At 39.6% G+C, this 144179-nt stretch overlaps 6 protein-coding genes and 1 pseudogene across 8 annotated transcripts; 2 read left to right on the top strand and 5 right to left on the bottom strand.

The window, feature by feature from the left end:
* Window positions 1-5783: 5783 nt before the first annotated feature.
* On the bottom strand, window positions 5784-22915 carry Taf7l (TATA-box binding protein associated factor 7 like). The gene is made up of 12 exons (XM_074062246.1): window positions 22850-22915; window positions 21999-22077; window positions 15626-15759; window positions 14845-14959; window positions 14563-14618; window positions 9641-9682; window positions 8766-8838; window positions 8238-8351; window positions 7614-7844; window positions 7304-7416; window positions 6085-6151; window positions 5784-5788 (listed from the first exon to the last, which is right to left on the bottom strand). The coding sequence occupies exons 1-12, from the start codon at window positions 22913-22915 to the stop codon at window positions 5784-5786; spliced, it is 1095 nt and encodes a 364-aa protein (XP_073918347.1).
* Window positions 22916-48552: 25637 nt separating this feature from the next.
* On the bottom strand, window positions 48553-51499 carry Timm8a (translocase of inner mitochondrial membrane 8A). Its single transcript, XM_020172687.2, has 2 exons — window positions 51103-51499; window positions 48553-49546 (listed from the first exon to the last, which is right to left on the bottom strand). Exons 1-2 carry the CDS (start codon window positions 51229-51231, stop codon window positions 49385-49387), a joined length of 291 nt encoding a protein of 96 aa, XP_020028276.1. The 5' UTR covers window positions 51232-51499; the 3' UTR covers window positions 48553-49384.
* Window positions 51500-51998: 499 nt separating this feature from the next.
* Btk (Bruton tyrosine kinase) lies at window positions 51999-84425 on the bottom strand. The gene is made up of 19 exons (XM_020172689.2): window positions 84287-84425; window positions 75096-75263; window positions 74457-74555; window positions 72120-72188; window positions 69109-69190; window positions 63237-63365; window positions 62740-62807; window positions 60912-61099; window positions 60414-60476; window positions 59783-59837; window positions 59472-59551; window positions 59165-59292; window positions 58367-58441; window positions 57657-57828; window positions 56939-57155; window positions 55781-55845; window positions 54983-55101; window positions 54330-54487; window positions 51999-52506 (listed from the first exon to the last, which is right to left on the bottom strand). The coding sequence occupies exons 2-19, from the start codon at window positions 75234-75236 to the stop codon at window positions 52435-52437; spliced, it is 1980 nt and encodes a 659-aa protein (XP_020028278.1). The 5' UTR covers window positions 75237-75263; window positions 84287-84425; the 3' UTR covers window positions 51999-52434.
* A 4667-nt stretch (window positions 84426-89092) lies between these two features.
* Window positions 89093-92254, top strand: Rpl36a (ribosomal protein L36a). Its single transcript, XM_020172688.2, is given in 6 exon segments — window positions 89093-89150; window positions 89153-89217; window positions 89623-89728; window positions 90189-90256; window positions 91670-91792; window positions 92182-92254. Coding segments are annotated over 6 exon segments (426 nt in total). The 5' UTR covers window positions 89093-89107; the 3' UTR covers window positions 92203-92254.
* Window positions 92255-93512: 1258 nt separating this feature from the next.
* Window positions 93513-102728, bottom strand: Gla (galactosidase alpha). The gene is made up of 7 exons (XM_074063841.1): window positions 102467-102728; window positions 98809-98983; window positions 97271-97448; window positions 96535-96626; window positions 95086-95247; window positions 94486-94683; window positions 93513-93954 (listed from the first exon to the last, which is right to left on the bottom strand). The coding sequence occupies exons 1-7, from the start codon at window positions 102697-102699 to the stop codon at window positions 93676-93678; spliced, it is 1317 nt and encodes a 438-aa protein (XP_073919942.1). The 5' UTR covers window positions 102700-102728; the 3' UTR covers window positions 93513-93675.
* A 188-nt stretch (window positions 102729-102916) lies between these two features.
* Window positions 102917-109312, top strand: LOC109675638 (heterogeneous nuclear ribonucleoprotein H2). 3 transcript variants are annotated; one of them, XM_074063838.1, is made up of 3 exons: window positions 102917-103068; window positions 105059-105165; window positions 107118-109312. In XM_074063838.1, the coding sequence occupies exon 3, from the start codon at window positions 107171-107173 to the stop codon at window positions 108518-108520; it is 1350 nt and encodes a 449-aa protein (XP_073919939.1). In that variant the 5' UTR covers window positions 102917-103068; window positions 105059-105165; window positions 107118-107170; the 3' UTR covers window positions 108521-109312. The 3 variants fall into 3 exon arrangements, with proteins under 3 accessions (XP_073919939.1, XP_073919940.1, XP_073919941.1); XM_074063840.1 differs by having other exon boundaries at window positions 102952-103056; XM_074063839.1 differs by lacking the exon at window positions 105059-105165 and having other exon boundaries at window positions 102918-103068.
* Window positions 109313-136143: 26831 nt separating this feature from the next.
* LOC141420093 (U6 spliceosomal RNA) lies at window positions 136144-136238 on the bottom strand (annotated as a pseudogene).
* Window positions 136239-144179: the final 7941 nt, after the last annotated feature.

Below are 144179 nucleotides of genomic sequence, written 5' to 3'. Positions count from 1 at the left end.
AGAGAGAAAAAGAGCATCAAGAATCAATAAAGAAGTGACAGGACAGCTAAAAAGGATGAAAAAACAGAAAGGTAACACAGAGAAAAGTAGGAAACAGCAATTTGAACCCTGGCTCCCTAGAGAGGAGAGAGCTGAAAGCTACAACCACAAGGTAAGATAAGCATCCCTGGTGACAAAAGACTGGCAGTCCTAGCCACAGGAGAAACCCACGGGGGTCTTACAAATCTTAAATCAAGTGGGGAGATTTGGTTTGACAATGACTTCTTGTACATGACAGGCTAGCACTGGAGAAACCCACTGAATCATTTCTTTTATCAAGGAGTGCTATAGCCAGGTGCCATTTTGACATGTTGTTGGAGACTGAGCTACTATGGGGAACTGAAAGCAACAATCACAAGTCAGAGAGCCTAGGGACACCATGCCACAGTGTGTTGGGTGAGAGACGCCATGAGAGGCAGTCTTAGAGACGGGGAGTGACAGGGGACATGGACTGGCTAAGAAATTTAAGCAATAGGGAGTTTGGCCTGCAGAGGGTACAGTAGTTGGTGGCCCCATCTTCTGTGGTGAGGAGTGAGTCCCATTGGCTGTAGACTACTGCAGAGACTGAGCGCTACCTCCTTGTCATGTGTGGTTTGCTACATACAACGTAGTACTGAGAGTTCTGAGCATAGGTGCAGCAGATCACTTGGTTTCTCCAGTCTCCTCCCTCCCACAGGGTGGTTTACTGCAGGGCAGGATCTGAAAGCACTGAGACTGGCAGGCTGAGTGCTTAGTTCTCTTGGATCTCCCCCTCTAGCCCAGAACTCAATGCTCTGTTTGCTTCTTTCACTTTTCAACAAACTTGGAGAGACAAACCCTCACCTTGGACATTTGCCACCCCTAGGTACACAAAGTAGGGAACCTCTGGAACAAGTGTGCAACTGCCCAGCCCACAGGCAACAAAGCACTACGGGGCCAGCAGAACTTCAGGTATGCTGAAGCTTCTGAAGTTGACATTAACAACTGACCCTTGACTACCCTGCCTTTAACATGCTTATGGGACCAACAGGTACTGTGGGGACACAGAAGAACTATAATAGACTCTAGATATGACCAACTACCTCCCTCCCAGACCAGGCAAATTCTAATATTAAAGGACCCAGAGAGAAGCTTCTCCAATGTTTTGACTTTTTTTTTCATTTCACTGTTATTTTTAGTATTGTTTTTATTTTATTTAAAAATCATTTGTTCTTCATATTATTGCTTTTACTTTGATCTAATTTTAGTTACATATTATTCTTTACTTTGTAATCAGACTTTTGACATGCTCTTTTCTCTTCCTCATTCTGATCCTGTTTCCTTTTTTTTAACCATGCTTCTCCTGCCCTGCCCTTATTTCATTCTATTATATTATTATTTTACTTTCATTAATTTTTAACTTCATAGTTTATTCTATATTATTTTGGGCCCTTTCTTTTCTATGACTACTGGCAATGTAGTAGTTGTCTTTAACTTGTTTGTATTTCTGAATCTGGTTTGTTTCAGTGCAGTTGCTGTTATTCTGGTTTTCTCCTCTCTAAGCAGCACTGAGGACTGAGCCGTCAAGAGAATACTGCTCACTAAGAAGGCCCATATATAAAACTGGAAGAGATATCCAGGTCAACAGATGTATATATCACAACATAGAAACAAAAAACATGATCAAGAAAGGTAACATGACTCCTCTAAAACTTCACAGCTCCTCAACTACTAAATTCAAAAATACTGAAATGGTTGAAATGCAGCACAAAGAATTTAAAAGACCAGTTTTTAAAATGACCAGTGACTCCAAGGAGGATTCAAATAACGAGATGAATAAAAGAAGTCAATTCTAGATTTGGAGGAGAAATTCAGCAACGTGGGTGACAAGTTTAGCAAAAATATTGGAAATGAAAGGCTCAATAAATCAAATTTAAAAACTCTCAATGGAAAGCATCACCAACAGACTAGACCAGGTGGAAGAGTATGAGGGATTAAAGACAAGGTTCAGAATTACTACATTCATATAGCTATAAAGAAAAGAAAACAATCATGAACACAACATTCAAGGCCTCTGGGACATGACTAAGAAACCAAACATATGAAGCTGTGGTCTAGAAGAGGGAGTCAAGATACAGAAAAAAGGCATAGATAACGTGTTCTACGAAATTACAGCAGAAACTTGCCTAAGTGTAGGGAAAGAAATGGACATCAAGTACAGAAAGCATTTAGAACCCCAAATAAACATAACCAGAAAACAACCTCTCTACATAATATTATAGTTAAAATGCCAAGAGTACAGAACAAATAAAAAGCACTGGAATCTTCAAGAGAGAAGCAGAAATTACTTACAACGGCAAACCTTTCAGAATAACAGCAGACTTCTTAGCAGAAAGGCTAAGGGTCAAGAGAACATGGACTAATGTATTTCAAGCCCTCCAAGAAAATAACTGCCAACCAAAATTAATATATCCACAAAGTTATTTAAAATTGAAGGAAAAATAAAGATCTTCCATGATAAGCATAAACTAAATCAGTTCATGGCCACTGAGCCATAATTGCAGAAGATACTAAAGGAATATACACAGAAGTAGAAAGACAGACACAACCATGAGACCTCAGGAAAGAATAAATCTCACTAGGAAAATGAACAACTGAGAATTAGGAAAGAATCCAACATTACTAACTCACTAAACCAGCAAACCTCTAAGATAAAAAAAGGGAGAAGTTAGTACACACCTCTCAATAATAAGCCTAAATGAAAATGGTCATAATACTCTAATTAAAATATGCAGACTGGATGAATGGATTTAAAAACAAGATGCAATTGTCTGTGGTCTTCACAAAACTCACCCCACTGACAAAGACATACAGAAACAGAAAATGAAAACATGGAAAATGATATGCCAAACAAATGGAATCCAAAAGTAAGGAGGAATAGCTACCCTCATTTGACAAAGTAGATTTCAAGCCAAAAGTAGTCAGGAGAAATAAAGAAGATCACTGCATATTAATGAAGGAACCATAGATTAAGAGGACAGGATAGATATCTACAGGATATTCCACCAACAGCTGTGGAATACACATTTTTCTCAGCAGCCAGTAGAACTTTCTTCAAAAGAAATTACCTTTTTGTCATAAAGCAAGTCAAAAAATACAAAAAAATCAGTGGAATAAAACTAGAAATAAGGCTGGCAGAGTGGCTCAAGTGGTAGGGCACCTACCTAGCAAGCATGAGGCCCTGAGTTCAAATCCCAGAACTACCAAAAAAACTACAAATCAATAGCAAAAGAAACTATAAAACACAAGGAGGATTAACTATACACTTCTGATGACATGACAGGAAATTTTAAAATTCTGAGAATCAAAATGAAAATGAAAACACAACTTACCAGAACCTCTGGGATACAGCAAAGGCTATGTGTGCCTCCATGAAAAAAAATCAGAGCTGTTGCTCCTCAAGTTACTGGATAAGTAAGAACAAACTAAAACCCCAAATTAGTAGGCACAAAGAAACAATAAATATCAGGGCAGAAAATAATGAAATGAGGACTAAAAGACCAATACAAAGAATCAAAGAAATGAAGAGTTGGTTCTTTAAAAAGATAACCAAAGTTGACAAGCTGTTAGCCAAAATTACTTACAAAGGCAAATCTATCAGAATAACAGCAGACTTCTAGCAGAATGCCTAAAGTTCAAGAGAGCATGGACTTACGTATTTCAAGCCCAAAGAAAGAAAGTGAAGACCCAAGTTAATACAGTTAGAGATGAAAAGAGGATATTACAACAGATACCATTGAAATCTCGAGGATCATTAGGGAGTATTCTGAAAACTCACATTCTAATCAATTGGAAAATCTAGAAGAAATTACTGAATTTCTAGACACATATGAATTACCAAAATTGAACCAAGATGATATAAACAACATAAACAGATCTATAGCAAGCAATGAGCATGAAGCAATAATAAAAAGTCTGCTAACAAAGAAAAGCTTAGGACTGGATGAATTCACTGTTGACTTCTACAAGACATTCGAAGAACTAACAGCAATGCTTCTCAAACTATAATATATTAGAAAAGGAAGGAATACTTCTAAGCTCATTATATAAAGCTTATACAAAAACCTGATACAAAAACCAGGTAAGAACACAACAGAAAAGGAAAACTACAGGCCAATTTCCATAATGAATACAGTTGCAAAACCCTCAGTAAAATATCTGCAATCCAAATTCAATAACACATTAAAAGACCATACATTATGGTAAAGTTGACTTCATTTCAGGAAGACAAAGATGGTTCATTATATGCAAATCAATACATGTAATACAGCACATTAATAGAATCAAAGACAAAAGTAACACGACCATCTCAAGATACAGAGAAGGTCAAAATTCAATGTCCCTTCATGACAAAAGCTCTAAGAAAACTAGGAATAGAAGGATTGTACTCAATATAATAAAGGCTATATATTACAAACCTATAGTCAATATTATACTGAATGGGAAAAAATGGAAACCATTTTTTCTAAAATCAGGAATTAGCAAGGGTATCTATTCTTTCCACTCTTACTCAATATAGTGCTTAAATTTTTTTGCCAGAGCAATAAGGCAAGAAAAAGAAATAAAATGGAAATAGTAAAGGAAGAAGTCTAATTATCCCTATCTGCAGACATTATGATTCTAAACTTAAAAGGCCTTGAAGACTGCACCAGAAACCCTTTTAATCTGATAAAAACCTTTGGAAAAGTGTCAGGATACAAAATCAACATACAAAAATCAGTAGCATTTCTATATGCCAATAACAAACATGCTGAGAAAGAAATCAGGAAAATGATCACATTCATGATAGTCTCAAAAATACCCAGGAGTAAAATTAACCAAGTTGGTAAAAGACATATATAATGAAAATGAGAAAACACTGAAGAAAGAAACAGAAGACCCTAGAAGGTAGAAAGACCTGCCATGTTCATGAAGCATCATAATACTGAGAAAATGGCCATATTACTGGGAGCAAGCTACAGATTCAATTCAGTCCCCCATTAAAATTTAACATTATTCACAGAAATAATTCATAAGGAAGCATAAAAGATTCCTACTAGCTAAAGTAATCTTCAGCAAAAAAGTAGCACTGGAGGTTATCACAATACCTGATTGCAAATTATACTATAGAGCCGTAGTAACAACAACAACAAAAAAGCATGGTACTGGCACAAGAAAAGACCTGTAGACCAAATGGAATAGAGCACCAAGAAATAAACCCAAGCATATACAGCCATCTAATTCTTGACAAAAGTGCCAAAAAGCATACGTTGGATAAAAGATAATCTCTTTAACAAATGGTGCTGAAAACTGAATATCCACCTGTAGAAGATTAAAAGTAGATCATAATCTCTCACTCTGTACACAAATCATTTCAAAATGAATCAAAGATCATAATATAAGACCTGGAACTTTGAAACTATTCAAGGAAAACATACTGATAATGTAGGAATAGGCAATGATTCTGAATGGAACTCCCAACAGGAAATAATAGAAAAAGAATTGACAAATAGCATTGCATCAATTTAAAAAAGCTTCTGTACAACAAAGTAAATAATTACCAGAGTAAAAAGACAGCTTTAAAATCTTTAGCAGATTTTCATCTGACAAAGGATTAATATTCAGTATATATTTTTTAAAAACTCAAAAAAGCCTAGCAAGTATGAGGTTCTGAGTTCAAATCCCCCAGTACCACCAAAAAGAAAAAAAATACTCAAAAAAAATGAAACATCAAAAGAGTAAACAATTCAATCTGTGAATGGGAAAATGAACTGAACAGACATTTCTCAAAAGAAGTAGTACAAGTGACCAACAAGTGACCATCTCTCTTGATATACTCTTAGCTATATAAGGACAAGTACTGTATCTTATTTATCAGTGTATATGCAGCACTTTTCACTCCATAGGGAGTTAACAGCAGTTGAATGAGTAAATTTTCACAAAGTCCTTGATCCACTCTGCTATCCTCACTCTTATAAAATGAAGAGCCAGAATGAGATAGGGGTAGTTCTTTATAGCAAATGTTTTCTTGTCTATTTAAAAACATACTTCTCACCTGCATACGCTTTTCCTTTTCCTGTACTGTAAGCTGCCCCAGCACAGAATACAAATGAGTCTGGAAAACAAATTGTATAAATGATCAATACTGTGTCTCAAAGGGAAATAGAAACACTGGAGACAGTTTGTTGCATAATTTGATAAGCAAGAAAACTTCCAATAATACAAAAGAGCCCTCTTTTTAGAGGAATTAGACCATAAAAACTACCTCATAACTACAGCATCATCCTATTTGATTTAAAAGCTACATAGCATTTTTTCTTGTGCAAAAATAAATGATTAAAATGCCTTCATTCTACCTTTTCTAGTTTAGCACAAATCCTTTGTCTGTGGTGACCTATAAAAGAACCTGACTTGGAATCTGGTATGGATTTCTCCTCCATTTCCCCTTACTAGGGCAGAATACTACTACTCCTAATACTACATGCAATAATAATACCACTTATGTATAAACCACAAATATACCACAATAATACCACATATCTCTCAAAATGAATTCACTTCTATTATTTTGGGGTATTCTAAAGGACACTATCCAAAATGGGTATAACTCTGTGTCAAGTTGCTCCCCTTCAATTTTGTGTAGTTGCTCTACACAAAATGAAATCTAACAAAGAATTCTCTATTTGCTTTGAAATCTCTTTCACTACAAGGAAGGATGCAAACCTGGCCTAAGAGCATGTATTTTCCATTCATCAAAGCTGTGAAACATGTATGAATAAAAATAAAACAAGATTATTTTTGTTCAAGCATACATCATAAAATTTCACCTAAATGAGTATGTTTTGATACAAAAACAGGGTTCAATCTATGCTTTGTCATTTACTGTCCTTGACAAGTTATTTAAACCTCTTTGAGTTTTAATTCTTTACTTGTAAAGTGGAAATGAAATGGTCACAGTATCTCTGTTTCAGGGATTTGAAGATGAAATGAGACAATATATAGTTATTTATGTGATGTTTGCATAATAAATGCTCAATTTTGCAATTATTATCTCAAGTCACCTGGTTCCCTCACCAAAATGCTTATATTAGATGATCAAAATTACTCAGGTAAAACAAAACAGGGATATCTTATTGGAGGCTTTTAAAAGGTTGTTTAGGTTCATGAATAAGTAAGAGCACTGCATAGAGATGACATGAGTGGAAAGACAAAGATGGAATTTTGAAAGTAAGGTATCAGAATTTCTTTATACCAGCCAACAACTTACCTTGAGGGTCAGGTTTTCCACTTTCCTGATGATATCTATTTGTCTTTGTGCTTTGCGCTGAATCTTTTTGAGACTCTTCTGAATGTAATAAATCTGCTTATGAATTTCTATGACTAACAGAAGCAGAAAGAGACTTTTATGTATTTAAATATAGGCTAAACTAATGGACCAAAATCCAAATCAAGTAAAACTCCACTACACATCTGATCAAGAACTTCTCAAACTTAGCAGTGTATCTAATATGTGCTTAGGATTAACTTTCAACACTGTTACCACCCCATACAAATCCCTGTCTTTTCTTCTGACTTACCTATTGAATAGGCACCTTCCTTTGCTTTATACAGTCCAGATTCAAACTTGGCTTTTATCTCTTTTTCTATAGCCTCTTCAGAATCTTCCTCCTCTTCTTCCTCACATTCGTCCCATTCCACCTCATCATCTTCATCATCTTCATCCTTCTCATCTTTATCATTTCCATTGTCTTCAACATAATTGTTACTGCTAGAAGAATCACTGTACATCTCCCGAAGCATATCATACTCTATTGGTTTTGATCAAGAGGGAGTTGAAAGTATCTGAAGCTTTGCAAATGACTCCCATCCCAGATGTAATTATACTCTTTACTCCAAAATTCACTGGGCAACCAGCAAAATTTATACACACTTTTCTTACAAGAAAAGTACTCCCTTCATGAAACAAGGACAGGAAATACAAAGCACTAACATTCAATCATGTATTAATCAAGACCTTCAGAGTATCTAAGGAGCCATAAAAACCCAATTTAAAACCCTTAAAGCATTGGGGAACCAATAAGAGGGAAGAAGGACAGAGCCATTCTTTTTCAGGGATTTTCCTGTGAATCTATGAAGAATGATCTGATACACAGTCAATACCTACCCTCTCTGAAGCTCATTCTCTGTCTTTACTAAAATACCTGATGCGCTATGATCACGCCTGTAGTTGTTAATTCCTGGGGACATTGGAAGGCCTGGAACATATCCTTGACTTTCTATTTCCTTGGTTTCTTCATCAGCAATGACTTCCCATCCTTAAAGTAGAGGCAGTCAAGGAAAAAGAAGGAAAGGAATGGGCACAGTTGAAAGGGAAGAGGCTCTTTGACAAAAAGTGTTATTTAATTTAGTCCAACTTTACTTGTATCTGTATTCTTAGTGTGGAGAAGTGCCTTACAGTGAATTACTTGAGTAAATAAATTTCTATTACATGTACTTACTATTCTTAGTTAGAAAGTTAACATTTCTCAAAATCCAAAGTTCTACAAATAAAAATTGGTACACAAATACCATAAATGAGGGAAGAGGATGTTGTTTAGTGGTAGAGTTTGCCTAGCATGAGCAAGGCCTGGAGTTTCATCTCCACCCTGAAACAAACCAACCAGAAGTTTGTCAGCATGTGCATATGGAGTGAAACAGATTATAGAGAAAATATTTGGTGTAAAGGATACGTGTACTGATGGCTTCAGCATCTGAACACAGCAGTCTCTTCACTTCCTTTTCCACTTCTAGAGAGTCAATGAACTGAAGCAAAGTGTGAGAGGGAACACCAGTAGTGTTATTTAACACCCTATGTTTTGCAGGAGTACCCTTTTCCTATTTACCAATGAATCCAAATGATTACACCTTATTATATGCTCATCCAACCAAAGGTGTATTTTAAATAGTGCTATTTATGAAGGAATCTTTAAACAGGATCTATATTTTTATAAAGTGATCTTATTTTCCCAATTAAATCACTTGAAACATTTAATCTTTTTAGTTTGAAATTCTATGGTAAACAAGTGCAATTCTTAGGTCTCACTTATTATTTGTCCTAATTCATACTGGCAAAGAACTGTAACACCTTGCCATTTAAGTAATTTGGTTTAAAAACCCAAATTCCTAGATTTTACTCCCTAATATCTTTATTGTTTGAGATGTTCCTACAAAAACTGGATCTTAGCTGTGTTTTCCTTTGAAACCAATTTTAGACAATTATATCTATAGCAACCAATTCACCATGCTAAAATTGAAATTAAGACTTGAAATAAGTAATTGTAAACAACCACTATTAAAAATGAACCCTAGCCTCCAAGGAATAGATTCTGAAATAAAATCAGAAAAAAAGCAGTTTGCAATACTCAGGCTCACTGGCTAAATTGAATGTTTTGCTAGCAGTTTTTGGACATTAAACAATGAATTAATTTCTTAGTGTATGTGCAGGTGGGATGGAGATGAGAAGAAAGGCTCAAAAAACTTTTATAATTTATTTCATTTTCTTGAAACTATGGAGTTACTGAATAAAACACACTAAAACAACGAAGGTATATCGTAATTGTTCTACCTCATTAAAGCTGGTTTCTTCAATTGGCTTCATATCAGGGAGCTAAGAAATAAAGCACAGTTAACAATGAAGTTGTATTATGGCTGCTATATTTAAGTAAAGGTTAAAAGCTCTACAACTATTCTTTACCTGGTTTTACATTTAGTACACACTCAGTAAATGCTGTTGACTGACAGGGTATAAAGTCAAGGCAACAAATGAATTGGAAAACTCAACATAGTAAAGATGTCAATTTTAATTCCTATTCAAAATTCCAGCATGGTTTTCTGTAGACATGGACAAGCTTATTCTAAAATTTAAGTGGAAAGATATAGGCTCTAGAATGGTTAAAACAATCCTTTTCTTTGTGGTACCTGGGTTTGAACTCACAACCTTGGTGACTGCTAGTTTGGATAAGGTCTCGTGTTTTTGTCTGGAGCTAGCTTGGACCCTGGTCCACAGAGTTGCTGGGATCACAAGTACACCCCACCCGCCTGGATTGTTGATGGAGATGGGGGTCTTGCTAACTTTTTGCCCTGGCTGGCCTCAAACCATGATCCTCCCGATCTTTGCCTCCTTAGTTGGGTTTAAAGGTGTGATCCACTGTGTCCAGCAAGAATGACTAAAACAATATTGAAAAAGCAGAAGCAATCAATTCTTCAATTTCAATACCTATTACATTGTATCAGTGGGAAGACTGACACATGGATCAGTGGAACAGAATAAAGAACCAGGGCTGGAGATGTAGCACAAGTGGCAGAGGACTTGCCTAGCAAGTGTAAGGCCCCGAGTTCAAAAACCCCAGTACCACAGTACCAGAAAAAAAAAAAAGGAATAAAGAACCCAGAAACAGACCCATACGAGTATGTCAAACTAATTTTTGGCAATGGTGCAAAATCAATACAATGAAGGAAGGATAACAAATGGTGCTGAAGCAACTAGACACACATAAAAAAATGAATCCTCATACTTGGACAAAATTAAAAATGGATTGCAGGGTTAAATATAAAGTATAAAACTTTAAAAATACACAGGTGAAATCTTCAAGATCTAGGCTAGGCAATGGTTTCTTAGATTTAACACAAAAAATAAGATCCTTAAAAAAACTTAAATTGGATCTCTTTAAAACTAAAAACTTTTGCCCTCTGAAGGATCCTGTGAAGAGGATGAAAGGCCAAGCAATAAACTGGGAGAAGATGTTTGCAAGGTATCTGACAAGAGACTAGTATATAGAATATAAAAAGAACCTTTAAAAAAACAATAAAAATGTCATGTTAGAAAATGGGCAAAAGGCATGAGCAGACACTTCACTGAAGTGGATACATAGATAGAAAACAAGTATGTGAGCTCTTCAATATCATTATCTATCAGAGAAACACAAATCAATACCATAATGAGATCACTACACACCTTTTAGAATGGTTAAAATTTTTAAAAATAGTGACAACACCTAATACTGGAGAGGAGATGGAGAACTTGGATCACTCATACATCACTGGTGGGAATATAAAATGGTATTTCCTCTGAAAACAGTATGTAAGTTTCTTATAAAACTAACATGCAACTACCATGCAACTAAGCAATACACCTGGCCATTTATCCCAGAGAAATGCAAGACTCATGTTCACACAAAAACCTGTTCACAGCTTTATTTATGTTAGTCAAAAACTGCAAAATCAGACGTCCTTTAATAGATGCACAGTTAAACAAATTGGAACATTCATACCATGGAATACTACTTGGCAATAAAAAGGAACATACTGATATATGCAAAACTGCATGGATCTTAAGGGAATTATGCTGAGTGGATAAAAAAAGATACTCTCAGATGTTACATCTGTATTATTCCATTTATGTGAAATACTAAAAATGGCAAAATTATAGAGATAGAGAACAGATTAGTGACTGCCAGGTATTAAGGACCAAGAGTGTAAAGTAGGAGGGAAGTGAGTATGGATACATAAAGGCAAGATGAGAGAACCTCGTGGTGAAGGAACTGCTTAATATTTTGACTGTGTAAGTGGACACATGAACCTACACATGGGATAAAGATGCAAAGAACTAAACACACACAAACACAAACACGAGACAAGTAAATGAGAAAGCTAAAGAAGACTGGCAAATTTCAATAATGTCAATTCCTTATTTGTGATACTCTGATTTTATAAAATGTTAAAATGGTTTACTGAGAAAAGAGTACGTGCAATCTCTCATTTTGTACAATTGCATGTGACTATATAATTATTTCAAAATAAAAAGCTAAATTTAAAAACAATGACTCCAAGTCAAAGTAATCTTTTTTTTTCATTTTTCTTTTATTATTCATATGTGCATACAAGGCTTGGTTCATTTCTCCCCCCTGCCCCCACCCCCTCCCTTACCACCCATTCGCCCCTCCCTCTCCCCCCCTCAATACCCAGCAGAAACTATTTTGCCCTTATTTCTAATTTTGTTGTAGAGAGAGTATAAGCAATAATAGGAAGGAACAAGGGTTTTTACTGGTTGAGATAAGGATAGCTATACAGGGCATTGACTCACATTGATTTCCTGTGCGTGGGTGTTACCTTCTAGGTTAATTCTTTTTGATCTAACCTTTTCTCTAGTACCTGTTCCCCTTTTCCTATTGGCCTCAGTTGCTTTAAGGTATCTACTTTAGTTTCTCTGGGTTAAGGGCAACAAATGCTAGCTAGTTTTTTAGGTGTCTTACCTATCCTCACCCCTCCCTTGTGTGCTCTCGCTTTTATCATGTGCTCATAGTCCAATCCCCTTGTTGTGTTTGCCCTTGAACTAATGTCCACATATGAGGGAGAACATACGATCTTTGGTCTTTTGGGCCAGGCTAACCTCACTCAGAATGATGTTTTCCAATTCCATCCATTTACCAGCGAATGATAACATTTCGTTCTTCTTCATGGCTGCATAAAATTCCATTGTGTATGGATAGCACATTTTCTTAATCCATTCGTCAGTGCTGGGACATCTTGGCTGTTTCCATAACTTGGCTATTGTGAATAGTGCCGCAATAAACATGGATGTGCAGGTGCCTCTGGAGTAACAGTCTTTTGGGTATATCCCCAAGAGTGGTATTGCTGGATCAAATGGTAGATCGATGTCCAGCTTTTTAAGTAGCCTCCAAATTTTTTTCCAGAGTGGTTGTACTAGTCTATATTCCCACCAACAGTGTAAGAGGGTTCCTTTTTCCCCACATCCTCGCCAACACCTGTTGTTGGTGGTGTTGCTGATGATGGCTATTTTAACAGGGGTGAGGTGGAATCTTAGCGTGGTTTTAATTTGCATTTCCTTTATTGCTAGAGATGGTGAGCATTTTTTCATGTGTTTTCTGGCCATTTGAATTTCTTCTTTTGAGAAAGTTCTGTTTAGTTCACGTGCCCATTTCTTTATTGGTTCATTAGTTTTGGGAGAATTTAGTTTTTTAAGTTCCCTGTATATTCTGGTTATCAGTCCTTTGTCTGATGTATAGTTGGCAAATATTTTCTCCCACTCTGTGGGTGTTCTCTTCAGTTTAGAGACCATTTCTTTTGATGAACAGAAGCTTTTTAGTTTTATGAGGTCCCATTTATCTATGCTATCTCTTAGTTGCTGTGCTGCTGGGGTTTCATTGAGAAAGTTCTTACCTATACCTACTAACTCCAGAGTATTTCCTACTCTTTCTTGTATCAACTTAAGAGTTTGGGGTCTGATATTAAGATCCTTGATCCATTTTGAGTTAATCTTGGTGTAGGGTGATATACATGGATCTAGTTTCAGTTTTTTGCAGACTGCTAGCCAGTTTTCCCAGCAGCTTTTGTTGAAGAGGCTGCTATTTCTCCATTGTATATTTTTAGCTCCTTTGTCAAAGATAAGTTGCTTATAGTTGTGTGGCTTCATATCTGGGTCCTCTATTCTGTTCCACTGGTCTTCATGTCTGTTTTTGTGCCAGTACCATGCTGTTTTTATTGTTATTGCTTTGTAATATAGTTTGAAGTCAGGTATTGTGATACCTCCTGCATTGTTCTTTTGACTGAGTATTGCCTTGGCTATTCGTGGCCTCTTGTGTTTCCATATAAATTTAACAGTAGATTTTTCAATCTCTTTAATGAATGTCATTGGAATTTTGATGGGAATTGCATTAAACATGTAGATTACTTTGGGGAGTATCGACATTTTTACTATGTTGATTCTACCAATCCACGAGCATGGGAGATCTCTCCACTTTCTATAGTCTTCCTCAATCTCTTTCTTCAGAAGTGTATAGTTTTCCTTGTAGAGGTCTTTCACATCTTTTGTTAGGTTTACACCTAGGTATTTGATTTTGTTTGAGGCTATTGTAAATGGAATTGTTTTCATACATTCTTTTTCCGTTTGCTCATTGTTAGTGTATAGAAATGCTAATGATTTTTCTATGTTGATTTTATATCCTGCTACCTTGCTATAGCTATTGATGATGTCTAGAAGCTTCTGAGTAGAGTTTTTTGGGTCTTTAAGGTATAGGATCATGTCGTCTGCAAACAGGGATATTTTGACAGTTTCTTTACCTATTTGTATTCCTTTTATTCCTTCTTCTAAGGCAAAGTAATCTTGTAGTGACCCAAGTTTCTATGAGCTTGAAGTAAAGATAGGAATATAAACACAATTCCTAATTTTCAGGTTTTGGATGGGATCACTTTAAACCTAGACCTTGCAATTGAAAACTAAAAGCATGAGCAGAAGTTTCAAATTCATGATTCTTCTAGGTTCCTAACAACTAGCCTATAACTTCAAAGATCAGGTCTGTTTTATCTTCACTGATATATTCCCAACTGTTAGCATACGGTGTTTGGCATTGTTTATTGAACACATAAATGAATAAACAAGTTCACTTCCAACTGACTTCCTTCCCTTTCCTTCCCATTCATAATCATTTTCTAATCCACCCAGAAGACACACAATAGCATGACACTAACCTTTTTTTTAACTTTCCGGAACCTTTTCTTTTGGACATTCTTAAGTGGTGGAGAAACTAAAAACGATACAACATGGTGAAACATATATATTACTGATGGTAGTCACATTATCTATCTGAATTCAATAAAGAGGAAAAGTCATGCTATAAGTCATGACATGACTCCTTTCCTTACGAGTGTCTAAGAGCTAATGAACCGGGGAAAAAGTCCTTGATTCACAGAGAATTAGGATTCAAAAGATAAATATAGTCAGTCGGAATGAGCAAGGTGCTGGTGACTTACTACCGTGTTTCCAGGCATATTTTTTCTTTTTCTCTGCTTTATTGGATAGGTTATTGAAGGTAACTTCTTCTTCTGGAGAGGAGTGGACATCACCTTCAGCACTGCACACAAGCATCTACATTTAACAAAAACAAAAAAGTTGACCGTGGTCCAAAATCTTGAGTTAGTGATGAATCATGATCATCTTTGCCACCAGAAATCGTGAAGGACAGAAGAAATTGATGCTTGGCATTTCAAGAAAACCAAGTATTATGTAATATATGTTTATATTCTCATATTCTCTGTCTCTGTCTTCCCCTCTCTCCTTTCTTCTTTCCTCCAGCAACAACGTATATGGACTGTGTGTTTTTAGCTAGAGTATTTACCACTGCAGAAGGAGTATGTTGAAAACACATTATCTTAGCATCTTGATTTAGAGAGGAAATCAGAAAGCACTAGCAGAGATGATGAATATGAGCCAACTTAAACCTCTAGAGTTAACATACTATTTTAGTAGAAGGTTCAGAAAAACATTCCAGATGCTCATATTTGTAAATTAATGGAAATTACAATAAATGGCAAAATGGGGGCTCTGCAAGCTATTTGGATAAATAAGGTAAGTTAAGGATCAAACATGAAAGTAGAACATGACATTTTATTCCTATGAAAATTATCTAGAAATTAGAAATAGCAATGAGCCATTAACCAATTGGAAAGGAGTACTGGACCAAAGAGAAAAAGTAGAAAGGGGTTCATTGAATGATGTGATATGAGCTAGAAGATTAAGAAAACTAGTCCATACCTGGGAAATATCTGCGGTTTTATAAAAGCTTTTTTTATCATGAGTTTTCAGACTTTCAATAACACAAGGCAAATCAACCAGCTTAGCAGAAAGTGAGACACCATCTATCTCAACAACTGTATGACGTCCATCAGCTAAAACAAAATAAAGTTAAAGTTGGTATCCTCCTAGTGAACTATTTTTTGGCAGTATGGGGGGGTTGAACTCATGGCCTCATGCTTATAAGGCAGGCACTCTCCTGAACCACTCTGAAAGCTGTTTTTTGTGTTGGGTATTTTCGAGATAGGGTATCATGAACTATTTGTCTGGGATGGCCTCAAACCGACATCCTCCTGATTTCTGCCTCCTGACTAGCTAGGATTACAGGTGTGAGCCAAAGGTGCCCCACCCCAATGAACTCATAAGCCTCTGAATAATGAAGACTTATGTGGAACAGAATAGTTTTTCAGTGAAAACTACTATTTTTCATAATGATATAACTGTGTACACAATTAGTAACTTCCAGATAAAAAGAAGTGAGAGTATGTGGAATTCTTTTTTCCCAGTTTGTTACTCCTTCAAAATTAACTAAGCTTCTTCGTAATGGTTGTGAACTAAATGTGGGCAAAGCAGTAAACACTTCATGTTCATCCTAAAAAGCAAATTCCTTTCATTTAAACATATTCCTTTTTCAACTGTGCCACTGTACATGTGTTTTCAAAAAGGTTAGATGCAGGAAGGGGTAGTCCTAGAAGGATGCTAATAAGTCTCAGGTTAAAATCTCTACTGGGCTTCACAATGATAAAATTCTATCCAACAGTCATATAGTGAACATTAAATCCTGCTCATGTGTCTCAAACATGAGTATATTTTGACACAAGAAGACTCAGGTCAAAAAAACTCTACTCAGAAGCTTCTAGACATCATCAATAGCTATAGCAAGGTAGCAGGATATAAAATCAACATAGAAAAATCATTAGCATTTCTATACACTAACAATGAGCAAACGGAAAAAGAATGTATGAAAACAATTCCATTTACAATAGCCTCAAACAAAATCAAATACCTAGGTGTAAACCTAACAAAAGATGTGAAAGACCTCTACAAGGAAAACTATACACTTCTGAAGAAAGAGATTGAGGAAGACTATAGAAAGTGGAGAGATCTCCCATGCTCGTGGATTGGTAGAATCAACATAGTAAAAATGTCGATACTCCCCAAAGTAATCTACATGTTTAATGCAATTCCCATCAAAATTCCAATGACATTCATTAAAGAGATTGAAAAATCTACTGTTAAATTTATATGGAAACACAAGAGGCCACGAATAGCCAAGGCAATACTCAGTCAAAAGAACAATGCAGGAGGTATCACAATACCTGACTTCAAACTATATTACAAAGCAATAACAATAAAAACAGCATGGTACTGGCACAAAAACAGACATGAAGACCAGTGGAACAGAATAGAGGACCCAGATATGAAGCCACACAACTATAAGCAACTTATCTTTGACAAAGGAGCTAAAAATATACGATGGAGAAATAGCAGCCTTTTCAACAAAAGCTGCTGGGAAAACTGGCTAGCAGTCTGCAAAAAACTGAAACTAGATCCATGTATATCACCCTACACCAAGATTAACTCAAAATGGATCAAGGATCTTAATATCAGACCCCAAACTCTTAAGTTGATACAAGAAAGAGTAGAAAATACTCTGGAGTTAGTAGGTATAGGTAAGAACTTCCTCAATGAAACCCCAGCAGCACAGCAACTAAGAGATAGCATAGATAAATGGGACCTCATAAAACTAAAAAGCTTCTGTTTATCAAAAGAAATGGTCTCTAAACTGAAGAGAACACCCACAGAGTGGGAGAAAATATTTGCCAACTATACATCAGACAAAGGACTGATAACCAGAATATACAGGGAACTTAAACTAAATTCTCCCAAAACTAATGAACCAATAAAGAAATGGGCACGTGAACTAAACAGAACTTTCTCAAAAGAAGAAATTCAAATGGCCAGAAAACACATGAAAAAATGCTCACCATCTCTAGCAATAAAGGAAATGCAAATTAAAACCACGCTAAGATTCCACCTCACCCCTGTTAAAATAGCCATCATCAGCAACACCACCAACAAACAGGTGTTGGCAAGGATGCGGGAAAAAGGAACCCTCTTACACTGTTGGTGGGAATGTAGACTAGTACAACCACTCTGGAAAAAAATTTGGAGGCTACTTAAAAAGCTGGACATCGATCTACCATTTGATCCAGCATTACCACTCTTGGGGATATACCCAAAAGACTGTTACTCCAGAGGCACCTGCACATCCATGTTTATTGCGGCACTATTCACAATAGCCAAGTTATGGAAACAGCCAAGATGCCCCAGCACTGACGAATGGATTAAGAAAATGTGCTATCCATACACAATGGAATTTTATGCAGCCATGAAGAAGAACGAAATGTTATCATTCGCTGGTAAATGGATGGAATTGGAGAACATCATTCTGAGTGAGGTTAGCCTGGCTCAAAAAACCAAAAATCGTATGTTCTCCCTCATATGTGGACATTAGTTCAAGGGCAAACACAACAAGGGGATTGGACTATGAGCACATGATAAAAGCGAGAGCACACAAGGGAGGGGTGAGGATAGGTAAGACACCTAAAAAACTAGCTAGCATTTGTTGCCCTTAACCCAGAGAAACTAAAGCAGATACCTTAAAGCAACTGAGGCCAATAGGAAAAGGGGAACAGGTACTAGAGAAAAGGTTAGATCAAAAAGAATTAACCTAGAAGGTAACACCCACGCACAGGAAATCAATGTGAGTCAATGCCCTGTATAGCTATCCTTATCTCAACCAGCAAAAACCCTTGTTCCTTCCTATTATTGCTTATACTCTCTCTACAACAAAATTAGAGATAAGGGCAAAATAGTTTCTGCTGGGTATTGAGGCGGGGGGAGTGGGAGGGGGCGGAGTGGGTGGTAAGGGAGGGGGTGGGGGCAGGGGGGAGAAATGAACCAAGCCTTGTATGCACATATGAATAATAAAAGAAAAATGAAAAAAAAAAGACTCAGGTCAATCTTCTAATACTAAGTGAAAAAGAAAGCTACAAACCGTGTTTGACATGATCCTTTTTATGTTAAACTTTAAAAACACTGAGATTATTTAAATTATGATCTTACACATAAAACAGAAGAAACAGTTAATACTGGTTATTTTTAGTCTCAACAATGGGGCACTGTGAGGAATAAATTTCATTTTTCCTTTTGAATTTTCTGTTTCTAAACATGAACCTGTATTGCCCTTTATTTTTAATGTCAATAAGGGTTAACTTGAGTGGTGGGATTATTTTTGGTGCCAATTTTAAAGTTTTACTTGAGATACTGTATTTTCTACTTAAAACACAGTTTATAAAGAGTAATGTTTTTTCCTTTCCCTGTGTACATGTTCCATATTAAAGTATTAAAAATGCCAAGTAATTTACTGTAACAGCCCAAATTTAAAATTAAAACTGCTAGACTACTCAGGAAGCAGAGATTGGGAATATCATAGTTTGAGGCCAATGTGGGCAAAAAGTTAGCGAGAGCCCCATCTCAAGAAACAAGCTGCGTGTGGTGACTCTATTGTGTAATCCCAGATATGTGGGAGGTGTGAGTGGGAGGATCATGGTCTGAGGCTGGCCCTGGGCAAAAAGTGTGATACCTTGATTGAAAAATAAAGGAAAAAACATCCGGGGGCATAGTTCAAGTGGTAGAGTGCTTGCCTAGCAAGTATAAGGCCTTGAGTTCAATCCTAAATACTATAAGAAAAGTTTTTTTTTAATTGTAAAGCGCTTCATTATGACATTTCTGTGCATGCATATAATGTGCTTTGATCGTATTCACCCCCTCTGTTACCCTGTCTTATCATCTCTCCCTCCTCCCCCTCCTTAAGAGTGCCCCTTTTACTTTCATGTCCTTCCCCATGAAACGCCACATGAGAGAAAACATGTCTTTGTGAGAATGGCTTATTTCACCTAATGTGATGATCTATAGTTTCATTTATTTTTCTGCAAATGACATAATCTCATTCTTCTTTATGGCTGAATAAAATTGCATTGTGTATACATACCACTTTTTCTTTATCCATTCATCCGTTGGGGGCTTTTAAAAATTAGCATAATTTTAATTAACAAATCATAATTGTATTACACTTATGGGGTTCAATGTGGTATTTTGATACATGTATACAATGTGGAATGATTAAATAATCAAGCAACTTAACATATTCTCATTTAACATATTTGGAGTGAAACATTCAAAATTTACTTTTTTTTTGTTTGGTGGTACTGGGGTTTGAACCCAGAGTCTCATGCTTGCTAGGCAGGTGCTTTACCACTTAAGCCACTCTGCCAGTCCTGTTTTGTATAGGGTATTTTTGGGATAGGGTCTGGAGAACTGTTTGCTCTGGCTGGTCTCAAACTGTGATTCTCCTGATCTCTGCCTTCTGAGTAGCTAGGATTACAAGTGTGAGCCATGGGCACCTGGCCCAAATTTACTTTCTGAAACATACATTACCATTGACGATAGTCACCCTATTATGTAAAAGCTCTCAAAACTTACCCCTCCTGACTATCTCTGTACCCACTTCCTTGCTAATTGCTCCCCAACCCTTACCAGTCTCTGGTGACTGTCATTCTACTCTTTACTAATAATTCAGTTTGTTTTTAGATTTCACATGTAAGATCATACCACCATATTCCTTCCTTCCTCTCTCCCTACCTTCCTCCCTCCCCTCTTTCTGACACGGTCTCGCTAATACAGTCACAGGTGGCCTCGAACTTGCAATCCTCCTGCCTCTACCTACCAAGTGCTGGGATTACAGGCATGGCCACTTCACCCATGTTGTCCCAAATGACAGAATTTTATTATTCTTTAAGACTGACTAGTATATCATTGTGTATATATACCATATTTCCTTTATCCATTTATCTCTAGATGGACACTTAGGTTGATTCCATATCTGGGATATTATGAACAATGCTGCAGTGTACAAGGGATTGTATCTATTCCTTCAATATACATATTTCAATTCTTTTGGATATATTCCCAGAAGAATTGTGGGACACGTGGTAGCTCTATTTTTTGAGGAACCTCCATACACAATGGTTGTACTAATTTACATTTCTAGCAATAGTGTGCAAGGGTTCCCTTTTCTCCTTATCCTCATCAATACTTAACTTTTTTCTTCCTTTTTTTTCAAGGTACTGGGTTTTAAACTCAGGGCCCTCACGCTTGCTAGGCAGGTGCTCTACCACTTGTGCCACTCCACCAGCCCAATTTTGTGCTAGGTGTTTTCAAGATAAGGTCTTGCAAACTATTTGCCTGGGCTGCCTTTGAATCTCAATTTTCCTGATCTTTGCTTCCCGAGTAGCTAGGATTGCAGGCATGAACCACTAGGGCCTAGCCATCATTTTTCTTTTTGGTAAAACCCATCCTAACAGTGAGTATATTTAATTTTGGTTGCAATTTGCATTCCCAAAATGATTAGTGATGCTGAGCAATTTTCATGAACCTGTTGGCCATTTGTAAGTCTTCCTTTGAAAAGTGTCTGTTCAGGTCCTATGCCCATTTTTGGTTTAGATTTTTGTTTTCTTGCTAATGAGTGAATTCCTTATATATTTTAGATCTTAACCCCTTATCAATGTATGATTTGCAAATATAAAAATATTATTTAAAAGAAAGTGGGCTGGTGGAGTGGCTCAAGTGGTAGATTGCCTGCCCAGCAAGCACAAGGCCCTGAGTTCAAACCCCAGTACAGCAAAAAAAGAAAGTTACATCACCTTTGCAAACAAAGAACAGCATATTCATTTGTCACTCCTCTGGACATTCAGAAATCACAAAGCTTGTAAGTAGATTATCAGCTGTACGAAAATCCCACAGTTGATGCCCAAGTTCTTCCTTATACACACTATGATAATTACCAATTACATAATTCCTACTTTCTTTCCCCTAAAAGAAGGTATGAATGGCCAGGTGCTGATGGCTCATGCCTGTAATCCTAGCTACTCAGAAGGTAGAGATCAGGAGGATCATGGTTCGCTAGCTTGGGCAAACAGTTCTCGAAATCCTATTTTGAAAATACCCAATGCAAAAAAGGGCTGGTGGAGTGACTTAAGTGGTTGAATGTATGCCTAGCAAGCATGAGGCCCTGAGTTCAAACCCCAGTACTGCCAAAAAAATAAAAAGAGGTGTGAGTAAATTAAGTCTCTTTAAACTGTGAGTTCATTAAGGCAGAGACCATATTCTACTCTTTTTCACATCTTTAGTAGCTAGTATAGTGCCTGACACATAGCAGTCTCTTAGTAAATTATTGTTCAATATATGGTTCAATGTAATAACTACTTACGAGATATGTCAATTTTCAGTTTATCCTTCATGCTGACCTTTCTAGAATGTATTAGGTTCCTGACAGTAGAAGCATGTTCCTACAAATGAGGTAAATTGAATAATCAGAAGAATTGTTTACTTGGCAGCTAGTAGAACAGACATTATCAAAGAGAGCCCTCTCTTAACTAAAACCTCGCATTTCCTTAATGTTAGTAACAGTGCATGTACCATGAGAGCCTATCCATTGTGTGAGTCAAGATGAGGCCAACTCTAACTTCATCATTGCTATTTGACAGCACAGTGCCTCCTCTCAGCTCTACATTTCTACTCCTTACAGCTGCCCTTCAGTTTCAGTCACTACAGAGTATATGAGTTAACACTAAATGAGAAAATGGCTTTGTGGACCCCATCCTTAACATCCTTAGCTTCCTAAACTAAATAATGCTTGAATATAGGTACCAATGGAAGAAGAGACTCAAACACAATGTTGAGATCAGCTTTGACAGCCTTGCATGGTGATGAATCTGCAGAAGACACAGTACTGGTCCCCCTAACTGCCCCTTCTGAGGTGACAGAAAAGATTTTAGAAGACTTTTATCTTGGCTGCCCAGGGAACAAGCTGTTCCATGTTTGTGATAAGTGACTGGATCCATCACTGTCACTGTTGTTTTGCAAGGAAATCAACCTATGTGGTAAGTGATATGTACAGGAGAAAAGAAATGCCCTCTAGAAGAGGACTTGCTTAACAGAACATGATTCCTGGGAAATGTATGTTCTGAGTTTTTGTATCTTGAAATACAAATGTTACTGAATCCAAGAACGATGCTTTTGCATTGAAGATATTTGCTCTGAGATACAACGGATCCTTACCAGAGGCAGACGCAGTATAAACTGGTTCTCAAGTTCATGAGGAAGTCCAGCCAGGTTTTTACTCATCTCTTGTTTTTGAGTTCATGAAAAAAAAAAAAAGAAAATCAAGAGTCATTAAAAACTCCTTTTGCAACTGAAACTAGATCCATGTATATCACCCTATACCAAGATTAACTCAAAATGGATCAAGGATCTTAATATCAGACCCCAAACTCTTAAGTTGATACAAGAAAGAGTAGGAAATACTCTGGAGTTAGTAGGTATAGGTAAGAACTTTCTCAATGAAACCCCAGCAGCACAGCAACTAAGAGATAGCATAGATAAATGGGACCTCATAAAACTAAAAAGCTTCTGTGCATCAAAAGAAATGGTCTCTAAACTGAAGAGAACACCCACAGAGTGGGAGAAAATATTTGCCAACTATACATCAGACAAAGGACTGATAACCAGAATATACAGGGAACTTAAAAAACTAAATTCTCCCAAAACTAATGAACCAATAAAGAAATGGGCATGTGAACTAAACAGAACTTTCTCAAAAGAAGAAATTCAAATGGCCAGAAAACACATGAAAAAATGCTCACCATCTCTAGCAATAAAGGAAATGCAAATTAAAACCACGCTAAGATTCCACCTCACCCCTGTTAAAATAGCCATCATCAGCAACACCACCAACAAACAGGTGTTGGCGAGGATGCGGGAAAAAGGAACCCTCTTACACTGTTGGTGGGAATGTAGACTAGTACAACCACTCTGGAAAAAAATTTGGAGGCTACTTAAAAAGCTGGACATCGATCTACCATTTGATCCAGCAATACCACTCTTGGGGATATACCCAAAAGACTGTGACACAGGTTACTCCAGAGGCACCTGCACATCCATGTTTATTGCGGCACTATTCACAATAGCCAAGTTATGGAAACAGCCAAGATGTCCCACCACTGACGAATGGATTAAGAAAATGTGGTATCTATACACAATGGAATTTTATGCAGCCATGAAGAAGAACGAAATGTTATCATTCGCTGGTAAATGGATGGAATTGGAAAACATCATTCTGAGTGAGGTTAGCCTGGCTCAAAAAACCAAAAATCGTATGTTCTCCCTCATATGTGGACATTAGTTCAAGGGCAAACACAACAAGGGGATTGGACTATGAGCACATGATAAAAGCGAGAGCACACAAGGGAGGGATGAGGATAGGTAAGACACCTAAAAAACTAGCTAGCATTTGTTGCCCTTAATGTAGAGAAACTAAAGCAGATACCTTAAAGCAACTGAGGCCAATAGGAAAAGGGGAACAGGTACTAGAGAAAAGGTTAGATCAAAAAGAATTAACCTAGAAGGTAACACCCATGCACAGGAAATCAATGTGAGTCAATGCCCTGTATAGCTATCCTTATCTCAACCAGCAAAAACCCTTGTTCCTTCCTATTATTGCTGATACTCTCTCTACAACAAAATTAGAAATAAGGGCAAAATAGTTTCTGCTGGGTATTGAGTGGGGGGAGAGGGAGGGGGCGGAGTGGTGGTAAGGGAGGGGGTGGGGGCAGTGGGGAGAAATGAACCAATCCTTGTATGCACATATGAATAATAAAAGAAAAATGAAAAAAAAAAACTCCTTTTGCAAGAATTATAAACTCCTGAAGAAAGAGATCAAGGATGACTACAGAAGATGGAAAGACCTCCCGTGCTCATGGATCAGTAGAATCAACATAGTAAAAATGGCTACACTACCAAAAGCAATCTACATGTTTAATGCAATTCCCATCAAAATCCCAATGACTTACATCACAGAGATTGAAAAATCTACTCTAAAGTTCATTTGGAAACACAAGAGACCGCGAATAGCCAAAGCAATCAATACTCAGCAAAAAAAGCAATGTTGGAGGTATCACAATACCTGACTTCAAACTGTATTACAAAGCAATAGGAATAAAAACAGCATGGTACTGGCACAAAAAACAGACATGAAGACCAGCAGAACAGAATAGAGGACCCGGATATGAATCCACACAACTATACCCACCTCATTTTTTACAAAGGTGCCAAAAACATACGATGGAGAAAAGACAGCCTCTTCAACAAATGTTGCTGGGAAAAGTGGTTATCAATCTGCAAGAAACTGAAACTAGATCAATGTCTATCACCCTGTACTAGTATCAACTCAAAATGGATCAAGGACCTAAATATCAGACCTGAAACTCTGAAGTTACTACAGGAAGAAGCAGGAAACACTCTGGAACTAATAGGTATAGGCAAGGACTTCCTCAATACAACCCCAGCAGCCCAGCAACTAAGAGAAAGGATGGACAAATGGGACTTCATAAAATTAAAAAGCTTCTGCACAACAAAAGAAATGGTCTCTAAAGTGAAGAGACCACCCACAGAGTGGGAGAAAATATTTGCCAGCTATACATCATACAAGGGACTGATAACCAGAATATACAGGGAACTTAAAAAACTAAACTCTCCTAAACAATGAACCAATTAAAAAATGGGCAACTGAACTTAATAGAACTTTCTCAAAAGAAGAAATTCAAATGGCCAAAACACACATGAAAAAATGCTCACCATCTCTAGCAATAAAGGAAATGCAAATCAAAACCACACTAAGATTCCACCTCACCCGTTAGAATAGCCATCATCAAAAACACCACCACCATGTGTTGCCGAGGATGCGGGGAAAAAGGAACCCTAATCCACTGCTGGTGGGAATGCAAGCTGGTACAACCTCTCTGGAAAAAAATTTGGAAACTTCTTAAAAATCTAAACATAGACCTGCCATATGATCCAGCAATCCCACTCCTGGGGATATACCCAAAGGAATGCAACACAGATTACTCCAGAGGCACCTACACAGCCATGTTTATGGCAGCACTATTCACAATAGCCAAGTTATGGAAACAACCAAGATGCCCCACTACTGATGAATGGGTCAAGAATATGTGGTACTTGTACACAATGGAATTTTACTCAGCCATGAAGAAGAATGAAATCTTATCATTTGCAGGTAAATGGATGGAACTAGAGAACATCATTCTGAGAGAGGTCAGCCAAGCTCAGAAGACCAAAAATCGTATGTTCTCCCTCATATGCGGACTTTAGATCTAGGGCAAATGCAGCTATGTGGTTGGACTTGGATCACATGACAAGGGTAAAGCACATTTGGGTGATATAGAGATAGGCAGAAAACCCAAAACATGAAAGTGTTTGATGTCCCCACTCCAGAGGAGCAACAGAGGTTATCATGAGAAGGGGATCAGTAACCAGGGTAAAGATCAGTTAGAGATGAATCAACATGGGTCATAACACGTGTACACGAAAGCAATGCTAGGAATATTTCTGTATAGCTATCATCAACTCAACTAGCAAAAACACTTTGTCTTCCTTATTAGGCTTGTATCTTTTCTTCGATAAAACTAGTGATAAAGGCAGAACAGGACCTGCCTGGAACTGAGGTGGGAAGCGGGGAGAGGGAGGGGGAGGGGGCAGGGGGGAGAAATGACACAAACAATGTATGCACATGTGAATAAAAGAATAATTTTAAAAATAAATAAATAAATAATTCCTTTTGCTTACTCTGCCGACCACTTCTGGCAGTACTGGTTAAATTATACAAGATCCTACCCATAAACTAATAATTTATTTGACATATCTTGATTATTTCTAAAAGTCACCTTATCTCCCCTCAAACATGTACAGATTTTCCAAAGTCAACCCAAGTTGTATAATGTACTTTGATAAATGAATGAGCTAAGCTGTTATGAAGCATTACTTAACTCTTCTTAATGGTATTCTTAGATTCTCAGGTAAAAGAGTAAAATTCAACAACACAGTGGTGGTTACTTAAGCAAACTAAATGACCTCTGTAGAGAAGAATGCAAGCCAACGGATAAAATCAATTCAGAAATCACTTGCAGGAAAGTTCTATGATTATTTGAAGTAACAGAAGCTTAGTTTTCAATACTCCATCTACTTTAAAGGACCTTAAGAAGTCCATGGAAGACCAGGAAGCTTTTTTCATGACATGCAGAGCCAGTGTCAATGGCTCTGAGCTACCTTGGGACAAAGTCAGGAGTCTAGTTCTTATAGCTAGTTATGTGTATACCTAACTTCATGGAATAGGTGCATTTCTGAGTGGGTAATATGACTAGAACTTAAAATCTGATTTAATTTATTCATTACTAATATTGTGTGCATCCTATGTGGCTCACTACATTGAGAGCTTTAGGTCTATTGTTTCATTTAATTCTTACAACCACCAGTTATTTGAAAATACAGGCAAGGACTTCCTCAGTAGAACTCCAGCAGCCCAACAACTAAGAGAAAGGATGAACAAATGGGATTACACGAAATTAAAAAGGTTCTGCACAACAAAAGAAATGGTCTCTAAATTGAAGAGACCACCCACAGAGTGGGAGAAAATCATTGCTAGGTATACATCACACAAAGGACTGATAACTAGAATATACAAGGAGCTCAGAATACTAAACTCCCCCAAAATCAATGAACCAATAAAGAAGTAGGCAACTGAACTAAACAGAACTTTTTCAAAGGAAGAAGTCCAAATGGCCAAAAAACAAATGAAAAAATGCTCACCATTCCTGTCCATAAGGGAAATGCAAATCAAAACCACACAAAGATTTCAATCCTCCATACACTGCTGGTGGGACTGTAAGCTAGTACAACCATTATGGAAAACAATACAGAGGCTTCTTAAAAAACTAAACATAGATCTGCCATATGACCCAGCAATACCACTCCTAGGGATATACCCAAAGGAATGCGACTCAGGTTATTACAAATGCATCTGCACACCCATGTTTATTGCAGCACTATTCACAACAGCCAAGTTATGGAAACAGCCAAGATGCCCCACTACCAACAAATGGATTAAGAAAATGCTGTATTTATACACAATGGAATTTTGCTCAGTCATGAAGAAGAATGAAATTTTGTCATTCGCAAGTTAACGGATGGAACTAGAGAACATCATTTTAAGCAGAGTTAGCTAGGCTCAGAAGGCCAAAAATCGAACATTCTCCCTGATATGCAGATTATAGACCTAAAACAAATGCAGTAATATTATTGGATATGGGTCACACACTAAGGGGAGAATGTGCACAGGAGGAATAGGGAAAGGGAAGGAAACCTAAAACTTTAATGTGGTTGATGTGCTCACTGTAGAGGAGCGAATATAGAAATCTTAAACTGGCAGAGGCCACTATGGGAAGGGGACTAGGAAGTAGTGAAGAGGTCTAGTAGAGATGAATCAATGTAGGTTGCAATACACATGTGCATGGAAGCAATGTTAGGAATCTTTCTGTATTTTAAAGTAGCAAAAATGCTGTATCTTTCATATAATCTCTTATGTTTCCTCTTCAACAAAATCAGAGAACAAGAGGGCAGAACAGGTTCTGCCCAGAAGCAGGGCGGGGGGAACAGGTGGCCCAAACAATGTATACACCTCAGTTAATGTAAAAATGATAAAATAAAATATGAAACATCCCTAAAAGCTATTTAAAACAATCCTAAAATGGGTCCTTTTATAAAAAATATACCTTAAGTAAAGTGAATAATGTCATCTAAGTTAGTGGAGCTTTGGACAAGCTATAATCATATATAATTTTGAGTATACATGATCCTATATGTATATATTGTGGAATGATTACATCAAACTAATTAACATGTACCTTATGTATCTTAAATACTTGTTATTTATTCCTTATTTCTAAGTACAACTTTATGCTCTTTGAGCAACATCTCTCCATTTCCCCACCCACAAACCTTTGATAAACAGCATTCTATTCTGTTTTTATGAGTTTGTTTTTGTGCTGGAATTATTTGACTTAGCATAACATATTTTAGGTTCATCCATGTTGCAAATGGCAGAATTTTGTTTTTTCGATGCTGAATAGTATTTCACTGTGTACATATACCACATTTTTGTTTACTTTTGTTCAAACCCTACTGGGGTTTGAACTCGGCTTTGCACTTGCTAGAAAGGGTGCTCTACCACTTGAGCCATGCCTCCAGTCTTACTCTGTTTTCTTTATCCATTGAGAAACCTAGGCTGATTCTATACATTGGTTGTTGTAAATAATACTGCAAGGAACATGGTAGCATGGGTATTTCTGACATGCTGATCTGAAGTCCATAGGGTATGTAATCTGAAGTGAGACTGCAGGACTCAAGGTTTATTTATAACTTGATTTTCTATTTAACACGTATCTATAGTGACTTGCATTTTTAATATTAAGGTCCACACTCCTAAGGAAGATTTTTCTCAAAAGTGGAAGAAACCATCTACATTTATCAAACATGACAAAGGTTTTTTTACATTCTAAGAACACTACAAAGTTATAAGATCTTATACTTTAACAGTAAAAACTCCAGTTAGTTCACAGTCCCTAATACTCTAAATAGAATCTGAGTTTTGAATCTGAATCTCACTTAACAGCACTGAAACCTTCTTAACACATAGAATTGATTCTGGGACTGTACTAGGGCAAAAACATTCAGTAGTTATGAGTTAAAATATTTCATATAACTTTAGAAACCATCAGAAATGTATAGAAAGCAAAAAAGGATCAGCACTGGAAAAGCAAACACAGAATGAAGGTAAAAACATTACCTCTTTTTTTGCTTATAAATAAAAGCAAATGTATAAATCAAAAATTGAAAAGAAAAAATAAGAGAAAGGTTAATTAAAATAAAGTACATGAAATAAAAAATCTTGGTGCTGGGCACATTGACTAAAGGGAGAAAGTACAGAATAGTTAAGATTGGGAGCAGAAACACAGATTATTTAAGGAATAAGCTGCTAAGCAAGATTTTATCAGATCACTAGTAGCTTTTAGGTTTCTCAGCAAAACCAAGGCCAGGGTATTTTGTTCATTTCACTGTATTTTTGGCAACCCCTCTTTTACAAAACAATTTAAGAACTGAAACTATTTCAAAAGAGCACCCTGTAAATCGCTGTAATAAGAGGTCCAGAGGGAGAGACGGTGGAAATCTTAGTTGAAATGAATTTTAATTATTTTTTAATTGTTGCCTACATTTACCCAAGCAGCTGTATGGTATTTAAGAATATACATCTGCTTTTTGTCTGCATTAAGTGGTAGAGTACCTGCCTAGCAGCAAGGATGAAGCCCTGAGTTCAAGCTCTGGTACTGCCAAAAAGAAAAAGCACCCACGCAAGCGGTAGAGCAGTAGCGCGGTAGCCCAGTAGCCCAGTACACACGAGGTCCTGAGCTCAAGCCGCAGCACCGCCAAAAAAAACGAAAAAGCAAATGCATCCACTTTTTGGCTGAAGCAGTAGAGTGCCTGCCTACCAGCAAGCATGAAGCCCTAAGTTCAAAGCCCAGTGCGCGAACAAAAAAAAAAAAAAAAAAAAAAAAAAACTAGAGGCGTCGCTCAAGTAAGTGGTAGAGCACCAGCCTAGCATGCAAGAGGCCCTGAGTTCAAACCTCAGTAATGTCAAAAATCCCACCCCCCGAAAAAAAAAAAAAGAAATCCCCAAACAAAAACACAGAAAAAGAAAATGCATTTACTTTTTGTTTGGCTGAAAGTGCGGCTCATGCGATACACAACCAGCCTAGCATGCATGAGGCCCGGAGTTCAGTACCACCGCAAAAACAACAAACCCCAGCTTTGGGCTGGAGCTATCGCTCAAGCGGTGGAGCGACAGACCAGTACACACGAGGTCGTGAATTCAAGCGTCAGTACCGCCAAAAAAAAAAAGGTAAAAAGACAAAGCACCCTGGAGGCGTCGCTCAAGACAGTGGTAGAGCAGAGCGAGAGCCTAGCAGCCTAGCACGCACAAATCCTTGAGTTCAAGTCCCAGCACCGCCAAGAAAAAAAAAACTAAAAGAAAATTCATCCAGTTTTATCCCACCAAGCATTGTTTATTGCTTATTTAAGTTAACAGGATCACTCTCCGTCCACCACTCTGTATTTCACTTTAACCTAAGTACAACTTAAATTAAAGAGCTGGAGGAAGCATAGCCGCAGGCCCCTGGCCTTCAGTCTTAATCCCACTTCCCTTGTAAGGCCACACGGCCTCGCCTTCGCACCTCCGGCGGGCCACCGCGGTTAGCGGTTAGCGGCTAGCCAGGCACCCCGGCCTGAGCGCCGATGCGCTCCCAAATCCCTGCCCGCCTACCACCCACCCCTCCTCCGCCGACTCGCACAGGCGCACCCTAAAGTCTCGGCGGGCCTGGGGTCACTCTCGCGCCATGGGTTCCCGGAGGAGAGTGAGTGGTCTCGTGCGGCGCAGGGCTCGTGGACTGCGCGCGGGCTGAGCAGCGACACAGGATTGGCCGGCGCCGACTCCCCCGCCTCGCCACGCCCACGGGGCCGCTGGCCAAACCGACAGGCTGTGCCCGGCTCGCGAAGTGCATGGCGGGAACCCTCGAAAGGCGCCCACCCCAGCGACTACGGTGCGCGACCGCTTGAGGGCCTACACAAACAAAACTGAAAAAACTACCAAAAAATTCTTGACAAAGTTACTTTTACACATGACTGCCAGATGATTTGTATACAGTAAAAGGCATGCCATATTTAGTTTCTCCTCAAATCTCATGGGTTGACAACATATCACTTAGCTAGGCAACCTCGCTTAGTGACAAATACTCCGCCACCGCTGCCGCCACAACCGCGCAAACCCACTACATAACTAGAATTGGCGCCATCACTATTCTAATTGTTGTCTCCTCAGCAGAGTCGCTACTGAACGTCGTTTGGTGAGGGGGTGAAACTAAGGATGCTCATTTATCCAACCATATCAAAAATCGAAGTTTTAGCGGTTTGTTTCTCTCAAAAACTCCCCGCTTCTGGAAAACAAAACACGACACCCCCCCCCCCACACACACACTCAAAAAAAAAAAACCCACCAAAATTTAAAAGCCACTTACTTTTCTCTTCCATAGGTTTTTTTGGAATATTTATGCCAGCTGCTGCAGTGCTGCTGTGCACATCGGTTTGAACTCCGTCATCGACAGAAATTTCTCTGTTTTGGTTATCCACAACGTCGACGCTGCTCTCGGGAACAGCTTCAACACTAGGGCTGACAGGAATTTGGGGTTCCTGGTGGTCCTTCACTTCTGATGTTGAATCAATTGTTGGATCACTTTCCGGCAAATTAGGGCGCTCCTCCTCAGCACACGCCATGATGCAGTGTGGTGAGGGCTGGGGTTTGGGGGGCATAAAAACTGCCTAGTCACGTGACCTGGAGGGTTCCAGAACTTTCATAAGATGATGTAAAACGGCTTTTCGTTAAAGCTATAGAGGTAATATTAGAGGCATTCTGGTGCTTGTCGGAGATTATTTGCATAAAGTCTCTATTACTTAAACACTAAATTGTAGGAGGTGAAGTCAACTATCATATATTGTAAGAAATTTTGTAAATGTCACAATGTACTGGCAGTCCAATAATAAAAATAAAGTTTTTTTAAAGTAAAAAAACCTTAATTGTAACAAATATTTTCATAAACTCTCTGAGCTTGTGGGTGTAATGAATAATTTTGAAAGTCGAATTATTGTACAAGCATTTTTTTCTACAAATATGACTTTTTCCTCAATTAAGCTAGATTATCAGAGCTTTCAGACCTACACAAAAAAGTTTTGGTCCTTTTTAGAATCCACCCCACTGATCTTAATTTTGTCATTATGCCATAGATCTATATTTAAGATTGTAATTTAAAAAATACACCAAGAGACCAACTTTTTATTGTAGAATATTCTTAAAGACATTATTTCAAAAATAAATCCTTTAATACTAAATTTAATGAAAATTCTATTTTAGATAACAAAAGCTGAGAAATTGTTTTCAATAGTATGGGGAAATTGAAATATGTAATCAACTTTCTTTATGCTGGCTGCTAGGAAGCCCCAAACCAAATTACAACTCATATAAAAACTACGAACCTTATTGGCATGTATCGACCTTTCTCTTATCTCAACCACTTTTTCCATAATTACCTAATTATTTTTATCTTGTATAGTAAATTATCCTGAAAACTGCTCAAAAACTTTTTAAAAATCAGCTATAAATTTTAGATAAATGAAAATAGTGTTTTAACAAAAGTATCTCAGGAAACATTCCTTTGAGTGAAAGAGGGAAGCAAAATAACTTTCCCCTTATACATCCAATCATTTAGCAAACATTAAAATTTTATTTATTTTGTATTTTTTCTTGTTATTTTGCATATATTAATTGTAAAAAAAGTAATGGGTTACATTATGACATTTCTATACATGCATAATAGCATATTTTGATAATGTTCAACCACTCTATTGCCTGTTTCTTTCCCCTTTGTACTCTCCCCATTTTCCCCTTAATGTCCCTTTTACTTTTGAGTCCTTTTTCCTCCCTAAATTCCACATATGGGAAAAAATATGCAATACTTCTCTTTGTGAGACTGGCTTCTTTTACTTAATATGATGTTCTACAGTTCCATCCATTTTCCTGCATATATATCACATTTTCTTTAACCATTCATCCATTGACGGGCACCGAGGCTGATTCCATAACTTGGCTATTATGAATAGTACAACAATAAACATGGGTATGCAGTTATCTGTATAGTAAGCTGCCTTTTATTCATTGGGGTATATACCTAGAAGTGGTTTAGCTAGATAATGTGGTAGTTCTATTTTAAGTTTTTGGAGACACCTCTATACTCATTTCCATATTGGCTGGTCTAATTTACATTTCCCACAGTGCACAACGATTCCCTTTCCCCCTACATTATCAGCTGTGTTTGTCATTGTTTTCTTTATGATAGCCATTTTGACAAGGGTGACATAGAATTTTAATGTATATTTGATTTACATTTCACCGATGTCTAAAGATGTTTTGTGTGTATTTATTGGCCATTTGTACTTCTTTTGAGAACCGTCTGTTCAGTTGTTTGGTTTGTGGTGTTCAATTTTTTTGGTTCTTTATATATCCTAGATATTAATACCCTTTCAGATGAATAGCTGGCAAAAATTCTCTCCCATTCTGTAACCTGTCTCTTCAGTCACCTTTTGCTGCACAGAAGCCTTTTGGTTTAATGCAATCCCATTTGACAATTTTTGCTATTAATTCCTGAGCAACTGGAGTCCTATTCATAGTAATTGCCTATGCCTGTATCTCTACATGTTTTCCCCTAGTAGTTTTAAAGTTTCAGGTTGTACATTAAGATCTTTAATCTATTTTGATTTGGAGCAGGTGTTTCCATTGTCTAGTATCTTCAACAATTTCTTCAGTGCTTTATGGGTCTTCAACATCTTTGGTAAAATTTATGCCTAGGTATTTTTTGAGGCTATAGTGAATAGGGGTTTTTCCTGATTTGTGTCTCAGCATGTTCATTATTGGTATATAGAAAAGCTATTGATTTTTATATTGATATTGTATCCTGATACTTTCTGAAAGTGTTTATCACATCTAATGGTTTTCTGGTGGAGTGTTTAGGGTCTTTTAAGTTTAGTATCATACTGTTTGCAAATAGGGACAAGTGGATGTCATCCTTTTCTATTTGTATCCCTTTTCTTTCTTTCTTTTGTCTTATTGCTCTGGCTAATTCAGCACTATACAAGAAAGGTGTTAGTGGACATCCTTGCCTCATTCCTGATTTTGCAAGAAATGCTTTCAGTTTTTTTCCATAATCAGTATAATGCTGGCTTATAGGTTTGTCATATCTAGCCTTTATTATATTGAGATATAATTCTTTTTTTCTTAGTTTCTTCAGGGCTTTTATCATGAAGGGATATTGAATTTTGTCAGTCTTCTTCTGCATGTATTTAAATAATGATCATGTGACTTTTTTGTCCTTGATTCTATTTATGTGATGTATTACATTTATTGATGTGTGTATCCAACTTGATATAAGTATATGAAATAATGTGACGTTGTGGAGAGGTTCTTTTTTTCTTTTTTGGAGTGGTAGTGGGGTTTGAACTCAGGGCTTTGCTATACTGGCATTTTTTTCACTTGAGCCACACACCTTCAGCCTGTTATGCTCTGGTTACTCTGAAGATAGAGTCTCAGCAGGAAGGTTCTCCTCAGGTCAAAAGGCAAGTAATTCTCTACATAGTTAACCAGGTGGATCTGCTCCTCATTAGTAGGACTCAACATAGCTCACCATGGAGGTTTCCCGTGACTTTCTGCTTCCTCCATCCCCTACCCCCCCCACCTCAATCACTCCTCCTGTCCCCTGTCTCCCCCCTCCCCACCTCCTCTGCCTCTGCCACTACATCTATATCTGACTCCTCCCATGCCTTACTGCTTCCTGGGTCCAGGGGGCCGCCCCTGGGCGGGTGAGCCAAGATCCTCCTATTTTCCTATTTTAAGCTTCCTGCCACTGGGATAACAGGAGGTGTGCCCACCACATCCAGCTTTATTCCCTTGCAATGTGGTCGCAAACTGTGTGTGTGTGTGTGTGTGTGTGTGTGTGTGTGTGTGTGTGTGTGTGTGTGTGTGTGTGTGTGTTAGGCTTAAGTGGCCTGAAATCTTGATCCTCCAGATCTTACATCCCTCATAGGTTAGGGTGACAGGTGAGCACCACTGTGCACAGCTATTGGTTGACATGGGGTCTTGTGAACTATTTGCCTGGGATGGCCTGGAACCGCCATCCTCCTGATGTCAGCCTTGTATGCAACTAGGGTTACAGCATTGAAACACCAGTGCTCAGCAGAGAGGTTCTTTTCTTGGTCTTGGTATTTTAACTATAATGTGATGTGGAGTAGTTGTTTTCTGGTCATGTATATTACAGGTTCTAAATGCTTCTTATACTTGGATGTACCTATCTTTCCCTAGATTAGGGGATTTTCTGCAATAATTTCATTGAATAGATTTTCTATGTCTTTACTTTATATCTCAGCTCCTTCTCCTACCCCATGGCTTCTTAGCTTCTTAGGTTTAGGTTTGTGCTCTCTCTCTCTCTCTCTCTCTTTATCCAGTACTGGGGGATTGAACCAGGGATCTTGAGCATCCTAGACAAGTCCTCTAATCACTTGAGCCACATCCCCAGCTCTTTTATTTGCATTTTGTCTTTGAGATAGTTTCTTGCTAATTTTACCTGCGCTGGCCTTAAATTTGCAATTCTCTTGCCTTCACCTCCTAAGTAGCACAGATTATGGGCATTTGCTTGTACTCACGTCCCTGAGTTTTTGAAAGTTGTGGTTATGACTGCCTAGGTTTATTTTTTTTTAATTTTATTATTCATATGTGCATACAAGGCTTGGGTCATTTCTCCCCCCTGCCCCCACCCCCCTCCCTTACCACCCACTCCACCCCCTCCCTCTCCCCCCACCCCCTCAATACCCAGCAGAAACTATTTTGCCCTTATTTCTAATTTTGTTGTAGAGAGAGTATAAGCAATAATAGGAAGGAACAAGGGTTTTTGCTGGTTGAGATAAGGATAGCTATACAGGGCATTGACACACATTGATTTCCTGTGCGTGTGTGTTACCTTCTAGGTTAATTCTTTTTGATCTAAACTTTTCTCTAGTTCCTGGTCCCCTTTTCCTATTGGCCTCAGTTATGACTGCCTAGTTTTATTGCTGTCTGAATGTAGTAATTCTTCAACCTTGTCTTTAAAACCTGGTGTTATAGCTTTTGCTCGATCTAGTCTATTGTTGATGCTTTCCAGTGGGTTTTTATTTGATTTATTATACTTTTCATTTCCAAAGTTTCTGTGTGTGTGTGTGTTTTAAAGAATCTCTATCTCCTTGCTGAATTTCTCATTCCTTACTTCTTTTTTATTTCTTTTTTTAATCCTCCTTGAGGTTATTGATTTTTTTTTAGCAGTACCATGTTTGAACTCAGGTCTTTGCATTTGCTAGGCAGGTGCTCTACCACTTGAGACATGCCCCCAGCCTTGTGTGCTCTGGTTATGTATTTATATATTGGCAATAGTGGAGTTTGACCTCAGGGCTTTGTGCTTGCTAGGCAGGCATTCTATCACTTGAGCCATACCTCCAACCCTGCTCTGGTTATTTTTGAGATAGGATCTCACTTTTTTCCTGGGCCAGCCTGGACTGAAATCCTCTATCTATGGTTCCTGAGTAGATAGGGTGACAGGTGCTCACCACCATGCCCAGATTTTTCTGTTGAGATGATGGCTTCAAACTGTGATCCTTCCAATTTCAACCTCCCACATAGCTGCAATTATAGGCTTGAACCACTACAACTGGCCAGTGATCATTTTAAAAATTCTTTGTGCAACATATCAACCATTTTTCAATATCATTGGATTCAGTTATTGAGGCATTCTGAACTTTTGAAGGTGTCATCTTACCTCATTTTTTCATATTCTTAAGATTCTACATTGTTATTTGCACATATGGGAGGATTCTTCTCTTGAGTTTTCAATCCCCACTACCAATTAGAGGAAAGAAAGCAGGCCTCAGTAATAACAGCAATTCTAAAACAAACTGAATATTTAAATGTAGTGAAAAAATATTTTGAAACACCAACTACACCTCCAATAAGGATAGAACAGAAAGGAGCTAGGATACTTATAGGATAAACAAAAAATTTGAAATTTCATAAAGGTAAAAGTGTTGAAATTAAGCAATAAAAAGAAGGGGCATGGGGAAAATAGAGCAGAAACAAAAGAGAAGAAAAGTATATGGGATGAAGATATAAGAAAAAGCAGTGGGGCTGGTGGAGTGGCTCAAGTGATAAAGTGCCTGCTTAGCAAGTATGAAGCCCTGAGTTCAAACTCCAGTACCACCAAAAAAAAAAGAATAAAACAAATAAAAAGCAAGACAAAAACAAATTTTAAAAAAGTCCAGTCAATATTTATACCTTGCTGAGGAGATAAAGGATGGCTATATTTCATTTTTACCCAGACTTGTAATTTTACAATTTACTTGGTGTAGGGGGTAAGAGGAATGGACTCATTTTTTTCTCTGAAGTCAAAACATGTTAGACCAGAAAAGGTTATTTGTAGTTTGAGCCCAACCCTACCTTTCCCATATTAGTGGGGCACCCGTTACTATGACTGCTGCTGGGCTGAATTCCTTCTGTTATTTTCTGTATATACACACAGCAACTGAGTGCAGGAGCCACCTTCATGCTGCTCCCGCCAATTGATTCTAAGGACCGCCCTGTTAGATGTCTCCTAGCACCAGAGGCACTCTGCCTGTGTCTGGGAAATGCTCAAGCAGATTGAATTTCCACCAAGTGTTTCTGGGGCTCTGAGAGTGTAAAAAGAAGTCAGACCAAAGCAATCTGCACTGGCAGGGTAAGGCATAGGCACTGAGTGATTCTGCATGCCTTGGCCACACGGTCTTCATCCTTCCCAACCCCCCACTTCCCCCCCTCTCCCCCCACCCCCTATTCATATTCACACACAGCTGGTTTGGCTCCTCTTCAGTTCCCAGATGCAAGCCCCCTCTGCTTCCCTCTGAAGCACAGCTCATGCTTCTCATTATGTAGATCTGTGTCTGCAGATCTGTGTTCAAGTCACAACAGTTTCCTGGTCCCACCATGATTTTCGGGGTGGCTGTTTGCTTAGCCAGTAGAGAGGGGAAGGACTTTGGTGCTTGGAGACATAAAATGTAAGGGCTTCTGCTCTCCCTGGCCAAAGGTTTGAATGTAAGACATCTTTTAAGATCATTCCCCATACAACAGCACCAGTGAGCAAGCTAGGAAGTGCAAAGGCGCCTTCAAATGCAAGGACTGCAAAACTCCTGTCTTAAGCGATGTAGTTGCATAGTGCCTAATTTTGCACCTATGACGTTCACTGAAGCTTGCCGGTTTTTTCTCTTGCTTAAAACCCTGCTGAGAGGGATCCTTCCCCCTTCCCTACCATTTTGCATACTGCCTGATGTTAGGGTCCAGTTTTTTTTTATAAATCTAAAGCTCAGTATTTCTGCATTTCATCTGGTCTCTGTTGTCTGTTTACTGCTGCACACCTGTGTTTTTCCACACCACCCACGTCTTCCCACAACCACATACCTGATATTTTGTTTCAGATTCATCAGATTGACTGCTGCTATACAGCAGTGTTTGTGTTCAAGGAACCCTTACTTAATGATGTACCCAAAGCTTAAGAGTAGTAATACGATTTTATTACAGTATGTTGTTATTTTTTTTATTAATATGATAAATCTCTTACTGTGCTTAATTAATAAACTTTATCATGGGTATGCTTGTATAGGAAAACCATAGTACTATGTAGAGATTTTGGTACAATTTGTGATTTCAGTTATACACAGATGTCTTGGAATATACCCACCTGGAGAAGGAACAACTACAGTTTCTTCTTTGAAGACATATCTGTTTAAATATTTTGACTAAAAGGTTAATTGACTTTTACTTTGTTTGTTGTTGTTGAGTTATAAGAGTTTGACATGTATTCTGGATACTAACCCCTTATCAGAAATATGCTTTGAAAATATCTTCCCATTCTTTGCCTTGTCTTTTCACTCTCTTGATAGTGTCCCTTGATTTAATTTCCCCCTACTTAAAAACAGATTGCCCTACATGTAACAGCAACATATGAAAATGTTATATAATTGTCCTTTGTTTTACAATAATAAACAAAAAATGTTTATCTCCAAAATTCTCCAATTGAACAAGGAATGAAACGATTTTTATGTTTTTGTTGTTGTTTAAACAGTGAGAGCAAAATAACTTACTTGAATATTAAGATAAAAGCTGAATGAGCAAGCCACAAAAGGAGAAATGGGATAATTTCATAGAACCAGAGCTTCTTCCCCATGTCATCTCTATCTAAGTTCAGTCTATTGGCCACATAGTAATAAAAAAAAAATGAAAGGACAAAGATAGTTGTACTGTAGTAGTCAGGATATGGTAGAACTAAATTGCAGTCTTCTGAGAATGTATTCTAGGTCTGCAGGAGCAGAGTTCTAGAGTAAATCAGCAGGTTCCCTTCTTAGTAGACAGCTCTAATCTTTCATTTTCCCCTTCCCTAATCCTTTATTGTATGTGATGAAACTGGTATATATGCACACATATATTGCACTTTTTTACTAAGTGGCCAATAGGCAAACGTTTTATAAAAGGCAAAAGGGATATTATATATTGTTAAAAGGGCCAAGTCACTAACATATAACATTTATAAACAAATATGCAGCAAATAATAGAGCCTCAAAATATATTAAGTAGATATCAATAGATTTGAATAAAAATTACACATACATCAATAGGAGACATCAATATGTCATGCCCTATGATAGCTTGGGCTATCATTACAAAATGCCATTGATTAGGTGGTTTAAACAACAGAACTACCTTTACTTTCTGATAACTCTAGAACCTTCATCATCTATTTCTAATACTTCAGATGTGTCTTCTTCACTTGGTTGTTTGTCTGATCTGAATCTAATAGGCCTCCTTGACAAAAACCCTGTCATTCACAATAGGCTTCCCCAGTTTACTAAGTGATGTGTGCTTTTTAATATTAAACTACACTGCAGAACCATCCTGGTATCATTGTTCTCTGACGTGATTCCTTCTTTGGGATTTTGTTAGCCACTTCACAAAAGAAGTATCAGATCCACAATTAAAGAAGACAGGAGCAGGAACAGTAGCAGAAGGAGGTGGCAGTGGTGGACAAGGGAGAGCTGTTGAGATTTTCTAGTTCTTCTTAATTCAGTTTTGGTAGATTGTGTATTTCTGGGAATTTGTCCATTTTACCTAGGTTGTCCAATTTGCTGACATGCGATTGTTAATAGTATTCTCTTATAATCCTTTTTATTTCTGTACATTTATCAGTAATGTCCCCACTTTCTTTCTGGTTTTAGCAATTTATGTTCCCTCTCTCTTTTGTTTCTTCTCAATCTAGGTAATGGTTTCCCAATTTTGTTGACATTTTCAAAGAAACAACTTTTGGTTTCATCAGTTTTTCTCTATTATTTTTCTATCCTCTGTTTTATTTATTGCTAATCTTTATTATTTTCTCTCTCTCTCTTTTGGCCATATTGGAGTTTGAACTCAGGGCCATATGCTTGCTAGGTAAGTGCTGTACCATTTATTATTTTCTCTTTATGCTAGCTTTGGGTTTAGTTTGCTCTTTTTCTAGTTCCTTAAGGTATAAAGTTAAGTTGCTGGTTGAGGTGCTTCTTCATTTTTAATGTAAGAACACAATTATTTAAATTTCCCTATTAACACTGCATCCCTTACATTTTGTTATGTTGTGTTTTCATTTTCATTTGTCTCTGGGTGTTTTATGATCTCCTTTGACCCAACGGTCGGTTGAGTATGTCATTTAATTTCCACATATTTGTGAATTTTCTGGGTTTTTTTCTCTGCTTGATTTCTACTCTCATTTCATTGGGATCAGAAAATATAATATGTATGATTTCAGTCTCAATTTTTTTTGTGGTGCTGGGGATTGAGCCCCAGACTTTGCACATGCTAGGCAAGCACTGTACCACTGAGCTTCATCCTTGACCCAGTCTTTTAAAATTTACTTGCTATGGTTTATCCTTGAGAATGTCTTTTATTTCCTAACTGATATTCTTTCTCATTGTTCTACCCATTATTGAAAATGGGTGCTATAGGGCTGGTGAGTGGCTCAAGCGCTAGAGCACCTACCTAGCAAGTGTGAGGCCCCGAGCTCAAACCCCAGTACCGCTGAAAAGGAAAGAAAATGAGTGCTATGAATTGAGTTCTATTTCTCCAAAATCCATATGGTGAAGCTGCAATCCCCAATGTGATTGTGTTAGGTAGGACTCTTAGGAAGTAGTTAATGTTAAATGAGGTTATAATCTGATAAGATTAGTAACCTTATAAAAAGGTTGTATACTCTGAGGAAAGACCATGTGAAGACACAGAGAGAAGGCCATCTGCAACCCAAGGAGAGAGCCTTCATCCGAGACTTACCCTGTGGGCACCTTGATCTTGGACTTCACAGTTTCTAAAATTATCAGAAAATAAAGTTATTTGTTTAAACCACCTAATCAATGACATTTTGTCATGCTAGCTCAAGCTAACTAGGGCATGGCATATTCAAGTCTCCTGCTATTGTTGTACTTTTTTTTAAAATTCAGATCTGTTGATGTTTGCTTAATATAGTTTGAGGCTCTAATATTTGCTGCATATTTGTTTGTAAATGTTATTTCTTCTTAGTGACTTGGCATTTTTAACAACATATAATGCCCCTTTTGCCTTTTATAAAAGGTTTGAACTTAAAGGCTATTTTATTTGGTATTATTATAGTTGCCCAAGATCTTTTTTGGTTAATATTTTCATGGGAGGGGGAGAAATGACCCAAACATTGTGTGCACATATAAATAAAAGAAAAAAATATTTTCGTGGGATATCTTTTTCCATCCTGTCACTTTTGAGCTACTTATGTCTTTACATCTAAAGTTGGTCTCTTCAACTTCTAGCACCATAATAATTAGTATGCAAATAGAGTCTTTTGTAGATAGCACATAGATGAACATTGCAGACAAAACATTGGATCATATCTTATTAACCCATTCTGCCAGTGACTGCCTTTTAATTGGAGAATTGAATCCATTTATATTTGAAGTAATTGCTGATAGCAAGGGGCTTAAGCATAATTGTGACCAAAATATTCTGGGAGAACAATTTAAAAGGAAAGATTTATTTTGGCTCATGGTTTCAGAGTATTCAGTCCATGATTTCTTGGTCCCATGAGCTTGAGCGGAACATCATGGTGGCAGAAGCATGTGGCAGAGGAGTTTCTCACTCCATTGCAGACAAGAAGAGAGTGGGAGGCAGAGAGGGGTCAGGGACAAGACACTTCCAAGGACTATCCCCCAGTGACCTACTTACTTCAGTTTCTAAAGTTTCCAGAGCCTCCCAAATAAGTGCCACCAGCTGGAGACTTAGGCTTTAACACATGAGACTTTCGGGAACATTTCATATGTTCCCCAAACCATAACAGCTTGCTTCTATCATTTTGCTATTTTTTTTCTGCATGTCTTAAATCCTTTTTTGTCCCTCATCGCTCATCACTGCCTCTGTTTGGGTTTGGTCATTTTTTTGTTTTTGTTTTTTTTTTCTTTGTTTTTTTTTTTCTAGTAATATGTTTGGTTCCATTCTCATTTCCTTTTGTATATATTCTATAGATATTTTCTTTGTGGTTACCACGGGGACTGCATATCACATCCTAAAATTATAGTAGCCTAACTTCAACTGGCATAAATTTAACTTCAGTTGCATGTGAATCCACCACCCTGGGGCTGTGGACATAGTTCAGTGGTATAGTGCTTGTCTAGCATGCATGAGGCCCTGAAAAAACAAATAGGCAAACAAAACTCTTCATGCCTATATAGCTCCCCCCTTTATATTATCACTACAACTACACTTTGTATATCCAATAAATACATTTGTAATTTTTATGTATTTGTCTTTTAATTACCATAGAAAATAAAAGAGAAGTTATAAACCAAAAATGCAATAGTGTTGGTCTTTTGTTGGAAACTGGATATTTTGAATTCTGTGATATGGCAACTCATAAAGTACAGTTTTCCCTCTCTGCAAAGTTTATTTTCCCTTCTTTTTTTGTGCTATTGGGATTTGAACTCAGGGCCTCACACTTGCTAAGCAGGCGCTGTACCACATGAGCCTTGAGCCACTCCACCAGCAGTTTTTGTATTGGGTATTTTTGAGATAGGATCTCGTGAACTATTTGCCAGGACTGGCTTCAAATGGCAATCCTCCTGATCTTTGCTTCCTGAGTAGCTAGGATTACAGGTTTGAGCCACTGGCGCCTGGCTAAACCGCTAATCTTTGTCATATGACCAGTTAAGTCAGTATTCCACAGTTTGGTAGTTAGTATTTTGACAGGATTTCCTCATATGCCTGGAGCCATGAGAAGATAAAAAGAAACAGAAAGAGGAAAAAGAGAAAAAAGTCCTCTTCCAGTATTTGCAGACTGGATCTATGTTGCAGGACTCCTTCAATTCTTGGCCAGTCCATTATAACTCTTGCTTAGTCTTCAGTTTCTGGTTGCATAGATTCTGAAGGTGAGCCAGAAGTAAAAACTTCTCCTCAGGCTTTCCCTGAGTTTATTTCCAGCCTTCGGCATGCACGTGGCTTTCTAGATGCCTTGGTATACATATTTTCATTACCACTCTCTTCCTTTGATCTATTTCTTGTTCTGATTGTCAGCTCTTTTCCAAGTCTGTTCCAGGTAACAAACTTTAAATGCTTTCGCTAAAAGCCATCCAGCCCTGGGAATGCTGCTTCAAGTTGGGTGAAGTAAAGTCAGGTGTTTGTGTTAGCTCCTTGTGGGAGCCATTAGTTAGGCTGAAACACGTAATCACAATTTTGGGCTATAAGATCCATATTGCTCTGTTCAGCAGTATCAACCTTTACCAGGAGTGTAGGAAGTTATATTTATGGCTGCTGCTGGTTTGGAAAGGGGAATGACAGGCAAGTGATTAAAAATATTACAGAACTCCTTTACTGCAGTGTACTTGCTTTTTTCTTCATTAAGTTTTCCCCTGGTTCTTTTAAGTTTAGGACTAGATTTTAGAGTTCTGCAAAACTTGACAGCTTTTGCCAAGGTTATTAGTTGTTTTGGGAGGGGCAGAGCCCTGGGTTTCCTAATCTAGTATTTTATGTGATATTACTCAAAAAGTATGGTGGTCATAAGCTTTTTCCCCTCTCTCTTTTTTTAGTGTATATAAATTGTACAGAGGTTTCATTTTGATATTTCCATACATACATATAATGTACTTTTAAATTCATCCCCTCTATTTCTCCTTCTTATCTCCCTTGCCTCCTTTAATTGAGAAATTTTAACGGGTTTCATTGATCCATTATGAATAGATTTTTGTACAGGATGAGAGATAGGGATCTGGTTTCAATCTTTTACATGTGGATATCCAGTTATCCCAATACCATTTGTTGAAGAGGCTGCCACCCTGTAGCAAACTGCACAAGCCAGGGAGGCGGCTCTGGAGGCTGAGCAATCTGCCAGTCACAGGCTCCAGATCTCAGTTTCTGCAGTAATACACAGGCAATGGGACTCACTCCTCACTCAAAGAAGGCAGGGCCATCAACTACTGCACCCTCCACAGCCCAAGCTCCCTGCTGCTTAAATTTCTCAGCTGGTCCATGTCCCCCAACACTTCTCCTCTGGCACAGTGTAGCCAGCCTCCCTGGCTTGTGATTTTTCCCTGCGTTCAGGTCCTGATAGAAGCTCAGTCTCAGACAATAGCCACCCCCAACAAATGGCACCTGGCTGTCCTCTGAGATATGAGGAACAATGCAGTGGATTTCTTCTCTAATGCTAGCTTGCCGTGTAGTGGTAGTTACTGTCTGACCAAATCCCTCCACTAAAGTTAAGACTTGCAAGACCCATGGATTTCTCCTGTGGCTAGGACTGCCAATTTGTTGTCACTAAGGATGCCTGTCATACTTTGTGGTTCTGGCTTCAGCTCCCCCCAACCAACTATACTGCAAAGCCAGGGTTGGACGTGAAACCTGTTTCCTACTTTTCTGTGTGTACTCATTGCTTCTCTGTGCTTTTCAGCTGTGCTGTCACTTTTTTTTTTTTTTCTTGCAGTGCTGGGGATTGAACCCAGGACTTTGTGCCATGCTGGCATGTACTCTTACCACACGGAGGTACATCTCCAGCCCTTACCTCTTTTCTGATACCTGATGCTTTTCATTTTTTTTCTTTTCAGAATATAGTCTGTCCTTTGTTATTCTGACTCATTCACCAAGTCACACAGAGGAAGCTTCTAATCGTGCATCTTACCCTGGATTCTCTGTGAATAGTCTTATCTGCTCTTTTGTTGACTCACTTTCTGTGTCAGCTGTCAAAAGTTTAGGCATTACCTTGAAGCCAGCTGGTCTAGGAAAACCAATTATAAACACAGTCCTGGTCTGCATACTGTTGATTTGTTTTGTGATCTGTGTAAACATTCAAATCAATTGTCTGAACATGGCCTAGATATTTTTCGGTATCTCAGCAGTCATTCCCTTGTCCTTTTCCCTACTGCTACTATGGTCTGCTCATTATTCTTTTCAAGGAATAGCAACATATGGCCTCAGCAACTTTAATGGTGTTATCTGCGGCTTCCTTACATAGTTCTTGGCCTTTTATTTCTCTATGTCTTTTGAGACGTCCCCTTTAGTCCATACCTGTTGCCTTCTCATTTGATTAGTGTGTTTTATCATTATATAATGAAAGACCCGAGGCAGGTTAACTTTGTAAAGAAGAGGTTAATTTAGCTCACAGTTTTGGAAGCTGAAAGTCCAGACATAATGATGGCTCTGGCGAGGATCCCCCTTGATTGTATCCCCTCATGGCAGATGGCAATGGTAAGACCATGGGTGGAAGAGAGCACATCTCCAAACAGGAAGCCAGAGAGCAATTTAGGGGTCAGGCTTGCTCTTATGAGAATTCAGTGGTCCTGTATAAACCACTCCAATCCCTTTCAAGGTAAGCTCCCCCTAAGCCCCACCTCTTAAAGGTTCTACCACTTCGCACATCACCATTCTGGGAACCAAGTTTCTGACACCCTTGGAGGACACACTCAAACCATATACAAACCGTAACACTTGAGAACAGTGAATATGAATGTTACCCTTTCTCTTATGTAGACATAAGGGGAAGGATACCAGATGCTTCTTCAACCTTTGAATCTAAACGATGCCAACAAAAATAAGACCAAAGGAGAATATGAAGAGCTTTAAGAGAAATGTCCTCTTGGGAGATCTTTGGAATAAAATTTCCTATGGCCAGATTTTTATTATAGTATTTATATGGAAGAAAACTAGTTGTTAAAGAAATGATCATCAGTTGCTTTCCCTTGGTCCATGTAAAGGTTTTTATGTGGAGTTTGTTACAGTTTAGAATTTAAACTCCTTGTGAAGATGTGTGGTTTTTTTTTTACCTTAATTATGAAGTTCTTGCCTGATGCCTTTCTTTCTATCTATTATCCTTAATGTTACTTCATGGACTAATGGGTAGGGACTTTAGGGACAGAATGGTACCACTTTTCATAGTAATCCTTGATAAATCCCTAAAGGCTTGAAGACAATGCCTTAGGATCAGTAAGGGGCACAATGTGAGCAGTCAACAGCAGGCAAGCTTCCAGATAGATAAGCCTCCCACACACACTATTAGAACACGTTGGCCTTCCTATTTTACATATTAGACTTCTAAGACATCATTTCAGAAAAAGGGCTTGCTAACCTAATCTTTTTGTTTTATTGTTGAGTCTTGAATTTCCTACCTTAAATATTTGAAATGAAGGCTCTGAATTTCAGGGCTGTCAGTGCCACTTTTTCTTATCAAAGATCTGAAGACAAATTTCTGAGATTGACCAAACCAAACAGAAGCCTGGGTTGTTACTCTTGTGTTTACTTAATCTCCTTGAGGACAGGGGCAAATGATATACCTTTTCTTTTCAGCTGTCTGTGCCTAGTACTGCTGAACACAAACCTGGAGCTCAAGCATATTTATGAGTCTGACAGATATTCTTTCTCATTATATTAACTGGGCAAGCAATAATATTGCAGAGAAAAAACATTTGTTTGTACATGTAATGAGAATACTTTAATACTAAAGGAGTAAGAAGGAATGATATAGTAATAAAAGAAAATGATAAAAGAATCTTCTGTATTACTTGCCAATTTTATGTAAACACATTAAATTTTGTAGGGAAAAAAATCAACTGGGTCAATACAAAGTATGTGCCAGATACCTCCCCTAAATACCTGAAATCTATTTAACTTCAAAATACCATATTCTTAGTACTACTACTACTATACCAACAGCCAGATCCTCCTAAAATTTCAATTGTATTCTATCAGTCATCTGCTAAAACCCCTCAAATCTTACCTAATAAAACAAAAGTCCTTATAAATGGCCTACAAGGCCCTTCACAATCAGTGCACACCACCTCTCCAGCACCAGTCCATATCATGCATTTTTCTCCAATCTAATTTCTTACCCTTCTCCTTAATCATTTCACTCCAGTCCCACTGCTTTTTGACTGTTCTAATGACCTCATGGCATGCAACTCCTCCCATGGGGCCTTTCAATTTACTTTACTTCTGCCTGAAATGCTCTTCTCCCAAATACCCAAGGGTTGGTCACTTAGTTCTTTCAGGTTTCTGCTGAAATGACGTCTTCTCTAATGATATTCTATAAAATAAAGCTCCAAGAACATCCCCTAACCCCCCTACCCTGTTTTTTCTCCAGGGTACCTATTACACTGACATATTTATACATATGTACTTTGCTTCCCCTAGCTAGAAGGGCAGGTACTGTTTTGTGCACTGCTGAAGCCCTTTAACTAAAAACAGTGTCTGGCACAGAGTGGGCACTTAATTGTTTGCTGAATGGTGTTTTTATTATGGCTTACAAATTTTCCTTGTAGTCTCTATATGGAGAAAAAGCTGATCAGAAACTTGAAGCTTCTAGAACTGTGTATTTTCCCAGTTTTCATGGATTTGCAATAAAGACTCCCAATAAGCCGTTCCACCTTAGTTCTATACTACAATCTACTAGGATTTGAAATAAGAGGGGAATTCAGTCAATACAAACTCTTCTATTACACTCAGGGACTTAACTGTCAGCACAGAATTCTTTCCCTTCCCATCTCATCTCAAGGATCTCTCTTTTCATAAAAACCTCAGGAACCTCTAGAATACAGACTGACTACATTTCAGCCTTGGAATGAGCCCACACTAAATATCTATGGGCTGCAGATAAAAGCAGAATAGAAAGCCTCTTAACTAGAGGTGAATTTTGTATTAGCTTTTATTTCAGTGATCAAAAGAATGCAGTAAACGAAATCCATGATTAACATCAGGCATGCATCTCTACCTGAAACTGCTGTTAGTTTCTGACTAGCCTAAATCTTTATAATTTCTTTAGGCACATCTTTGAATTTTTTTACCCTGACATACAGGATAAGTTAACGTCTTCCTGTGGCAGTCTAGTAATATGAATTACATTTATTGGCTAGATTCCTTTGTAACTAAAGGTCTCTAGATTCTCAGGCTGCCTGTTCTACCTTGAGATCACATTTTCATAACAGATATTTAAGTAAATCATAGTATAGGGGAGGGAGATAATCTAGAAAGCTGAAGTGTACTGTGTGAACACTTCATAGATTTTTTTTCTGGCACCAATAGTCAGACACTGGATAAAGAGGCCCACAGTTAAGTGCCAAGTTATTCTCCCATTGCTGCCTTTTCTGACACAAAGATCTCTCTAAAAGTCTGAAATGAGTTCACACAATTAAGAGATTTACCTATGTGGTCCCACTATCAAATTATAGAAAGCAGTTAAGGGGACCTTCACAAAAGCATAGTCCCATATATAGTAATATGCATCTAATGGTTTTCCATTCATCTGTCAATTATTTTCACAAGATTAGCATTAAAAACACAACCAAATACACATATGACCCGCAAGCCCTCAAAACCCTCCCCCACACAAACATTGGTCTTTGTTCATTCTCATGATAGGATGTCCCAAAAGTGACAAAAGGGGGAGTCAATACCCCCATAGCCATTTCTTCAACCATCCCATCAAACAGCTCTTTATTTCCAAAGAGGTAACGCTGAGATCAATCAGAAAGGCTTTCTGAGAAGACTGGCTTGGATTTCTGGGTCTGTTCAAGTCGATTCAAGATGAATTGGCTTGTATCAATGAAGCGCTCAACGCAGTTCACAAAACAGGCCTCAGCCCGACTGTCCAATTTTGGCCCAGGCTTATCCATGCATTTCTCCTGTTCAGGACAAAATACAAAATCACAAGCGGAACTTGCAAACAAAAGAGGGGTGGGGGTAAGTTCTTATTAACTAGAGGGAAAATTCCATGTAAACATAGTAACTGATAAATTAGTATTTCACATTTGGCAGCTTATCAATTGTCAAACAATTTTCTATAGGCCTGTAACAATCCTATGAAATAAATACTATTATTAATCCTCATTTTACAAAGGAAAACTGGCACAAAGATCCTTTGCCCAAAGTTATAGGGCCAGAAAATGGTAGTGCTCAAGAAAGATGGCAAAATACAAGGCAGGGATCTTTTTTGCTGAATTTGGTTGCAACTCCACAATGCTGCTTGCATTAAATGCCTTTAAAATATTTGAAGAACAAAGGGATTAACAGTAAGGCACACTAAACTTATCAAACAACTCTGTAACCTTGCCTTATTTAAGCCAGAAGTATGTTTTCTCCCTCCTCTTTCTCCCCCTACCCTTGAGCCACACCCCCAGCCCATTTTTTTTAAAAATTTTTGAACCAAGGTTTCACTATGTACCCCAGGCAAGCTGGCTCCAAACTTGCAATCCTCATGCCTTAGCCTGGGATCACAGGTGTGCCTCACCACTGCTGGCAAGTTAAACGTTCTTGAATCCTCTCAGGAAAAATGAAAAATTCCCATAGCTTACAGTTTCTTAAATTAGTCCCTAACCACAATCCTCCCACGCCCAACTGTAATAAACATTTCAGTAAGCATTTCATAAGGGTCACAGTCAAACAGTATGTAAGTTTATGAGAAAGGGACTGTACAAACCAATGCCTGTGTATAGTTCAAAGCGCTTTGAACGAATTTCGTTCATGATTCTCTGCTGTACACACGAGCCTCAGACGCTCCATTCTAAAGAACATTATCTCTGGCTTCTAAATTTTGTGACTTTATACATCAAGGGAGGGCAGCATGCTATCCTTGACGACCAGAACACTTTGATCTCAAGCTAGGAATGCCTTCCACCCTTTTGCCAAAGTCCCCTCACAGGGCAGTGTCAATTCCTCAACCTTCAGACCTGAAATGGCTCGGTATTACACAACCACCTAAGAAAAGGCAAATAAATGTGTATGTTGGGAGAGATTACGCCGCTTTCATAGTCAGTGGACTAGAGCCACTAATTTTCTCATCGGGGGATTAGAACTGGGTAACCAAGGTTAAGTTCCCAGGAGTCCAGGAATAGCAGATTCACGGACTGACTCTCCAGGAGTCAGGCTTCCAAAAATAAAATCCCAGTACTGGGGCTTCAACCTCTGGTGCCTGGAAGTGCTGGGTGGGACAGCGGCCTAAGTCCATGATCCCTAGTTCTCTGCACCTCTGCACCAATAAAGCTGAGATCCGGAGTAACAAGACAATCCCCTAAGAAGTGGAGTCACCCTTCTCCCTTCTGGCTCGGCCTAAGGAACCTGAGAAACCCAGAGACTGCCGCCAGGTCCACCCTCTCTCCGAATCCCTCACGTAGTAGAGTCCCATGGGGCAAGGTCAGAGGAAAAGCGGATAGTGTCCAGATCCCAGCCCCAGGATCCTCACCCAACAAAGTTCAGTCATCTGGTGCACCAGCTGTTGGAAGCGCTGCTTCTGAGTCTCCACCTCAATGAAATGCTGCAACTGTGGGTCCACTGCGCCCAAACCCGCCGCAGAAGACGAAGAAGAATCCATCCCAGCGCGACCGCGCGTGCCGAGATGAACCCCGCACCAACTCACCGACCTTCACGTGTCTCGACGACGGAACCGGAACCACAACCCGCGGCCTCCAGGACCGCCCCGCGAGCGCACTGCGGCGGCGCGAGATTGGCGCCACAGCCGGCTGCGCTACTTCCCGGGGTCCGGCGCCGGCGCCCCGCTCTCCGGGCCGTGGGACTCGCGCCCGGTCACACAGGCACACACACACACACGCCGCGGCAGTGTCTAGCCTGCGCCTTTAGCGCGGAGAAGCTGCCGGAGCATGAATGCAGAAAGAAAAGAATAAAGGGGAAAAGGAAGTCACTTAAGACCACGTGGCCCGTTGCGGACCCGCCCAACAGCTCCGCCCCTGCCCGCTTCCAAATTGGCCCGCGCTTTCCCAGCTCTGGGGTTGCCCACAGCCGGGGCTGTTGGGCCGGCCGCTTATTTAGCCATCTTGGGTCCCTGGCTCTAGTTCTTTGATGGATTTTTCCTCTCTTGACGTAAAGAAATGAGGCTCTGGCAGAGTTTGTCCCCAACTTCTTATTCCAATGATAGCATGCCTACTGTATGCCGAGCACTGTGAAGGCTTGTGAATTATTCTCATTCAGAGGCAGGATTTCACAAGAGCAAGAGAGGTGAAATGTGGAGGATCCTGTAGAGTTCTCAAAGTAGGAATGTGGCAAACAAAGCCTCCCAACAGTTTTCTGCAATACTCAGGGCAGTTCAGGGAGGCTACATGATTAATTGAGATATGAGAGACCTTCACGCTTTCCAGCAATTTTATTTTATGAAAACACCCCTTTCTGTTTTATGACACCATTTCGTTCTTGCCAGATTCTGTCCCACCCCTAAGCTCTAATGTCTACCCAAAGAGCTGTTGAACACCCTGTGAGGCTATTTACATCCCACCCTCCCTCAAAATGTTCCCTTCCCAAATTCAGTGTCTTAATAGTCTTGGGAAATTTACTCTCTCAGGGCTGAGGGCAATATCAGGCACAGCAATTCTTTGACCTTTACTCAGAAGCACTATCCCTGGGAATGAAACATGAGAGACATTCCTAGATCTTGTAGAGGGGCCTTCATGTATTCAGTGGGAACACAAAGACTCCAGAACCTGTAAGCCTGGAATTTCCTCAGAGAAAGTGAAATGGGGGCTTGTAGAGGAGAGTAGTAGAACCAAGAAGCTTATTGGCCACTTCAGGATTCTTCATCCATGACATCTAGAATGTTGCTCAGAAGAACTTTGAAAGTGGGACGTTCATCTGCTTTCTAAAATCAAATAAAAAGTAGAGTGTTACAGTGGTTAGAATCCAGAATCCAAGTGAAATGCAATAGAAAGCAGCAGATATGAATTAAGTATATTCTATATGCCTAACAGCATAAACTGTTGATTAGCCAAAAAAAAGAGAGAATTAGCAGCTTTCCATAAAGTCTTTGTGCACGTTTCATCTTTAATAACTCATGTTGTTAGTGTGCTAAGAACAAGTTACAAATTAAACTGACAAACTGATTAAAACTGTGGGCAAGTTCATTACATAATTGTGCACAATGTATTCTTATTTTGTAGCTTCAAGTGAAGATAGCTACCAAACATACTTAAGCATTTGGCAGGAAATCCTACAAGCTGTGATAAAGTTCAGTTTGGTTTCTATCATCCCAAAGCCAAGTAAACAAAGTGCTTAACATTTCAAAGCCACAGGCCATATGGGTGACAGGGACCCTGAGCACCTGGGATCTTTCGGTTAGTCTGATTTAGGCTCTTTCCCACATGGTCCATAAGCCCCTGAGATATTTAATGATTCAGAGAATATTCATTACAGAAAGGTCTCAATCTGTCAGAACCAAAAAGTCATCAATTTCTTGGTCCTTTGAATTAATGGGTCTCAAAACTAGCTGAGTATCAGAATTTCCTGGAAAGTTTGAAAAGATTTCTGGGTTCCATGTCAGACATACCTAATCAAAATCTGTGGGGGAGAAGTCCAGAAATCTGTATTTTTGAGAGCTCCTCAGGGATTCTGACGTGCTTCTGGTTTTGTGACCACTATTTTAGCTTCCCTAGCTGCACAAGGCCCTGTGTTCAATCCCCAGTACCACCAAAAAAAAAAAAAAAAAGGAAAAGAAAAAAAGAGAACATGCCATCTGAAATAGGATTTTAGCTAGCAGAGTGAGGATGTCCTGTTTAGAAGGAAACGTAGACAATCACCCCAATTTTGCATCATACATGAAGAGAAGAACTCCAAGGGGTTCTCCCTTTCTTCATACTTTGTAACCTCTGTCATTGGTCGAAGGAAAAGGAGCCTTACTCTGATCCAGATATCTACTTTTCACCTCAGCAAGAGAGCTCCAGATTCACAAAGGTGCTCATTGAACAGTCTCTCTTGCCCTGTTCCTAGTGGGGCAAAATTAAGAACTGAGTATTTATTTCCTACTGGAGATTTAGGTTGACAAGTCAAGGTTGCTAAGAATCTACTGAAAAGTGGAGAGCAGCAAAGCATTTGTGTAGTAGTGGAACAGGATCCTTATTTCCAAAATACCACCCCTGTCCCTCAAATCCACAATGTACCACGTTAAAAAGCAAAAACAAATCAAGCTGACTAACCAAACAAAAACTGCCTATTTTAGGTCCCTTCCAAGCCTTAGGTGTTTTAAAAAATGTCATTTAAAACCTCAGCCAGAAAAGGTTGGCAAGCTAGTACTGTGTAAGGAAGGGCCAGTGACTCCTAGATGAATGAACAAAAACTTTAATGACTTTTCTTTTGCAAAGCCTACATGCTTATCTGAGTGTCTTTGTCTGGCTGCTTATGGTAGGCAACATGGCTCTACAATACCACATCTCCTTAAAGCTGAGTTGATATGATACTATAGTGAATATCACAATATATAGTGGCTAATGATACCATAGTGAGAATTGGGGTGGGTCTGGGAAAACTGCTGGCCATCAGAGAATTGGTGTGTAGGCCAGAGTCAGAGAATGTGTGCACTGTCATCAGTCTGTGCCCAGCTGGCATGTAGTTATGGAGAATGGACACTGACCAGCTAAATGAGAAATTAAGTTCAAGGAAATAATTAAGAGGGTACAATAAAACACTTACCTCATGCCAGCAGCTGTACATGATGGTATATACCCTCTCTGAAGCCAGATGAGGCCTATAGAGACGTAAGCCTTGGGCAATGTGTTCGGCAGTCTCACTGTTAGTAAATCTTTCATATGGCATCTTCCCCAGGGAGTAAATTTCCCACATCAAAACCCCTAGAAGATGAAATAAACATGTATTAAGTCAGTTTGCAGTCTTTTGGAGTAGTATGGGTCTCCTAGTCCTCCCAGATCAACCTCAAACATTAGAATTAGCTGATTCTCACCTCTGTGGTTTTGCATTTTGTTCAAACTTCTACAGTACTGACTACAACTATCTGAGTTGCACTATACCATTAGCTACTCTAAAAGAGAGACAGCATATTTGTCTTTGTAGTATAGGGTCTGGCAGAGTGCCTAGTACACAATTAGTATTCTGAAGCTGTCAAATACTGAATGAATTGTTTCCCTCAATATATTGTAAGTTCTAAGAAAGCAAGGGTCATGTCCAGCTTACTCTTTTTGTTCTCAGAACCCCTTGAGGTTCCTGACACATAGTAAGCACTCCTAAGAATTAGATTAATGAAAGCAAGAACACTTTGTGCAGATTGCAAAATTCAATCTCCCCATTGCATTCCTCTTCCTTTGAGCTGTATAATCTTACCCACTTACCAAAAGCCCAAATGTCAGATTTGCTGCTGAACTTGCTGTACATAAGGACTTCTGGTGGAGACCACCGGACTGGAAATTTGGAGCCCACTGAGCTGGTGTATTCATCATCCAGGACATACCTACAAGGGATCCAAGACTCATTACCATTAGGATTTGGAGAACTTGATATTGCTTAAATCTTCTTGGCACACTCATATGAGCTACACACATACATGCTTATAGGCTTTCTCAAAAGTTTCTGCTGGTCAGCCAGTGTCTTTTACAAATGTTACTTTAAGCAAAATTCCTGTTTTCATTTCTGATTTAAGTTTTCCTGGTTGACAATATGGCTAAAGAACAGGATAAAATGAAAAAAGATCTAATAGGTACCTTTTTCCTCTTTTCTATCCCCCTTTCCTATCTTTGTTTTTCTCCTTCCCTTCTTTCTATTTTGCAGTTAGCAGTGGGGATTAGACTGACTAAGAAAGAATGAGAGATGGAGGAAAGTCAACGGGATTAACAGATCAAGTTAAGATATTGGGAAAATAGCTTACAAAAGAAGAAGGGAGGGGGTGGTGGCTTAAAAAAAGAAGAAGGGAGCAGAGCTAAAGGGAGAAAGGAGGGATAAGAGATTTAACAATAAAAGGATGAAAGCAGTAAGCTAAGTAATTCAGAGCAAGAAAAAAGAATGCAAAGATGACAAGAAACACTAGAATGAGAACAGAAAAAGAAAAGGAGGAGCTTAAAAACTAACACTTCCCCATGTTTGTACTATTTTATTTTTACTTTTAACAGGAAGGATGAAAAAGCCACACTCACCTAGACAGGCCAAAGTCGGACACTTTCACAACTCCTTGATCATTTACCAAACAGTTTCGAGCTGCCTGTAGTACAACAGATACCAGTGAGACCTCATCCCTGGCACACAGGTTAAAGGCACAAAGTTTCTGCCTACCAGTGGAATGAAACCAGGGAAGTCTTGTCCCCTTCAATTAGACACACCTTCCCACCTAATAGGAGTTGGTTGATGACATTGTAAAATGTTGATGCATTTCCACCATGTGGAAAGCAATCTACTACAACAGTCTTAAATAAAGCACTGAGGGCACACAGAACTATTTCATTCATATGAGCAATTCCACTTCACTGAAATGCTGAGAGAATTAAGGGAGAACGGGAAGCATCTTTATTTTGTATTCTCTGTTTCTGCTGGGGGGAATAGAACAATATGAGCTTTGGCCTGGCTCCAAGAAACAGAGGCACAAAGTCCGGTGCCTCCAGGAGCTAAGAAGGCAAAGAGTGAAGCGGGCAGATGGAGATTGCAGGAAATGGAAAGCACAGGTCCGGTCTAACGGGAGGGCCATTACTCCTCAGCTCCAGGTGACCACTAGCATGGCCCATGACAATGTGGAACCTGTGTTCTCAGATGGTTTAGGTTTTTTAAGATGCTGGAAATTACAGTTGCTTTTTAAATGTAAAGTGTTTCTTTTTAAGTGTTTGTTATTATAAAACATTTTTCAAAAACCATGTGGTACTGGCTACTAGTGCACCTGCCTAGCAAGCACTAAGCCCTGAGTTCAAACCCCACTACCACCAAAAAAAAAAAAAACACATCTTGGTCAAATGCATCCATAGGCCCCCAGTTTGTAACTCTTATGTAGCCAAGTGGTGGTTGTGTGGCAGGAGCAGTTCCATCGGGAAGTACATGATTGCCCTTCTGCTCTGAGTCCAGAATGGCCACTGAAGGACTCCACTGTTTCCTCATGGGTGGTTGCTTTAACTCCCACCATGGCAGAGCTTAGGGAGTTGAGGGTGGGGATAGTTGACTGGTGAGAGGCATACTTAACTTTTAGTGTTTTCTAGAAAAAACTGAAATGTTGGTACCAGCAACTCTCTTCAACAATGTATGATATAGTTTTCAGTGCTAATTTCAGCCCCTCAACCCTTAATCCCAAGCCAATCCTTCTGAGGTCCCACCAGGTCTCGATGAAGGAACTGCTTTGACTCCAAGTATTCCATGGCTTCACAGACATCCTTGCACATCTCCAGCAGCTGCTGAGTCTGGAAGCGGTGGCGCATCTCTCTCAGGTAGTTCAGGAGGCAGCCATTGGCCATGTACTCAGTGATGATGAAGATGGGGCGCTGTTTGGTGCACACGCCATACAACTGCACCAGCTTCTCATGGGAAAGATTCCTACAGGAGAGGCAAGGAAGTAGTCCTCCCCTTTTGGCTGCATATACAAGTCATAAAAGTGTGGGGGAGGAAAGGGACTGGCCTAAGATAGAGCATCAGATAAGGTACCAAAGTAGAAGTTGACTTTCCTCCTTCCCATTATAACCTTCCAAAGTGCTTAATATGTGGGGGTAAACAGGGATTTGGAGCCTATTAATTGATCGGGAAACAAGTTCTGAGCTGGCAGAACACTAAGGCTAAACTAGAATCATCCTTTTTGAAAGTCTTATTTTCTACATCTACCCTCAAATGCTACTGAGATGGTACACATCTATGAACACTATTCTCAACCAATACCTAGGCAGAGAAATGATTACCTTATCAGTTAGGACTCCCACCAAAGGTTAATATCAGACCCTGATCTCAAATTTCTCTGTTATCACCTTAGACAACAATGGGTGGTCCCAATAATTCCTAGATTCCAGCAACTGAATTGAGAGTTGAGTTTGGTTTGCAACTCACATCATAACTTTGGCTTCTTCAATGAACTCATCTTCAGACATGGAGCCTTCTCTGATCATCTTGATAGCCACATCATATTGGCCTCTCCATTTCCCATACTTCACTACCCCAAACTGTCCAGTCCCAAGCTCCTTCAAGAAGGTCAGGTCCTTTGGATCGATTTCCCATGATCCTAACAATAAAGTGTTAGTGTCATTCTTTGGGGTATGTATAATTCCTACAATAGATGTGAATCCCTACTAGGGTTAAAACAGTAAAGGGGAAATTCTAGGGTATATTAATCTTTCTTTACTCAGGTAAATCTCAGGGACAGGGAGTTACTGGCTGGAGGAATCTGGAAATTTTAGGTATGAGTAAATTCACAAGGCAAGAAGACAGACTAAAAAATCTCCCCAAATCCCTTTATGATTATGCTAATATGGTAGCTAATAAACTCAGGGATGATATTGAAAATGTTTGACTACAATTAAGAACAAACAATAAAAGACCTAGAACAACAAATCCCTTTATGTATCTATGTTTTTGCAGTCCCGGGAGAAGCCACTAGGAGGGAGAAAAATCATTCAATAACTTGTTTGGTTCTGTCTTGACCTTCCTTGAGGCAGCTAGCTGGTGCAGAACAGTATTTACAAGACACACCCTAAAGCAAGGTGTACAAAGGTAGCCCTTGCAACTGCCCAGTCCACCTTGCCCCAGAGAAATAAAGTTACCATAGCCGAGGCCTGCAGTGGAAGGAGCATTCTTGTTTTTTTGAGAAACTGGATATTTCAGCCTGGATATGAGTCCTGAAACATACACAAAAGCCATGCTGACAGTATACAAAGGGGAATGGGATTCCCTACATATTCTCACTCAAAGCCTCATATTTCCAGTGAACAACTTTCTAGTTCATTTTGAATCTCAGAGGATTCCCCACAAGCCCACATTTTTCTGGAAATTTCTCCCATCACAAAAGTTTACAGGGACAAAAAAGAGAAAATACTAATTGAAATACATTCCCTATTGGACATATTCCCACCTTTCGACCTAGGCTTAGCTCACATCCTACTTTCTCAATGAAGCTTTTCCCATGTATTCATGCCCTGGCCAATTTCGCAGTTTTTCAAATATTCTTAGTCAGTAGATACTTCAAAACTGTCTTCTGATGTTGTCTACCCACCCTGTTTGTTCTTCTAGGACAAGCATCTCCACTCAGAATTTTCCTGTTCTCTCTTCTAGAACTGAGGAAATTGCTGAGTATACACTAAGAACATAAATAACTGGTAATGAAAACTTGCTGATTGATTAGTCACTAGCCTCTCTGTTGCCTTTGCTTAACACTGAGCATCAATAAGCAAATAAGAAGTCAGTCTCTATTGGGTGTAAGGTCTAACCACCTCATGACAAAATCCTGCCCAGTTAACTTTCAGGGCTAATTCACACCACTATAGTAGGAGGTATTCTTCCTCTCACCTCTTTGTCCTGAATTGCTTCTCCTGAATTGCTTCTCAGTTGCCCCTGGTACTCACCTGCAGAATTATGTTGATGGTAGTTAATGAGTTCAGGGATGGTGCTGAAAAGGTGCTTCTCTGCCAGGTAATACTGGTTCTGAGGTGTTGAACACACAACATAATGACGGATCACCCCTTGAGGGTCCCTGAAGACATGGATGCGTAGTCAATAACTTAGGAACAAAGATTAGCAGGACCCAAAAAGTGAAGTGAGATGAGTGTTGAGTTTAACAGACAGAGGAAGTGGGAAGAGCATGCCATTAAGAAGCTGTAGGGAGTGCACCTCTGTCCTTTGTTCCCAGGGCTTTGGAATAGCAACACTCACCCTGTAGATTTAGCAAACACAGACACAGTATATTTTCCAGCTTTGCTGGAGTCTCTGACAATAAAACCACCTTCTTTCCCCTGAAACAATAGAAAAGAAGCTGACCATAGAAGTAAATGATGTCACACCTGTATTCCACCTGCCCAACCTGAGAGACAACAACCACTTTACTGCCAAGTTCTATGCATGAGCTGCAGCTTTGTTGCTTTTAATACTAAAATGTGTAAACAGGATCCCAGGCAAAGGCGGCCCTCGATTCAGGATCCTCCCTTATTGCACATGGAGAATGCTGTTTGTGGCCCCACACTTACCTCTTGCTTTAATAGTTGTTCAGCTTGACTCCGAGTCATGTGTTTGGAATACCACCTGTGAAGGGAGAGTACTTGAGTGTCCCATGTCATGTCTAAGTGGTTTGGAGGTTTGAGCTTCCTCTGGGACTCATTAATGCCTGTGACTCCATCAATTCACTCAAACCCTATTGAGGGCCTACCATGAACATAGCACACTATATCCTTTTCCCAAGCCCAGGTTGGCACTGAAGACTCATGGAAATAGAGTAGAGGGCAATCCCAGGCAGCAGGGTTTGCAGGGAAGAGATCAGGGACTGGATCACATAAAGACAATCTACTTCCATGCTGAGGGAGAAAAGGACATTAGTACATTTTTATCCTTTCAAATGTTTCCCATTGTGGTGTCAATTCTACCTCTGTGAGTGGAATTCTTCTGGATTTAGGAGCATGGAATCCTCTGCAGCACTCAGAAGTAGAGGACTTTGGGGGTCACAATAGCATATAGTAACTAGGGGTGGTGGTATCATTTGCCCCAGTTGGCACTAATTTTAATATGTATCTTAAAATAAAAATGTTTGTTCAAAGTATAAAAAAGCATATATTATTTTGTTCCTCCTGGAAGATTGTGCACTAGAAACATAAGCATACTCACTCATACATTTCTATGGAGTCTTCGGCTTCAGTGACATAATTACTAGGGACGTAGCCTTCCTGCCTGTAGAGTAGACAATGTAATAGATCATGCAGCATTTCCCCTGTCCTCAGGGAGACAGATTCATATGTCCACATCCCTGAGCTCAGAACACATCTCAAATGAAGGCATGTATACATATACATATGTATGCATGTGTATATATCGTGTCCCTCTCTCACAGGACCTTGTCTCTGATACACAGTTAGGCCAGTGACAGGAGGATCTTCTGAACATGTGGCATTGGTTACATGTGCATGTCAACAGAGACCCTGGGAGGTGACAGAGGCCACATGTAGAGCTGTACACTGGCAAGAACTTGGAGGGAGAGTACATTCACTTTGCTGTGGGAAGGATAGTCTATGATCAGGACACTAATGGGGGGATTATGTGGCAGGAATATTTTGCAGGTGTGTGGAGTAAGCAGGCATGGGCTCAGGAAGGGCTGTGTGTGCTTACCCATTTTTATCTCGTGCTCGCCACCATGGCAGGTTGCTCTCCTCCAGGATAAAATACTCATCACCCTTCCGCAGCTGTAGGTCATTTGCATTCATTGGCATGTAATCATAAAGGGCTACAACCTTTTTCAGCTCACTTGTGCAGACCGGTGCGGCTGCTGGCTCAGGCGGCAATGGCTTTTTCAAGATCTGTGTAGATAGGAGGAAAAGTAGGACTGGCTAGTCATCAAGTACTCTCTTTCTTTTCTCTCAGCTCTCTGGTTTACTAGAGACCCAGTCTAACCCTGAATCAGGAGCAATAAAAGCTCTTTATTCAGCACTCATTCCACAATGTTTTAAGCATCCATTCAGGGGTTCTCAACCTGGGATACACATGGAGATAACCTAGGGAGTGTTTTAACTTTGTCAAAATCTATGGGAATGGGATCCAGCATCAGTATCTTTAAAGCTTTCCAAAGAAAAGCCATGTAAAGCCAAGGCCAGGAAACTTGCTTGGCATTGAATTAGTACATGGGTCTAATAAATGCTTCTGAACTTCAGTTTCCTTCTTTTTGAACTGAACATAACAATACTTTCTAGACCTCAAGAAGGAGTCAAAAGATCAAGTTTTGAATTGAAATACGGGCTGGAGGTGTGGTTCAAGTGGTAGAGTACCTATTTTGCAAGCACCTGCTTTGCAAGCTCAAAGTCCGGAGTTCAAATCCCAGTCCCACAAAAAAAAATGAAGTGAAATGTTAGCTAGGCGGCTTGGTGGTATGTGCGCCTGTAATCCCAGTATACAGGAGACTGAGGCAGGAGGATTGTGAATTCAAGGCCAGCCTGGTCTACATAGTGAGATCCTGCCTCAAAAAAAAGAGGAAAATGCTAGTGATAGAATCTATGTGTGCATATATGGGTGTTCAGTGCTAAATCCTTCCAATTTTGCTGTATGTTTGAAAACTCTTTTCATTTAAAAATGTTCAAAATATTTTAAATAGGTGATTAGGTGGTTTCTAAGAGCTACCTAATAGCACTCTATCTTTTCATAAAAGAGGAAGTCGTAAGTAGATGGATAAATCCTCTGTCTCTCTGCTAGAACACCAATTAACACTTCTAAGTTCCAGGGAATTCTATGACTCTGGTGTGTTTTCAGGCCTTGACTGTAAATTTCTTTTTCTTTTTCTTTTCTTTTTTTTGACGTGAAAAACCTACCATTGTGGTGGCCGTCTTTATTTTTTTATTATTTATTTATTTTTATTATTCATATGTGCATACAATGCTTGGGTCATTTCTCCCCCCTGCCCCCACCCCTTCCCTTACCATCCACTCCGCCCCCCTCCCTCTCCCCCCACCCCCTCGATACCCGGCAGAAACTATTTTGCCCTTATCTCTAATTTTGTTGAAGAGAGAGTATAAGCAATAATAGGAAGGAACAAGGGTTTTTGCTGGTTGAGATAAGGATAGCTATACAGGGAGTTGACTCACATTACTTTCCTGTGCATGTGTGTTACCTTCTAGGTTAATTCTTTTTGATCTAACCTTTTCTCTAGTTCCTGGTCCCCTTCTCCCATTGGCCTCAGTTGCTTTTAAGGTATCTGCTTTAGTTTCTCTGCTTTGAGGGCAACAAATGCTAGCTAATTTTTTAGGTGTCTTACCTATCCTCATATCTCCCTTGTGTGCTCTCACTTTTATCTTGTGATCAAAGTTCAATCCCCTTGTTGTGTTTGCCCTTGATCTAATGTCTGCATATGAGGGAGAACATACGATTTTTGGTCTTTTGGGCCAGGCTAACCTCACTCAGAACGTAAATTTCTACTTAAGCAGTAGCAGTATGCAATTTTCCTCTATACCTGGTCCTCCTCTGGTGTAGGGGGAAGAGGCTTTTTTGTTTTTCGATGAGAACTTCCGGGTTTTAGGCCTGCAAAACAAAAAGCCAGTGATGATACGAAATATACTTTAGGAAAGGGCCCAGAGACAGGTTTGGTCAGAGACTTTGCTATTGTACACAGAACCTTTAGGCAAGCTAGAAAAAGTATCTGATTGCCAGGTTGCATGACTCAGATATTAACAGCTGGATTTCAGCCCCCTACTAATACTCTTCCATGCCCACTTGTGTTGTGGGCAAAATGTGCAAGTTTATGCTCTGTCCTTGAGTTTGAGAGACCCTTGGGAGTGTGATGGAAACAGAGTCAAAGGAGGAAAAAATTGTAGCAGAGTGGTAGAGTGCTTGCCTAGCATACGTGAAGCCCTGTGTTCTATCTCTCACAACACACAACACACACACACACACACACACACACACACACACACGGGGAAAGAGAGAAATTATATTGATCAGATCTCTTACTTCCATTCCTGTTCTCCAAAATTTGGCAGCCCATGGCATTTTTGGCTGTCTGAGAGCAGCAGAGATACTGCCCATCAATCCAGAAGCAAGGGTGGTATTTCTGTACCAGGTCACTATTGTACCGGATTACTATAGCAGGAGAGAAGAAAGAGAGATCACATCTGACATGCAGGAGAATCCACCATTTGCACGTGTTCCCCTTTAAGAGAGCTTCAAACAACTGTTCCCTCCTCAGCCACCCTGAAGGAAAGCACACCACAGCTCATATGACTGTCCTGCCTGCCTGTGTGCCCTGGCCCCAAACAGTTCCTGTCCCCAAACAGTTCCTGTCCCGTTGCCTTCAGTGGTCTGTCATGAGCATCTCCAACCAACATGATAAGGATATCTGATGGTTCTGGAGTCCAGCAGCAGAAACAATATCTATTTTATGTTCTTTCTAAAAGGCAAATGTTGATGCTGGTATTTGTTTTTCAGATGAGGAAAACAATGTGCCCAAGTCAAACTCTCATTCCATCTTTTAATATACCAATTTCTCAGTCCCTGAGTGATCTTATAGGGATATTTGCTTTACTGAAAACTTCCAGCATTAGTTTTTCTGTGTTTAGAGAATAGTCAAGAGGGCTGAGCTCAAGGGACAATGAAGATGAGTCTGCTTTTAGAATAAACATGGCTCCAATCTTCCCAGGGCCACTGAGGTAGGCTGAGTTCATTGTCAGAGGTAACACAGCAGCTCCATTTTCCCCACAATGTTATGAGGCTCAAAAGATTTCCCAGAAGTCAAAGTACTTTACAAGGAGTGGTTTGCAGATAAATGGAATTACTGTTTATAATACTGTGGCATCTGAAGAACTTTATCATTAAATCAGTTAGGAAAGGCATCTAAGGATCATGGTGTCAGATAACTGAGAGATAGCAACTGACAATAGCACGTACTAGGGCAAAGGCCCAGGTTAGTCTAAAAGTATGCATATTTGAGGACATATACATTTCAGCATTTACTGCTAAGAAGAATCCTGCATAACTAAAAGAAAAAGACAAGACAAGCCCAATACAAAATAAAACCTTCAACCCTAGAAAATAACTCAAAGCCGGGCATGGTGGAACATACAGACATTTTAGCACTCAGGAGGTGGAGGCAGGAAGATTGCAAGTTTGAGGCCAGTCTGGGCTACATAGCAAAACTACCTGCTTCTAAAAAAAAAAAAGGCTTGCTTGCTTGCTAGTCACATGTTGCTCATTGAAGGGTTTGGGGGAGGCTTAGAAGTTGTGGTGGTCAGGTGCATTTTATAGGCAAATGAACAAAAGTGCTAGCTTTCTTTTCTTTTCTTTTAATGCCATCTTGATGCTTTTCTCAACATGGATTTGAAGACTTCTAACCATGCCCCCTACCTACCCTCACCCCCACTTTTTGAGCACTCTTCTTCACCATTACCAAGGACAAAGGTGGTGGATCTGTTCAGATAGGTGCAGGCTATTAGGGGCTGCATTGCCTCTAGAAAATTTTAAAACAGCAATAAAACCAACCAAAAATCTGTTTGTCCTTAATTATTACCAGGAACAGGTAAGTCCAAACAATGTTGCTAATACTTCTCCCTGCCAAAACTGATTTATCCCACTACCTCAACCTTCTGCCGCACCCCTCCAATGCCATTCCCTTTCACCTAGGGTTTAAAGACCCTCAGATCCTCTGTTCCTTATGCAGGGCTGGACACCAGTAGACATGCCAAGAATACTTAATAGACAACTAGCCACTCATAAACTAGGCTATGCTAATGAGAGGAAATAAAGCTTCCTGCCTTCTCCACCCTCAGAACACTCATTAAGAACCCTCCCGACATTCCTGAATAATGCCACCCTTGAAGATGCCACCCTTTTTTTTGTTGCCTAATCCAGAACTGGTATTTCCAGCTATTTACAAAAGGACTAGAGGATTTATATATATATATATATATATATATATATATATATATATATATATATGCCAAGGGGAACCCCTCCTTGGACTATCAATATACACTTTAAAGAAATGAAGGACAGGAGGGTAAAACAGGTCTTTTCCAGGGGTAGGTACTTGTGGGAGGGGGGAGGGCATAAGGAAAGGGTGAATGAGGGTGAATATGGTGGATATAGTTTGCATTCATACATAAGATAGACAAATGAAACCACTGAAATTGTTCTAAGAAGAGGGGAGGAGGGAGAACAATGGAGGGGATAAATCTAACATATATTCTAAGCACATATATAAATATCACAATGTATTCCCCTGTACAACAATTGTATGCTAATAATAAAACAATTAAATTAAAAGAAGAGGATTACAAAAGCAGGATCTAAGCAGAGACCTTAGGGGAGACTGCTTGCTTCATCAAGACACAGGTGCATTGTCTGGAAAATGGTTGGTATACATTATCCAAATACAACACAGAGTAGTCTATCCATGTTTGTCAGGATAATGTGTAAGATTTTAATTCAGGCATGCATGATTCATTCCTCCCCATATTGGTCATTGCAGTTTTGCCAATGCTATTCTTCCATTCATTTTGGCCAGGTCAGTCCATTTGTTTATTTTTAAAGTTGCAATTAGGATAGGCTCTACTGAGCTTGACCAAACAAAGAGTCAAGAATGGGTCTGGAGGTGTGGCTACAGTGGTAGAACATCTGCCTAGCAAGCACAAAGCCCTGAGTTTAAACCCCACACTGGCAAAAAATAAAACAAAATAAATAAATTTTAAAAAGAAGAATGGGTGTAAGGCTGGGGTATGGCTCAATGATACAGTGCATAAGCAAGGCCCTGGATTCAAGATGAAATATAGGCAAATATTTGTGGTGCTGTAACAGAGAAAGTGCCCTCTACCATGTTTAAGGAAATGGAAGGGGAAAGCTTGTGGCTAAGTCCCCAGGAATAACCTTTACATGGTAAGTGCCACTGAGAAAATACAGCAGATAGATATGAGGTACCTCAGGCTCTACTTTTTAAATTGAGGTATAACTTATATATGATCAATTACACAAATATAAAATATACAGCAAGCCACATTTGTCCACAATTGTTTATTCTCACTCAGATCCAGCATCTCAGAAGGCTTCCTCATATCTCATCATGATCAGTGAAGGTAATCAGTATTCTTCAGAAGTAATCAGTATTCTGATGAGGTCTCCTTTTCACATTAGTAATTTACAATTGGTGCTTTTTGCCCAAAAGCGGGATAGTATCACTAGAATGGGATTTATTTGATGGTTCCTAAGGTAGGTCGCTATTGGCATTGCTAGCACCTAAGGCTGTACTGAGATTATTAGGACTTTCATCTAAATTTCCCAGAAATGGTATTTGTTAGCTCCTGTGGTCAGTACAGGCAGGTTTGACAAAGTGGGACAACTGGAGAAACTGCCTTCAGTGAAACAGAAAGGGAGAGAAGGCAAAACTGCAGCTAGCCACACTATCTATCCAACCTAATGGCCCAGCTGAAGTGATAATGTTTCTGCTTAGAGCAGTACATAATCAACATGGTAAGGCTAACAGGTGAGTTAATAAACCAAACTTACAAGCTGGACATTGTTATCTTTGGTCATTACTCTTACCTTGGATTTTGTGGACACTCAAAAATATTCATTAGACTAAACTACAACTGGTTTTTAAATTAGCATTTGAAGTGTAAAGGAGCTACTATCTTGAACATGACTTTCTCCCTTGCTTTTCCCTCAGCTAGTCTGCTCACTTTCTGCTGTTTCCAAACTAAATCCCAGCCAACCATCAATGTAGAGTCCAAGTTGGTGGTAACTGCTTACTCTCATGGAAAAATCAATGAACACAACTACTTATTGATCCTTCTGTATTCAAGTCATTGTGTGTGGCACTGTAGAGGGAACCAAAGAACCATGAATGTATATGCCCTTTGTAGTTCCTATATCAGTCTCTGGGAATATTTCTCTACTTGTAAATAGCACTGGTTCAGAGAATGGACTCTAGAGCCTGAGTCCAGGCTTCATTGCTCACTAGCTATGTGCCCATGAACAAATCACGCAACTTTTTCAAGCCTCAGTTCTTTTGTCTGAAAGTAGGGGAATGATACATCATAAAATTATTGTGAGGACTAAATGAGCTAATACATTTGCAATACTTGGCACAGAACTTGGCATATAGTAAGTGTTAGTCATTATTATTGTTGTCTCAGTTCGGGTTGATGTTAGAATTAAATGAGATAATAAATACAATGTACTCAGCTCAGTGTTTGGCACACAGCAAGAATTCAATAAATGAGCCAGGTGTGGTGGCACACACCTGTAATTCAAGCATTCAGGATCTTGAGGCAGAAGGATCATGAGTTTGAGGCCAGCCGTGGCTACATAGTGAGACATTATTTCAAAAACACAAACCAAACCAAAAGAATTTAATAAATGACCCTTTTCTTTCCTCTTTCAGTTTAAAAGACTTGGTGATTACAATTTCTACATATCCTACTTGCTTTCAAGGAGTGAGCAAGAAGGCTGGTATAGCAACCACTGAGCTGTATCTAAATGTTTATTAAGACAAAGGGCTGTCATGCAATAACCCAACCATGTTGTTATCAGGCTGTCCTCCTTCCTGTTTCTCTGGGCAGCCTTTCCTGATGTCAACTCAACCAGTTAATCTCTCAGTCACTTGACATGTGGCTATATATACACACAAATATATGTGCATGTATCCTGTGCTGCAAACATTTACAGCCAAGTTTATCTTTATTAAACACCATGTGGTCTATGCAAAATGCTGAAACAATGTTCAAGTTTAAGTTCTCACAAAGCAAGGAACACAAAATAGTTCCTTGGGAAATATTTATCCACAATGAAGAAATATACAGGCTGGAGGCATGCGGTAGAGCTCCTGCGTTGCAAGCATGAAGCCTTGAGTTCAAACCTCAGCCCCACCAAAAAGAAAGATCGGGAGACGGAGAGATATACAGTGTTTTCTTACACAGTGCTTTATAGTTTTTCACGTGCTTTCACATACATTAATCATCATTTGATCCTGAGGACAACTCTGGAGGTAGGTACAGCAGGCCTTATCATTGTTCCCATTTACGAGAAAAAAACTGAACCTCAAAAATTCTCGTTGGTTGGGGTGCCAGTGGCTTTTACCTGTAATTCTAGCTACTGAGGAGGTAGAGATCAGGAGGATCACGGTTTGAAGCCTCCCAGGGCAAATAGCTCGTGAGACTCTATCTCAAAAAAACTCATCACAAAAAAGAGCTGATGGAGTGGCTCAAGGTGTAGGCCCAGAGTTCAAACCCCAGTACCACACACACACAAAAAAATCTCATTGGCCTACTTGCCAGAAGCCACCCAGCTAATAAGTGATAGAAACCAGGTTCTTTGACTCTGACTTTAAGGACTCTCATATATCATCTATCTAATTTTTGAAGTTAGGTGTTCCATACTTAAGACTCTAATATTACATAATCATCAAACAGCATATCATCCTTGCAATAAGTGCAAAGAACAGGGCATTTTTTATAAATAGAGAAATGGAGGTACCCAGAATTACAAAATTGCATTAAAGAGAGTGGTGGAACTGGGTTGCAGCTTTTAGTCTAATCTCTTATATTTTATTCATATGATGGAATACTAAACAGTATCATTGTTAGAGGCAAAATACAATCTCTTTTTTCTCTGTCTTCTTCCCTCCTCTGTCCCTCCCTTCCTTCATTCTTCCCTCCTCACTTCCTCTCTGTCTTCTTTTTCTCTTTCACTCATTCATTCATTTGTTCATTCATTCTTTCTTTCTCTCTACCTTTCTCCTTTTCCTCTCCTCTCTTCTCTCTTCTCTCCCTGCCCCTTCTCTTCGCCCTTCTTTTCTTTCCTTTCAAAACTAGTTTACATTCCAAATAATTCTCACCATTTTTGAGTTGGTGAATCCAACGTTTCCTCAGTTCTTCAGTTGGGGAGAAAACATAGAGAGGACCTTCATCATATACAACCTGGAGCAATGGACACACAGAATTCCACAGTTAAGGAAGAAAAAAAGACCTAGAAGCATGGAATCTTAAAGTACAACTTTGCATTTTCATTGTGGAAAACAAAGGAAGGCAGGGGTCATGCAAACTATGTGAAGCATTCCTAAACTATTCATATCCATGGACATAAGACTTTGAATCTCTTAGTTTTTTGTGTGCTTGTTTCTTCAGGTTTCTTTTTCTCTCTTTTTAATTAGCATATATTAATTTTACAAAAATGTTTCACTGTGATACTTCCACACATGCATCAACGTGCCCTGATCAAGCTTACTCCCTGTATTACTTGCACATTCCCCTTCTCCCCTTTTAAAACAACTTAACTGGTTTCATTATTCTATTTTCATACATATATATGAAGTACTTCCATCATATTCAGCCTCCCTCACCCTCCCCTTTCACCCTCTCCCTCCTGCTGGTTCCCATTCCCAAACAGTCCCTCCATTTTACACTCCTGTCATTCTTTTTTTTCCTCTTAGCTTTTTGAATACTCTTAGATCCTCTTAACTTGTGTTTCATTTTGTGTATATACATAGTCCATAATATTTCCCATAGCTCTTATTAGAAACAAGATTTTTTTCCTAGCAAAGGATATTTTATTATCTTATTATTAAACTTTGAGTTTATATAAAAGAGAATTGAAGTAAGTCTTGGTTAGTACATATAGGTTACTCACTTGGATAATATGGAGCAAAATTTTAATTCACAGCTAATCCCCCCCCACACACCCCCAGTGGCCTCCTCTCACTAAAATTAGCCAAAACAAACCAAATTTGAAGCCACAAAGTTACTTCAAACAAATGAAAGTATGTATTAAGCACTATCATCAAATCAGTCCATATTTTTTAACATTTGCTGCAGTTGAGACATCACGCTAGGTGTTGTAAAAATGCATGAAATATAAAAGATTTGGTTCCAACCCTCACAGAGTTAATAGAGACCATATGATAAATTCCAAAGTTGAATATAAATTTTGAAACATTTGCTGTTTAGCATTATTGACTACAACAGCCAAAAAACATCATCTTATTGAAAAATGGTGGTAGTAAAAACTATGTCTAAAACACCCTTTCTCATGGGTTTTATAACTGTCAGGGACATAAATAAGATCATTTTACATTTTTCTTTTTGCTTGTTGGTCTTGCTGTGTTCATAAATCCATGACAGAAAGCCCCCTCCCCTGAGACTTTCCACTTCCTCTTCCGGCTTTCACTGTTGCAGAGGCTGCTATATTCTCGACATGTGGCCTACAGTGTTCTCAGGACATAATCAAGCCTTGAAGATCAAATCTTGCTCTCCTTTATGACTTACACTGCATCTACCTAACAGATGCCTATGTGACTGGTTCTTCAGCTATTGCAGCCTAGAATAGAGTTTAGGTTTATGCATAAGTCTCATTAGTGTTCCCCATACTGAACTTCCTAATACTGCTTCTTCCCTCCCCTTTTCTATCTTTTTAACCCACATGACCACCATTAGATAGATAGGCAGAACCAGACGGAAGTGAAATGCTCACTCAACAAGAAGAGTATCTTTCTCAATGCAGTTATCATAGACAAGACATACCATAAGAGAATTGGTGCTGATATGTAGAGATAAAAACTATGTTAAATTGGGAAAAGATTAAAGCAAACACTCTCAGACCTTGCCAGTCTCAATTCTTGGTCTAGTTAACACCAAGCCCTTGCTCCATAAGTCACAACCAGCTGCTGGGCATTTACTAAAAGAAGGGCTTAAAATTGTAAATATGTGTTGTTTGCAGCCCAGAACCATCTCTCCAGGACCAGAGAGCCATTCCCGAGAATATAACCACAAAAAGAATCTGACCTTGTCTCCAAGACTCTGTGGGAGGACAGAATCCTAACTTTAATAATTATCAGCCAACAAACATAGCTGGCCTAATCTCATGTATACTTACCAACCCTTTGTACTTTTTACTTCTGTGACTGAACTCCCATGCTTTCCCTTAGTTGCTTTTAGTTGGCTTTTAAAAATCACTACTCCTGGAGGTCATGCAGCTGAGCTGTGTATTATTAGTCTCCCACTAGCTTTGCTGTAAATAACACCTCTGACATACAGGTTATGTTCATGGTTGCCTAGATTATTTTCAGGGACTTGAAGACCTCTTTTGTCGAAACCACTGACTTTTGCTGAATGTGGTGGTGCATGCCTGTAAATTCCAGTACTTGGGAGGCTGAGACAGAAAAATTGTGAGTATGAGGCCAGCCTGGGTTACCTAGCAAGACTGTCTCAAAAATAAGAGAGTTGGATCTGCACAGGTGTTCAGTGAGTGACCTCTGATACTAGGAAGTTGGAGACTTCACCCTCAGATAGATCATGCTTACATCACATGAACATGCATCCCATGAAGAGCCATGAAGACTGACTATGCATGCACAGACCACCAATTACTTCCCCTTTAATCACATCTCTCCATGCCTTAAATCACCTTACTTCTTTATCCCACAAATATCCCCACACCCCAAGCAGATTTGAGACTTGGCTCTCCCACTTACACATTTAACCACCTTGTGAATAAACTCTCTCTCTCTCTCTGTCTCTCTCTCTTTCTTTTTTTTTTTTTAGAAAGCTCACTGTTTCAGTGGTATACTGTGCACTGAGCAAAATAGGCCTAGTTCAGAAACACAGTTTCCTTGTCTACTTCAACTTCTGTTCACTAGGACCTCGTATCCTTCCTTTTGCCCTGTTCCCCATCCCTAATAACCGCATTGCAGCGTCCTTTCCAGAACTGATGAGAGAGCTGGTGGAGTAGCTCAAGTTGTGGAGCACCTGCCTAGCAAGCATGAGGCCCTGATTTCAAATCTAGTACTGCCAAAATAATGAATAAATAAATAAATAAATAAATAATCAGAACTGATGGGAGAAAATAGCTCACCTGGAAGGGATAAGGGAACCTTTCAATGATTGAAATCTGCTCCATTTCACCGGGTTCTTCACCCCTTCTCTGTAATGAAAGAACAAAGTAGGGTTACCTGCTGGTGCATTGCTCTTTTCTGGACTTCTTAAGGAACTGGGAGTTTGGGGGGTCCTTTGAAGTGGCTTAAAAAAATCTCTTCAGCACAGATAATGCAAATTGTTGTATGGGTGTTCGAATTTAGGGCCTTGTGCTTATTAAGCAAGTGCTCTACCATGTGAGCCACGCCTCCAGTCCTGATAATGCCAATTCTTAGTGATTACTTATCATAGCCCAGTAGGGACACATTTCCATAGGATCCAGCACACGCTCTCTCAAGAAAGCCTCACACATTTAAAATCATGGGGGAAAACTCATTTTTTCAATAATTGGTGCTGGTACAAACATTTCACCACTTATATTGGGGTAAGGAGAGGAATTGAATAGCCATTTCACACTATTCATCAAAGTAAATTCCAGATGGATTTGAGAGCTTAATATAAAAAACAAACTATGAATGACCAAGAGCAAATGTAAGTGACCTTATGTAATCTTGTGGGAGACATGGGCTTTTTAATATAGTGTTAAAGATTAGAATAATTAAGAAAAGGGTGAGCTAATAAAATGATGCAGACTTTACTCTGTTGCAAAAAAGACACCATAAACCAAATTCAAAGATACATGATAAACTGGAAACTATTTTCATCATGTATTATAGTTAAATGATTAATATTATTATTTTAAGATCTTTTTGAGCTGGGTGAGGGTGGCTCACACCTGTAATTCTAGCTACTCAGGAGGCAGAGATCAGGAGAATCTTGGTTCAAAGCCAGCCTGGGCAAATAATTTTCGAGACCTTATATCAAAAATACCCAACAAAAAAACAGTACTGGTGGAGTGGCTCAAGTGGTAAAGTGCCTGCCTAGAAAGTGTGAGGCCCTGAGTTCAAACCCCAGTACTGTCCCCCACCCCCCAAAAAGCTGTTTTTGAATGGGCATGGTGGCTACTTGGTAGGCAGAGATTGGGAGAATCATGGTTTAAGGCTAGCCTGGGCAAAAAGTCAGTGAGACCCCCCCATCTCAACAAATAAGCTAGGTGTGGTGGTCATGCCTGTGGTCCCAGGCTGAAAGTAGGTAAATCATGTTCCAGATGTAGATATTCTCCTAGATAGCTTGTAGGGGTATATGAAACTCCAATTCCACTTCTAGAAAATGAGATAGAATAAAAAGATAAGATAACCAAAAGCATCCAGAGTTCATAAACAGAAGAAAAAAATTTTAATTCTAGGAACCTACTATAAGGAAAAGAATAAGAAAAGTACACAAAGAAGCCAGGCATGATAGTATATGGATACTTGTAATCTAGCAATCAGGATGAAGAGGCAGGGAGATTTCAAGTTCAAGGCCAGCATGGGCTATGTAGCAAGAGACTGTGTCTCAAAAAAACAAGTGGAAAAAAAAAGAAAAGGCAAGTTACAAAGCAAGATGTATTGTATGATTCTGTGTTCTAATTATATGACATCTATATTAGTGCGTGTGTATGCATTGATGATGGAGAAAAGCATCTGCAAGTCTATTTACAACAACATGCTAATAGTTGTTTTGTCTAGATAATGGGATTCTACATAATTTTTATCTTTTGTGCTTTTATGTCTTTCCCAGAATTTCTATAAAAACATGCATTTCTCTTTTAATCAGGAAAAATTAAAAATGATATACATTTTTAAATCAACTCAAAATTCAGTAGGAGATAGGCCCTGGGGAAGCTCTGGGAAATGAGAGAACAAACTGAGAGATTAACGAATCTCATGTGACACAGAGCCCTAGAATTCTGACACTGAGACTTAATCAAGTCTCAATCTCTGATCTTGGTAATTGATGGAGGAAAAGCAATCATCTCTGCCAAGTTTGAAAATGTGGCATTATTTTAAAATTGACATTTTAGAATTTTCCAGATTAAGTGAAATGTCCATATGCTGTGACCAATCCATGGCAGAATGAAGAGTTTTATTTTTGTTTTTGTTTTCTTCGTGGTACTGGGGTTTGAACTTGGGGCCTCATGGGCACTCTACCACTTGAGCCACTCCACCAACTCTTTTTTGTGTTGGATATTTTTGAGATAAGGTCTCCCAAACTATTTCCCTGGGCTGGCCTTGAATCTTGATCTTCCTGATCTCTGCCTCCCAGAATGAAGAGTTTTATAAGGGAGTATGACTGTGTTCCACGTTGCACAGCATCACCAGTATATTTACAGAGAATTTAAAAGTTCCAAGTTTCTTAGAATCTGCAGCTCCCCTTTCTAACATTCATCTTTTCTTACCGGAATCTGTCTTTCTGGCGGAGGATTTTTTTCAGGAACCACCGTTTCTACGCAGGTGATTTTCTCAACATCTATTGAGCCCTTCTTACTGCCTCTTCTCTGAAAAAGAGAATGAGGAAGAAAATGGAGAAAGATTAAGAGTGATTAAGCAACCAGATGATTAAATTTTGTTATCTAATCATTCACTGCGGTAAGGTGGCACCCATGTTCTATATCAAGACCTGTCTTTTGGGGGAAGAAAAAAACACCTTCAAAATCTATTAACCTAACCTTCTTTGACTACCAAACGAAGGACAAATATTATGGGTATGTAAATAACAACATGTACCTTTGTCATATGAAATAAAAAGACAATTTCCAACTCTTGGATGTCGTTATCAATGATCATTTAACAAGTATTCACCAACTGCAAGAATCCATGCTAAGATTTTCCCCATGGCTTAGTGCCTTTGAATTTTTGCTCCAGTATGGCTGTAACTAGTTCTAAGCTAGAAAATACTTTGCTGAGAGTAATGTACTTAGGTCTATTCTATACTTCTGTCCACCTCCTCTTACCATGAGAGACCTATCTTTGCCCCCAAAGAAGACCTAAAAGTCCTTGAAATCTTGAAACTCAGGTTTCACAGCTGAGCATCTTACCCCACGTTCAAAGTCATACTCATAGTAGGAAAGTTTGTGCACAGTCAAGAGAAAGAGGCGCTTCTTGAAGTTTAAAGGTGATGTTTTCTTTTTTTGCTGAGAGCGCTTCAGAAAGATGCTCTCCAGTATCACTGTAGCCATGACTTCTTTCTGGAGCTCGCTTGTGCGCTGTTGATAAAGAAAGTTCTTGAAGTTCCAGCACATTAATCCCCATCCTTCCTGAGTTCCCCTCAGCCTTGCTATTTATTTAAGATGGAATAAAAATGTGCATTTCCTTCCACACTCCCGGACTCTGTCAATTTCAGGTATAATGGATGCACACTGAAATCAGGGGATTGCTTCTTCATTGTGAGTTTACAAAAACTGGGTTCTTGGATCAGGCAATAGAATTCTTTAGATGTCAAAGACATGCATGTGGTTGCTTGGTGGTGTCTACAGGCAGCATTACAATGTTCACCCTTTTATGATACCTGTACAGAATCTGTGAACACTACAAGGCTCTGTGCGACTTTTGGCCTTGGTATTTCCAGAAGGGATAATGCAGGTGCCAGAACTCCACTAAAGCAGATACTGGACTTTCAGTTCCCAGTTTCCTAAACAATGAATGTAATTTTTCAAAAATTGTCCCACTGGGGTCTGAAACCAAGGGGTCAAATAAGGATATTGAGGGTGCACCTGCAGTTATGAACACACAATAACTTTTGCCCAACTGGTTTTGCCCATCACCCAGTGAGTGAGCTACAAAGGATAGAAGCTTTGTTCTCAAGTTGAAAACACAGTTTTTAGTGGGGGAAGATGAGTGTTTGGCTTTTGGTCCTTTCCCCCATTTTTCTTAGATTCATTCATTTAGACAGCAGCATGCAAAAGTGTTGTCTTACTGATATGGATGCCACCTGTGCTCATTTATGAACAGTAACATGTTTAGCCTTCCCAAACTTACAATACTCCAGAGGATTCATTTAAGGTAACTGAAATATAGAAAAGCAAAGAAAATCCACCAATGCCTTTTTTTATTCACACAAAACAATTCTTCACATTCGTTATTCACCTAAAATTGCTGCACAATCTTGTTACTAATTTCAAAGTTTCATTAGAAGGACAAAGTGAGAGCTGGAGTTGTGGCTCAAGTGGTAGAGCACCTGCCTAGCAACTATGAGGTTCTGAGTTCAAATCCCAGTACCACAAAAAAAGAATAACGTAGAAACAAATGCTGTAACAAAAATGGAGCACTGAGTAAGTAATGCAAAAAAATCACCAGCCCTCCCCTCAATTTTTTTAGAAGTATGTTTTATTTTTTAAAACTAAACCCCTCGCGCTTTGGGTGGCACATGGAAACAGAATAAGTAGTCAGCAGTTTATTTCTTCTTGTCTAGAATAGATTATTGCTCACACTAGGAGAGCAAAGGAGTGGTTTTTATCGAAGCCTGGGGCTATCCACATGGTTATTTTGCTCTTTCCTGTGTTGTAGACAGTTCTATTATCATACTGGGAAGACAAAAATAGATTAAAAGAACCCCAGGATGTTCAGAATGATCACTTTACCTTTTGTCTACCATGTAAATGCCACTGTCCTCTGGTAATGGATTAGTTCAATATTTTGCAAGTGATTGTTGAATATAAATGGGACAAAGGCTCAAACCTTCCCCTGCCACACTCCCTGACTCCCTGATTTAAATGATCTCTCACAGCAGTGACAAACTGGTAAGTTTAAAACCAATCAGTCCTTTCTAACACTCAGTGTCCACTCAAACTCTAAAGGGGTTTCTTTTAATATTACAATTATTTATTTACCCAGAAGTAGTGATAACCAAGCAATAATACCCTATTCTCAGAAACTGCTAACTCATTGAGATCCTTGTAATAATACCGAATTAGTTTCATGGTAAATTACAGTTAAGTACATCTTCACAATCAAAAGATCCAAATTACAGGAGATAAAATAAAACCCTAAAGAAATTGAGTAGTACAAATAATAAATGGGATCAAAAGTATCCCAACAAATCATATCCAATTACTTATCTTTTGGCTGAGTAAAGCACACCCAAGAAGTTACCTTTAGTTTTGTTGTGGGATCTTGGTATATACACTGCCTCCTCACGCCCAGCATCTGCTTCAGTCCTGGCCTCTGCCCTTATTTCCTATAAGGCATGCCCTGGATGTTGACTCAGTTCTTTTTCTTTTCTTTTTTTTTAAAAAATAGAACAAATCTACTTTGTACAGAGGAAGCTTTCCTCCTCTCTCTTAAGTGTCTGTGTTGGGGTAAGGTTTAGTGTTGGTTGGTCTAAGTATGAGGAAGTAAGTAACCATCACCCCTCTGAGCAAAGAGTGAAATGGCCTCTACCTCTCAACCATTGAACTGGACAGTTACCAGGATTTCCATGGTTTGGCGTCCCCTTCTTTGACTGCTTTCCTCATATTCCTTGTGATCCAGTCCAGACTCACACAGTCTAAAAATGTGGTAGTTCTTCCTTAGGCACCACTGGTCCATTGACCAATAATGTGAAGGCACAGGTATCCATCTTTATGTGTTTCAGCAGATTGGTGTGATGGTAGAGCCTTTGCAGGTACTTATTGTGGAAGGCCCCAGTTTTTTCCTCTAACAATTTTATCGGCTTATACAGTCAATTCAACCACAAAATACGCACGGTGAGGGCTGACCCTGCAACTCAGTCAGGGGGTGGGAGATACTGTAGAAACGGAAATGACATGAATCACTCACACACACACACACACACGTTCATATAGAGGAAAAGGAAGACAGGGAAGGAAGATAAAGAATAGAAAGACAGGGTTCTGGGCTGGGGAGGTTTGGCTCAGTGGTAAAGTGTTTTCCTGGCATGTGTGAGGCCCTGGTTTCCATCCCCAGAATTGAAAAAAGAAAGAGAGAGAAAGAGAGAGAGCATTTAAAATATAGTGTTTTAGTGTTAGTGTTATAACATTCTGTATTAAAGTACAAATGCAAGGATTTTCACATAGCACTCCTTTCAGCCTCTCAACTGTGTATGGAGAGAATTCAGAAATAGGAAACTTATTGATAAGGCTTCAGCCATTATACAAACTCACTATGCCAAAGAATTGATATAAATAGGACTTAAAGAATCAATAAACTAAACCATCCTTGGCTCTTATCTTTGTTTATGATAAAATAAAACATTATCAAGGACAACACCAGAAGAAAATTCAGTAAACTATATGTCCTGTCTATGATTTGGAAGAGTCTATGATACGCTAGTTAGAAGTACAGTCAATAGAACTTCAAACGATTACTTGGCTAGAATGTCCAAGAAGCAGTGTTTTCTCCTATGTCTTCTTTAAAGTACTACTGAATGGGTCAGCAAGATTTGATTAGTCTCTTTCTCTTTGTAGGGGAATAGAAAGGAATTGTTTCAGTGTCATGTACCTATCAGGTATTTTATTTTATTTACTTTGTTTTGGTTTTTTTTGTAGTGCTGAAGATTGAACTCAGGGCCCACATGATAGAGAAGCATTCTACTATTATGCTATATCCTCAGCCCCTGTCAGATATTTCACATGCATTATTTCATTTGTTCTTGACAACAGACGAGGAAACTGAGACTCATAGAATTTATGTTATATGAGCTGAGGGTATAGCTCAGTGGTAAAGCACTTGCTTAGCATATGCAAGGCCCTGGGTTCAATCCTCAGCACTGCAAAAAAAGAAATGAAAGAAAGAAAAGAAAAAGAAAATTATGTTATTTGTCCAACCTCATCCATTTATAATCCTTGCTACATCATCAACAGCCCTTGCTGTTTCTGTGGTACTTCATTACCTTCCAGACTGATTTGGTTTGTTTTGCTTTGACGGAACATACCATCCACATTAGCCCCCTGTCATTCTCCCATAGCTATCAACAAAGAGCAGCTGAGACAGACTTCTCTGCATCTTCTATGAATCTCCAGCAAGAGAGGAAATGGTAAATACAGAGGATAAGAGATAATTCAAGACCCTGGGTCACCTTTTTCTACATATTTCTCCAGGCTGGTAAGGGAGATCTGTCCCGTTAACTGTCAACTGTCCTTTTCCCCACATGAGGACTCTTCTCAATCTCACCAGGTTTTCTTATATTTTTCTTCTTTAAATCACCCACAAGACATTCTGTCTTACTGGTGGACTCCTAGAGTCACTTGCTGGTTTTTTTTTTTTCAGGATGTTTAATGGTTAGCAGAATGAAAGAACAGTGTTAGCTGGGCACCAGTGACTCACTCATGTAATTCTAGCTCTCTGAGAGACTGAGATCAGGAAGATCCTGGTTCAAGGTCAGCCTGGGCAAATAGTTCATAAGACTCGATCTCCAAAATAACCAGAGCAAAATGAACTGGAGGTGTGGCCCAAGTGGTAGAATGACTGCTTTGCAAGTGTGAAGCCCTGAGTTCAAACTTCAGTCCCACTATTAAAAAGAAAGAAAAGAAAAGGAAAGAAAGAAAGAAAGAAAGTAAAGCACAATGTTTAGGTAGAACACACACTGTCCTCTGTCCCTAAGGTTATTATTACTGAGAATATAAAACTTTGATTAAATATACTTTCTTTTCTTTTTTGAAGGAGGGTCACATTGTATAGCCTATGCTGGCTTGGAACTCACTATGTAACCAGGTTGACCTGAATGCACAATCCTCCTGCTTCAGACTCCCAAATTCTGAGATTACAGGCATGTGCCACCATGCCCAGCATACTTTCTTTGTGTATTATGGAATATTTCAAATAGAAAGTACAGAGAATAACATTATACTCCTGGACTTGCCACCTAGTTCTACAGAATGCTAACATTGTGCCATAATTGCAGGTGTTTTTAGAAATAAAATACTATCGTACAATCTTAGTTCCCTACCCCTACCTGCTTAGAGGTTACTAATATCTTGAATTTAGTTGTCATACCTAGTCATGTTTACAATATTGATTTATGTGTTTTAAAATTTTAAATGGAAGGTGTTCTTCAGTCACTTGCCTTTTCTCTCAATATAATGTTTTATAATTTGTCTTAGTAGTTCTGGTTCATATGTTTTCATTAATTTTATATGCATAAAATATTGTATCTGGTGAATATAGTCCAATTTATTTGTCCATTCTACTGTTGATGGACATTTAAGTTATTTGTTTTCAATTATAAACAATGCTCCTATGAATATTCATGTACACATAATCAAAGTTTTTGCTTTCAGAATGAATTTTCAGTTACTTAGGCAAAGTGGCGAACCCAGGTCCAAATTATCTGTTAGGCTATGCATTTTGTGTTATTCCTTCTTCTCTTTTCAGTTCTATATTCCTGCGGTTTTACTATGAAATCTGGTAGAATTATCAACTGTTTTTAGAGGGAGCATATAAGTGATGAACTAAATTCGACCTACCAAAAAAATTTCTTTTCAGTGCCAAGAAGCATCCTGCAGGTTCTGATTAAGAACTCCTTGGCCTTGGAACCAAAAGCAAAATCCTTAAACTATAATAACCAAGCTAGGCTCAATGAATCATACCTGTAACCCAAACCTGGAGTTGGAGATAGGGGGATTGTAGTTCCAGGCCAGCCCAGGCAAAATGTTAGTAAGACCCTATCTCAAAGAACAACCAGGATGGTTGTACATGTCTGTAATTCCAGCTACTCAGAAGGCATAGGTAGGAGGACACCCATTAAAGTCCAGTCCTGGGGAAAAAGCACAAGATCCTATATGAAAAATAACTGAAGTAAAAAAGGGCTGGAAGTGTGGTTCAAGTGGTAGAGGGCTTGTGCAAGATCCCGAGTTCAAATCCCAATACTATAAAAAAAATCACTACAATCATAGCCACAAAGCAACCTAACCTTGCTAAGTTCCCAAGAAGCTCTGCTTGGGCTCCAGTGAAACCTAATTATCTTATGATAAGCTTCATTGCCAGTGCTACAGGTAACCAAATTCATGGTGAAGACTTCCAGCCAGGATCAGCTTTCTAGCAGCATGCAAATCAGGAAAATTCTTATCTGCTGTAGAGTCATTTCCAAGAGGTCTGGGGGCTCTGTTTTTTCCGCAGCATTTCATGTAAGTAACATTTCATATTTTTCTTCTGTAGTTTTAAGAACGTCTGCATTTCTGTGGTTCATTATCTCTTGTGCCATACACTATAGACAATATATTCTAGGCAACTTATGATAAAAAAGAGCCAAACCCTCAATCTGCAAGTTCATAGCTACTATCAGATTGGTGTGAATAGTTTCATATTGTCCCTCTGCCTTGAGGGTGACTGCTAACACAACCATCGTATGTGCCTCTTTGGTCTTATTTTTCAATTTAGTTTTTTCCCCTTGGTTTAAATATTTCATTTTTTCTCTCCATATCAAATGTGCTATTCATTGTAGCAAATGTTTTCAGTCCAGGGACATTGAAAACAAAAAAATCAGTTATAAGCTTATTATCCAGATGCATTATCATTTTGGTATATTTCCTTCTGTTTTTTTTCTGTGTGTGTTGCTTTTTGCAATCATGTTGTGCATACTGTTCTCAATTTGCTTATTTTTAACATTATTTATCCATCCAACCATCCACCCATTTAACATATCCTTTTCCAAAGAAGATCAAAGGTTCTTCTTTGACATTATTACTTTTTTATTTTCCATTTTTTTGGCTGTCTATATAAGCATCTTTACCTAGCCCAAAAGTCTGTACATTCTGAGTTTTGGTACATATTGGCAAAACATTCTCCAGCAACTAGCAGGGATGTTGTTTGTTTGTTTTGGTGGTACTGAGGGTTGAACTCAGGCCTTCGCGCTTGTAAAGCAGGCGCTCTACCGCTTGAGCCACAAATGGCAGTTTTGAGGGTCCTCTTTCCCCATATGCTTATCTCTTTTCTGCTCTATTTATAATCATTTTTATTCTGGTTTTATTTCAGACTAATCTGTTTTCTTTCACTGTGTCAGTGAGCTTGAATTTAGTACATTCCAACCTCCATCTTATTTAAAATTGAACTTCTCTTCACACTAGAATTTCCTTCTACTAGAGATGAGCTGATAGACTCCAGTTTCTTTTCATTTCAGGGACACCGAGCAGTGACGTGAGCTTCTCCATGAGGTTCAAATAAACAATGCAGCCCTGAGGGCATCTGGTGAGGGCTTTCAGAGAGTGGGAAGGAAAGCTTTGGATTAAAGCTTCTAAGTCTGTGAAGTTCTCAGGCTGCCCTCAGTCACTGCACATGAGTCTCCACAGAAACTGAAAGTCACACGTGGCCCAATTGTCCTCAGAGGAGTTCTCCATTCCCCTCCCCCCTTAATGGCTTCATGCATAACCAAGCAGCTTTGGAGCAAAATAGGTCAAGATCTCTTCTCGAACTTCTTATTGAGTACTGCCTTACTGAAAACTTTAGCTCTCTCTTATTCTCAGGAGCTAGCCATCAGATCTCAGCACTGATGAGGGAAAAGTAGCAGGAATCTGAGAATTCTCCAAGCTTTGATTTTCAAAAACCATATTTTCCCCTTATACCTAAGTGACTTCCTGGTAGGGTTTAGTCCACTGAAAGGAAACTCTATTGGAAATTTGCTCAAATGGAAATACCAAATCATAGTGATAATCTAAAATTGCACCAATACTCTAGAACTGGATGGAAAGTTACATTAGTTCTCACCAGAAGGAGTTTACAAAGGCTTCTAAACAAAAACATCAACTGCAATAAGGAACAGAAATTTTGACTTTAACATAATCAAATAGTATAATTAGCCTAAGTATAAAAGAGATCAGAATAAAGCAGACTCTAAAGGATACATTTTTAGGTTTCCATGAGTAAATTTTGCAATTTATGGCTTATTTGGAGAGTGACTTTGTTTTATCAAATAACCGAGGGTCCATAGGCTGTTAGGACTCTTACTTCAGGAGGGTAACATGCAAAATGAGGGAAGGAACAGAACTAGTACACAACTAACAGCAGAAAGGACAGCTCCCGAACTGTGTGAATCCCCAGTCACTGGACTTTGATGCTGCCCTGTCTCTGAAATGCATAGCATCTCATAGACTGAGCTTTGAAAATTAGTGGGGAAATTGGGATTCCATTTGGAGACCTGGCAACTCATCCAAGAATGTCTTTGTCAAGATCAGCAATCCCTTTCCTTCTAGATGTCACACCAGTTGCTCTAGGTAGGCCCTGTAGAGAGGCTGGCAGGTCTTAGACAGAATAAAAATGCTAAATGCTAAGATATAGCGCTTATTATTGCCAGGCCCTGTCTTAACTGCTTTACTTTACACATTAACAGCTTGCAATAACAGTATGGGAAAGGTACTAGACAAGTGGGGAGGGGAAAGAGAAATGGGAATGAGCTCATGAAGAAAGGGCAAGAAAAATTCAATGCAATTCGAAGATTATGTATTAAGTGCTGATTCTGTGTCAGGGGATATGGTAATGAACAAAATAAAGGAGAGTATGAAGAAGAGGGGATACTGGTAGGGAAAGGAAGAGAAGGAGGAGGAAGAAGGAGAGGGAGAGAGTCTCAAGAGGAAATGTGAGGAGAAATAATGAAGACAAGGGAAAAGCCAGCCATGCACATGGTAGACAATAGAAGAGGAGAAACCTTCACCACGACCTCAGGGGTTGGCCACATTGTCTGGGCTGAGGCAGAGGCTGCTTTCTCCTGGCCTAGTTTCTTACCCACTGTTACCACGAGGTTGGCGCAGCCTCCACACAATCCATCCAACAAGGCAATATTTGGTGTGATGCACGCCAAGGCAAGTAGCCTATAGTATAGTTTATCTGGGACCTTTCCTGAATTCTTGCTGCATTTTGTGGCATGTGGGCTTTTACAGTTTTCTCAGATAAGCTGCCTCCTAGAATTTCTTCCTTTAAGGACCTCATGGACACAAGTACACATTTTGAGTCTTGAAGCAGCATTTGACCAGAGGGCTTGCTTTTACCCTACTGCCATCTGCAATATTTCTTTTCCACCAAATTTTGCAGAGGTCCCTTCCTAACATTTGCTACCTGCTCATATGGTCACCTCAGGTCACTTTTTTCTCTTCTTGTTCCCCCCACGCCCTTCTTCAGAAGGGACTTTTACATTACAACCCCTCTGATCACTGGAAGGGACTGCCAAGGGTCTTGTGCTGATAACACTCCCGCCCTCCGTCAGCAGATATGTGGCATCAGCCATGCTTTCTCTCTGGCTTTTAGGGGTCCCAAGAAAAGTACTTGCTTCTGTTGCCCAGTCCCTGCCATGCCCCAGACCCACCTTGGTCCTGAATTAATGCAAGTAGCTTCCCAGATGCATTGAGATGCCAGAACTTGGAAGGTGGGACTCTGTCTCCGAAGACACTGGACCTGGAGACATATTCTTACAGTCCAGAGAGGAAGGACAGTCTGAGCAAACCCCACCCTTTCACAGTCACTCAGTTCCCTTTTTTTGTTTCCTGACTTAAACCAATGTCTTTTTTTTTCTTCTCAGCAACATGGTATCTGGTTCCCTGCTGCTGTCCCTATCCGCTGCCCCCCACCAAGTGTCTCCGCCCTTCATTTGCTTGGAACCTCTGATATTACTATCTTGAGTCCAGCTCTGAAAGAACTTTTCTCAACATTACTGGGGTCACTGAGACTCTAGATGGGGTTAGGTTGAGCAGACAGATTGGGAGTCCACCCTCCCCAAGGTAAAGGGAAAACATACCTAACGGATTGTGAAGATGGCCAGCGCAGTAAGACCAGACTTACAGGAAAGAGGAAAGATGCTCAAGGTGGTGGAGACAGAACAAAGGGACTGCCCAAGAGGAGTATCTTTAGAATCTTCTGTCTTTTAAGGCAGAGGAGACCCAGGATCACACAGCTAAACTTGAAGGATGGAGGGTGCTCACACAGGGACCCCAATGTACACAGCCAGCCAGAGGTAGAGACAAGACTTCCCCTGCTGAGTCACTTTCTAAGAAAGTGTTTTTTTCTAAAGATAAAATGCCAAAATTTAAGCCCACACAAGAACGGACTCGTGCCCTTCCCCATTTTCTGTGAATGTTGATTTTCTCCATTTAAAATTCAGTTTGAGGAGCCAAGCTTGGTGGCTCACACCTGTAATCCAAGCACTCAAGACACTGAGACAGGTGGATCATGAGTTCAAGGCCAGTGTGGGCTACAAATCTAGACATTGCCTCAAAAAAATGTCCAGGTGTGGTGGCACACTCCTGTATCCTAGCTATTCAGGGGGCTTAGGTAGGAGGATTGAGGGCTGAGGCTGAGCCTGGGGCAAAAACATGAGACCTTATGAGGGAAAAAACCTAAAGCAAAAAAATGGCTGGGGGCATGGCTCAAGTGGTAGAGTGCCTGTCTAGCAAGCACGAGGCCCTAAAGTCAAACCCCAATACAGCCACACACAAAAAAAACTGTTTTCAGAAATGAAAAATTTATACTTTTTCTCTTTAAGCTATTTATTTATTTATTGCAGTACTGCAGTTTAACTAAGGGCCTACACTTTTTTTTTGTGGTACTGGGGCTTGAACTCAGGGCCTACACCTTGAGCCATTCCACCAGTCCATTTTTGTGATGGGTTTTTTTCAAGATAGGGTCCCATGGACTATTTGCCTGGGCTGGCTTTGAACCTTGATCCTCCTGAGTAGGTAGGCAGGTGCTTTTACCACTTGAGCCACTCCACCAGCCACACTTTTTCTCTTTAATCCTGTAAAGCAGTAAACCAGACTAGGTATGTTATTTGAAGCCTCAATGTTTCCTCAGCAACCTCCTAGCCTATGATCCAGCTGCAATCAGTTCCCTCCCCTCCACCACCGAGGAGTCTCTGAGAAAATGCAGCCAGTATGGGCTGTAAACCGTGATGGTGGCAGAGCCCCTGGTGACTGATTTCCTTGCCCACCTTATTCACGGGCACTCCCATATAGAAATAGACCACAGATTCTGTGAGTCTGTCAGAATTTTTAAGGCAAGAGGAGTTTTTTTTTTTTAAGCATTTGTAGGAGGTAGAGTGATTAATTCTCATATCAGCACAAGACAGATGGGCAGCAGGTATTGTGTGGATGCCCCTGCTTTATTGACAAGTTATATTCTTTCACTAGTCATCTGCAATAGCTGTTCCAGTCACTGCCTGAGACTTGGCCTCCGACATTCACTTTCCCTCCCCTTTTCTTCAGTCACATGCCTCGCACCTTCTTAAGGTCCATTTTGGGATGGGGACTGGGAAGTTGATAGGGACATGATGGGAAAAAACAGGGATTGGACAAAGTGAACCTGGGCTCTTCTTCACTCGCTGCTCATGATCGCTCCCTTAGCACATTTGTCCAGGAATAGGACTGTACCCAAATAGTGCAAATGAGTGGCCTAGCATCATTTCAAAACATCCCCAAGGTACTGTGAGGTTCTGCTCTTGGTGTTGTCTGTTCAGAATTCCAATTAATGACCTTTGGGGAAGATAGAGAAAATGGCTTAGCTAACTTGTGAATGGTAAAAGGGTGTGTGTGCTACCCTGGATGACAGAAAAGTGTCCAAAAAAGATCCTGATCATCTGGTGTGAGAAGCCAAATTCAATAGTAATATTTTACCAGGGCTAACTAAGGGTGATATACATAATTGAACCCAATCTTGAATTTCAAATGACTCCAGGTAAAAGTGGGGTAGCAGTTGCATTTGCAAAATTGGTTCAGAGGGTTTTCCTGATAGTAATGAAAAGAAGTGTCGTGTCAGTAACATGGTTAACAAAAAAGCTAAGGTGATATTAGGCTTTCTTGTAGAAGCAAAATATCTAGACAGAGGAAAGAGAATGTGCTGTATACTCTGCAAGGCTAGGCCACACCTAAGCCCTGTTGGTAAGTTGTGAGTGCTCACTTTAGGGGAAATTAATGAGCAGGGGCACGTTTAAAATAGAGACTAGGACGGTACACACATTTTGAACTAAGTAAGTTCTGGGGATCTAACGTACAGTGTGATGACTATGTTCATTATACTATATTGTTTACTTGCAATTTGAGAAGAGAGCTGATTTAAGTGTCTCACCACAGATTCACACAAGGGAGCAACTGTGGGTAGTAATGAATGTACTTATTGACTATGGTAATCATTACACAATGAATTTGTATAATAAATCATTACATTGTATACCTTTAATATGTATAATTGTTATAAATTAAATACTTTAAAATAAACATACAAAAAAATTACCCCAAGCCATGTCATATGGAGTGCTGGAGCCAAGGTCATGTTCATTGTCTTCATATTTTCACGTTCTAACATTAAAAAAAACTTTAGAAATTTCCTAAAAGCCAGTGAGATTACTTGAGAATGGAGAGAGGCTTTAGGACGAGAGGCTGGCAAAGACACTCGGGAAATGTAGCAGACAGTGCTAATGTTTTTATTATCTTATTTCCAGGGACCATCCAGCAAAAAAGAAGGTGATCAGTCAGTTCAGGACTCATGGGTGTTCCTGGAGCATCTTGTAAGCAGAATACTTCAGGTTCTCATAGTTCTTTAGCCTCCTCCTGCCTCCCAGCCCAGTTTTCTACCCTGCAGATGCCTCTGCTTCCCCTGTGAAATATAGTGGTTAGTCTATGGCTCTAAGAGGACCTAAGATCACATTCCATCTTCAGAAATAACCACCAGACTCTTAATAAGTAAATTCAATGCCTCTTATGCCTCAGTTTCCTCACTTGGTAAATACTAGTAATGGTACATGCATCCTGGGACGTTGTCGAGATTAAAAGAGGTTGCATGTAAGGTGGCCAGGAATGCCTGATGGAAGTGCCCTGTAATTGTTAGCTATTATAATTAGCAGGCCCTAACAGCAGTGTTGTACAATGGTAAAGGAACCCAAGCTCTAGAGTCAGACTACTTGGGTCTGTATCTGGATCCACTAAATACTGTTTACATTGGGCAAATTAGTTAGCATCCCTCGGTCACAACTTCCTTATCTGTGTAATGAGAATAATAGTACCCTACCTCCCAGAATTACTGTGAGAATTGTATGAGACAATCCATTTTGGTGGTACTGGGGTTTAAACTCAGGGGTTGGCACTTGCTAGGCAGGTGCTCTACCACCTGAGCCACTCCTCCAACCTGGGACAATCCATTTTTAAGTTCAGAACCCTGAACTGGTCTTTTTTTTTTGAGGGTATGGAGTTTGAACTCAGGACCCCAATGCTTGCTAAGCAGGTTCTCTACCAGGCTGAGCAACGCCCCCTAGCCCTCTTTGCTTTAGTTATTCTTTTTTTTTTTTTTCAGATAGGGTCTTGCTTTTGCCGTGGCCAGCCTCTGACCACGATCCTTTCGATCTCTAGAGTAGCTGGAATTATAAGCATGACCGCCTGAGTCACTCCAGCAGCCTGCTGGACGGTCTTGAAAACCAGTTAGTATTCGTCTGCTGTCAAGTATACAGGAAAGGGAAGAGCTGTTGGATACATTCTCTTTCTTGGACCAATTATTGCTATGGCAAAAGCTGCACAAGTTCGTCATCACTTTTCAGAACCGAGAGCAGCCGCTTTAGTGCTGTTCTTTTTGTTGAAAGTACTCAGCCCATAATGAGTTGTACTTTCATGAGCATATTAGATTATTGTGTCCTTTCCCTAGAAAAGTGACCGACACAGAATAGATATTAAACATTTCTTTCTTCCTTCCTTTTTTTTTTTCTGGTGGGACTGGGGTTTGACTAAGGGCTTCGCTCTTGCAACAAACATTTCTGGAATGGACCAACTGACCAAGGGATAAACGAACTGGAGCAACTCACTCCCTCCAGTCCTCCTTTGAACCAGTTGCAAGGCTGTTCCCAGTGTCCTTGAAGGTGGCGCAGGAATGGGACGGAGACACAGGGTCCCTCAACTCGATCCTGGTCCCGGCTTCTCTCGGGTGCAAGGAGGCAAGAGGATTTGGGAAGAGCACTGCTTCCTTCACTTAATGCTACTGCGTAGCGGCGTCCGCCAAAGGCGACGAAGCAGTGACCAGCTGTAAGACGGGGGGCGGGAGGAAGAGCAGTAGAACAGACCACCCCGCGCAGCGGCTCTCGGCCTCTCCCGCCCGCGGCTGCGCCGAGTCCTCTGAGCCGCCGGAGGGCGCTGCGCACTGAGCCTTACACTCTATGGTGGCTCTTTTCGACTCGCATGAGGAAATGCGACCTGGAACTCCTATATACTTCCGTTTCCAGCCTAGCCTCTTTCTTTTGGTGCGGATAGCCCTCCCGTAATCATGGTAGGACTTGGGTTGCAGTCACATCCAGCTTAATCCTTGCCCCCACTTTGGCGTTACTTTCCCAGGATGGAACCAGGCTCTTGCGTGGCCCCTATGTACCAAAGAAACCCAATATTGGCGGGAGGGACCCTAAAAATCTGGTTCTGGGGCGAGGAACTGAAGTGGTGAAATCAAAGAGATAAAGTTAGCCATGGGTGAGGTTAATACGAACTCTTATGTCTTGGAGCTCAACAGAGTGCTTGCTTGATGCGCTGTGGCTGAACCATCTTTTGGCCAGACTACGGGGTCGTGTGTTAGCGAGGAGTTAGGATCAGGTCTTCGTAGATTCCTCAGCTTCACCTGGGTCAGAGGGTTGTGCCATTGTGGTCTGATAACACTGCATGTTTTCTATTACTTGTTTACTAGGTTAACGTTCCTAAAACCCGCCGGACTTTCTGTAAAAAGTGCGGCAAGCACCAGCCTCACAAAGTGACCCAGTACAAGAAGGGCAAGGATTCTCTGTATGCCCAGGGTAAGATGGCTTCTACATAATTGGTTTTTTTTTTTTAACGTGGGGTGGGGAACATGGTCTCACTATGTAGTCTGTGCTGTTCTAGAATTCGTGATCCTCCTGCCTTTGCCTCGAAAATGCTGGGATTACACACATGCACTGCCACCAGGCCAGGCTCAGTAATTTTTTTTTTTTTACATTTTTATTAGATTGTATGAGCTGTATGGGGCTTTCATTGTAACATTTACATATGTGCTTATAATATCTTGATTCACTCCCCTCCATCATTCTCCCTCAAAGTATATCGACCATATTCACCCTCCATTTAGCAAGGGTTTTGATGTGGCATTTTTGAAGTAGTGTATGCTACTTCCCTTCTTAGGCATTAGTAAAAATGCAGGGGAGCCCAAGAGTTTTCCATGTTGCTGTTGTGATTTATGATCTTTGCCATACCATAACAAATAACTTCTTTTTTTTTCAGGAAAGCGGCGTTATGACAGGAAGCAGAGTGGCTATGGTGGGCAGACCAAGCCCATTTTCCGGAAAAAAGTTAGTGGTGATTACTAATTTACATGTTAAGTATTTATTGTAATCTTGCATTTGTCATCTCTAGTGCCACGCACATCACTGTGGCTTTAATCTGTGCAAAATTATCCCAGTTGCCTGCAGTGATACTAGGCAGTGGAGCAAGGGAGTGCAACCCAGGTATGTCTCTAGTCTACAGTAGTGCATCATCTTAGCAATTAGGTTTTTTGTCCTTCTGGCAAAAATGAAGGAATGTGTCCTACCTTTTGTAAGAACTGAAACATGAATGCATGCACCAGTAAATCCTTTCATTTGCCTTGCTCTTGTCATGTATAAATCTTCAGCCCTTGGTTGTAACTTTGTTATTTGGGGCTAAGGTATACCTCAGTGATAAATGTTCACACACACACACAATTTATGAGGCTTCTCAATCTACCTATCTCATAAAGTCTGAAAACTCTTTAGCCATTTAGGCCTCTGGAATTCTATCTATATTTGTAAATCTCAGGTCCAATAGTTTTCTTGTTCTCTAGATTTGGCCACTTCTTAAATAGCGCCGTCCCTGGAATATAGCATTCCCTCCAGCATTGCATTTCTCTTCCTGCTTTGTTCCTCATCCATCCTAGTCCTAGAGAGTATTAAATGATTTTGTTTGTGTGCAGTAAATGATTGATACCAGGGTGATAAAAATGTTTGAGTCCCTTTTCATATTCATGTAACTTTCTGGCTAGGCTTTGGCTTTTTTGAGACAGTCTATGAAGTCCCCCTGGCCTGGAACTGTCATCCCACTTGCTCACCCCATTGAATGAATGTTAGAATTACAGGTGTGCACCACCACATCCCGCTTCGAAACAAAATCCTGGGAAAAGGGGGCAGGCTTAAAAAGTTGAGTATTAATGGGAAGTGCACCTTGAGTTAAATAATCCAGTTAAAGGTACATAAATTCTAGGCATAATTAGAAATAGGAGAATTGATTGATGTTAAGTAGCAGTCCTGTTGAATGAGTTAACAAAAGTTCATAGGTGTGTGAACTTGGCTGATCCTTTTTGACTGTGTGAACCACCTAACTATGCAGATCTGCTGAAAAACCACAAGGTCAAGATGACAAGATAAGACCCTGATTGAAAAGGATTTAAAAAATTACAAAAATGAAAAAAGAAAAAAAAGGAAATTAAAAAGAAACCCTAATTGACGAAAGTCTCTTGAAGATATTTAATGTGAATGGAAATTAATAGAACTTGATGACAAATGACCTGCCATTTTTGCTACCACATTTTCCTTTAAATTCACTGAATTTAAGACTATTATTTTCTCCCTATAGCGAAAGATAAATTACGGAAATTAATATTTTGCAAAGTTTTAAGTACTGTCTAATCCAACAGTCACATTTTTTAAGAAATGATTTTCTACAGTGTTTAAGAATTTATTTTATTTCAGGCTAAAACTACAAAGAAAATAGTGCTGAGGCTTGAGTGTGTTGAGCCCAACTGCAGATCTAAGCGAATGCTGGCTATTAAGAGATGCAAGCATTTTGAACTGGGAGGAGACAAGAAGAGAAAGGTACACTCTTTTTCTATGTAGTTTTATTGTATATGGAGAGGTAAACATTTCCACTCATTTTATTGTGGCATAGAGGTCAGGACAGTCCTCAAAAAATAACTCCATAGCTGATGTTTATGTATCCCATATCAGAAATGCTTGGGACCAGAAGTATTTCAGATTGGGAATTTTTGTGTAAACTATTGATTGAATGTCTTTAGTCTAAAAAATCTAAAACTTTGAACACTAATGTGATACCTAAAATGTTTTGTGAGGTTTTTGGTGTAAGTAGGAGAGGAACAATGAGACTTGCCTTACCATAGCAGGGTAATCTTCTTAGAAAATATTCTTGATGGAGTGATGGTTCTTTACAGAATACAAACTTAACTTTTTTATTTGTTTTTTTACAGGGACAAGTGATCCAGTTCTAAGCTCCATTTTTTGTTTTTTTATGAAGAAAATAAAATCATGAGGTCAATTGCACTTTATTTGGTTTTAGTCCTTGGGGAGGGAATAAACTACAGACATAAATAAAATTCCCCTTAAGGAAATTTGAGGGGTTTGGTTCTTACAAGTATTACTTTTCGATAGAATCTGAATGTTTCAGTTCACATTAAATGTGATTACCTAATTTGGCTGTAATCATTTGGGCCTTCATGGAATCCCATTAGTTAACAGGGCATGGTGGTCCACTCATATAATCCCAGCTACTTACTTGGGAGGTGGAGATAGGAAGGTGGCTACCTCACTGTTCTAGGCCAGCCATGGTAAATGTTAGCCAGACCCTATCTCAAAAACAGGCTGGGCATGGTGGTGCAAACCTTGGTGCCAGCTACTTGGGAGGTGGAGACAGGAAGATTGGGAGGCCCTGTCTGCAAAACTAAAAGCAGGACTGGGAGAATGGCAAGTGGTTAGAGTTCTTGAAGCCCTGAGTTCAGTCACAGTACTACAAAAACAAAAAAAATACTGGTTATCATGCCACATAAGTAGAGATTCGTTTCAGGATAGTAGCAAGTCAGTAAAATATTTACAGTGAATTATACTTCCTCCTGCACTTTAGTATTTCACTCTTTGTATTTCAGCAGCAAAACTGTATGGCACAAACATGCTACAGAGCAGTTTCCTTCCAAATGAGTTTATATAGCTATGGATGAGCAAGTCTGGGTTTAACATTTTTCCTACCTTTATCAGCTGAGTATTCGGTTTTTGTGAAAGTTGGTAATCACAGGTAAAATTGTTCTCACATGCACTTTCTGTTTTCAGTGGGGCTTTTGGTGCTGTGTGCAAATTCAGGAGGGCTAAGGTACATACTTTTATGTTCATGTGGGGTAGTAACAGTAAGGGAGGTGGTAGCGTGCCTGGACTGGGTTTATTCTCAGACAAGCCAAATGCAGGAAAATAGGGAACTAGAATGTTTAGAAATTGCCTTGAAATTATCCATGCCTAGAGTAACACATTTTGAAGATCCTCTGCCTCCTCACAGGAGGGCCCCCATAAGATCAAACAGTTCGTTTAAGGAGGATGATTTCATTTTCTCTTTGACCTAAGAGTGGAGCCATCCCAGCACCTCAGGTAGGAATATAGTGATGAACAGCTTAGGTTTAAATCTTGGCTGTGATTTTTAATGGATAAACACCTTCAGGACTGTTGTGAGGATTAAAATGAATAATAAACACTTTAAGTGCGTGACACTAACTGACATAGAATTACTCAACAAATGACAGTATTTCTTTGTAGTACATTAGTTTTAAAAGCTTTTCTCCAGCCTGTTCACTTTTAATGCTTTTACAAGTAGTTTTTAAAAAGTTCCAACTGGGCAATTTTATTTAAGGAAATAAGAGCTTTTGAAGTAGAAATGAAGAGGAAGACAGGAAGTAGGGTAGTCACTTTGGCAAAACATACATTTAAACTTTATGATATAATCTGTCCTGTAGCCGAAGCAAAACAGTGCCCGTGGGATTTATTCGAGTTTTTAAGCTTGAAGTCCAGTCATAGAATCCAAGCTCAGTTTTCATAGGGAGGAGTTGTGTGATGAAGCAGCCAGGATTGCAGGCCACTCCTCGGCCCAAGGAAGACACTCTGATCATGTAAGAAAGGGGTCCACCAATTTCACGCAGGTTTCTCATAGCTACAGCCCAGGCTGAGTTGGAAAGAGGTCGTTCCCACACCTCAATATTGTTGTCCTGAAAACAAAAAAAAATGTGTGTGATTGCTTTATGGCTAGCAATAAACTACCCTGGTAGTTGGTATTCATACTTACTTGTAGGAAAAATAAGTTAATCCTGTAGCATTTTGGTAATCTAGCAAAAAGCCTTAGTAATACTGAATGTGCCATCACAAGATCAAAGGAATAATTAAAAAATAAATTAGCTCATGTTCTCATATGTAACAGATTTAGGCCCAACACAAACTTGGTACTTGGGGGTTAGTTACATAGATTGTTTCAGAGAAAATTAAGGAAAGTACATGCCTGAAATAAGCATGTAGGTGGGCCTGCCAGAGAGGCAGAGATCAGGCTTCTAGCCCCAGGCAAATATTTTTTAAAAATACACAATAAAAACAGGGCTGGTGGAGCAGCCTAAGTGGTACGAATGCCCGTCTAGCAATCTCGAGGCCCTGAGTTCAATCCCCAGTACCACCAAAAAAAAAATAGAGAAGGCAGAATAAATGTTCTTGGCCTATTTTCTCCCATTGAGCATCATTTACTACCATACCTTTCTAAGGCGATAGCCCTGCTTGCCCAGGGGGTCTTGGTTGATAGCAATCACATCCTTATCCTGAAGTAGAGTTCTGGCTTGAGGGCTGATTTGTCGGAGATCATTAGACATGAGTAAAGGAGCAGCCATAATAGCCCAGAGGGCCATCTGAGTTATTTGCTGATCCCAGCTGAGGCCAAAGTTGCCAATCACTAACTGGAATAAAATGAAATGATTCAAATGAGAGAAGATGAAACAGTTTTAAAGTTACCTAGATGACCTGTAGATGCCATTTTCCACACCCTGATATAAGTACTCTCAGAAAGCCTCTTCCCATGGCTGGGGATATAGTTCAATGGCAGTGCACTTGCCTAGCATGTGCAAGGCCCTGGGTTCAATCTTCAGTACCATACAACCCACACCCCCTCCCAGGAACTTTACCTCTATTTACCTTGAGTATCAAACAGGCCTACTACAGTGTCTTTTCATTTTTTTTCTTTTTTTGGTGGCACTGGGGTTTGAACTCGGGCCTCACACTTGCTAGGCAGGCACTCTACCACCTGAGCTATACCTCCAGCCTCTACTACAGTGTCTTGAACAAGGGCTCAGATAACTTACCATATCTGGATCATTCCAACCTCCTGGTCCAGCAACATTAACAATTTTCTCCTGGTTAGAAGCTGTCCAGTCCAAGATATTCTTTACACTTTCCCAGGAATCATAAATATCTGCATAATTTCTCCAGTGATTGCAATACTGCCGGATTTTTGTGTAATTGGGCTGTGAAGACAGAAAGGACTCTTCTGTTTACTTTCTAACTTCCATGTGAGATGAAGGCAGTCAAATTGAAGGGAGGCATTTGTAGCCTTTTAAATTTATAGATTGCAGGTCTCCATGGGGGAAGTTAAATTTTATAAGGGAATTTCATTGTAAGAAATTTGTTTTAGAAATCAGCCATATACAAAATTCCTACTTAAAACAACTTTTAACACTATATGCTGAAATTTACCAAATGATATCTAGGTGTTGCCATTCTGGAGGGTTTTTATATTAAACCTTTACTGTATTTATAAGCTTTCCTAAAATGAGCATATATTACTTTTATAATCAAAATAACTAAACACACATTACATAGGATTCCATCAAACATAAAATCTGACTCCAAGGCATATAATTTGTCAATGGGATGAATAAAAGTTTGTAGGTAGGTGTGATATCTGAGGTTTTAAGATGCTGAGGAAAAGGTGAGACTGTATTGCAGAAATTTCATGAAAATAATGGGATTCATTCCATAATAATCACTGAACACTTACATGCTAGGGATACAGAGGTCCCTGACCTCATGGAATTTACATTCTAGTAGGGAGACAGAATAAACAAGTGAACAAATACAGCTAAGCATATAGAAGGAAATCAAACAGGTTAATGTGATAAAGAATGAATGGACAGGACTTTTAAAGTAGTTAGAGAAGACCTGAGTATGTGGCATCTGGTCTGATACTTCAATTTTAAGGAGCCAACCCTTTAAAAATCTCAGGGGAAGAAGGTTCCTGGCAGAAAAATAAAAGCACTGGCAAAAAAAAGTATAGTGAGAGAAAGGGCCATAATTCCTTGCAGAATGGGGAGGCAGGCAAGGGCCAGCTCAATGGAATTTGATTTTATTCCAAGTGCAATATAATGTCTGTTAAGTTTTAAGTATGGTATGATGGCATTAACATTTTAACTAGACACTGGTGCTGTTTGGAAACTGGATGGGTATTGGGAGAAAGCGGAAGTAGAGAGATTAGGTTGTCTCAGCAATCTGAGTGAGAGATGAGAGTGGCTTAGAAGGCCAGGGTGGATGCAGTGGAGAAGGAAAGAAGTAACCTCACTTAAGATACATTTTGGAGGTAGTACTAGCAGGATTGCTGATGGATGTGAATGATAAACAGAAGCATCCTAGGTGGTGGTAACTTAGGCTATAATTAACAGCAGTGAGGATGGTGAGAAGTGGTTGGGTTTTGAAGGGGACATTTGTCTCCTTTGTTCTAAGTTCTAAAAATTTGGATTCTGGGCTCACTAGCTCACCTTATGAAAGGGCCACATATAAAGAGGCCATTCACAGGAGTATACAATGCTTCTGCCAGTCCTGTTCAGGGCCAAGGACATGTACTTATAACCTGTATGAGAAAACAATGGGTAAAATAAGGGAAAGAAGGGAATTTCCAGCTGTTGCTATATACTTTAAGAGGTTGCCTGCAAGATCCATGTTTATATTTTAAACCAGTGGCAAGGACATGTAGTTGCTCTGTGCTTAAATTGTGTGCAGTATCTCCCAGACTGCTGGGGTTATTCTGAGGAGATAGTCCAGAGATGGTGTATGTTGAGGAAAGATAGGAATGAAGAGGCTTCTTTCATTGTGACGTCCTGAACATGTTCCTAAATGATGTTATAAAGGGTTATAATTATTAATTGTAATTAACTCTTAGAGCCCTCTTGAATTAAAATAATACAATATTAGCCATGTTCAGTCATGAATAAATTCCATATACATGAATAAATTAATAAACTGGAAGAGAAGAGGTGTAAGTTCAGGCACATTAAGAATAATTATTTCCTAGGGCTGGCAGAGTGGCTCAAGCTGTAGAGCGCCTGCCTAGCACGCATGAGGTCCTGAGTTCAAAACCCAGTACCACCAAATTAAAAAATAATACTGTGACTGAGTACTTGAAATCTGAAGTTTAGTTCTTTGGATGCTCAGTTACCTTGGTCTCAAAGACCATAAGCCCTTTGCTTATGGCTAACATTCTTGAATGAAACTTACCATCTGCCAAATGCTTTATACTGTCACAGTGACAGCCATCAAATTTTAGTAGGTCTACTCCCCAGTCAGCAAAGGTCTGGGCATCAATGTCATAGTATCCAAAACTCCCAGGGAAGCCTGCGCAGGTTTTATATCCAACATCTGCATAAATCCCTAGCTTCAGTCCTTTGCTATGGACCTGAAATGAGAAGAAAGTCACCACATTAAATAAAAGGGTAATCATGAAGTTGCAGAAAGAGAAATCTAGGCTGGGGGCAGAGACAAATGTGCTGCATGAGGTATTGGGGAATTTTTTCTTCCATAAACTCCTCCGATTTTCCAGATAAGTTTGTTGGGAGATAATGAACAAATCCCATCCCCAGCTGCATGTGGTGGTACATGTCTATAATCCCAGCATTTGGGAGGTGGAAGCAGGAGGATTTCAAGTTCGAGTCCAGTAAGTTCTAAAGCATTTAGACCATATAGTGAGTTGGGCGCCAGTGGCTCACGCCTGTAATCCTAGCTACTCAGGAGGCAGAGATTAGGAGGAGCACAGTTCAAAGCCAGCCCAGGCAAACAGTTCGAGAGACCCTATCTTTTAAAAACCCTTCTCAAAAATAGGGCTGGTGGAGTGGCTCAAGGTGAAGTTCCTGAGTTCAAGCCCCAGTACCACAAAAAAAAGACCATATAGCGTGACCCTGTCTCAAAAACCAAACCAAACAACAAAAACTAACCCCCGCCAAAATATCCCAAAACAACAAATCCCCTAATTCTGCTGAGATAGTTCAAACTATACATATGAGGTACAGCACAGAATTGAGAAGAAATCTATCAGACACTCTAATATTCCTAATGGGATCCTAAAATGTCCTTTTCTAGGACACTGGTAAATTTATCAAGACTTCTTGATTAAACTTTACCTGGGCTTCTCTGAGCCTTCTCACCTAGGCCTTGACTATGTGCTAGTGAGCCCACTCTCAGCAAGAATCCTGCTAAGCTGTCACCTTTCTCCTGATGTCCTGATGTCTCCTGTCAATACTTTTCCATATACTGACCCCTCCGCCCAATCTGCTCACTGTCTACAAATCTTGACTTGTCTTTGCTGCATTTGATTTTGAGCTTGGCTTTTTCCCCTACTGCAGTAGCACTAAATAAAAGCTGCATTCATTGCTTATAGCTAGTGTTGGGTTTTATTTCTCTTAAACAATCTCTGGAATATCTTTTCCTTTTGTCTTCTAAACTTTTTGTTTATAATTGCCAATAGTTGCCCAAAGCTCATATGGAAATACATGCACACATATGACAAAAACCCAGTTCCTCTTTCTTCCTAGAAAATTCAGTGATTTCAGCAAAAGAACTTCTCCAAGATAGGCCTCAAGTACTATTACAAAACATGTATATGCTGATGGTATGAGAATTCCACCTGATAAGCCTTACAATTCAGTGTTCAGATAACAGCAGCCATTCTACTTTCTAAGTGCCAGGAGTACTGTTTCTCAACATACTTCTTTATGTAAGTGCTTAAAGACCCCTGAATGACAAAAAACCACTAAACTCACATAATTAGCTAGGCGGCGAATCCCGCCAGGAAAGCGCTGAGGGTCTGCTTGAAGTCGGCCTTCTGAATCTCTTTGGGGAGCCATCCAACAATCATCTATGCAGACATACTCATAACCTGCATCCTTCCAGCCATCAGAGACCATGAGCTCTGCCATCTGCATGAACAGCTGTTCACTGAAAGAGTAATTCCAATAATTATTACGATTCGTTAGATGAATTTTATTTGGGATTTTTTTAAAAGAAAAATCCAGTAATAGTGTGGTAATAATCACAACCAACACAAGGTGAAATGAATTGTTCTAATTATTTCTTCCCAATTCTACTTCCATAATTCCTAAAAACTGTAAACAAGGGACCAAGGATGTAGCTCTGTGGCAGAAAGCTTGCCTAGCATGGGCAAGGCCCTGGGTTCCAAAACAAAAGAAAAAAAAATCTCCAAACAATTTAAAAAAGGAATGACAGATACACAAGAAAATGGAAACGATTACTAGAACTAAGAAGAAAGTTCATCAGAGTAAGAAACTACAAGATTGGCATAATAAACCACTTCCTTAGATATCAACACTAACCTATTTGGAGAAAATGATCCATTTCTCAAAAGCAACTGAAAAAACAATAGAAAAACCTAAAATACCTAGAGATAAACTGAAAATATGTGCAGGGCCCATATGTTAAAACTATGATGCTCCTAAAATTTGAATAAGAAATACTATCTTGCTCTTGGATAAGAAAACTCAGGATTTTCAAAAAGCTAATTCTCCCTTAATCCTTATACATTTAATAAAACCTTAAATCCCAAAAGGACTTTTTAAGAAACTTGGCAAAAAGATTCAAAAAGTTTATCTAAAAAATTAAGCTGGGTCTGGTGGGTCATTCCTGTAATCCTAGCTACTTGGGAGTTTGAGATGGGGCAGATCACAGTTGGAGGCTAGCCCAGGCAGGGAGTTCAGGAGATCCCATCTCATCCCAGTGATGGTGGGAACCTTAAAATAGGAGGACTGCAGTCCAGGCAGGTCAGTCTGGGCAAAAAGCTCATTTCCAAAATAACCAGAGCAAAAAGGGCTGGAGGTATGGCTCAAGCACGAGAGTGAAGTCTGAGTTCAAAACCTCAGTAACCCCCCAAGCAATTAAACATGTGTATGGTCTATTAAAAGGAAGGAAAATGGTGTAGCTTAGCATTACAATGAAATTCAAAAGAAACTTCAGAAAGTGATCCAGGCATCTGATACTATGGGACTTTTATTTTCCCCAAAGAATGCTAAGCTTCCCTCTGCAGAATGCTGCTTCAGTCTGAGGCTGTGCTCTTGATCTACAAATTTATTCTGCACCCAAATAAAACTGTCTTTGCTTTTTATCTTAACTTTATTATGTTTTTGTTTAAAGACCCAAAATTCAGAAATCATAAAGGAAAGAATTGATATGTCTGATTATATAAATACAAAATTCAACATATAACAAAATACCACATATTATTTGCAACATGTACTAGGAAAAAAAAAAAGACAACCAGACATTCCAGGCTGGTAGGGTGGCTCCAGTGGTACAGCGCTTGCCTAGCAAGTGTGAGGCCCTGAGTTCAAACCCAAGTACTGCCAAAAAAGTTACAAAAACCCCCAGACATTCCAATTAAATAGGGGACTGTCACAAAAAGGTGCAATCTATAAAAGAAAGAACAGGGCAAAAAGCCAATATGACTTAATGAAAAGATATTCAGCCTTATTAATAATCAAATAAATGTAAATAATAGGGGTTAGAGTGTATAACTCAGTAGCAGAGCGTTTGCCTGGCATGTGGGAGGCCCAAGGTTAGTATCCAGCACCACAGAAAAAATGCAAATAGCACCTACCAGATAAGCAAAGTTTTAAAAGAATGAGAAAATTGCAGTGTTGGCCAGGCTGTTGGGAACGAACATTTGTAAAATCTTTGGTAAGGATTGTTTGACATGTATCAAAATAAGCATATCTTTAGACTCTATAATTAGCATTCTAAAGAAATAGGTAAGAATAAGATGATGCACAAAAACAACCTGAGTAGCTATAACAAGGGATTTATTAAATAAATTATAGCATGTACATAAAATTCACATTTATGAAGCTCTTATTCTGTGCCAGCTACTCTACTCTGTATACATTTATTTAAAAATTAGTTTGCCCCAAAACCATGCAAGTAAGTAACAGGTAGAATTAGAACCCAGGCAAAGCACCAGGGCCTTGTAGTTAACCACTCAGGACATAAACATGTCCATTTTATGGAAATTATGAAAAAAGGAATCTGTATTTCCATTTACATAGAAAACAACTGTAAGTTTGCATATAAAAATTTTAAGCCAAGGTTATTTCTGGGTGGTGAAATGGGTATTTAGTTTTCATTACATTCTTTTTTACTACCTACATTTTTTTACAATGACTATGCATTAATTTTATAGCCAGAATCAAAAATAAGACAACGACCATTTTTTTTTAAAGGTGGTTGGGTGTGGTTTGACATGCCTATAATCTCAGCATTTGGGAGGCAGAGGCATGAGGCTAGTGACTTCCAGGCCAGCCCAGGCTAGTAGCAAATCCTTGTTTGTTTTTTGTTTTTTTGCCTTTTTTTTTTTAAGGAAAAGACAAAAGGATCTGTGGTTGGCAATTGCCACACACTATACCCCAGTTTCAGATTTAGTCTGAAATTTAGAAGGCCAATTTTTTTTGTAATGTCTCACCAACATCCTGACTTTATCTGTAAAGACATTTAGAGGAACACAGGACCAGATGTACTGTGACTGTTGCCTATAACGTGTGGGTGTCTGTGTGTGTGTGGGGGGTTCTGCTCCACTGGAAGACATTAGTATGCTTTCAACAACATTAGTGATTCTTAACCTTTTCTAGATCACAGATCCTTTTGAGAATCTGAAGAAAGGTAAGGATCTCCTCTTCAGAAAAATAAACATAGATTTGCAAGTCTTAGATTTATTTTCCCATGGATGCCAGGATAAGAACACCGGTCAAATCCTGTGCTTATTTTAAATAAATTTACTTCCTTAAAAACTCACCTGTGTGACATAAATTTTATTACTCTGAGTCAGATCCCTAAATTAAAAAGATGTTATCCCGTTTACAGATAAGATCGTGAAGATCAGGTAGGTTAAATACAGCCTCGATGCTCGCCTTTGATGTGTAAAGTACCTCCAGGCCAACCTTCTATCCTGATGCCACACTCAAGGGCAGGGAGGTGGGGGAGATCTCAAAGATCCCATGGTCTCTAACTCCGTCCAGTTACAGTCAATGAACCCGTGACCCAAAAAGAACAAATGACACAAGTCTTAGTCACCCGTACCTCCAACCCGATCCATTCTAGTTGTGGTTACGGGTGGCACTTGCCAAATGCAGACTAGAAGCTCACAAGAAGGATCTGAATGGAACCAGAGGGTAAATGAAGAGAAATCTCTAGGTGGGTTATGGTGCAGGGAGAGAGCAAAGGGAGTGAAGCACTGGTCGCTAAACTTCCACCTCAGGAAGGGTCACAAGGAGAAAGTTTAGGGCCAGTCCCCATTCGGGATTAAAAAAAAAAGCAGAAATAGTAGTAGAGCTCTCCCTCGGGGTCTCATTGAGACTCTCCGAACACACGCAGGCAAATACTCAGAAGAGAAGGGAAGGGGCCACCAATATTTGATACCTGATGCAGGAATCAGGCTCTTCCTGGCAGTCAAGGTTGCACATGAAACGCTCCCAGTGCAGCCAGCCCATGGTAGGCGTCCTCGCCAAGCCATTGTCCAGTGCCCTGGCCCCAAGGACGCCCCAGAGAATTAGGGCCAGGAAGCGAAGCGCAAGCACACAGCCCAACTGCTGATTCCTGCTCCTCATTTTCCTTGTCACCATGACTATACTAGTACAGATTATTGCCGGCATCCTGCTTTTACCCTTGTGGGCGAACCAATCACCGATGAGTTGTTAAATGATCACGTCATTGTTTCTCAGGCAACTGGACAGTTATCTCCAGAGGCGGACCAATAATCAGTCACGTAAGACGCATCACTAACCAATCATACTCTTCCTTTCTTCACACTGGCCCGCCCCATTTCCTTACCGGGAGGAAGTGCGGCACCTCAGTGATCCCGAGTTTAAGCCGAGAATTGCTCACGTGACCGAGATCTCACATGACGTAGGTGCTCACGTGACCAGTCGCTTACGTGAGCAGAAGTAGTTCTGGTCGTCGTCTACCGTCTCGCTATAGCCGTTTGAGGGAAGAAGGAGGAAAATTACCCGGTATCGCTAGAGGTTGGTGTGTGGGTGGAATCTGGGGACCCGGGGATGGTGATGATGAAGACCAAAGCGGGGTCCGGGTACCGCCTCCGCCTTTTTCGTTCTCCGCTTTCCCCTCCCCCCTTTCTCTCCCCCCTCCCCCTCTTAGTGCCGGGAAGCTGCCTTCGCTGCGCCTGGTGGGGAAATGGTGGACGTTCGTGACTGTTTGTGTGTTTTTGTGTATCTGTCTGTCTGAGTCGATCTCAAGGGACCCCTAACAGGGACCGTAAGGTGAAAAACGTTTGAAAACCACGGCCCTGAATTAAGAAAAACATGTTGAGATCAGTGATCTGAGTTCTGGTCCATCCATTCAGACACTTAGCGTCAACTGCCTGATAGTCGCGAGAGGCCCCAAGTGAATTTTATCAGTAGAGTTAGATCTAGGCAAGTGCGGCGAGCCTGACTGAGGAACCCAATAAACGTTTTTACTTAGTTGAGTATTTGAATAACGTTTGAATAACGTTTGTTTTTCTGTTTATAACAATAATAACATGTTGAAATTTGGTCATTCAAAAAATACCAAAATACTTCATAAAATTGAAAGGTAAACGTAATTCATCACTATTAAACCTTACATAGACTTTTTTAAAAAGTCTATTTAAGGGCTAGTAGAGCGGCTCAAGTGGTAGAGCGCCTGCCTAGCAAGCGCGAGGCAATGAGTTCAAGCCCCATACCACAAAAAAAAAAAAAAGTCTTAACACGCGTATACACAAATTGTTAACTCACAGATGAAATCCTGGTTCCTACTTAAAACAACAGACCCCTGGTAGCCTTCCCAGGAGGTGTAGTAAGGAAGCAAAACCTACCAGCCCCTATAAAGGGTTTAAGGCATGGAGTACTACAGAAACCCTCATCATCATCATCATTCCGGAGATGTTCGTTCTGTCACTGAGACCTAAGGCTGACTCGTAGTAACTGTTATCACTACAGATGCAGATAATTAATAAATTTGAATTGAATCATCGGTGTGGTTTTATGGCAGTTACTACATTTCGTATTGTCTTTCCAAGAGGTCCAGTGTTCCCAGCCATGTCAGATAAGCCATCCACATAAAAAATTTTATAAAAGTTGTTACACCAAATCCGAGGAAGGCAAACATTTTATTTTTTGAAGTAAAAACAATTACTCTTTCAGTGGAATATTAAGACTACACAAAAATTGAGGAAATAAAAAAAAGGAAAACTCATAAACCTACCATTCAGAGTAACCACTACTAATATTTGACCTATTCCCCATTCATACTTTTTCTAGAATTGTATTTTCATTTCAGTACAGTAAGTTTAAAGAATTAAAGCTGTGTGGAAGTGTATAGGATAAAAAGTGAAAGTCCCACTTCATTCTCCCTACCTCTATTTGTTCTTAAGAACAAGTTTGTATTATATTTGCTTCCAGATCTTATCTTACACGTTTACATTCATATCTGCACACTTATATTTTACTATAAGTGGGATCATATATGTATATTCTTTGGAATCTTTCCAGGTCAGAGTCTCTTGCTTTTTTTTTTTTTTTTTTTTAATGTTGGACTGGGGTTTCAACTCAGGGCCTCATACTTGCTTGGCTCTACCCCTTGAGCCATTCATCCAGCCCTTGTGAGAGTGTGTGTGTGTGTGTGTGGTGGGGTTTTTTTTTTTTTTGAGATAGGATCTCGAGAACTATTTACCCTGGACTGGCTTTGAACCATGATCCTCCTGATCTCTGCCTCTTGACTAGCTAGGATTATAGGTGTGAGCCACCAGTGCTCAACTGCAACGTCTTTTTCTGAGCCCAAATAGATTAGTGATTAGTATTCTTTCTTCAGTTATTTTCTGTTGGGGCATGCCATGGTGGGGAATACGTTTGATCAGAGCACTCAGGGAGGTGAAGGCAGGAGGGTCATGAGTTCATGGTCAGCCTGGGCTATATATAGCAAGACCCTGTGTTGCCAGTTTTTGCCCCCAAATTAGATCCCTTTTCTTTCTCCCAGTTGTGGAACCAGTAACAAGACTGAGCATCAATTGAGCAGTGAAGGAGACTTATTCTTGGCCAAGAATAAACTTGAAAATCACCTTCTCAACCCTTGGTGGTCACGAGGTAGCGGTATCTCTTTTTTAAATGGCTGCATAGCATTCCGTTTTAAGGATAAAATACAGTTTATTCAGCCATCCCTCTGTTGATGGCTTTTTAGGTTTCTGAATTTCTGCCATTGCAGTGCTGCAAAAAACATTTGTTAAGTATTTCTGTTGATGAGATTCCTAGAAGGAATTTTAGCAGGGTCAAAGAGTATGTGAACATTTGTTTTTGGGTTTTTTTTTTTGTTTTACATAGTTGAGATTATAAAGTAGCTGTGATCTTGAGTCACTTAACTTTCTATTAAATTGTAATATTCCATTTTTCTTAATAATGTTGCTTTCAAAGAATATATAGTTTGATAAATCTTGATCTGAATTTCACATCATCTTAAGGCACAGAATGTGAAGTGGGTTTTCTGTCAGAAGATGTAAATATTACCAAATTGCTTTCCAGAACAGTGTATCAGATTTCACAACTCTAGTAGTATATTAGTTTGTGTGAACTCTCAGTAGCATTGACTTATCATCACTGTTTAATTTCTCCTATTTTGATGGGTGAAAAATAGTGATTAATTCTGATTTTAACTTGCATTTCCAATGATTGTTGAGGTTTGGACATTTCCCAGGCATCTTTCCTGTATTCACCTTATACTTAGTTTTATCAAGTCCTGCAGATTCGCTCCCCCCTTTTTTTTTCTACTGTTTTTGTAATGAATCCCTTAACATATCTGTTAGAAGATCATTCTAATCTCACTTTTTTATCTAGACCCCCTTCTGTTTAAGTGTCACACTGTTGCCTGGATGATATATCTGGAAGGGTTGTGATGACATCACTCCCTGTTTAAAACCCAAGAAAGGCCCTTAGCATTTGTACATGAAATAGAGCCTTAGGGATCTTATCTCCACCTTGCCAGCCTTATTTCTTGCTTTGCTTAGTCCCATTTTATGTTCGATGAAAATTTTAAAATTTTATGTATTCCTGGACAGGTTAGTCTGTTTTGTCTAGCCATTCTGCCTCCAACTTATAGAATTGACCAACTAGACTCTTCGTTATACTGTTCTTATACCCTGCACAGAGTTCTGTCATAATAGCTATAATGTATATTTGCACTTGTATCTTTAGTGAAGACATACAGTGCCCGTGTAGGACCATGAGACCTTTCTGAGTTTATTGATTCTTGTATGCCAGAGCTGAGTATCAGACCTGGTACCAAAAACATGTTTTAGTATATGAATTCCCAATTATGTCTTTTTTCCATTTATCGCTTAGGCCTTAGTAGTTCTCTTATTTTATTGACTTACATGCATTCTTTATATAATATGGTTATTAATAGATTTCTCATAAGTATCTTCTCATAAGTTTTGCTTACCTTTTAATTCTGTTTAATTGTGTTTTTATCTAATGTTTTTTATTTTTATGTAATTAGGAATAGCCTCATTTTGTTGACATTTTTCACCAACTTTTTCTTTCTCTTTTTTTTTTTTTGGTGATACTGTGGTTTGAACTCAGGCACTCTACCACTTGAGCCAAATCAATCTTTTTTTGGCAGTACTGAGGGATTTGAACTTACGGTCTCACGCTTGCTAGGCAGGTGCTCTACCACTTGAGCTACCCCACCAGCCCTTTCACTGACTTTTTATTTTAATTTTTAAGACTTTTTGTTTTTATGATTTAAAACATGGTCAGTGCAGAAAACTTAGAATATGCAGAAGTGTACAAAAGGAAAAAAATCCCCGAAACAAAAAACTCCCATAATCTTACTGCCCAGAAATAATCTTGATTAATGGTACCTGACACATAATAGAAATTGAATAAATGTTGCATGAATGAGTTAAAAATTTGGTGCAGACTTTTTGTTTATGTGAATGTCTTTACAGAGCTATGAGTGTGATTGAGTTTTATATTAGTAGTTTGCTTTTTTCTCTTGACTTTAACATGAACATTTTTTCAATAGTCTTCTGATTTTTTTTAAGCCAAAGTGAAATTACATTGAGCCAAGCTTGCCACCAAGAGCCCAACAGTCACCATGATGCTGAGCACAGAAGGCAGGGAGGGGTTCGTGGTGAAGGTCAGGGGCCTGCCCTGGTCCTGCTCAGCTGATGAAGTGATGCGCTTCTTCTCTGATTGCAAAATCCAAAATGGCACATCAGGTATTCGTTTTATCTACACCAGAGAAGGCAGACCAAGTGGTGAAGCATTTGTCGAACTTGAATCTGAAGATGAAGTGAAACTGGCTTTGAAGAAGGACAGAGAAACCATGGGACACAGATACGTTGAAGTATTCAAGTCCAACAGTGTTGAAATGGATTGGGTGTTGAAGCATACAGGTCCCAATAGTCCTGATACGGCCAACGATGGCTTCGTGCGGCTTAGAGGACTCCCATTTGGCTGTAGCAAGGAAGAGATTGTTCAGTTCTTTTCAGGGTTGGAAATTGTGCCAAATGGGATGACACTGCCTGTGGACTTTCAGGGGCGGAGTACAGGGGAGGCCTTTGTGCAGTTTGCTTCACAAGAGATAGCTGAAAAAGCCTTAAAGAAACACAAGGAAAGAATAGGGCACAGGTACATTGAAATCTTCAAGAGTAGCAGAGCTGAAGTCCGAACCCACTATGATCCCCCTCGAAAGCTCATGGCTATGCAGCGGCCAGGTCCTTATGATAGGCCAGGAGCTGGCAGAGGGTATAATAGCATTGGCAGAGGAGCTGGGTTTGAAAGGATGAGGCGGGGTGCCTACGGTGGAGGGTATGGAGGCTATGATGACTATGGTGGCTATAATGATGGATATGGCTTTGGGTCTGATAGATTTGGAAGAGACCTCAATTACTGTTTCTCAGGAATGTCTGATCATAGATATGGAGATGGTGGGTCCAGTTTCCAGAGCACCACAGGGCACTGTGTACACATGAGGGGGTTACCTTACAGAGCCACTGAGAATGATATTTACAATTTTTTCTCACCTCTTAACCCCATGAGAGTACACATTGAAATTGGGCCCGATGGCAGAGTTACTGGTGAGGCAGATGTTGAATTTGCTACTCATGAAGATGCTGTGGCAGCTATGGCAAAAGATAAAGCTAATATGCAACACAGATATGTGGAGCTCTTCTTAAATTCTACTGCAGGAACAAGTGGAGGGGCTTATGATCACAGCTATGTAGAACTCTTTTTGAATTCTACGGCAGGGGCAAGTGGTGGTGCTTATGGTAGCCAAATGATGGGAGGGATGGGCTTATCCAACCAGTCTAGTTATGGGGGTCCTGCTAGCCAGCAGCTGAGTGGTGGTTATGGAGGTGGTTATGGTGGTCAGAGCAGTATGAGTGGATATGACCAAGTCCTGCAGGAAAACTCTAGTGACTATCAGTCAAATCTCGCTTAGGTAGAGAAGGAGCACTAAATAGCTAGTACAGAAATAAGAGCTGTGCATTTATAGGAGCTGGATAGAATGGGAGGGATGTCTAGTATATCCAGTATGATTGGTAAATGGGAAATAAAATTCTGATCACTATTGGTCAACTTACTTTCTTTCTTTTTTTTCTCCTTTTTTAAAGAAAAAGAACAAAAGTTAAGTTTAACAGTTTTGCATTACCGGCTTGTGATTCATGCTTACTGTAAAGTGGAAGTAAAGATTGTTTTAAAACATTAAGCTCAGTAATTCTGAACACTGAAACATTCACCTAGGACATAATAACAATGTTCAGTATTGACCATAACTGTTAAAACAACTTTCAGCTTTCCTCAAGTTATGTTGTAGGAGTGTACCTAAGCAGTAAGCATATTTAGGTTAAAGCAGTTTCACTTATGTTAAATGTTGCTCTTATACCACAGTACATTGAAAAGTTCAGATGCATGTTGCGAAACATGCTTTTCTGTAAAACTCAAATATAGGAGCTGTGTCTACGATTCAAAGTGAAAACATTTGGCATGTTTGTTAATTCTAGCTTTTTGGTTTAATATCCTATGCGGCACGTGAGTGTACACTTTTCCTTTTTTTAAGATCTGGGACAATTTTGAGATGTTATATCAATACTTTAGGAGTTTGGTCATGTCGTTTGTATGAGAAGTTCTGAGGCTTTGATTTAAATCTTTCCTTGTATTGTGATTTCCATTTAGGTGTATTGTACTAAGTGAAACTTGTTAAATAAATCTTCCTTTTAAAAACTGGAAAAAATCTTGTATAGCTGCGTTTAAAAAAAAAGATATGTTTCTACTGAATGGGCATACTGTAACTGACTTAAAAATCTGCTATTGAAATTTAAAATTTTTAAGCTACAAACAGTACATTAGCATCTTTATGTGCATCATTTTACATATCATTATTTCTAAGACATTTCTAGAAGTAGAATTGCTAAGTCAAAAGTATATTTTTAGAGCTTTTGATTTGCATCAGAAAGATCCTGGTACTTTGTTGTTTTATTTTTTATTTATTTTTTTGGCGAGACTGAAGTTTAAATTCAGTGCTTGGTACTTGGCAAAGCGGGTGCTCTGCTACTTGAACCACACCTCCAGTCCATTTTGCTCTGGTTATTTTGATGATGAGGTCTTGGAAACTAGTTGCCTGGGCTGGCCTCAAACCACAATCCTCTTGATCTTAGCTTCCCTAAAAGATTAAAGGTGTGAGCCACTGGTGCCCTGCTAGGATCATGGTACTTTGTCTTTCCACCAGGAATGTGTTTTTTTTATATTTTCTCCCCATATCCTCCATAAATGATGTACATTATTCTTTTCAATCTTGGCCAGTTAGTTGAAAAATGATATCCTACTGATATTTTAATTTTTACTTAAGGTTAGATATTTTCCTTGTTTTCAAGCTTATTACCATCTCCATGAGTTTCATGGAAATTATAATATTTATTAAGACAATACTTGCCAAACTTCAAAGAAGTAAAAAGCAATTTTTTATGAACTAGAAGGTACTACTCACCTTTGTTTTTGTTTTGTTTTTTTTAAAGGGTAGGCTGATGTTATCACACTTCAGTATCACTTAGAGAGCCTATTAAAACATTGATTGCTGGGCCCCAACTCTGGAAGTTTCTGACTCAGATGTTTCGTGTTGGTGCCCAGGAATGTGCTGATACTGCTGATCTCAAGACGGCGTTTTGAAATTCCTCACAGTTCTTCAACTCTAAAGGTCTAACTATAAAAGCAATTTTCAAAGGAAGCTTTCTTTATGCTAGTTCCTGTAACAAGTAGTTTAGAATTGTTTTTGAAGTAGAAGGCATATATAATTTATTTACAATACCTTGCACCTCCTGTGAAATTCTGAGCACCTATGACACCTCCATTTGGGGGTGTTATATTTGTGTTCAAATCATGGTGGTTATTAGCACTTTCACCTCTAAATAACCTTAAATCAGCACTATCTGCACCTGAGCTACAGATTTCTGTATATCTTTTGAATAACCTGGAACAGGACTATTATCCTTGGGCTATTTAGGCCTTGGAATGCTGAGAAATACCGAGATAGTCAAATACCAAATTGATATTATCTGATCCAATTTTATTCAGGGACACTTTATTTAGCATGGTTTCTAGAAAATTCACAAACTGAAGATGCAGTGGGAGATTTGAGATTCTCCAATATTTAATTTCTGTTAAAAGTTGCCAGGAAAACAAGAAATCCATTTTGATTCTTGAGTCATTGAGCCAGTCACCTACCTTGCCCTCCTTAAGCCTTTCAGGAATTCGCCTTTCTCAGAGGGTAAACTAGTAGGTGACTTTTGCTTTCCACTCTGCTAGTTAATTTTCCAGAAGTTTCTCTTAAGTGAGTTAAGATTCTCCAGTTAGCCACTAGATGTCACCAAGTTCCAGGAAAGGATAGGCTGCATTCTGAGATGAGAGGCTTTTTGCTTCATGGCTGGATTAGAGAAACTCAGAAGGGCTCTGGGAAAGTCAGTGGAAAGGACCTAGAGAAGGTGTGTGAAGGAATAGTAGTACCTGTCATGGCAGCAGCACAGATCACTGCATGCACACAGGCACACCTCACCACCACTAGTGATCTGACAGAAGTCTAAAGCTAGCTACTCGGGAAGTATTACAGGAAGTAAAGGAGGCAGCCCACCAACACCACTAACCACTATGAGTTAGGGGACTCATTTTTAAAAAGCGATCCTTTTTTTCTTCTTTGGTGAAACTGGGGTTTGAACTCATGGCTTCATGCTTGCAAAGTAGGCACTCTACTACTTGAGCCAAACCTCCATCCTTCGGGCACTCTTTTTAGACCGTGTAAGCAACTTGGCAGGATCAGTGACAAAGTTGGCAACTATAATAGCCATGGCCCAAGAGGGTCTCCACCAATACCTTGTGCTGGTGGTTCTCAGTGTGATTCCTGGATCAGCAGAACCACCATGAGCTGGGGACTGTATCAGAAGCCCTGGGGTTGGAGACCAGCAAGCTGTGTTTTAACAATCACATGGGGGATTCATTTTAGACTGCATGGGTGAGCTATTTGTTAAGATCAGGCAGAAATCTGGCAGCCACAATAATCGTGGCCTGAGCCATTCCTGTTGGTGCACACCTGTAATCCCAGTAATCAGGAGGCTGAGGAAGAAGGATCTGAATTCGAGGCCAGCCTAGGCTACATAACAAGACAAAAAGCCTAATAAATAATAATAATAATGTCTTAAGGGGACTCCACTGATGGCTTGTGCAAGTGGTTCTCAGGGTGTGGTTTATGGCTCAGCAGCAGCAGTGTGTGGGTGGGAGGGGGGTTCTTTAGGATTACAAAGCCTCAGGATGCATCCCAGTTTCAGAATGAATCAGAAGCCCTGGGGGGGGGGCAGCAAGCTGTGTTTTAACAAGCATTTAGGGTGGTTCTGCTACAGAGAACCAACACTGGTTTATGTGTGGGTTCTGTCATTCACCCATTCATTCATTCCTGCATTCATTCTTCTAACCCTAAAGGATAACCAAAACAGACAAATCCTGTGTGACTCATCCCCTAGAAGAAAATGCATTGCAAAATTCATGTATAAACCAGATGCTTTTTCCATCATGGAGAATCCCTAGCACTATCAGTCAAAAATGAAGATTTCTCTGAGATGGGCCTCAAGGGCTACTGTAAAACAGCTGCTGATGGAATGAAATTCCACTTGCTGTGCCTTACACCAGGTGAGTGTCATGAGAGCCCTTTCACAACCTGCTCACCCACTGAGTACAGTGAGTGCAAAGCAGGCATGTCCCTGGGGTCACCAGGTTAATGGGCACAGGACCCTACTGAGGAGGTGAGGGGTTAGACTGTGCCTGTCCTGGAACCTGTGTATGGGTCCCACCTCCCCTAGCAGTGGTCAGCACAGGCAGGTGCCCAGAACACACATGGCTCCAGTCCTCTGGCAGAAGTTAGGCTTCTGAAAGAGGAGATTGGTATTGAAAGTCTACATCTGAGAATTGCCGTGAATTATTCAGTACCTGCTTCCTGAACCCTTTACCTATACTAAACTGTGAAGTGTTGGAAAAGGTACAAATAGGAATACTAATTGCAGCGCTGGTGTTAGCATAGCTCTATTTCCCTAATGACAAGGCTTTGTTTCTGTTCTGAGCTCCTTGTGTCTGACTATGTTTTTATTCCAGTTGAATTTTCTTGCAGGAGACCCTTCCCCACCCACATGACCTGAAAATAGTTTTGTGTCAGGTTTCCCCACTAGTTCTCCAGATGTGACCTAACTCAAACAGGATACAGCTGGAGTAAAAAGAAGAGGCGGGCATTGAAAGTCTAAACATGAGAATTACCATAACTTACTCAGTAATTATTTTCTGAACCGTTTACCTGAGGCAGGCTAAAGTAGGGCAAGTTCGGGACTCAGAAAAAAAAATTACATCCTAAATTACCCATGCTTTGGCTCAGTCAGGAACTGCTCTCACCTGGCTGGGAACCGCCTATGCCCCTTCCCATAGGTTATCATAGTTTTAAAAGCACCTGAAGGGCAAAAACATGCTCTCTTGGGCTTGTGGATTCTGCCAGGATCTCCCTATGCTTCCCTTTCTTAACTTTTAATAAACTCCCATTACAGCCACGTGTCCTTCCGTGAATTCTTTCTGGTGGGATACAGACTGCACCAGCACCGTTAACACACCTACCTATACTAATACTCTGACCGACTTCTTAGGACACCTACCTGGACATTGTGAGGACTCCTCTAGGATCCTTTTTCTTACTCCCTTCCTTCCCTGCACCCCCATTCCCCGCCCTTCTCTCTTGTGTTTCCTGACCCCCTTCCTTTGCGCAGGGCGATTTCTTCTATACAAGATGTCGTTAGGTTTCATTGCCAGCCTCACGTTAGGAAAGAGGAAACTGAATCTCAGTAGAGACGAAAATAAACTATCTTGGGGCAAGAAGCAGGATGCTGGAGGGGAACAGGAAATGGGTCTCTTGAGGAGGAAAGCGAAGGATATTGCCTGGATCCGCATGGGATAGTGTGAGGGCAGCAGTGCCCTGGTGAGGCTGGCGGTGATCAGTGCTGGAACCAGGTCCTTCTCTTCTGCGCCCTACCTGGCCGTCCCCTTTCTCCACCGCTAGCCCACAAGGCGGCAGGGAAAAGGGCGCAGGGTGTGTGTGTAGGGGGATGGAGGTAGAGGAGCCTCAGGATTGCTGGGCTTGGGAAAAATCCGCTCCTTCCTCTTCCCCTCGGATTTCCAGAGGCTCTCAAATAAGGCCATTAGTTTTTTCGTTTTCAGCGAAAGCGACTGGGAAGAGACTGCTGGGAAATGGCGGCCGCGGCCTGCCAAGGGATGGCGCGGGCAGCGGAAGCAAGCGGGGAGTGGTCAAACGTGGTGAATGGCGGGTGGCGGCGGGGGACAGGAAGAGGATTCGGGTGTCCGCACAGGCCAGAACGGGACCCTAATTACTTTTGTCAGCCACTGCCTGGAATGTGGGAAGGCGCGGTCACATCGCTCACCGCTCCCCCCAACCCCCGGCCCCTCTCTTGCTCACTGGGCGCGCGGGGGTGGGGTGGGAGGCAGGTCTAGCGTGCGACCCGCGACAGGAAGGAAGGACCTTGGGCCCCTCGCGCGCTGCAGGTGCCAGACGCGGGCCGGTCCAGGTGGCGGGGAGTTTCCCTGTGCCGATGTGCGGAGGACAGCCAGGGAGCAGGTGGAATGGACTCCGCGCCTACCTTGCCAGGGAGAGGTGCCACTTTCCCTACACGGAGCTCCTTGGTGCACACAGTAGGGGCTCGAATACATGTTTATTTTCAATTGAGTGTTGGTTCAACTTTTATGGCTTGTGTTTAATCTTTTCCCTTCTGTTCTAGAAACTCCCATTGCCTCCTGGATCAAGGACAGACAGCTCACCAACTGTCACAACACCATATTGGAACTTTTAAAAGTTCCGAAAACATGTCATTTTATTATTACTTTCCTTTTCCTTAATTTTTTCCCCCTGCAGCAAAGTCTTAAAATGTTTTACTTCTTTCAACCTATTCTCTTCCTTAGTTAACACTGTTCTTTTAAAATAAAAATTAAAAAAACAAAAACAAAAAACACTTTTTGTTTGAGACAGAAACTTGCTGTGTAGCCCACACCAGCCTCCAATTCAAGATCCTCCTGCCTCAACCTCCCGACTACTGGGATTATAGGTATAAACCACCACACCTGGTAAGCGCATACTGATTTGTCTTCTGTAAAACTTTTTGAGCAAATAATCACAAATAAACAGTTAATACTTGTGGTTCTCAAACAATTTTACATGTGGCAGGTGTTTTGTTTTGTTTCCCCCCCTTAGAGACTCTCTTGCTTTTGTAGCCTAGGCTGGCCTTGAACTCTCAACCTTCCTGCCTTAGCCTCCTGAGGGCTAGGATTACTTGCTGTGCCACCATGCCTGGCTCACATGAGCTAGTTTTGATATTTTTGCTCTTCCAGTTAGGCTAACACCCCCTCCCTTTTTTTGGTAATGCTGAAGATGGAACTCAGAGCCTTAGGCAATGTAGGCACTGCACTTTACAGATGACCTACCATAGATGATGAATGTGATAGACTCCAAAAATGCCCAGGGGTGGCGGTGGAACAGTGACTGCCAATGCACATGAAGTAATTTTAGAGGTAATGAAAATGTCCTGAATTTAGATTGTGGTGATGCTTTTGTACAGTTCTGTAAATTTACCAAAGATCATTGAGTTTACCCTTTAAAGGAGTGAACTTTGTGAAATGTAATTTTTTCTCAAAGAAACTCTTTAAAATGCTTATGGAGCAGTAAGTAAAGAATACTGGGGATATAATCAATTTTGTTGGGCGACTAGCAGAAAAAAAACATATACTACCCTAAAGAAAGTGACCAATTTTCCCTTTGACCAAACTTTACATAGGTTCCTCCTAATCCTCTTTTGGACTAGACCTTTTCCTTGTCCCCTTTCCATTGGTTTGCCCAGCTCAGTTTTAGCAAGAACCCTGAAGAGTCATCCTCCAGTCCTAGATACCTGATCTCCTTGGCCTGTCTCAAGAATCCCTCTTCCCCTAATGTCTCCTCTTAGTAGACTCCCACCTACTGACCCCCTCACTCAGTCAACAGCTTGGCTGCGAATCCATGATTATCCTTGTATTTGGCAGTGAGCTCAGTTCTATACTGCAGTCTCTTTTCTCTATTATAGCAGTATGAACTCAATAAAATGTATTTTTACTACTTTTTTTGGGGGGAGGGTACTGGGGTTTGAACTCAGGGCTTCATGCTTGCTGGGCAGGCACTCTACCACTTGAGTTACTCCACCAGCCTTGTTTCATGTCAGGTATTTTCAAGATACGGTCTTTTGAACTATTTGCCTGGGCTGGTTTTGCCTCTCGAGTAGCTAAGATTACAGGTGTGAGCCACTGGTGCCCTTTGAAGAAGTGTCTGGCTCTGTTTCTCTTGGGCAGAAGAGAATGCTTCAGGTAGCATACATTAATCTGGCTTACTAGAGAGCCAGACTGCTGAGGAAAAACACCTACAAAGCCTCTGTCCTCAGGGAGGTCATAGTCTAACAGGGAGCCAAATAGCAAGCAAAAAGTCATACATGTGTGTAATTTGAAATAAGGATAAGTACTAGGCCCAAGAGCACACACAGTGCTATGAGAGCCCATAAAGCAGGGACATTTGAGTAGTCAAGGTGGTTAGGAATAGGTGCCTTAAGGGAGTGATTATTGACTAGAGAACTGTATGACGAGTAGAAGCTAATTAGGTTGGAGGTGGGAGTTAGAGAAACAGATTTAAGGTTACGTGTTCCAAGATAGCATGGTGACTAGATGGGCTGAAGGATCAGTATGGCTGGACTTTAAGAGGTGGTTGGGAGAGCAATGTGGTGGGAGTTGAGGCTGTGTCAGTATGGAGGGTCAGGGCAGGCAGGGCCTTAGAAGCCAGTTTAAGCTGTTTTGTCTATATCCTAAGAGCCATTGGAAGCCTTGTGGAGTGGAGATGATGGATCAGATTTATGTTTTGAAAATATAACCCCAGTTACAATGTGGGCAAAGGATTAGAAAGGAGTAAGAATGTATCGGGGAGTCCCATTGGGAACTATTGCCACAATCTAGAGTAAAGGTGGTGCTATCTTAGATTATGGTAGCTGTGGTTTAGATTGATTGGTATATTGTAGGGTTACTTAGGAGGTAGAGTCTACAGTACTTGGCAATGGATTGAAATTGCAGGCGAGGGAGTTGTGAAATGCATATTTGGTTTTTGGTTGTTTTGTGCTGCTATAACAATATACCTCAGACTGCATATTTTATAAGTACAAGTTTATTGGTCTTTAATTCTGGAGGTTGGTGTTTGGCCTCTGGTGAGGCCATTTTTATGGCGTTTTGCATATTGCATTTTCTGGCAGGGAGGAAGGCTGGATTCTCACATGGCAGAAGATGGAAAGGCTAAGAGAGAGCAAAAGAGGAGCTGAAATTGCTCTATTTGTTATTTTTACCATTTATTTATTTTGGTAGGATTTTGGGGGGGGGAGGTTGAACTCAGTGCTTCACACTTGCAAAGCAGGCTCTCTACCACTTGAATCACATCCCCAGTCCATTTTCCTCTGGTTATTTTGGAGATGTGGTCTCTCAAACTATTTGCCCTGGCTGCCCTCAAAGCAGGATCCTCCTGATCTCAGCCTCCTAAGTAGCTAGGATTATAGGTGTGAGCCATCAGCACCAGGCTCCATTTGTTTTTGAAATAGGCTTGGCCTGGAACTCACTATGCAGCCCATGTTGGCCTTGAATTTACAATCTTGTCTTCTCCTCCCGAGTATGGGATTCCAGATATGCACCACCACACCCAGCTAAATTGCTCTTTTTATAATGGGATTAATTCTAGTTATGAGGGCAAAGCCTCATGGCCTAATCATCTCTTTGTAAAAGTTTATTATTATTTTAATTGTACATATGTACCATTATAGGCTACAGTGTAACATTTTAATGCATATATATATATTTATACACCCACATATATGTATTTTTTAATGTGTACTGACCAAATCAAGGCAATTAATGTTTCCATTTCCATATTACTTTATCTTTGAAGACTTCAAGCTTCCTTTCTCCAGTTATTCACAAAATATAATAGGTTATTGTAACTACATTTACTTCACTGTGCATTACTAAAACTGGAGTTTTGGACCCAAGGCCCAAACTCCTGAGATTCCATATGCCAAGTCCAGCCACTTGCCCCTAAATGCCAAATGAAGAGGCATGGTGAAGGCAGAGAAAGGAGGTTTATTACACAGCTCAGGACATGCTGTGGGAAGAGGCAGAGTAAGCACTCAGCCATCTTTGGGGTACAGACATGAGCTATAGATTGAAGCAGACAAAAGAACTGGGGGCAGGGGACAAAGGTATGCATGGTTAAACAGTCCCAGTCACAGGTATGTTCTGGTTGACCATTATCTCAGTCGAGGAGTTCCTAGAGGGGTTCTAGAGACGATGTTATCACTGTCATCACTTAAAGGGAGCAATCTGGTTCCCATGAGATGATTGCTCCTGCTCCAGGGTGCAGCCTCATCATTATAGATAATTGTCCTCATTTGGAGGGATGGTCTGTCCTGCAAGTCTCCACTATTCTGTATTCTGTCATAAAGATGTTGTCAGTTCTGTCCTTTCTGGAATCCAAGGTGATTGAAAAGTGACTGCAAACAGAATGTGTAGAGCAAAGACAGATACAAAACGGAGGCAGGGATGCCCAGCTTCCCCTGTTTTTAGTTAATTCATGGGCCCAAGTAAGGAGTCAGTGCTTTTCAGCAAAAGCAATTTGAGCAACTCTTACAATTCCCCCCTCATGTTTGAACATTCCTGAATCTTGAGGGAATTAGGGTTTCTTGACGAGTGATAAATTAGCTCAGGAAAAGGGGGACAGATAGCTAACAGTAAAGTCAAAAGTACTTGTTTTAGTATAAAACTAAACACCATTATAAAGCAGTCATTTTTGTCCCTACTTCAATAAAAGTCCTTAGCCAAAAATATGAATTTGCCTTCTGTCAGAGGTGCCTGCAAGGGCTTGGATATCTAGTAGCCATGTATAAGGGTACTTCTTTAAAACCTCTTGTCTTTAGTAAAAAATTTTTTTTTGCAGTGCCATGGTTTGAACTCACAGCCTACACCTTGAGCCACTCCACCAGCCCTTTTTTGTGGTGGTTTTTTTTTTTTTAGATAGGGTCTTGCAAACTATTTGTCTGGGCTGGCTTCAACCTTGATCCTCCTGATCTCTGCCACCAGTGCCTGGCCTTGGAGGTGCCTTTTCGAATACCCAAGAGGAGCCATATAGATAGACAGATCTAGAGCTCAGAAAGGAATTCTAGATTGGAGATATAAATTGTGAGCTATACATATTCAGGTGGTAATTGAAGCCATGTGTGGGGTCTAAGATAGTACCAAAGTGAGAACATAGAAGATAGGAAGGATCTTTGAGAAATGACAGTATTTCATGTAAAATAGAGGAGAATCAACCTACAAAAGACAGGGAAACATCAGTCAGGGAAATTTAAAAGAATGTTAGAAGGGACTTGATTCATTGAAGCCAAAGAAAGAGACTGTTGCAAGAAGCAACAGTACCTCTCTTGGTACTTAGAGGTCAAATAAGATGTGGGCTAGTAAACATGTGTTGCATTTGGAAATATGGAGAACATTGGTGACTTTGCCATATCTATTTTCATGGAATGATTAGGTAGAAATCTGATTGGAAAGGTTAGCAGAGAGGGGTGGGCAAGGAAATGGAAACGTAGGCATACAGGCAAATACTTGAAATAGTTTGGCTACAAAGCACATAGAGAAGTCAGGGTAGTAGCAGAATGCGATTAGAGTTTAACAGAGGCCTTTTTTTATAGTAGGGAGAAATTTTGTGGTTGCGTAAAGTTTGCAATTGTCTGTTGGGAGTGAGTAGTTGAAAATGTGGCAGAGAGGGGACTACATTGTACTACATTGTAGTGAACATTTGTTAGGGAACAGGAGGATCTCCCTACTCCCCTATATGGGTGGAGTAGGAGGCAAAAACATGGCTTTCTTTCTGTTTTTTTTCTTTTTTGGTGGGACTGGAGTTTGAACTCAGGGCTTTGCACTTTCAAAGCAGGCACTCTATTGCTTGAGCCACACCACCAGCCTAAGTTGTTTTCTTATTTGAGGGAATGCTGATGAGGATGTATGCAGCTGTGCTAAGTTTACATTTGGTGTTAGGAGAATGAGAGGGAGCTCCCTTCTGAAGCCCCTCCCCCATCATTCTTTTTCCTGTGAATAGGAGTGTGATCACATATGAATGTAGAGAGAATAAGGAGGAGAAGGGGATGGAAGTTTGAAGTGAATGGAAAAGGTTCAATGGGTTGTAAGGGTGAGAGCAGTTTGTGGGTTAACCAGAGAAATATAGGACTGCTAAGTAATATTGATGGCACATTTCATGTTGTTGATGATAAATTTAGTATAAACAAAGCTTTACTTTTTTCAAAGTGCTTTTTTTTGAGTGACTGGTGTTTAAACTCAGGGCTTCACACTTGCTAAGCAGGCACTCTACCACTTGAGCCACTCTGCCAGTCCTTTTTTGTGTTGGGTAGTTTCCAAATAGGGTCTCGTGAACTATTTGCTTGGGCTGGCCTTGAAACAAAATTCTCCTAATGTCTGCCTCCTGAGTAGCTAGGATTACAGGCATGTGCCTGGCCCCTTCTAAGTGTTTTTCTTTTTTTCTATCTGTATATTTTATAGTTGTACGGGGTGGGTACATTGTGACATTTACAAAAGTGTTTACAGTATATCTTAGATTCACCCCTTCCATCTTTCTCTTTATCCCTCCTCCCTTCTAAGTGTTCCAGTGTTTTATTTAATCCTTATAGGAGCATCTTATTATTGTTACCCGCCTTTTCACAGATGATGAAATAGAGGTACCGCAAAGCTATGTCATTTGTTTAAGGTCAAAGAGCTAGGCTTGCGGATAGATATTGAATCCAGAGTGGTTCCAAAGCCCCCAATCTCAACCATTACACTAGATTATGTCCTAAAATTAGGTCCTGGTCATACTTTATCATTGTTAAATATAAATCTACATAATTGCATTTAATGATGGCACTGTTTTACACCATGTGAATGTATCATACATTATTATGTGATCTAAGCATTTGTCTAATAGGCACAGGTTGAGTTGTGAGAACAGAATAACTGTGTTGTACGTTCTTTTGTCCCCTGTGAGATCTGGCAGTTGTTTGCCTTTTTTTGGGTCTGACTAGAGACTCTGCCTTACATGAGCCACACACAGTACATTGGGCTCTGACTCTTTCATAGAGAGTGTCTCTATGGATTTGTAAATTGATTTTATGCTTGACAGTCTGCTCAGTTAATTTCCCAGAAAATCTCTAACCATGATCCTGCATTCTCAAGGCAGCCAATAGTCAACATCAAACCCCATAAAGAAGAGAGCTTATTTGAATTCTGTGTTATACGCACAGGAAATTAATGTGAGTCAACTCCCTGTATAGCTATCCTTATCTCAACCAGTAAAAACCCTTGTTCCTTCTTATTATTGCTTATACTCTCTCTACAACAAAATTAGAAATAAGGGCAAAATAGTTTCTGCTGGGTATTGAGGGGGAGGAGAGGGAGGGGGCGGAGTGGGTGGTAAAGGGGGGGGAGAAATGACCCAAGCCTTGTATGCACATATGAATAATAAAATAAAAAAAAAGAAAATAATTCTGTGTTATAGGAATTTTAATTTTCTTTCCTTTTATTTTCTAATTTTCTATAGAGAGTATGCATAACTTACATTGGGTGGGGATTAAGTTAACTTTTCTAAAAGGCAGGCTAGGTAGGAGACAGAGGGCTAAAACTCAGTTCTTTCAAATCTATTATAGCTAAACATATATGTACTCTATGACCCAACAATTCTATCCCTAGGTATATATCCAAGAGGAATGAAAGCTTATGATGTATATACAAATACTTATGCACAGATATTCTTAACTCCATTCATAATTGCCTCAAACTGAAAATAAGCCAAATGTGTATAAACGAGTGAGTGGATAAACAATAAAAAATATGTTCTTGATACATGCACCAATATTGACAAATATCAAAATAATTTTGCTCTGTGAAACAAGTTACATTAAGAAGAGTGTAGGTGCTGCGCAATGGTGACTCATGCTTGTAATCCTAGCTATTGGGGAGGCTAGGATGGGAATGATCAGGTTCCAGGCCAGTCCAGGCATAAAGTTCTCTAGACTCCATCTCAACACAGAAGCTGGACATGGTGGTGCTTCCCTTCATCCCAGCTACTGTGGGAAGCATAAATAGGAGAATTGTGGTCCAGGCCGGTCTGGGCAAAAAGTGAGACTCTATTTCCAAAATAACCAGAGCAAAAAGATCTAGGGCATAGCTCAAGTGGTAGAGGCCTGCCTAGCAAGCACAAAGCCCTGAGTCAAACCCCAGTACTGCCAAAAAAAAAGAGTACAGGAGAAACTAAGGCAGGAAGATCATGAGTTTGAGGTCAGCCTGAGCTACATAGGGAGACTATGTCTCAAAAAAAGGAGTATATACTTTATTCATTTATATAACATTCTAGGAAATACAAAATAATATATTTACAATGATCAGATTAGTAAGTATTACCTCTGGGGGTGAGGATTAACTGGGCAGGGGCAGAGGAAACCTTATGAGGTAATGGAAATGTTCTGTATCTTAATCTGGTTACACTGGTGTATGTGCATATCAAATTCATTGAGCTGTACTTTTAAGATTTGTGCATGCTACTGTGTGAATGTTGTGCATCAATAAAAAGGTTTAAAAAGCTCATCTATTTTCATTGGACTCCTTACTCTTTTCCTTGACCCTCTCTTATCTTTCTCCTTTTCTCCATCCCTCTCTTCTTTATTATATCCTTTTGGGAGAGAGTTGATGGTGCACTATGCACTGCTGCTGATTCTACCCTCAGTCTTGTCAATTGGATGTTCACATTACCCTCAAATTGAAAATGCAGTTTATTTAGGAATATAGGATAGAAGAAGTCTGTGGTTAAAAGATGGCTTCCCTTTCACTTCAATTAGTTATGTATCTTTGGGTCCTTCTCTTGTGGTATTTCTCTAACAGACTGCATCTTTGGAGTCAGAAAGACTTGCCTTTCAGTCCCTGCTGTACTAGGTATTTGACCCGGAGAAAATGACTTCTATGAATCTTGGCTTTCTCATCCAGAGCATCGGTATAATAATTTCTACCACCTAGGCTGTCAGGAATTAAGTAAAATAATAAACGGAAAGCACTTTGCCACCAAGAAGTTACTTTGTTATGGATGGCTCTTATTTCTCTACAGGATTGTGAACCTGTCACTATTTTTTTTTGTGGTGGTATTGGGTTTGAACACAGGGCCTCACACTTGCTAGGCAGGCACTCTACCACTTGAGCCACTCTGGCTCCACTGGGCATAAAATAACTCTTCTTAACAATACTACTACAACTAGGAGGAAGAATTATGCTTGCAATATGTGTCTTAACCCCATTCTTGGGCTTGCAGAGTCTATTTCTTACCAAATAAGACTTTTCATTGGCTTCCACAGGATTCCTGGATAGTAGGCTTGAGACAACTAGTTGTTGCTATCCTGTTACAAAAGTGAAGACAGGAGAGGCATCTTGACTTCACCGAGATTTAGATTTAGTGATAGGTTAGGCGCTAACAAATATTTTGTATCTCACATTGTGCAAAATAACAAAAAAATTGTGGACACCTCAGTGAATAAAAATAGGCTTCTATTATTCTTTCTACCCCAGACTCTACCAGACAACTCATTCCTAGAACATAGAAATGACAGTCAAAGTCAACCATAAAATAAATACCTGTTTGTTTCCTTCCCTGGTGGCCCATTTTTGAGAGCTTTCTATGCTAGCAATGCTATTTAATTGATCTCAAAATTGTCTCCTCTAGGGAAAGTTCAGTGGAAAGAGAACTGACGTTTGTGGAATAATTGCTCTGTGTCAGGCATAGGGCTAGGTTTAAAAAAATTTGCACAGGGGGTTAAAATAAACCTGTAATGGAAAGCCAATGATTGAAGTCTGGAGATGAGGAAATTCACTTTTAGAAAGGAGAACTAGTTTCTAGGGAGTCATTCAGCTAATGTGCGGCAAAAGCAACATTCCCTATCTCCATTCATTGCTTTTGTTTCTTTTTGCTTTTATTTAATAAAGAGCACAATGACAAACAGTCTAGTCTTTTTCTGTCTCAGCCCCATTGCAGTCACCATCAACCAAGGTGTCTTCCTGAAAACAAAATCATTCAGATTAACTGAGAAGCAAATCAAACAGTACTGGCCCACAATCTTGGTCTTTGACAAAACGTCCATTCTACTCATCCATCCATCCATTCATCTCACAGTTATTTACTGAGCACTTGGATCAGGCGCCAGGCTTCATGTGAGGTGTGATTGTTGATTCCAGAGTAACCATTTGTCTTCCACAAATGATGCATGCTCCTTCTTAGGGACCTATGTTAGAAGTGAACAGCTTTCTAGTTAGGGTAGAGTAAGGATAGAGTCCCAGAAGGAGGAAAGTGTTTGCTGAACATCTGATTGTGTCAGATTCATGAGCTCTTAGGAAGCTCATTAACTTCCAGGAGGATTCCTGACTCTCAGGCCCAGGCAGCAATATCTTAGGGGCTTCCCTGGAGGTGAGGCTCTCAGGGTCCCAGGCACAACTGTGACTCTTTCATCTCTTACTCTTCCATCCCCTGCATTCCTATATCTCACATGGTCACGTTGGCTCTGTATCCAAAGCTATTTTTCAGCATGTGTTTATTTCCTCCCATGCTGTAGGGATATTTTGCTCACTTGGGAGGGTCAGACTCAAAACTAGAACTCCTTGTCACTTCAGAGGGGCTGACAGAATACAAGGTATATCTGGGAGAATAAAAGTATCTGTTCTTGTTATGGGCAAACCATAACAAGAACAGACATCTGTGACCTAGGTTCAGATTAAAGATGAACGTGCCTTGCACAGACATGTTTCTTAACACATGTTTTCTGCATTCGTTCTTGAGCATCGTTTTTTTCTCCATTACACTCTATACTTTCTTCCCAGAAGTTCACAAGGTTTCCTAACTCACTGATAAGCAGTTAAGGAATTGCCTGCATTTGGCCTTCGAAAAGCATGCATACCAAATTCCTTAAAGGCAGATACAGTGATTACTTTTTTCCTAGTTTTTCTAATAGATTATATTTTGCTGATAATGCAATAATAATGTTTTCTACAGAAATTATGAAAATTTTAAAAATGAGCTAGAGGAAATCACTGTTAACATTCGTCCATATTTTCCTCCAGTGTTTCAAAAATAAACCTGAATTACTCTTGATCTCTCTTTTAAAAGATGACATTATAACGAATTTTCCTCTTTCATTAAAAATTCTCACAGATTGTTATTTCAAGATTTGCATTTCACTTATGGCCATAGGCAGGTTCACTCAACAATACCTTAGCCTCAAAGCCTTTTCTGATCACTCCTGCCTTCTGTTTCCTGCCTCCAGAACAGATTGAATTGAAGATGAACCCCTCACTTATTAAGGTCTTAATAAAAATATTTTTGGGAAAGGCACTTAATTTCACTAAGCCTGAGTTTCCTCATTTGTCACATGGATCACAAAAGTACCACTTTGTTACGTTGTTGTGGTGATTAAATGAGAAAATGCCTATAAACACAACCAATTGCTTGACACGTGGAATGCGCTCTGTAAATGTCAGGTATTTTTACTATTGCCTGATAAATGACACAATGTGGAAAAGTACAGATTGAGTGGAGAAAACAGGACTGAACTTATGAAGTGGTAATTGATCATGATTCCAAAACAATTCTTCTACTGCAAACCCCACTTGCCTTTATGCAGGTTGGACTACAGGTGCAGAGACCAAGCTGGGCCTGGGACATTTGAAACCAACTCAGAAAACATTTCACCTTGAGAGTATTTGTTGGTGTTGGGGTTTGAATCCAGGCCCTCACACACGCTAAGCATGCACTCTACCACTAAGCTACACCCCCAGCTCTCACCTCAAAGTATTCTTTTTTTTTTAAACAGTGCTGGAGATCAAACTGACAGTCTCACACATGCCAGGCAAGCAACCTTAGAGTATTCTTTTTTTCATTTTTATTAGTGTATATTAATTGTACAAAGTATCCCATTGTGATAACCTAAGTGTATTTCTAAAGAACATCAGAATGAGGACAGGAAGGCAGAGGGTGGAAAGGGAACCAATGTTGTTTACCAATGTTTACTACATACCTGACACTATGTCAAGTGCTTCCCCTAGGGTTTAATGCATTCAACAATATTATGAATAAGAGTCAGGATCCTAACTTTACAGATATGAAGCTAGGTCTCAGGTCTCAAAAGCTTTAGAAAGTCACATAACTGCGAAGAAGCAAAATCTACATGGAAACCTCAGGACCTAGCTCCAAGCCCATTATCTTCGAATTTCACCTGCTTGCTGAAGGTCTTAGAGAAGCAGGCAACCTACCATTTCCTTCACCTTGAGTAATCCCTGATTTCAAGAAAGGCTAAGGAGAGAGCCTGGAAAAGGTCAGTGGTCAGCACTACAGGGTTGCAAAGGGACAGCAATTACCCATCAGCTTAGCAGCATAAATGCACACACACCCCACTACCACCACCACCAGCAGCGATCAACATTCTTAAATCTAACACTACCTAGGAGAGTTTGCTGCAAGGTAAAGTGAGCAGTCCACCCACATCCCAGCCAACAAGTCAGGAAATTCATTTTTTTTTGTGTGTGTGTGTGCTTCCGAAGGTTAAACCCAGGACCTTGCAAGTACAAGGCAAACGCCACCACTGAGCTATCCCCCCAGCAGGGGGGATTAATTTTAGACTGCATGGGTGAGCTATTTGGCAGGATCAGGCAGAAATTTGGCAGCCACAATAATCGTGGCCTGAGCCATTCCTGTTGGTGCACACCTGTAATCCCAGTAATCAGGAGGCTGAGGAAGAAGGATCTGAATTCGAGGCCAGCCTAGGCTACATAACAAGACAAAAAGCCTAATAAATAATAATAATAATGTCTTAAGGGGACTCCACTGATGGCTTGTGCAAGTGGTTCTCAGAGTGTGGTTTATGGCTCAGCAGCAGCAGTGTGTGGGTGGGAGGGGGGTTCTTTAGGATTACAAAGCCTCAGGATGCATCCCAGTTTCAGAATGAATCAGAAGCCCTGGGGGGGGGCAGCAAGCTGTGTTTTAACAAGCATTTAGGGTGGTTCTGCTACAGAGAACCAACACTGGTTTATGTGTGGGTTCTGTCATTCACCCATTCATTCATTCCTGCATTCATTCTTCTAACCCTAAAGGATAACCAAAACAGACAATCCTGTGTGACTCATCCCCTAGAAGAAAATGCATTGTAAAATTCATGTATAAACCAGATGCTTTTTCCATCATGGAGAATCCCTAGCACTATCAGTCAAAAATGAAGATTTCTCTGAGATGGGCCTCAAGGGCTATTGCAAAACAGCTGCTGATGGAATGAAATTCCACTTGCTGTGCCTTACACCAGGTCGAGTGTCATGAGAGCCCTTTCACAACCTGCTCACCCACTGAGTACAGTGAGTGCAAAGCAGGCATGTCCCTGGGGTCACCAGGTTAATGGGCACAGGACCCTACTGAGGAGGTGAGGGGTTAGACTGTGCCTGTCCTGGAACCTGTGTATGGGTCCCACCTCCCCTAGCAGTGGTCAGCACAGGCAGGTGCCCAGAACACACATGGCTCCAGTCCTCTGGCAGAAGTTAGGCTTCTGAAAGAGGAGATTGGTAATGAAAGTCTACATCTGAGAATTGCCGTGAATTATTCAGTACCTGCTTCCTGAACCCTTTACCTATACTAAACTGTGAAGTGTTGGAAAAGGTACAAATAGGAATACTAATTGCAGCGCTGGTGTTAGCATAGCTCTACTTCCCTAATGACAAGGCTTTGTTTCTGTTCTGAGCTCCTTGTGTCTGACTATGTTTTTATTCCAGTTGAATTTTCTTGCAGGAGACCCTTCCCCACCCACATGACCTGAAAATAGTTTTGTGTCAGGTTTCCCCACTAGTTCTCCAGATGTGACCTAACTCAAACAGGATACAGCTGGAGTCCTTTCCTGGAGGCTCGTCAGCCTCTGCTACAACTGGACGTTCATTAAGTCCATTTCATTAGTTGCTCCAATGATGTCTGAAAACCAACACTCTCTTCAGCTCCCTCCAAATATAAGAATCATAGGATCTTCCAGGGGACTCCTCAGTCCACCTACAAGTGGACTTGTTCAAGTCTTTCCCTGCAGTCTTTCAAATCTACCTAGTTCTAGCATAGGCATATGAGTCAGTCCCCTAAAGGACCCAGATCCATGCTACCAAAGTAGATTTCTGACTTCAGTCATGATGAAGAACTTTGTTGTTCAGCAATGAATGACTGAATGTCCCCCAGGCCAAGACCCCTCTTTTCTTGTAAACCTTCTTCACTCATGGGCACCCCTAACCATAGTCTCCTTAAATGTGACTGCAGGAAGCTTTAGTTCATGTGTAAAGCTCCTGAAACTCAGGGTCAAAGAAAGAATGTGTCTAAAAATATACCGTGTTTAGCTCAACCTTGAGCAAAAGGCAGATCCACACTGTAGGGTGGACCCATCCATAGTATTCCACCCTGTGAAAGCTTCCCAGTCCTCCCTTCACCTCTCTCATCCTCTTGTCAGGCAACTGTGCCTCAGCAAAGACACTGTTATGGTTTGAATGATGGTATCCCCTCCAAAATTCATGGTAAAATTTAATTAATTCTCAATGAAACAGTATTAAAAGGTGTGTCTTTTGGGAGATGATGACATCTGCCCTCATGAGTGGAATGACCACTCATAAAAAGGCTAGAGGTTGAAGGGAGTATTCTCTTACCCTTTGTCCCTTCTGCCATATGAAGATACAGTGTTCCTCCCCTCTGCAGGATGCAGCAACTTGGTGCCATCATAGAAGTAGAGAGCAGCTCTCACCAGACACCAGCAGCGCCTTGATCTTAGATTTCTCAGTCTTCACACCCATAAGAAATGATTTTCTGTTCTGTTTTTTTCTAAGGCTTTTTGTTATTATGGCATAAAAGGACTACAGACACCTTTCTTAACCAAACTTTAGTCAGGCTCTTCTGAGTCCACTGCTTAACTAGGTCATGGCCTTGGCCTGCTGCCCTAGGTCTGTCATTACTAAGTGTCTTGCTGAGTCATTCTAGCAAGAATCCCCCTACCCTTTATTTCTGGTCCTCCTTGATATCTGACCAGATTCCTTATCTTCCATTATTGATAACTAAATCTTTGGCTTGCCTATATAAAGAATCATGTTAAGTCTCCTTAGCAAGAATATCCACACTTTTCATATCTCCTCATAGTAATTTTCCATCCAATGATCTCCCCACTCTGCTTGTTAGCTATACATTCCCAGCTATATTTCCTGAATTTGGAGTTGAATTTTATCTCTCTTCCCTCTTGAAATAGTCTCAAATAAAGTCTTCCTTACTGTTTCAAAAAGTATCACAATAATTTCTTTTTCTTCTAGCTTTATTGAGGTATAACTGACAAATAAAAATGTATATCTATTCAAGGTGCAGAGTGATGATATATGTATACATTGTGAAATAATTACCAGAATTAAGTTACTTAGCAAATCCATCACCTCGCAGTTATCTTTTTTTAAAAAAAATTTTTTTTTTGTGGTACTGGGGCTTGAACTCAGAGCCTTTACCTTGAGCCACTCTACCATCCCTACTTTTGTGAAGGCTTTTTCGAGATAGGGTCTCAGGAACTATTTGCCTAGGCTGGCTTTGAACCATGATCCTCCTGATCTCTGCCTCCTGAGTAAGCTAGGATTACAGGTGTGAGCCACTGGCGCCTGGCTCATAGTTATCATTTTGTGTGAGTACATGTGATGAGGGTACTTAATGTTTACTCTTTCAGCAAATGTCAAGTATACTGTATGCTATTATTAACTGTGGTCAGTGTGCTGTATATTAGACCCAAAGAACTTATTTATATTACAGTTATATTTAGTTATTTTACAATTGAAACTTTGTATTCTTTGACCAACATCTCTTCAGCCCCTAGCAACCACCATTCTACTTTCTGTTTTCATGAGTTCAACTTTTTAAGATTGCACATATAAGTGAGATCATGTTTTATGTGCCTTTGTGTCCCTAGTTTATTTCACTTAGTGTAATGTCCTCCATGTTCAACCATGTTGTTGCAAATGGCAATATTTCTTTCCTTTCGGGGGGATGCTGGTGATCAAACTCAAGACCTTGCATATGCTAAGCGTGCACTCCAGTACTGAGTGACTTCACCAGTCTATGATTTTCTTTTTAAGTATTAATAGTATTCCATCAGGTGTATATACCACATTTTCTTTACTCAGCTGTCAATGGACACCTAGGTTGTTTTTCATATCTTGGCTGTTGTGAATAGTGCTGCAATGAAGAACATCTCTAACAGCTCACAGCTGCCCAGATCAGTTTCCCTGAGGCCTGTTCTGATCTCATCACCCAGACACTCTCTGAGGCATCCTACTGCCTACCATCAGAAGGACATATTGTATGTACTGGCTGTCTCCTCTCTCCATCCCCCAAGGTCTTGGAATAATATTACTGTCACAGGTTGTGAATAAAATGCAAACGTTATGTATGTACGCAGTTTTATTTGAGATTAAATTTAGGAGTTAAGATTCCAGAGAATAAGTCAGGAGTGGTGGTGCACACCTGTAATTTCACCAAGTGGGAGGTTAAAGCAGGAAGATTATAAATTTGAGGCCAGCTTGGGCTAGGTAGCAAAACTTTGTCTCAAAAAAAAAGATTCTAGAAAATAATACATAGTATATGTTAACTACAATTAGTAAGATCTTGAAATAAGTGGAAAGAAACAAAAGATAACATTTCATTATCACTTGAAGTATTAGAATTGTTCTTGACATTCTCATGCCAAAGTACCACTATCCCAAACTCAGCCAACTGTATCTTGGCCAGGCTGCATTTTCTGACATTATTTGTAGAGTCCTGGGAAGGCATTGCTTTTGTTATGTATCCAGACCTTATTTCCAGTACTATTTTCCAAAAGCTCTGTGTTCTTGGCAAACTGAACCATTTTCTCTTCCCTCAAGAGGTTCCTGGGCTGGAGACGTGGCTCAGTGTTAGAGTGCTTACCTATCAAGTGTGAGGCCTTGTATTCAATCTCCAACACTGAAAGACAGAGAGAGGAGAGAGAGAGAGAGAGAGAGAGAGAGAGAGAGAGAGAGAGAGAGAGAGAGAGAGAGAGAAAGAGAGAGAGAGAAAATCCTGAATTTTCCACATCCCTTTTACATGTTGGGGTATAATGTTCACAGTGCTTGGCCTTCACACATGTAATGTCGTTACATCCTCGGATCAACCCCATGAAGGAGCATTGCTACCTCCTTTTAGAGGAGAAGAAACAAATCTCAAGGGAGGTAAGAACAGTTTTGTATTTGGTAAAGAAAAAGTTTACTGGATATTACACAGGGGTGGAAGAAGCAAAGTTGGTTTTGGATTAAAGGACAAAATGAATATAAACCTTGAGTATATTCAAGTTACATAAATAGTGTTTATTATTATAAAGTCCCATTAGCAGTACTGGCAGGAATTTGCTCCTCCAGTACTGTTTCCAGACTCCCCTATCTATTTTGTGGAAGGAGGGCATATGGAGAGAGGAAAAGAGGGTGGGCCTGGGTGCCTGCTTGAAGGAGGGGATCTGTTCTTGGGCTGGACAGATAAGGGGACTTTAGGTAGAAGGAACAGGAGGATATGAATGGCTCTAGGTGTTAGCAAACATGGTGCTTTGACAGTAAGTTATAGTATGTATTAAAGAGTGGAAGTGGACAGTTCTAGATTGTCCATTAGCAGGCATTTAATTATATGCATTTAATTATATTTCAGTTTCTGATTTCACCATTGCTTTTGCCAAACCATTTCCACCAAAGTAGAATAATGGTGTATTTATGTCCATGATGAGTTTAGCTCTTTATATGGACATGGATTTTAATGTACTATAGATATGTACTTCTTTTTTGTTATGGACTTTAAAGATATACTTAAAAGTATAATAGTAACAATTTATGTATTGTCACCAACCAACTTAAACATTTTTCAACTCATAGTCACTTTTATTTAATCCTTCTAAATAGTATGTACCACTCTTGGGCATATATGTGAAGGAATGTAAGTCCAGATACAACAGAGACACTTGCACACTCATGTTTATTGTAGCACTATTCACAATAGCCAGATTATAGAATGAGCCTACATGTCCTTCAAAGGATGAATGGATTTAGAAAATGCAGTATATATACACAATGGAGTATTAGTCAGCCATAAAGAGCAATGAAATTTTGTCTATTTCAGGAATATAGATGGCACTGGAGATTGTCATGTTAAGCAAAATAAGCCAGGTTCAGGAAGACAAATATTGCATGTTTTCTCCCATATGTGGAAACTAGACCTAAAATATATGAAATATATTTTGTACATGCTATATATAAAATATGCTATTATATAATAAGAATGTAATTGCGAGACTGTTTGGTGAGGATGAGGGGGAGGGAGCATAGGAAAGAGAATGATGGGGGGTTAATAATATTAAAGTACATCATGTCTATATATGAAGATAGCATGATGAAAACTACTAAACCTGTTAAAAGTAGGAGGGGCAAGGGTATGGAAAAGAAAGAGCAATAAAAAGGGTTAATAAGATCAAGTACAATATATGCCTTATTAAATATGGTGCAACCTCTTTGTGCACTATACATCAATAAAATACTAACTCCAATATCATTATTAATAAAATAATGAATATTCCTTAATATTATCAAATCTCCATTTATTGCTCTAATTTTCTTGACTTCTAATTGTTCTTATATAATTTGTTTGAAACAGGATTCAAAGAAGATCTGTACACTCTGTATTTCATTGATACTTCTCTTAAGTCTCTTTTAATTTAAAGGCTTCCCGCCCCTCTATTTTTGTTTTAAAATTATGATTCCAATTTCTTTGTGGAAGAAAACATATAACTTATCCTACAAAAATCCCCCACCTCTGGATTTTGCTGATTGTGTTCTTCTGATGTTGATTAATATAATCTTTTGTTCCCTATGTTTCCTGCAAGCTGGTAGATCTAGAGACTTGTTCTGATTCATAGTTTTGGCAGGAATATTTCTTAAGTGTCGTGTACATTTCCACAGAGCACTATGTAATATATGGATGAACCTCTTTTTTTATGGCTCCATTTTTATTTTTATTTTATTTTTTAAGTTGTTTAGTCATTTATTCATCTGTGTATACATTGTTTGGGCCATCTCTGCCCCCTGTCTCCCGCCCCCCTCCCTCTCTCCCTACTGAATCTCTTTTTTTGTAATGTTAGCAGCCATCAGTGATTATTGCCTAGATTCATTTCATTAGGGATTTGTAAGAAGGTGATATTCCAGTTCTGTAATTTCTTCATCTATTAGATGGAAAATGTCTATAAAGAGAAACTTCCTCTCAAAAACTGTTTATTTGGTCAGTGTGAAGGGCAGATTAATTTCCCTTAGTTTCATCCTCCAAAGGCGGCCAACAAAAATTTTGGGGGGTATTATGAGTTTATGGAGTTTTAGCATATTTAATGTACTTCAATTCATCAGTTCATTGCAGTTATTGTTTTTACTGATGTTCAGACTAACTGTTGTGACACTTTCCAAGTTGTCTCCTAGGTGTTTTTTTAAATTTTGAGACAGTGTCTTGCTATATTGTAAGGTTGGTCTCAAATCCTTGTGATCAAATGATCATCCCACCCCAGTTTCCTGAGTAGCTGCGACTACAGATGTACACTACCATGCCCAGATTTCCTAAATGCCTTTAAAATAACCCCAACAGCCTTTGATAGCTTTCTTGCTTTCTGGTATGGCCACTAACAAAATGACATGAACAAGTAATTTGAAATATTTATGACATGTTAATTGCATGATTGTGACTCTAAATTATCACTTATGATATAAAAACTATCCTTGCCTCCAGTCTATGGAGTGTTAAGATGATATACAAGGCAGTCAAAGCTTCCTTCAATTCAATATCCCATAAATTTCTATTTTTACAGAAAAATAAATGGCTAGCACAAGATTTCACCTCCTATACAAAGCATTTCTAGTTGTTGAAACACATTTAAAAAAAAAAGAATGAAATGGAATCTCTTCTTTCTTAAAAATGTGCTTCTGGAGCTACCTGAACACTTGCATTTTCTAAGTAGCTGATAAAAGTCATTTTTCCATATTGTACTGGGACAACCAAAGTTGTCCAGTTACACTTGACTTCTTTTTAAGTCTGGCTACAGCAGAGGCAGGGCTGTCCTCTTTTATTTTCCTTTCCTGCAGTCTTTACTGTATGTTTAGATACTCCAGTGGGTTTTCATTTTGCTCTTCCTTTTCCTCATGTTTGCACTGAAGATTTATCCTTTTCCTGTTGCCTTTGTTTTGGACTTAGTTTCAACATTTGTGGGAGTAGTTTTGACTTAAAATCTGCAGATCTTGTGGGCTTATTCTTTACTGTCTCTCTAGCTGAATTGATTTTCTTTTTAGAAGTCTTGGCAGTGCATAAAGAAGAATGAAATTATGTCATTTGCAGGAAAATGTATGGAAATGGAGATCATTATATTAGGCGAAATAATGTGGTATTATGTGTCTGAGAAAGACAAATATCACATATTCTCTCTCTTATGTGGTATTTATATCTTAAAAAAAGAATAACACTATTCTTTTACAGCATGTAAACGAGGGGCTGTTTGGGGGTGGGAACAAGTGGGAGGGCAAAAGGAGAAGGTAAAAGGGAGTGAATATGACTGAAGCACCTTATACCCACATATGAACATAAAATAATGAAACCCATTAAGCTTGTTTTAAAAGGGGTGAGGGGAGATAAGGAGTAATAGAGGGGTGAATTTGATCAGAGTACATTATATGCATGTATGGAAATGTCATAATGAGCTGGGGTAGTGGCTCAAGTGGTAAGAAATGTCATAATGAAACCCCTTTGTGCAATTACTATATGCTAACAAAAAAAAAAGAAGAAAAAAGAAAAAAGAAATCCCAGAAGGGGCTGCAGTGGAGAAGGTGGGTTCCTAGATGCCTATGGGTCTTCACAAAGTGAGACTATCGGCTACTGCCAATCCCACAGCCTGAGCTACTGGGACCCATAGTGGGAGCAATGGGAGAATCAGATAGAACTGGATGAAGAAAGTCTATCTATCTATCTATCTATCTGCCTACCTACCTACCTACCTTTCATATACTCAACACTTCCTCTTTCATTTTTAGATAAATAGTAGTATACCTCACATACTTTTCTGCACCTTTCTTTTTTTCATCTGACAGTGTACCATAAGAGCACTTCCAAGAATACATATTCTTCACTTTTTTACAGCTTCATAATACTTCATCTAATTGGATGCATTGCAGTCGATTCAAACAATACTATTGATGGACGTTTACTTTAGATTTTAAGAAACCATTCTATTACATATAGAGCTGCAATGAATAACCTAGTACATAAGTCATAATGTATTTTTGCCAGTATTTCTTTGGGATGGATTCAAGAAGTGGGATTATTGGGTGAAAGGGTCATTGTGCCGGATATTGACCATTTCCCCTTCAATTGGGTGGTATTTTTTTTAATCTTCCCATTAAAATATGACAGTACTGTTCATAGCCTCATCAAAACATCATGTGGTCAAACCTTTGGATTTTTGCCAATCTGATAAATCATATGGCGATTTATTTTTTTTCTATAATAAAAATCTTTAATTATATTTATTTCTCTTAGCGGTTTTGTTTCTCTGAACAAACCCTGACCAGTACATTTGGATTGTTTTTAGCTATTACAAAGGGTGCTACTGGGAATAACCATGTGCGTGGGTTTTGGTGTTCTTATGCAAGAATTCCTCTACAATATATTCCTGAGAGTACATTTTGCTGGGTTGTAAGACATGCTAATGTTAAACTGTGTAAGATAATGCCAAATTGTATCCAGGGTGATTGTCCAATTTATACTCATACCAGTATTGTTTAGGAGTTCCCTTTCATCCATGTCTTGGCAAACACTTCATATAGCAATGATTTTGAATGTTAGTCCTTCTGAGGAGTATATGATTTCTTATTATACTCTTAATTTACATTTATATGATCACCAATGAGGTGGAGAATCTTTTCATATTTTATTTCTTATTCACATAACCTCTTCTGGCAGTTTAGTTTTAACTTGTATTCTTTTTCTTATGAATAAGGTTTTTTTCTGAATATGTTTTTGACAGTTTTTTAATTAATGTGCTTTAATTTATTATAGTGTTTTTATTTTTTCATTTTTTTATTATTGTACTGTGGGTACATTGTGACATTAACAAAATTCTTACAATATATCATAGTTGAATTCACCCTCTCCATCATTCTCCTTTATTGTCCCTCCCTCCATTCCTGGAATAGTTTCAACAGGTCTTGTATTTCCATTTACATACATCTTATGGTGTTTTTATATGGTCAATACTATATTTGGTCAGTGGACGCTTCTTCAAGTTTTCTGCTTTTTTTTTTTAATGCCTCACGAATTTGCATATCATCTTTGTGCAGGGGCCATGGTAATCTCTGTATTGTTCCAATTTCAGAATATGTTATTTAATCTTTCTCTTCCAGTAATCTTGTATAGCTTCTTTCCTAAATGGTAGAAGATATTCTAAGATTTATCTTGTACATTAAATACCCCAAATTGGCATCAACTGTTTCTCCAAGCTGTTGATGGAATAATAATCCCCCATCTGCAAAACTTCATATCCACTTTCATATTCACAGCACTTATCACTACCTGACATTATAGTGTGTGTGGTATTTCATTGTTTATTGTCTGTTTCTTCCTCTACATTCTAAGGCCTTACCTTCTAGTTGCATGGAGGACAAGGACTTTGTTTTCTTCACTAATGCATCCCAAACACAGAACAGGGCTTAATATGCTAGGGTGCTCAGAACCTGCTTGTTTCCATTTATCAGAAGTTGCAATTGCAGCCCCCTGCACAAGGAGGCTGGTGGTCATTCAGAGACTAAGCCCAGGACATTCACTTATTCATTCCCATACACTGAGTGACTGCTCTGTTCCAGACAGTATTCTGGCCATGATGCCAATGTTTACATCACCCTGAAGGTTCAGGTTGGCTACTACTGCTTTGCCTGATCAGTGACTTTCCTGGGAATTGATAAATCAATAGCCAGACTGATCAGGCAGGAATGATTCCTCTCCAACATCAAGCTAGAACGAACTTAACTAAGTAAGCACTTGGAACTAAAAGAAATTGTGGTGCTTAGCAACTTGGAACATAGTTGAGGATAATGGTGGTAGAATAAACTTGAAGAATGTTTATAAATGTGTTTGTCTTTCTTGCAGAAAAAAAATAAATAAAAGAAATTGTGGGAGTAAAACTCATCTTGCAATGAAGATATAACATCAGACCTTTAAACAGATGCGTATGTGCATATATTTCATTTCTTGCTTACATTTCAAGAAGCTGTCAATGATAATTATTATATGCAGTTTATCTCAAAATCATGCCTTCATTTTTTTTGAGTGCTTGAGATTGAACCCAGGGCCTTGCCCATGCTAGGCAAGTGCTCTACCATTTAGCTACATACCCAGCCCCAAAGTCATGTCTTCATGTGAGAGAGAAAATAGGGTAGGCCAGGACTACCATTTGTGGAAGCCATAATATGTTACAGATTGTTTTTTATAGATTTTTCTCATTATCTTGTCTCTTAGAAGATAAAGGAAATCGAATTTGCCTCCCTGAAGATAGGGCTTGGGGACATTTAAAGGATAAAGAAGCAGGTGATTTAAGGCATACGGAAAGTAATTGGAGAGGAATATTAGTGGTCTGCAACTGAGTAATCAACTTCTGTGGCACTTCATGGGACTTATGTTCAGAAATGGCAGCATTGGCATGATCTGAGGGTGGAGTGTTTGTCTTCATGACATCAAAAGGTCATGCATACTACACTTGTGCAGGTCCAAATGAAGCGTCAATGGTTTCAACAAAAGTGGCCTTCAAGTCCCTAAAAAGTAACCTAGGCAACTGTTAATATTACCATGATGCACAAGCCAGTGGTGTTATCTACAGTACAGCTAGTGAGAGACTAATAATATATAGCTCAGCAGCATGACCTTCAGATAAAGTGATTTTTAAAGTCATCTAAAAGCAAGTGAAGCTAGAAAGTTTATTTAGGTTTTTCACTTGATTTCACTTTGGTACAATGGGGAAATGTGTCACTTCCATTGAGGAGACTGAGGACCAGGAGAAGGGATAACATATAAAACTCTAATAGTGATTAATCGATTGGAGCAGAGGTTCTCAAACTTCAGCCTGTATCAGCTGTAGGGCACATAAACACTAATTGCTGGACATTATCCCTAGTGTTTCTGACTCACTTCATTTGGGTGAGCCCCAGGGATATGCATTTCTAACAAGTTCTCAAGTGATGTTGCTGCTGGTGGTCTAGGGACCACAGGTTAAGAACTGCTGATATGGAAAACAAACAAGCAAGCAAACACAGCACTTACTCTTTACAGACTACTTGAGGATCATACTGAGCTGAGAGGGCTGGTGGAAGTACATGGCCTAAGGGAAAAGCAAAGTGGTTACAGTGTGTAGCAAACTAAGGGTCATGACCTGGGTAACATTGCCTTTCCCCCTAAAGTGTGAGGTGACCACTCAGTGGCGCTTAGAATGTCTTATGTGGGCATTAGTGACTTCATCACTTCTCCACACCAGAAAGTCATGTGAGTGAGGGATTAAGCCTGGCTTCCAACATCTCCATTGATTTTAACAGCTATTAAAGTTACTTAATTCAGATCAGGGAAGTTACAGCCTTGTAAAGAGTCTGCCTAGGGCCCAGCACCAGTGGCTGGAGTCTGTAATCCTAGCTACTTAGGAGGCAGAGATCACGAGGATCTCAGTTCGAAGCCAGCCTGGGTAAATAGTTCTTGAGATCCTATCTTGAAAATACCTAACACAAAAAGGGCTGGTCCAGTGGCTCAAGGTGTAAGCCCTGAGTTCAAACCCCAGTACTGCAAAAACAAAAAAAAAAAGTCTGCTTAGTAGTGATGTTGCGGGAGTTTGCTAGCTGAGATATGGAACTCTTGAGGCAGATTAGCAGGAAGCAATGTTTTATTGTGCCAGTACAGACTCAGCAGACTCATGTCCAAAGGCTGAGCCCTGAGAACAAAGGGGTCTCACTTTATATACCCTTGTAAGCAGGTTACAGAAGTAAAAAGCAAGGTCTAATCCATATATGGTTATATTTAATTTTATTGGCTACTTTACCCTAGTGCTATGTGACTTTCCCCTCCCTGGTGCTACGTGACCTTCCTCGTGTTCAGATTTCTCAGGTTTTATCTCTCTGCTATGCCATCCCTACCTCCCTGCTGCTTTCTCAGGACTCAGGTCTAGTCTGTTTTCTTCTGATCCTCCTCTCTGCTACAGTGAAACCTGGGATTACTCTGAAGCTTTTCCCTTTGTGTCCAGAAGTCTCCAGGGCTCTGATTGCAATAATCTCATTGAGAAATTGATACTGGCCAGGGTATTGATTGACTTTTTTAAAATAGTGAACTGTATTAGCTTTAAATTATAATCTTATCACAAATTTAAAACATCATGTATGGCACAAAAAATCAGTAAAGCCAGTATGAAATGGCTACAGCAAGTACAAGTTATATGTGGCTAATTCCCATGATAAATGACTTATTCCCAGTAAATATAGAGAGGTAGGCAAATGAGTGAGTTAGGCAGCCTCTGAGAAGGCCTTCTAGTGTTCATGCACTTGGGTAATCCCCATCCTGAGTGTGGGCTGGAAGTTAGGAGAGGCTAAATACAGTAGTTAAAGCTGGAACAATGCTAAATCTTTTTCCTTTGGCTTCCTGAAGCCTCAGGGCTCTGAGTACTCTAATCTCCCTCAGTGATGGGGTGGGATGCTCCTGAGGGGATTGCTCAATTTCTGTTACAATGAACACCATTATTTATTTATAAAATAACTACCATCAACTTTATCCTTTTAATATTTTTCAAGTATACAGTTTAGTGACATTAAGTACGTTCAGATTGGGCTGTGAATGTAGCTCAGTGGTAAAGCACTTGTATAGTATAAAGCAAGGCCCTGGGTTCAATCCTCAGTACTGCTGTAAAAAAAGTATATTTACATTGTTGTGCAACCATTACCACCATTCCTCTCCAGAGTTGTTAATCTTGCAAAACTGAAGCTGTATAACCATTAAGTGATAACTTCCTCTTTTCCTTCCCCCTACCCCAGCCCCTGGAAACCACTGTCCTACTTTCTAGCTGCATGAATATCTAGATGAATATCTAATAAAGGTGGAATTAAAGTATTTGTCCTTTGGTGTCTTGCTTCTTTCACTTAGCATCATGTTTTCATGGTTCATCCATATTATAGCATTTATCACACTTCATTTTTAAGGCCAAACAACATTCCGTTGTATGGATATATGGTATTTTGTTTATCTGTTCATCCATCCACAGACATTGGGTTGTTTCCACCATTGGGCTGAGAACATGGATGCAAAAGTGTCTGAGTCTTTGCTTTCACTTCTTTTGGGTATATACCCAGAAGTGGAATTATTGGATCATATGATAATGCTATGCCTAATTTTTTGAGGAACCACCATGCTGTTTTCCACAGAGGATGCACCATTTTACATTCCCACCAGCAATGCACAAGGGTTCCAATTTGTCCACGTTGTCACCAACACTTTTTTTTATAATAGCTACCCTAATAGGTATTACTACTTATTTTAAAATAAATTTTATATTTAAAAGTTGCATAATTTTAACTAACAATATTAAACAATTAATACTGTGTAACATAGGAAAAACAGGAGAAAGTTATGTGACAAATAGAGAGTATATTCACAAAGTATGTGGGATTCATTTGTGACAAACTGACTTACTAAGAGATAGGTGAGTCACTGTGTCAGCAGAGAATTCACCTAAAGAGCAATCTTTGTGCCCCGAAACATTAGCTAATAAAATGCCAGTGAAAATCAAACATATCATATTAAGTGAAATAGGCAAATCGCAGAAGAATATATATGAGGTTTATAATTTATATAATTATATATTTCTGTATATTTTATATAAATGTTCTTTATATATAAATTACATACAGAGGATCACATCTGGAAAACATGCAGCTGTCTGTTTTCAGTCAAATCTTTGGGTCACGGAGTGAGGGTCAGAAAGATTGGACGGGCAGGATAAATTCAATTTACCTATGTAAATTGTTTGAAATTTTGTAATCAGGAAAATCTTCTAAGATGAAAGTTTGTAAAAAAAAAAAAAACCATGTAACCCAAATGACAACAAAATTATATACATACATATGTTTTGGAAATATGTGCACAGTATGCTGGTTTTTTGGGAGAAGTGCAGACTAAAGCAACTGTTTTGGCAGCAAATCTGTGTGCGTGTTTCTACATCTTAAATTTCTTCCTCTCAAATAATCACACTCACACATGCATCTTTCTCTTCAGCTCAGACAGGAAGTGGATGTCTTGTGTTGAGCTTAGAGACCACAACAAATCCTATTTTCGGAGGATTGCAGCCAGTGAGTGGTAAATTCTAGAAACATCCAGCTGATGTCAGAAGTCCAAGCCCCTCCCTCACGCCCCCCTCCCCTTGCGAAGCCTCCAACCCACTTTCAAAACTACAATTTTGATTCTTATCACCAGGTGGCGTCTGTCTCTATTTTCTTTCTCTGACTTTAATAAAAAGGCATATATTTTTTAGAAGAAGCAGTGTTATTTTTAAAGTTGCTGATGAAAAATTATACACAAAATGATACAAATAGTGTTTACTTTTTGTTTTTTTGAGATACTGGGATCCAGCCTAGGGCCTTTTGTATGTTAGGCCAGTGCTCTACCATTGAGCTACAACCTCAGCCACAAATAGTGGGGCTTTTTGTTTGTTTGTTTTTTGAGACAGGGTCTCAATTATGTAGATCAGACTGGCTTCGAACTTGTGATCCTGCCTCGTCCTCCTAATTACACACATATGCCACCACGCCTAGCCAAAATGCTTTTTATATACAGACTAAAGAGATGTTTATTCAGTTTCATCCACCTGTGTCTCCCTCTCCCTCTTTTTTTTCTCTGTTAAGGTTGACTGATCTGTTCATGCTGTAGAGAAGGCTCCTTGGACAAAGAGCACATGGTTCAAGCCCCACAAGTACCATACCCATGTAATGGCGTCCCAGCCCTTAATAAAGGGTTAATAAACCCTTGTTTATTTATTCTGTGATGGCTAAATTGTTACAGTCCCAAGAATGGAGGAAGGAAAGAGATAAGAGAAAGGACCATCTTAACTTGCAGCTTCAAGCTAGATTACCAAAGGGAAAAAAAAACTGCTAGCTTCCTGTGTGCAGAAGATTACCCACCAAGGCAACACTGCATTCTGCCTTTAGAACTAACCAACCAGGAAGTAGCAAAAACTTCTTTATGGACTAACCTTCAATCCCAGGACTTTGTTTCATGTTGTCCTGCCCCTCCGTTGCTTATAGCTAATGTACGTTCAATGTAAATGATTTATGTTTCCTCTCCCCCAAATTTATTTTAAAACACCCAAGCCTCTTGGGTCTAGTGGACATTTTTCCAAGTGGTAACTGGCGATGCTACTGGTAGCTCTGGTAGCTTAGAGAATTTGTCCTATGACTAGTCCTTTATCTTTTGGCTAGCATCTGTGCAGCTCAATAAACCTTTTCTTTTCAGAGAACTCTTAATATCAGAGGTTTGATATCCTCCCCCATCCCACACCCCCACCTTGGCTGACTAATCTGTCCATACAGTAGAAAAAGGCTCCCTGGAGAGAATATGGGGTCTAAGCCATGCAGGTACCATACCACTGTAAAGGCTTTCCAATCCATAACTTCACCGAGCAGTTTCCCTGGAGCTGGCTCTGATATCATCACACAAACACTCTGTGAGGAAATCTACTACCTGACAAGAGAACTATGAACTCTTTCTGCAGCTGGCATTCAAGTCTTCCTAACCTCATGGATCCAGACTATATATATATATATATATATATATATATATATATATATATATATAGCCTTGTCTCCCAAGTGTTCTGGGCTCTTGCAAAACTGCCCTAGGGGCTGCTTCCTCAAGGCAGTCCTTTTTTTTCGTGGTACTGGGCTTTGAACTGAGGGCCTCATGTTTACCAGGCAGGCGCTCTACCACTTGAGCCACTCTGCCAGCCCTCTCAAGGCACTTTTATGCTTCTTTAGCAGGCTGAAGACCCAATGGAGAGATCTTGGCCCTTGCACATACGTGATGGCATTGACATTTTATCAACCCTTTAAAGGAGGATTGTTACCTTCATTTTAAAGATGTGGAAAGAGTTGGAGGAAGAGTAAGAACTAGTCTTGTCTCTGGGAAAGACACTGGGATTATAGAAGTAAAAGCCTCTGTGACAGTTTAGTAGTGACTATGAGTGGTATTATGTTGCTCTGTAAAAAAGAGACAAAGTACTCTCCTACTATGTGTACTATTTAGTTTTCCCTTCGATTTAAATGATACATGTTCTTCCTCAAACACTTGGAAAATGCATTAAAACAGAAAGAGAATGGGAAGAAGCACCACAACCGCTCTATTAGAACAGCCATCCCTTTCTGGAATTTGCTGACATCTAGTGGTAGATTCAAGAAGGTCAAATTATACCTATAAGTGAAGGAAGATAGGTCAAGATAGGGTGAAAACATTTCCAGGTTCCATCTTACCCTGGTTGTAATAGAATTTCCCAAATCTATCACATTCCTTCTCCCTTTGGATATAAGATAGGCATCTGTATATGTTTGGAATGGTGCACACATATTATGAAATGACACATGTAAATGGGTACCAGTTTATCAAATTCCATTTCTTTGTGCTAAAGGGGAAGACATAAGGACCAACATCACTTGGTCTCTAAGGCAGTGATATATAGAAGAAAAAAGCACAGGCTTTGGAATCACAGATAGCAGTGGGGAATGAAGGTAAAGGATCTATTATTTATTTAGGAGCACTTTTTTTTGAAAGGCAGTGTGGTAAAATCATTAGACTTGAGTAATATCTAGGATACGTTTTCTAATCTATAGGGTAACCACCACAAGAATAGTAATACAATGTATAATTAACAAGGTAATAGGGAAAATGTAATTGTAAAATATCATTTATGCAACCCCCCCAAAAAGGGCAAGAGATTAGAACAAGCAGAGCAAATAAAAAGCAAGAAGTAAGTAGGTAGATTCAAGCCCAGATATGTGATTATATTATAGGTAAAGGTCTTAAACTTTCCAATTAAAAGACAAAACTTTACAGACTGGACTAAAAAATAATTATATGTTACTTAGAAAAGATTCTCTTTTTTTGTTTTTCATTTTTAATTATTGCTGCACTGGGGGTACGTTGTGATATTTACAAAAGTTCTTACAATATATCATAGTTGAATTCACCCCCTCCATCATTCTCCTTTATTCCCCCTCCCCCCAGAGATTCACTTTTTAATATAAAGCCACAGAAGGTTGAAAAT

The sequence above is a fragment of the Castor canadensis genome, chromosome X (genome assembly GCF_047511655.1).
Source record: "Castor canadensis chromosome X, mCasCan1.hap1v2, whole genome shotgun sequence".
Taxonomy (NCBI): domain Eukaryota; kingdom Metazoa; phylum Chordata; class Mammalia; order Rodentia; family Castoridae; genus Castor; species Castor canadensis.
This window is presented reverse-complemented; position numbering and strand designations above follow the sequence as displayed.

Excerpts from the sequence above, each read along its gene's own strand:
- Gla (XM_074063841.1), bottom strand. The coding sequence starts at position 102,699 with ATGCCGGCAATAATCTGTACTAGTATAGTCATGGTGACAAGGAAAATG. Across the intron at positions 98,984-102,466 it reads GAGCCTGATTCCTGCATCAG|TGAACAGCTGTTCATGCAGA; the intron begins GTATCAAATATT and ends TTACTCTTTCAG. Across the intron at positions 93,955-94,485 it reads AGGGCTATCGCCTTAGAAAG|GACAACAATATTGAGGTGTG; the intron begins GTATGGTAGTAA and ends TTTTGTTTTCAG.
- Timm8a (XM_020172687.2), bottom strand. The coding sequence starts at position 51,231 with ATGGATTCTTCTTCGTCTTCTGCGGCGGGTTTGGGCGCAGTGGACCCA. Across the intron at positions 49,547-51,102 it reads AGATGACTGAACTTTGTTGG|GAGAAATGCATGGATAAGCC; the intron begins GTGAGGATCCTG and ends TGTCCTGAACAG.
- Taf7l (XM_074062246.1), bottom strand. The coding sequence starts at position 22,915 with ATGAGTAAAAACCTGGCTGGACTTCCTCATGAACTTGAGAACCAGTTT. Across the intron at positions 15,760-21,998 it reads ACTGAAAATTGACATATCTC|CTGATGGACGTCATACAGTT; the intron begins GTAAGTAGTTAT and ends ATTTTGTTTTAG. Across the intron at positions 7,845-8,237 it reads GCGTGATCATAGCGCATCAG|AGTATGATATGCTTCGGGAG; the intron begins GTATTTTAGTAA and ends CAAAACCAATAG.
- Btk (XM_020172689.2), bottom strand. The coding sequence starts at position 75,236 with ATGGCTACAGTGATACTGGAGAGCATCTTTCTGAAGCGCTCTCAGCAA. Across the intron at positions 72,189-74,456 it reads CGCCAGAAAGACAGATTCCG|AGAAGGGGTGAAGAACCCGG; the intron begins GTAAGAAAAGAT and ends CTTTCATTACAG. Across the intron at positions 62,808-63,236 it reads TTTGGAGAACAGGAATGGAA|GCCTAAAACCCGGAAGTTCT; the intron begins GTAAGAGATCTG and ends TTTGTTTTGCAG.
- LOC109675638 (XM_074063838.1), top strand. The coding sequence starts at position 107,171 with ATGATGCTGAGCACAGAAGGCAGGGAGGGGTTCGTGGTGAAGGTCAGG.